Below are 144,179 nucleotides of genomic sequence, written 5' to 3' on the forward strand. Positions count from 1 at the left end.
CAGGAAAGGAGGGTTGTATGCGCCCCATATTTCATTGGGAGGAGCGAGATGATGACTCTCAACATATCATCGGGGAGGCTGCTGATTAAGTCTAGGCCCGCTGGAGTCGCTTGCGGTTCTAGCTCGCCCCGCCTTCGCTTGTTGGCAGCCCCGTTCTCCACCTCCGGAGTCTCCTCGTCAGCGGTGCTTCTCATAGAAATGGGAGTACAGGGAATATTTAGTTAAAACGGGGCAATAGAAAAGTGTATTAATAACTAGAAGTTATTAGGTAGGCATATAGTGAGAAAAGGGACTAACAATTGGTTGTTTAAATACTACACAATTCATTTGACATTGCAGGGTAAGTCAACATATGAAGATAGTTGAAAAGAAAACTTACTTTGAACAGTGTTTGGACGGATGATTTTGTCGGGGAAGTTAGCATATATCTTATGACCAAGCCCTTTTTTGTGCAGTGCAATTTTAGTGCCCGCTTTTAGTACATAAAACTTTGCAATTTTATTCCAAAAGCTAGTGCCAAAATGGGAGTCACCACGTTCATCAAGTCTTACAGTAGCAACGATTGTAAATCCATGGTTTCTGTGCAGTATGACATCCGTGGAGCCTTGATGTATGTAAAGGGAAAAATTGTGCACTACACAATCTATTTCATAGCAAGGGATGTTCTATAGAAAATGGTAGGATTGTTAAAGAAAATATGGTAACATGCATATATGGGCCCAAATTGAAAGAACTGTACAGCAGTTGAAATCAAAGGACAAAAATCTATAATTAAACAGATAGGGTAAACATGATGTCAAGGCAAATGAGAGTGATCGAAAGAACAATACATCATTAATTTGCCTAATATAGAAAGAAGAGGGGGGAAATCCCCTTTGACGTATATGGTGCATGTGGCACCTTTTATCCAAATGGATAAATATTTAGAATATGTTCAGGAAAGTAGGCCATGCCAACCAATTTAGGGTGAGATTGAACATACCGCGCGCGTGCTCAAGTTATCTGGTATGGAGAGATGGAATCTCTGGCAGCGGTCCCAAAGTCCTGAAGTGTCTGTGCACTGTACATTCTATGAATGAAAGAAAACCCTCAAATCATCTCGAATAAAAATGAATTCACGGTGATTTCCGCCGGGTGATTGAAGGAGGCAGATGAACTGGGATAGGAGATGAGATAATATCTCGTTAAACTAGTTAACTTGTCGTCCATGGGAAAGAACCCTCAGTATGGTAGATTCCCCAACCGAGCGGAGCTAGTTCAACTGCAAGCAGCGTCGAGTAAGTCGATGGTGATAGGCGGCTGCAAACGGAAGTGGCGAAATGCGGTGGGCTTTGCCGGTAGCCTGGCGGCGGCGTCAGGCGTCGAGCTAAGTGTTTACCTCTGCGATAGGCGGTGCCATGGCATAGACGCGCAAGAGCTTGTGCAGGTGTGAATGGGAACGTACCGGAGGGGCCAAGGGGGTGAAGGGCGGGGTGAGGGTTTTTGTGACGTGGGGATGGTGTGGGTTTTCTTTTCTTTTTTGAATTGGGTGGTGAGGGTTTTCTGTCCCACAAAGAATTTTGGGGGTGACTGTTTGCTAGAGCGAGCCGTGTGTGATTGACCCAGCAGGCAAAATGAAAGTCATTGCACACGGTTCCAATTTTGGGAACCGTGTGTGAATGACGTGCTACCTCCGTCCTGGTTTATTGGTCCCCCGTTGTAACTTTTACCAAAATTTGGCGAAAGATTTAACATACTCAGACATAGATAATAAGCATACATGTAGATAAGCATAGTTCAACCATGAGTAGTACATAGTTCAACAGTATTAAGCATACTCAAGCGTACATATATAGTTCCATCCATCCATCCCACATCTCATCTCACAGGACGGCACGATCCTGAAGCTTCTCCAGGTACTCGGCGTACGTGCCGTGCGCCACCCTGCGAGAATACTTCTGCTTGAAGGAGCCAACGACCCGTCCTCTTGCATGCGCCAGAACACTTAGATACACATCATGAAACTTCTGGTTGCAAAATGGGCATCCATAGCCACCGTTCCAGGTCCTAATACGCCTATTATGCATTCCTGCATAAAGCTCCCTCAGGATTTCGCTGTTGTACCTCCTCTGGACATCTTCATCCTCGCTGTCCACATCGTCAGACAGCACCTACATAAATTGTAAAACAAATTTGGCACCAAATCAATGATTACATACCGTGAAGTAGGATTGGGAATCTATGGCTATTTATTTATACATATCTAGATATTATGGTTCGAATTTTAAGCGCAGTCGTCTATGTACAGACCAATCTTGAAGAAAATAATGGCACAAACATATGTAGGTCACTGGAAATCTATTGTCAAGCCTTGGCTAGGAATTATTAGCACGAACACTAATCCTAGTCGGATTACTAGTAGCAATCATTTGCAAGACGGAACAACTAATCACTTATCACCTATACCATTCAAACAATCAATAGACTACATGGATCTAACGAAACTTACTCAGATTTCATGGATTGGGAGAACATAACCATAGGATTTCTATTCCAAAAAGGGGGAGGCATGAGTAACCAGAGAAATCCTATGATCTATTTGACACATAAATTGGTACAGATGACTAACCAGCTTTCCGTCATCGTCGGAGTCGTCGCCGGAGTTGTCGTCGGAGTCATCGCCGGGGTGGTCGTTGGAGTCGTTGTGGAACTCCACCTCTGGCTGTGGAAGCTCGACGCCATCGACGACGCCACGTTGCAGTGATAACTCGCCGGCGGTGATGGCAACCTATGTCTCCATGTGCACGCTGTGCTCCGGTGCTTTAGCAACCCCGGTGTCGCCACTCCCTCCGATGGGGTGCTTCGGCGGCATCCTCATACACTGACGGCTTTGAGGACTGAGAGCGGCATCGAGGGTTCAAGCGGAGAGAGAGGATTGTGTGTGCATAGCGAGGATGGGGGGTGCGGCCGCTCAGGCGCACCTTAATATGGAGTAGTTGGAGTTGTGGGAGAGAGGCGGGCGGCGGTCAAATCGATGGCTCACCGGGATGCACCAGACTACTGGCATGCCTACCAAAGTTTCACACAGCTACTCGCATGACTCCCGATGACACTACGTAGCGAGCACGCCTCCGTCAATTCACACACCAGGACACACGCGTCCTCGTCTGCCTACGCGGCGGACGCGTCCTATCAACTCACGCCTGCTCGCACGCCACATGGGTCGCGTGGCGGCATGTATATATTTTTCTATTTGGATGATTAATGTTGCCGCTTTATTTCTTAACCGAAGCATGGCACGTATCCATTGTTGGTCTAACGCTCACGGTTCAAATAAATAATCCGTTTGGAAATTGGTTCCCAATTATTAATAATCTCCCGTTTGTAATTAGATAAAGATTACATCAAAACTGGTCTCAAATTTGACCAAAAAAGTACAATGCCACTTTGTATTGGTGTCCATATGACAACAGGATAAGTTTCGTGAACTTCAAATAATTTTTGGATGTACTAGAATTTAAAATTCAAGATTCTCAATGTTTGGAATTTGTTGCACGGGGAGTAAACATGCACCTAGTGAGACACATGTGTTTTTGCAGTCCATTTAGGTGCACTGTCACGTGTGCATGTAGCTCAAATTTGATTTTTGCACATTATACCCATAGAAAATCAATTAATCAATGTACTAAAACGTCTTAATGATCTCAGTGATTTTTTTAGAATTAAAACGTCCCTCATTTGGTAACATGTATGTTCACCGCAAGATAATTAATTTAACAGTCATCATAGTTGTGGTAAATTCGCAGTGTGTGTGTGGATGTGTGCGTCTGGGGGTGGCGGGTGGCTCGCGGTACACTACGAGTTGTGAGCCACCTTGTGGGTTGGTCATTTTGTTAGGCAGGTCGGCGCCACATCAGAGTCGTGAACATGTTATTTAAAACATTAAACAACCCTGTCATACATAAATGTTTTGGCCACATGCAGTCGATGGTTGTCCTACACGGCACTCGATACTTGCGTGTGACGCTTTCTGTGAGCCCACGAGGTCATCGTCCATCACTTTGACGGATAGCCGGCAGTGAGGTTAATTTGACCAGCAAGGTGGAATCTTTTTTGTTTGTGTTATGGTGGTATATAGTACGCGTCCAAGTGGTGGGAGTGGACTAGCAGATATACTATACGTACGCGTCCGTGAACAAGTACACCTCACTAAGCGTCGGGACTTTTTGGTTTCCGAGGCACGTGCCACATCAAAATTGTGAAATCGGTTATTCAAACATCACACAACACCTTTTTGGGCCACATGCATATCCTAGCTAGGACACTCACATCTGACGCTTCCATCTATGGGCCCACGATCGAGGCCATCGTCGATGCATGCATGCATCACTTTGACCTACATCAGGAGAGGTTAATTAATTTCACCATCCATGAGGATTCTTTTGGGTTACATATATTACGGTAGGAGCATATAGTATGCGGTGACGAGGGGGGAAGGGGACCATCATATGTAGTACGCTTGATATGAACCTCACTTTGTGTGGGTGCATGGTTTATGGTTTTTGAGGCATGCGACACATCAAAGTTGTGCATTTGGGTATTCACCATATATATGTTTATCCCACATGCAAACCGGTGGTGGTTGTCCTCTCGCACCCACTTAAGCGGTTATTAGCGATATCGATGCTTTCCATTTTTGTGCCCGCTTGGTCCATCACTACTTTTTGTCTGATAACAAGATAGGTTAATTTGACTTAGGAGGGGGGGTATTATTTTTACTCTGGGATGACATGCATGATACATCTTGAGCACACACGCATACATGTGTACGCATGAATCCCTCCCATCGAGTCAAAGAAGCTAGTACAACGACACATCATGAACCGATCTTGCTCTGTGTGGGAAGATAGTGTATGATTTTTGACACACGTGCCACACCAATGTTGTGTATTCAAACATGCATGCACGCATCACCTCCATACATATGCATGTAGTGGTTGCCTTCGAATGGTACACTCCCTCGCGTGGTTATCGGCGACAAGCCTATATATTTGTGATCCCGTGTGGGCATCCGTGATCACCTGACCAACAACAAGATAGGTTACCATGGCGGATTCTTCACTTGGTTCGTGTTATCGTAGTACAGGTTATGGTGAGATTCAGACCTAATTCACTTTGATCGCATATACTATGCACGCATGCATGCATGAATCCCTGTCGTTGGCCTGAAGTGTGGTGTAACATACATATGTATCGTCAACCTAACCCTCACTCAGTCTGGGGATTTGTTGTTTGAAATCAGGGTGCCACATCAAAGTTGGTCCATTGTTACTCAAAAACACACCTCTCCATACATATGTTTGGGCCACACGCATGTAGTGGTTGTCTTTGGGGACTAGCTACTTGCGTGATTATTGGCGAGCTAGCCCATCTCCAGGGTTGCATGGATGACAATCACTTTGACCAACAACAAGAGAGAGGTTGTACGACCAAGGTGAATTATTCTTGGTCCATTTTAAGATCCATGTTGGTGAGATATATGCCTCTCTGGCATGCCGACTGAAAATGTGTGTGTGGGGGGGGTGCTACTTCGCACTTTGCTAGGTGAACGTTTGTTGGGGGGGGGCATGCATTCACAACATAGGATTCCCTTCGTTGCGACACGAGGGGTGGTGGTGGGCTGCTAGCCACTTCGCAATTTGCTAGGGGAACCTCGATTGGGGGGGGAGGGCATGCATTCATAGCTTAGGATTCCCTTCGTGCCGACACGAGGGGGGGCTGCTAGCTACTTCACACTTTGCTAGGTGAACCTCGGTTGGGGGGGAGGGGCATGCATTCATAGCTTAGGATTCCCTTCGTGCCGACACGAGGGAGGGGTGGCTGCTAGCTACTTCACACTTTGCTAGGGTGAACCTCGGTTGGGGGGCATGCATTCATAGCTTAGGATTCCCAACCAAGGTTCACCTGGGGCTGCCCCGGAGCTTTGACGCTACTCATGATGTGGATCGAGTCAAACATAAATATCAAGTCACAGGCGTGGTTCGTGTGAATGATCTTAGCAATCCCTTCATTGGCGACACGAGTGTGCATGGCTTCTAGCTACTTCGCACTTTGCTAGGTGAACCTCGGTTGGGGGGCATGCATTCATAGCTTAGGATTCCCTTCGTGCCGACACGAGGGAGGGGCTGCTAGCTACTTCGCACTTTTCTAGGTGAACCTGGTTGGGGGGGGGGCATGCATTCATAGCTTAGGATTCCCTTCATGCCGACACGAGGGAGGGGGCTGCTAGCTACTTTGCACTTTGTTATTTTGAACCTCGGTTGGGGGGGGGCATGCATTCATAGCTTAGGATTCCCTTCGTGCCGACACGAGGGAGGGGGGCTACTAGCTACTTCACACTTTGCTAGGTGAATGAACCTTGGTTGGGGGGATGCATTCATAGCTTAGGATTCCCTTCGTGCCGACACGAGGGAGGAGGGGGCTGCTAGCTACTTCGCACTTTGCTAGGGTTAACCTCGGTTAGGGGTGGGCCATGCATTCATAGCTTAGGATTCCCTTCGTGCCAACACGAGGGGGGTGGGGCAAGCAATACAGTGCGCTTTGCGAGAGAGGTGCCACATCAAAGTTGCATTTGGTATTCGAAAATCAAACCACCCTTTTAATACATAAATTTGGTCCACATGCAAGTGTGTTCGTGTTCTGACCCTCTCGCGCGGCATTTTTTGCCAAATTTATGAACATTAGATAAGACGGATGACGCAACAGACACGGTTCACTCAAACTAACTGTGTGCCACGCCGGTGCACCTATCACGCACACATCCGCACAGTACATTGGGCTCCACGAGGATCCCCCTCTCAAAAATATATGCCCGCCTCGAGGGTTTTTCTATTTCATAACACACAGTTGTTATCTTCGAACCGTGTGCGATGTTTCTTGTTCCCAATCCCGCCTGCATCCCTAGAAAATATCTGCCCACCTCAAGGGTTTTCTGTTTCATAACACACGGTTGTTATCTCCGGACCGTGTGCGATGCACTACCATCAAAATTTTCAATAGCCCGACATTTTAATCCCACGTTTGACTCCCGCGTAGTAAAATTTTCAGTACCCGCATCATTTCGTCAAACACCCCGCGCCCCCTCCACACACACACACACACACACATACACACACCAAAACCTTCTCGGGCGTGCGCACACACACACACCCTCCCTGGCTCGAAACCCTAGCAAGGTCCCCGCCGCCGCTGCCGCCGCCTCCGCAAGGCATCCATTGTCAACATCTACCAGTTTGCCCGTGTAGCTTACCCACCGATCACCATACCCAGGGCGCCCTGAGTTTCTTAGATGACGCCTGCCAAACGCCCCCTTTCCGACAGATCGCCATCCCCATCCCCCACTCTAGAACGTATGAGCCTAAGCTCGGCTACGCTTCCCGTGGAGCTCGAGGAGCGACTGGCCCAAAAGAGGTGTATAGCGGTCTCTTCGCCCGACGTCGCCGAGGAAGCTGACGACCATTATTGGCGGCAGGCACGCAAGCAGCGGGGTAGAGTATGCGGGCATGTCTCGTCCGCCGGCTACAACATCGATGTCATTGACACCGACGTCCTTAGGCAGGCCATGTCACAGGTTAAGTGGCCCACAAGAAACCCCTCGGGTTCAACCGCCGTCGATCTCATCCATGGCCCCGCCGCTCGCTCGCTGTCAACAATTTGCCATTCTACATCGCCATCGATCCCCTTTTGTCATTTCTGAAGGACACGTTCTGCGACGCTGGCTTGGGATCCACAGCTTCCAAGTCATACCTATTCGACGGCGACCACGAGGAGGGCACCCTCTCCAGCTCTTCCAAGGGGAAAGATCCCATATGCTCTTCCAAGGGGAAAGCGCCCGTCTTCGACATCAGGGAGGGCACCCTACAGCCGTGCACTTCCAAGGGGAAGGAGCCCATCTGCAACAACATGGAGCGCATCCAGGGTCCGTGCTCTTCCCACGGGAACGAGCCCATCTGTGACAAGTGAAGAAACCCATGATTTGTTTTGTCGTGCCTCTTCACATGGGAAACCCATGATTTCTTGTCGAGTCCCTTTTGTAGTGTAGTGAGAATGTGTCCAGTTTTAATTGCTATATCTGGTTGTTTGCAATATGCCTTGGTTATTTCAGTTATTTAGTGTGTAGTACTTTTCATTAATCCAGTTTTAAACATACCAATAGGAATGCATATATTTGCTTGCTGTTAAGCCTGTTATAGCTAGCATATGCCTCTATTAAAGTTTTTTGATTGTTCGGTTGTTTGTAGTTAGTATATGTCCAGTTTCAGATGCTATCTTTGGTTGTTCGTAGTATACCTTATTTATTCCAGTTATTCACAACGTGATGTTCTATATGTGCAAGTATGAACTATTGTGCTTAACATGCTTCTCGATGTACCTACACAGGGAAATTTTGGGAACGACTACTGTTTTCCATCGAGGTTAGTTTCATCCCATGGCTTATATAGGCCAGTGGCTGATAAGTGACTAATCGGTGATTCGGACTTTTAACTGAATATATCTCTAACCAATTTATCGTTAGGTTAAATATGGCCATATGTAATCTATCTGAGGCTACATAGCAACATGCAATGTACTTAATGTCAAAATATGCAATCCTAGGCTACATAGCAACAAGGAAGAGTGTTACATTAATGTTCTAATGATGTCTAGACATACGTAGAAGAGCAACAGCAGCAGCAATAACAACAACACAACCCTGTTTGGATACTCAACTTAGCTAGAAGTTAGAGTTAGTTTCTAGCTCGTTACTAACCCTGAACTAACTCCATCCAAAGAGTTGTTTGGATGGCAGGGTTAGATTGACAATAAATGCACTAGGAGAACTAGCTCCAATTAGTACGGCTTGGGTTGGATAGTTTCTTTGGGTGGGTTATAGATGCAACTAGCTCAAACTAGCCCTCATGTATACATATACTTTAGGGCTATTTGAGCTTGAACTAGCTCAAACTAGCCCTCATGTTTACATATACTTTAGGGCTATTTGAGCCTGAACTAGCTCAAACTAATTGTAACCCCTGGATACAGCAACAGTTAATCAGCCGATAATTTGTAAGAATGCACTAAACTCCTTCCGGCCCATAATATAAGATGTTAATTCATCTAATATGTGAGTATATTGGGTGTTATAAGATACTCCCTCCGTTCCTAAATATTTTTCTTTTTAGAGATTTCAAATGGACTACCACATACAGATGTATATAGACATATTATAAAAGAGTGTTGTGCTACATCATTGTGCAATTGCTATTTAGCTTCTAATATTACCTTGGTGCTTTTATGTACATATGTCATTGGTAAAGATCCGCGCTTCGACCCTTCTGCGTATGGGGCAATGAGATATCGATGAACCAGCATCAAGTGAGGAAACTGATAAATATTGTTAGTAAAATGGGTCCAAAGATGGCAATTAAACTATTTGTTTACACTTGATCCAAGACAACACCGAACTGCATGATGGTAAGTAAGAACTCTGCAGCCTTCTTTTACTGCCCATAATGAGTTGTGTTAGATGACAATGTCTGAATCTTTTTCCTTTGCAGTGGTTGGCAAATCAGTTTACTCAAGATTACCACTCAAAATACATGAGTGGTGGGCAAGAAAAGGTTGAAATATTTCTACTAGAACACGATGATTATCTAGATGCTTTCATGAAGACCGTGAAGGATGGGCGGTCGACCATCACAAGGGGCTGGACTAGAGTCGTGCGTGCCTTCTGCATGGAGGAGGGCGCAATATGGGCATTCCGCTTCACCTTGTGCAGCTACCAGAATATATTTCACCTCTTTCTTAACCGTCTTTAATAGTGTCAGGACCCCGATTCCAAGTCACATCGATCTAGCCGGTAACACCTCATATCACTTTGCGGCCTCACGCACAGTATTCCCACGGGTGTCGCCTTACCATGGCCCGGGACCGTTTGCACCTTTTGGCTCATGTATATGATAGTGTCGCTAGCATCCATATGACAGAGAACCCGGGCCGGCATGGCTAGTCGTGAACCCAAAGCGGCACCAACCTATGGGGACATGCATACATGAATCACATCGAGCATGTCGGTCAGTAGCGTGTGAATCCGGGTTGTAGCACTGGGCTAACAGGACTCCGGGAACCTTGGCTGTAGCAGGCTAGGCAGGACTCCGGATGTCACCGCGTGACATTTCCCCGAAGGGACAGACACAGGAACAAAGTGAAACACATGCCGGCCAGTCAAGTGTCCTGAGCAGTAGTGCTGGGCTAGCAGGACTCCAGTGAACTGGGCTGTAGCGGACTACTATGGCTCATGGAAGCACAAGACTACATTTCCCCATAAGAGAGGCTACCATGGATAAAAAACTAGGTTGTCAGATCCCACAGATACTAAGCATTTCAATCATACACACAATATGCTCGATATGTGTAAATACAACATGGCATCACAACATAAGTCTACGACTCAAGTATTTATTCATTAGGCTCCGAGGAGCGAGACATTACAAACATGGGTCTCATGACCCAACATTCGGACCAAACAAGTCAAAGCACATGCGGAAGCTTAACATGTCTGAGTACAGAATCTACAAATGAAAAAGGCTGGGAAGCCTGACTATCAACAAGACCCTCCGAAGGTACAAGATCGTAGCTGAGGTAACAAGCTAAACGTCGAAGTCCACGTGGAACTACTAGCGAGACTGAAGTCTCTCTGCAAAACATAAAATAAGCAAACGTGAGTACAAATGCACCCAGCAAGACTTACATCAGAACTAACTACATATGCATTGGTATCAACAAAGGGGGTGGTGGAGTTTAACTACAGCAAGCCAGCATTGACTCAGTGGCTAACCTGAACTACTACTGCAAGTAACTCTTTTGAGGTGGCGCACACAAGTCCACATATTCACCATATCAATACACCACTATGGATCCGCTCCCGTCTCCCTATGAGAACGCCATCCATAGCACTCACGCTTATCTTGCACATTTTAGAGTATCCACTTCACTTGTCTATGAACTATGCAAGGGGTCCAAGTTTCCATATCCGAGGAATCCAGCTATTCGAATAGATAATGATAACCCTGCAGGGGTGTACTTCTTCACACACGCTCTCGCCACTTACCACCATGTACACATCATGTATCTCGGCAACCTTCAAGCTGAAGCCTGGCAAGGGAGTTGGCCATGACCTGACTAACCAACAAGTCTCTAGTCCAGGTTTATCGCCTATTCTGGTTCCGTCCGCAAGGAGATCCGGCCGGGGTGTCGCTCACGGCCCCAATTGATGTGTGCAGGGTTCCCAAGCCCACCTCGACGGATGGATCTACGCTTGGTACACCGTGCCACAGTGCCTAGTCTGTCCCAAGGCCACCTGTATCGGGTACCACTCGGTAGACTACTAACACAACCTACAAACACCAGAAACTAGTTGCAACTCCTGGACAGAGATCGAGTTGATTAATAAGTCGAGAGAGCTTGGAGCGCCCGGAGCCCAATGTGTGGTAGTAACTGTTCATGGATCACAAACACAGAACTCAGTTCCTGAGGACGGCTGCAATGAGACAACCCACCATGTACTCCTACCTAGCCTCTCACCGCTACCTTTACCAAATCATGTTCACACACTTAGTTCACACACAGTAGGTCATGTTCATCACAATTCTAATTCATCCCTGATGAATCAAACCTGACTCAACTCTAATCAGTAGCAGGCATGACAAACAAACATGAATGAGTAGGCACATCAGGGCTCAAACAACTCCTACTCATGCTAGTGGGTTTCATCTATTTACTGTGGCAATGGCAAGTCATGCAGAGGAAAGGGGTTCAGCTACCGCAGCATGTAATAGTTGAATCGTTGTTGTCCTAATGCAGTAAAAGGGAGCAGGAGCGAGAGAGTGGGATTGTATCGGAATGACCAAGGGGGTTTTGCTTGCTTGGCACTTCTGAAGATAGTATAGTTCTTCACCGGTGTCATCGATCACATCGTCGGAAACATCGTCTACTAAGAGGGGGCAAATACCGGCAACAGAGAGGAAACACAATCAATGCAATGCACAATATGATGCATGATCATGACATGGCAATATGCTGTTGATTGAGCTAATTCAACTAGCAACAGGTTAAATGAAGTTGGTTTGAACCCAAGATTCAAATTCAAACTCCATATATGGATATTCAAATGCCAAACATATGATTTGCCCTATTCAGAAATTATAAGTTGTTCTAACATGCATGAAAATGATACAGATGATTAGATTGGATTTTTCTGATCATTTTTCATATATAAATCTTTTCATTTGGAGTTATGGTTGAATTTCTATGAATTTTACAAGTTTTGGGTATTTTCTGAAATTTCCTGGATTATTTTAAAACTAGAAAATCAATACAGCGTCAACATGACATCATGCTGACGTCAGCAGGTCAACAGCGCCAGCCCAGGTCAAACCTGACTAGTGGGGTCCACTGGTCAGTGACCCGGGGTCATCAGTGTCACGGACAGGTGGGTCCGGCCAACGACCACGTCAGCATGGTCAACTCTCACTGGTGGGGCCGCAGTTATTTGTTAAAACTAATCAGAATCTAAACTATAGTTAATTAAGGGCATGGGGCCCATATGCCGGTGTCACTGGAGGGGTTAATTAGTGGGGCTGTTAGCTGCTAATGACGGGCCATGTCATCTCATCGGAGTAGGACGCAAGCGACCTCACAGTGCGGCGGTGGCTCGCAAGAATTCCTTCTCCGGCGACCATTTGTCGCTTGGGTGGGTTCTACGGGTTCGTGGGAGTGAGCCGCGTCCAACAGTGCCATCAGTTGGTCGCGGGGTGGCCGGAATCATCGACGGCGTCGAGCTGGGCGGCGGTGGCACTCGGCACATGTGGCCACCGGTGCTACGGGGCACGGGCGAGTCAGCAAAAGGGCTAGGCGGACTCCCGGGGGCACCAGGAGCACAACCGAGCGGCGGGTTTGAGCGGAGTAGCTCGCGAGCGCAAGCCTCTCCAGCCATGGCGGCGGCCGGAGCTCGGGTGCACTGGGATGGTGGATAGAGAATGGGAACGGAGGGGGAGAGCATAGGGGGAGGATCAGGAGCTCACATGTGTGCTGAAAAGAAGCTCAGGGAGGCCGGGGAAGCACGGACGGCGGCGAATCGAAGGTGAGGTTGCCGGCGGCCGGAGGTTGAAGACGAGCTCAAGGGCGACGTTGCAGGGCTTCCGGCGGGGCGTGGCTCGGTGAGGGGGTCGAGGACGACATCGCGGAGCTCGTGAACCAGTCGGGGAAGCGAGGGAGGGCCGGTGGTCGCGGCAACAATGAGCGGCGGCGTAGCGCGTTCGGGTGTGCGAGAGAGAGAGAGCGAGGGAGAGACTGAGGGGGAGAGTGAGGAGGTCAGGGGGTCCAGACGGCAGCGACGTGTCGTTGGCGGCATCGCGCTGGCCAGGGGAGGGCCAGGCAGGCAGCTGCGTGCCGGTGTACGCGGGCGCCGTGCTCGGCCTTGCCTCTGCCAGTAGGCAGAGGTTGAGGACAGGTTTGCCCCTGGTGGGCTGGCCAACAGTGCTGAGCTTGGGGGCTTTGCTAGGTGAGCACTCTGTCTCTGTCTCTCTCTCTTTTCTAATTCTGTTTCTGTTTTCTATTTATTTTTATTTGTTTTGAATTAGTAAAAATACTAACTCATTTTGTAAAATCCTTACAAAAATTGTGGGCAGTAATTGAATTATTTCCAACAGCCCCCAATTGTTTTCAGAAGTATTGAAGCATTTAAGATATTTATAGGCATTAAATGCTCAAATTCAAATACAATATGATTTAACCCAAAAATCCATAAATGTCCAAGAAATATGCTCATCATTTTTGGCAGAGGTTTTCACCTTTATCATAAATCATGAACATTTTCAAAGGGCATTTTGGGTTTATTGAAAATGACTTTATGTTGAACCTATTTGATTTGATCTGGTGCTAGGGTTTGATCAATCCCCATTTCAAATTTAGATAAAATTTAAACATGATGCAACACCAGATGCTAGCACTAGGCATTACCAGAACTAGGGTTGTGACAACTCACCCCCACTAAACAAGAATCTCGTCTTGAGATTCAAGACGTGAGGTAAGAAGACAGAGGGGTCATAAAGCTAACACGATCTTCATGATCTGATTGCCCTCATCGAATATGTTGATTCATTACTTAAAATTGATCTTGTCTGCCTTCTGGATCTTCATCCAACACGATGATGACAGAAGAAACTCTATAGGAATCGATCTTCTCGAAGATCGAACAACTCACGATCAACTTATGGGGTGAGATGTGGGAACATCTCTCGAGCTGAGACACAAAACACATATCGAGAGGGGAGGAAAGAAACAAATGACGAGGTTTCAATTTGGCAGGCTACAATTCCCCACTCGAATAAGATGGAGCATGAATTTCAAAGTAGCAAGGAGATATTTGCCATGATTTCATAACATGATACCTTAAGGAAGGTGACTCATAGAATTATCCCCTTAAGTGGAAAAAAGAATTACTTTTGATACAAAGATCATTGAAACTCTTTATACCATCCTAAGGCAATCACAATTTGAAGGAGTCGGAAAAGGATGGCATACTCAGACTAGAATGGATGATGTGGACTACCTTGTTGAAGACAACGCAATGGATGATTTGCTTATCATCGGAGGTGGAGGGAACCCATGGTAAGTCCACTTTTGAAGATGATATTGGACAGCAACTACCGAGAAGGGCAGCCCATGGGGGATTGCACAATGGTGGTGCAAGTTGGGAACAAGATGCAACTGTTGGGAATGTTCCAACCATCATATCTGCCTGAGATTCAGATTCGATTGGTAATAGGATACTTCAGACTTAGCATGTCTGAAAATAATGTTTGCAACACAATTCGATGAGATGGCGTTGCGAGATTCTCTAGGAATGAACTAAGATAGCAAGCTCCAAAACATGAGCTGATTCTGCTACATACATGTGAACATGATGTCAAAGACAAGCATGATCACGTAGAAGTCTTACAACAAAACACTACTGAGTTCAGGTGGGGAACCATCATCGAGGATATCGAAGTCCTTCTATAAGTCTTGCTCTTAAGAAGGAACTTCTTCTCCTTGAACAAATCAATCAGTGGCTTGGCGTGCTAGGGATTACACATGGAGTGGAGGTAGCGAGCCTATCAAACCATGGAATACTTCGCACATGCGTGACTAACTTGGGACGATTCCAGAGGAAGCAAAAACAAACTTCCTCGAATTCATGATGGCAACTTGCATCCAATGCACGTGAATTAGAGGAAGTCACATCTTTCAACCGTACATATGCTTCATGAACGGGACATGAGGGCAATGCTTATAAAGTTTCCAACACTAGTATAATGTTCAACATGAATCATGGGGGAGACAAAATGCTGCTGATGGGCTCAACAGCAACTCATCAGAATTTCCATATCACTGGACTTCCACCATCATGTGAACATGGTGATGGTACGGGTCAGACCAAAAGATGTAATGGTGTATGCTCGAGGGATCAACCACGGGTAAGACAACATTATGAACATCGTTGGTTCTGATTTGACTTGGCAATAGCCCATACTCAAGTCAACATTTCAACAAGGCAATAGATCCAACAACTGATCACAAGGACCAATCGATGGAGATATCATCTTTCTTCAAACGTACACACAGAAGATATCCCTTAGAGATGAACTAAGTTAAGCAAAGCTTCTACCTTCCAACTCTCCAAGTTGTTGTCTAGCTCAACCAACTAGATCAGGGATATCCAACACAGATTCTTGGAGAAAGAGTGGTTAATTGGTAAACCAACTTGATCACGAACTAACCATATCAGTCAGGGGATGACCTGGTGATACTTCCGTGAAGGTATCCGAAAAATCACGAACCACCTCTATGACTCTAAGCTCAAGAACAATCTTGCTTTTCAGGGCAAGATGATATGATCAATTAAGCAAGGATTGACACAATCCTAACTCTTGATCGAAGAGTGCACCAGAAATAAGGACATAGGTAGCACGATCAATCTTAGGATGATGATTTAATAACCAACACGCTAAGAATGAGAATATTGTCCATTAACTACCAAGCAACACGGTTGCTAGGAGTATAGATTTCACACATCATAGTTCACTTGTCGGTATTCCGGTTGCATCAACATGGAACCGATGAATGAAAAATGATGGGAAGAAGTATCACTGCATCAAGAATTCATGAGAGATGGTGCAATTCTCATGACAATCCTGACATAAAGGTGGTAATACTCCGAGGTAGAACAGAGAAAAAGCTGGATTGGCATTTTGATCTGTGAAATACAACTACTTTGACCAGTCCAAGAAATGGTGAGGTTCTGGAGTTTGTTTCTCCTAGTCATTCTGAAATAGGATGGCTTGACGGACCAAAAGAATAATAAGCATCGATAACACGGATGGACAATTAGTCCTGACTATCAATTGATAGATAGAGGGCCAGAAAATAAGTAAAGAGGGACAACTCAAAGGAATATATAATTTTCTGAGTTGTGGACGCATGGATTAGTATGTTTGGCAAAACTCAACATTTCTTTCAGATAACCCATGCAGAGAGGTAGGACTGGCAGATTCACAATGTAAAATGGAGAACTCATCAAGAGCACTCTGGTTGTGATCTTTTGGTTCAAAAGAACTTCTGCCATACGCAGTTCATAGTATTTGGAAGAAGGAAATACCACGGACCTCGAGGGCTATCGCAAAGGTTACCCTAAAGGTACGAGCAACACTATCAACACGAGGTAAGTAGAGTGAATCTTGGGTCAAGAACCCAAGAGTAGAATACCTGCTAAGTAGCATCGCGGGATGCTCTCGAGAATGGTGGCCAGAATCATCACACTGGGAATATAAAGCATGGCTAGATTATGGGTGGTTCTCTAAGATGCCTAGGGTCATAATAATGGCTCCAACATATATGTCGAGGCAATAAAGTACCTCAACTCACCGATTAGTGTGGTTGAACGGGCCCAAAGGAACATCAGGAATGAAAAGAAGGAATTTGCAGATGCATCAGACTGTTTAGAAACCTGGGATGACTCGGACAGCATAACGGCTGTAATTGCTCAAAAAGATTTGAGGCAACCTGCAAAAATGGTGGCATAGCCACTCAGCATCACAAACTCAAGGTTCTGAGGCCAGCTATGAACATATGGAGGTAGTAGAGACTGAACTGGGCTAAATCCAACAATCTTATAAGTCTATGGATTAGTAACACGTCATTCTGATAGATAGATGAGAAGGCCTAGTTCTTAATCCTCGTAGAAAAGAAGAGGATGACTCAAATCAAAGGGCATGAGGTATAAGGAGTAAAAGGAGCCTTACGTTCCCTTCCCACAATCAATTCCCCTACATAACTAAAGCATTTCTAGACTCAACTTCGACCAGTTTGGCTTGGTAATCATACAGGCAGTCAGGCTCTGATACCAGAGCTGTCAGGACCCCGACTCCAAGTCACATCGATCTAGCCGGTAACACCTCATATCACTTTGCGGCCTCACGCACGGTATTCCCATGGGTGTCGCCTTACCATGGCCCGGGACCGTTTGCGCCTTTTGGCTCATGTATATGATAGTGTCGCTAGCATCCATATGACAGAGAACACGGGCCGACATGGCTAGTCATGAAACCAAAGCGGCACCAACCTATGGGGACAGGCATACATGAATCACATCGAGCATGTCGGTCAGCAGCGTGTGAATCCGGGCTGTAGCACTGGGCTAACAGGACTCCGGGAACACGGGCTGTAGCAGGCTAGGAAGGACTCCGGATGTCACTGCGTGACATTTCCCCGAAGGGACAGACATAGGAACGAAGTGAAACACATGCCGGCCAATCAAGTGTCCTGAGCAGTAGTGCTGGGATAGCACGACTCCGGTGAACCGGGCTGTAGCGGACTACTATGGCTCATGGAAGCACAAGACTACATTTCCCCATAAGAGAGGCTACCATGGATAAACAACTAGGTTGTCGGATCCCACACATACCAAGCATTTCAATCATACACACAATATGCTCAATATGTGTAAATACAACATGGCATCACAACATAACTCTACGACTCAAGTATTTATTCATTAGGCCTCGAGGAGCGAGACATTACAAACATGGGTCTCATGACCCAACATTCAGAGCATACAAGTGAAAGCACATGCAGAATCTTAACATGTCTGAGTATAGACATCTACAAATGAAAAAGGCTGAGAAGCCTGACTATCTACAAGACCCTCCCAAGGTACAAGATCGTAGCTGAGGTAACAAGCTAAACGTCGAAGTCCACGTGGAACTACTAGCGAGACTGAAGTCTCTCTGCAAAACATAAAATAAGCAAACGTGAGTACAAATGTACCCAGCAAGACTTACATCAGAACTAACTACATATGCATCGGTATCAACAGAGGGGGTGGTGGAGTTTAACTGCAGCAAGCCAGCTTTGACTCAGTGGCTAACCTGAACTACGACTACAAGTAACTCTTTTGAGGTGGTGCACACGAGTCCACATATTCACCATATCAATACACCACTATGGATCCGCTCCCGTCTCCCTATGATTACGCCATCCATAGCACTCACGCTTATCTTGCGCATTTTAGAGTATCCACTTCACTTGTCTATGAACTATGCAAGGGGTCCAAGTTTCCATATTCGAGGAATCCGGCTATTCGAATAGATAATGATAACCCTGCAGGGGTGTACTTCTTCACACATGCTCTCGCCACTTACCACCATGTACACATCGTGTATCTCAGCAACCTTCAAGCAGAAGCCTGGCGAGGGCGTCGGCCACGACCTGACTAACCAACAAGTCTCTAGTCCAGGTTTATCGCCTATTCTGGTTCCGTCCACAAGGAGATCCGACCGGGGTGTTGCTCACGGCCCCAAATGATGTGTGCAGGGTTCCCAAGCCCACCTCGATGGATGGATCTATGCTTGGTACACCGTGCCACGGTGCCTAGTCTGTCCGAAGGCCACCTATACTGGGTACCACTTGGTAGACTACTAACACAACCTACAAACACCAGAAACTAGTTGCAACTCCTGGACAGAGATCGAGTTGATTAATAAGTCGATAGAGCTTGGAGCGCCCGGAGCCCAATGTGTGGTAGTAACTTTTCATGGATCACAAACACAGAACTCAGTTCCTGAGGACGGCTGCAAGGAGACAACGCACCATGTACTCCTACATGGCCTCTCACCGCTATGTTTACCAAATCGTGTTCACACACAGTAGGACATGTTCATCACCATTCCAATTCTTCCCCGATGAATCAGACCTGACTCAACTCTATGCAGTAGCAGGCATGACAAACAAGCATGAATGAGTAGGCACATCAGGGCTCAAACAACTCCTACTCATGCTCGTGGGTTTCATCTACTTACTGTGGCAATGGCAGGTCATGCAGGGGAAAGGGGTTCAGCTACCGCAACATGTAATAGTTGAATCGTTGTTGTCCTAATGCAGTAAAAGAGAGCAGGAGCGAGAGAGTGGGATTGTATCGGAATGACCAAGGGGATTTTTCTTGCCTGGCACTTCTGAAGATAGTATAGTTCTTCATCGGTGTCATCGATCACATCGTCGGAAACATCATCTACTGAGAGGAGGCAAATACCGGCAAGAGAGAGGAAACACAATCAATGCAATGCACACTATGATGCATGATCATGACATGGAAATATGCTATTGATTGAGCTAATGCAACTAGAAATAGGTTAAATGAAGTTGCTTTGAACCCAAAATTCAAATTCAAACTCCATATCTGGATATTCAAATGCCAAACATACTATTTTCCCTATTCAGTAACTATAAGTTGTTCTAACATGCATGAAAATGATACAAATGGATAGATTGGATTTTTCTGATCATTTTTCATATATAAATCTTTTCATTTGGAGTTACGGTTGAATTTCTATGAATTTTACAAGTTTTGGGTATTTTCTAAAATTTCCTAGATTATTTTAAAACCTGAAAATCAATACAGCGTCAGCATGACATCATGCTGATGTCAGAAGGTCAACGGTGCCAGCCCAGGTCAAGCCTGACCAGTGGGGTCCACTTTTCAGTGACCCGGGGTCATCAGTGTCACGGACAGGTGGGTCCGGCCAACGGCCACGTCAGCATGGTCAACTCTGACTAGTGGGGCCGTAGTTACTTGTTAAAACTAATCAGAAACTAAACTATGGTTAATTAAGGGCATGGGGCCCATCTGTCGGTGTCACTGGAGGGGTTAATTAGTGGGGCTGTTAGCTGCTAATGACGGGCCACGTCATCTCACCGGAGTTGGACGCCGACGACCTCACAGTGCGGCGGCGGCTCACCAGAATTCCTTCTCCGGTGACCATTTGTTGTTTGGGTGGGTTCTACGGGTTCGTGGGAGTGAGACGCGTCCAACAGTGCCATCAGTTGGTCACGGGGTGGCCTGAATCTTCGACGGTGTCGAGCTGGGCGGCGGTGGCGCTCAGCACATGTGGCCAGCGGTGCTACGGGGCACGGGCAAGTCAGCAAAAGGGCTAGGCGGACTCCCGGGGGCACCAGGAGCACAACCGAGCGGCGGGTTTGAACGGAGGAGCTCGCGAGCGCAAGGCTCGCCGGCCATGCCGGCGGCCGGAGCTCGGGTGCACGGGGATGGCGGATAGAGAATGGGAACGGTGGGGGAGAGCATAGGGGGAGGATCAGGAGCTCACATGGGTGCTGAAAAGAAGCTCAGGGAGGCCGGGGAAGCATGGACGGCGGCGAATCGAAGGTGAGGTTGTTGGCGGCCGGAGGTTGAAGACGAGCTGAAGGGCGACGCTGCAGGGCTTCCGGCGGGGCGTGGCTCAGTGAGGGGCTCGATAACAACGACGCGGAGCTCGTGAACTAGTCAGGGAAGCGAGGGAGGGCCGGTAGTCGCGGCGGCGACGACGCGTTTGGGTGTGCGAGAGAGAGAGCGAGGGAGAGACAGAGGGGGGAGAGTGAGGAGGTCAGGGGATCCAGACGGCAGTGGCGTGTCATTGGCGGCATCGCACTGGCCAGGGGAGGGCCAGGCAGGCAGCTGCGTGCCGGCGTGCGCGGGCGCCGTGCTCGGCCTTGCCTCTGCCAGTAGGCAGAAGTTGAGGACAGGTTTGCCCCTGGTGGGCTGGCCAACAGTGCTGGGCCTAGGGGCTTTGCGAGGTGAGCACTCTCTCTCTCTCTCTCTTTTCTAATTCTGTTTCTGTTTTCTATTTATTTTGATTTGTTTTGAATTAGTAAAAATACTAACTCATTTTGTAAAATCCTGACAAAAATTGTGGGCTGTAATTGAATTATTTCCAACAGCCCCCAATTGTTTTCAGAAGTATTGAAGCATTTAAGATATTTATAGGCATTAAATGCTCCAATTCAAATACAATATGATTTAACTCAAAAATCCATAAATGTCCAAGAAATATGCTCATCATTTTTGCCAGAGGTTTTCACCTTTATCATAAATCATGAACATTTTCAAAGGGCATTATTGAAAATGATTTTATGTTGAACCTATTTGATTGGATCTGGTGCTAGGGTTTGATCAATCCCCATTTCAAATTTAGATAAAATTTAAACATGATGCAACACCAGATGCTAGCACTAGGCATTACCAGAACTAGGGTTGTGACAAATAGTACAAGTATACAACTATGGTTCATCATTCTTTATTTGGTTCTTATGTAATTCTTGAACATATGTACCTATGAATTGAATAATGGATTGGTTGTTTTTACCTGATGGATATGAAAAAGATGTAGCATACATTCATATTCAAATCCAAATCCGATAAAATTTGGAAAAGCAACAATTAAATTATGGTGAAATTACGCTCTCTAGGTTGTTACGGCACACACAGTTGGTAAAACACAAATGTTTGCGATATGCACGATAATCCAAGACAGTTCACTGAGAGGAAACGTCTGCAAGCATGCACACGGTTGCCATTTGCAAACCGTGTGCGATGTCAGACAATATCACAAACGATGCGGGCAAACTAAACGGTTCTGTTAGTTGCATTATCGTACACGATTCGCAACCATTAATTGTTTTTGACGAAGTATGCATCGTAAACGTTGCACCACAGGATATCATGTGCGGTAGTTGTCTTGTACGACGATGTTACGACGGTCCGACGTTTTATAATCCTGTCCGACACTCGTACGACGATTAGCTAATCTTCTTAATGTTCAACCATTTGTGATGGGCCGCGCATCATATAAGTTCTATAATAGTGAACCGGTTGCGATGGGAAGCACATCGTAAACGTAGCACCAAAGAATACCGACTGCGATGTCAATGCAAGCAGAAACGAGTAGGAGTACTATAGGGGCCCTATCCCCGACGGTTTTTAGGTCGTGTGGGAAGGACCCCCCTATTGCCCACACTCACTTGGCGACGGTTCCAAATGCCATCGCGGAAAGGGGTTAAAACCGTTTGTTTAGGAACGAGACGCACCAGTGCAAGTGGATTCAAGACCCCTAATGGGAAGACCCCTCAAGATCTCCTCACGAAGAAGAACCTGCTACTTGTATGGTCCCTTTTTGATCATGGATCTTGTACCTCGTTGTGTTTCGTGAATCTAGCACATGTGTAACCGGATCTTGTTGGTTTGAGTGTTTTCTCCCATATTTCCCTTGTGTTTTCCCCTTGTATTCCTCATGTTCTTCGCGGGATCTGCTCCTTTCATGAAAGATCGAACATCTAGGGATCTACCCTACACCACAAGTTTTGAGGCTATGCAGCCTTGGAATGTGACATTGATGTCGATGGGCAACTGCAGATTACCAATGGTAAGATAGGTGTCTTCAAACCATTCATCAATGAAAGTATTCAATATATCAGCATCAAAGAGAGGTAGATCCTAGAAGATTTCAGCCTCCTATTTGCTCTTGATCAGCAGCTCCAAGGCATCATCAGCGAGATCTGCATCACTGGATAGATCTACAATGTCATCATCATTGTGAGGATGCTTGCTGGCGTGAGGCCTTGTCTTGGGATTTTATTTGTCTTCTAAGAAGTCAGAGACAAGTCTTTAGAATGCACACTGGTTTCAGGAGGTGCCATCTTCAGTGGCTTCACTCTTGAAGCTTTTGGAGCAGAAGCGGCTTTGGAAGCCTTTGACTTCTTGAGTGGCTTCAGAGAGTCAGGGGCATTAGTTGGTTGGGCTCCTTCTTCAGTAGTTTCAACACGAGCCCTTTGCTCATCATAATGCGCTAGATATGCATTGAAATCATTTAAGGGGCCTAAAACATTGGGTTCGGCTTCACGAGAGCCATCTGGTCTTGGTTCAGGTAGATCGGGATTGAAGTCAATCACGAGGTCCTTCTTGTTTCGGGTAACAGAGCCCCGGCCGAACTGATAGTTGGCCTCAAATAGATCATCAACATGCCACCAAAGTATGCTTGATGGATCGGTATATTCAGGCATGGGCCGTCTCACCATGCAAGGATAGAAGCCTTACTGAATGGCTTCAGCCTTCGTCCTTGGGTGAAGGTTCTTGTACACAATATTGGCCCATGGTGCCCTCACAGTGTTTTTAGCAGCACATTCAGGGGTGACAAAATTGTATTGAAACCATTTCTAGGACCAGCACCGACGAATCCATTGCATGCGCGATTTGCGCTCCCCCATAAGTTTCTTCCAGATCAGATTTTTATAGCTTATAGAGGTCAGGGGGCACATCCTATGCAATGTTCTCACGATGATGTATGCCACCCTTGTTTGTAGATTGCCTCCTGCCATTGGCTTCATAGGACTGATTGGTTTCACAAAAGTGATTGGCTTCGCTTGGCTTGTCAGGCAAGATCTGGCTTCAGGAGAGTCAAGGTGATGTTGTAAGTAGTGGCTCAAGAACAGAGGAAGAACTGCGTGATGAGTTTAGAGAGGAGGCCGAGTAGTTCGTTCTCCCGCGCCCTAACTTGGCGGCGGACGACGACTACGGTGGTGGTAGGGTGAAGATAACCGTGGCCTGCGTGAGCACAACGATGGAGAGGTCGCGGCAACGAAACACTTCTTCTCCGTTGACGATGAGAGCTAGCGTCAGCACTAGGGTTGAGAGCGAGATAGCGATGGGAGTAGAAGATTTAATGACCGCGGGGGCTTTGTATTTATAAGGAAAGTAGCGGCTCTATGAATTAACTCAGCTGCTCCTGGCGGTCTGTATCTGTGCGACGCGTGGCATGCATGCGCAGTTTAAACAACTATGCAATGACCCCATGCATAGCTCGTAAGGCGGGCAGTTTAAAGGATCAGAATAATAAATGTGTTTTAAATGTTTGTTTCAAAATCTGACTGGCAAGAACACAATGAATACACTCAACATGTGTCAAATAGAATGGATATGAAGATTTAGAGAGAGTAGGAGAGCTAAGCACAGATGGGGTAAGGGTCCGATCACATTAACTTAGTGAAGAAAAAGCAACTTGAAGACATAGCTATAAGTGAGTGACGTAGAGGACAAAACATATATATAGGCAAAGAACTCTAGATCAAAACTGTGAAGATAAATTATAAGGATAAACTCCAGATCAAAAGCAACTTGTGTGTAACCTTGAGCAAAGTATGCGAATGGCTTCAACTCTAGCCACGGGAGTAAAGGTTTCATCAAAATCAATTCCCTCTACTTGTGTGTAACCTTGAGAAACGAGATTAGCTTTGTTTCCAACAACTTGACCATGTTCATCTTGCTTGTTGCGGTAGATCCATTTGGTGCCAATGATATTGTGCTTGCGAGGATGAGGACACTTGACTAGCTCCCAGACATTATTGAGCTCAAATTGTTGAAGATCTTCTTGAATAGCTTGAATCCATTCTGGTTCCAAGAAGGCTTCATGATACGGGGCTAGACCCGGTGTTGGCCGATCTTTCATGTTTGGAGTGGATACCCTCAAAGAACATGAAGAACACGATGAACACGAGGAAGAATGGAGAGAAATCACAAGGGGAAACACTCAAGAACATGTCCAATCACACATCCACGAGACAAATCAAACACACAAGGTATATGAACAACAAAGGGAAAGATACATGGTAAAGTTCATCCCAAATCAAAAGGAGATGGGGTCTTGATGATCTAGGTATATCCTTCCCACATGGGGGTCTTGAATCCCTCGGGATCTTCTCACATGCTCACATGGAGGTCTTGAACTCCATGGGAGTGGTCTCTCTCTCTCTCTATCTCTCTCTCTCTCTCTAAAGAGTTGAGGGGATAAGGAGCAAACCTTACATACAAATGAGCTATCATATTTGCTATCCCTAACTAGAGGAAGGGGTGGTCTATTTATAGTCTAAGGCACGAAGGGGTATGTGGGAGAGGGATACAAGGCCAAAGGGCCGCGGCTGCGCACAAGCAAGTACCGGATGTCCGGTCGATGTTGGATGTTCGGTGGCTCATGAGGACCGGTCGTCCGGTGCATGTTGGATATCCGACGTTTTACTTCTGGACAGGTGGCACCGGATTTCTGGTAGGTGTCGGACGTCAAGTGGTTGGAGTTTGTCGGACGTTCGGGAGTCATCGATCGTCCCGCCGCTGTAGCATCTTTGTCTGTGGTTCTTCTGGCTGGGTCTTCTGCATCAGGTGCCGGATGTCCGGTGTCATCCGGGCGTTTGGTGGTTGTAGCTTGCAACAACTCCGTTTCTTCTGTCTTCTCTTCCGCGCTTCCCATGCGGATGGTGTAGGTGATCCTTGGCACTTGCACTCCTCCTCCTCGTCTGTGAAGCTCCGACAATAGCTATGCATGCACATGAGTGGAGTGTCAAGTAGTATACCATCCTTGAAGGGGTCAAGTGAACATGTGTAAAGGAGAGGATTCACCTTTGTGTATGTGAAGTAGATGTCGCAGTGTCACTTGCCAAACAGACTCTTGACATGGTGATGTCCGTAGGATGCTCCGCGTCATCTCTCCCCCTGGAAAAGATCCGACCTCGGATCAAAAACCAAATCACCACGGGAAAGTGCTGGCTTCACCGTGTAGATGTGGACGTTCACCAAGTACGCATCATCTAGTAGCTCGGAATGGGCACTCTCTAATGTTGTGCCGTATAGGGATTCCTTCAAAAGGAGTAAGGACAACAAACTTGTAACACCCACGATGCGGCTATATCTCCCACGTGTCGGAGCACGACTTAGACGCATAACCGCATTGTAGGCATGTTGCAAGAGGGGTAATCTTTACACATCCCATGTACTGAATAAGAAAGAGGTACAGAGTTGGCTTACAATCGCCACTTCACACAATACATAAATATAGCATTACAACAACCAGATACAATCAAGGTCCGACTACAGAACCAAAATAAAAGAAGACTACCCCAAATGCAAAAGATCCCGATCGCCCCAACTGGGCTCCACTACTGATCAACTGGAAACAGAACAACACAACGAACACGTTCTTCATCAAGCTCCTCCTTGACCTCGGTTGCATCACCTGCACTTGTAGCATCGGCACCTGCAAACTGGTTTTGGAAGTAATCTGTGAGTCATGGGGACTCAGCAATCTCACACCCTCGCAATAAAGACTATTTAAGCTTATGGGTAGGGAAAAAGTATGAGGTGGAGCTGCAGCAAGCACTAGCATATATGGTGGCTAACATACGTAGATGAGAGCAAGAAGAGAAGGCAAGGCACGGTCGTGAACTAGAAATGATCAAGAAGTGATCCTGAAACTACTTACATTCAAGCATAACTCCAACAACTGTGTTCACTTCCCGGACCCCGCCGAGAAGAGACCATCACAGCTAAACACGCGGTTGATGCATTTTAATTAAGATAAGTTTCAGGTTTTCTACAACCGGACATTAACAAATTCCCATCGGCCTATAACCGCGGGCACGGCTTTCGAAAGTTCAAAACCCTGCAGCGGTGTCCCAACTTAGCCCATCACAAGCTCTCACGGTCAACGAAGGATATTCCTTCTCCCAGGACGGCCCGATCAGACTCGGAATCCCAGTTACAAGACATCTCAACAATGGTAAAACAAGTCTAGCAAGACCACCCGCTGTGCTGACAAATCCCGATAGGAGCTGCACATATCTCGTTCTCAGGGCACACCGGATAAGCTAGGCATACAGGAGCCGACGTAACCCAAGTTGCCAAGGGATGGCCCTGCACAGTGCTCTAGGTTGGACCAACTCTCAGAGGAGAACTAGCCCGGGGGTTTAAATAAAGATGACCCTCGAGAGAGCGACTCCCCAGGGAAAAAGGCTTAGGTGGCAAATGGTAAAACCAAGGTTGGCCCTTGCTGGAGGAGTTTTATTCAAAGCAAACTGTCAAGGGGTTCCCATTATAACCCAACCGCATAAGGAATACAAAATCAAGGAACATAACACCGGTATGACAGAAACTAGGGCGGCAAGAGTGGAACAAAACACCAGGCATAAGGCCGAGCCTTCCACCCTTTACCAAGTTTATAGACGCATTAATATAAGCAAGAGATATTGTGATATCCCAACAATAATCATGTTCCAACAAGGAACAAATTCCATCTTCACCTACAACTATCAACGCTATAAGAGGGGCTGAGCAAAGTGGTAATATAGCCAAACAACGGTTTGCTAGGACAAGGTGGGTTAGAGGCTTGACATGGCAATATGGGAGGCATGATATAGCAAGTGGTAGGTATCGCGGCATAGGCATAGCAATAGAGCGAGCAACTAGCAAGCAAAGATAGAAGTGATTTCGAGGGTATGGTCATCTTGCCTGAGATCCCGCAAGGAAGAAGAACGAGTCCAAGAAGGAGACAACCGGACGTAGTCGAACGGATCCTCACAAACACGACGCCATCGGAACTAAACCGTAGAAGCAACACCGGAAAGAAGCAAACAACATAGTAAACAACCATCAGATAAACATGGCATGATGCGCAAACAAGTATGATGCATGTCCAGTTTAATGAGGCATAGCATGGCAAAATGCACAAGCAAAACTACAAGTTAAGTGGAGCTCAATATGCAACGAGTTGCATATTGACGAAACACCACAACACTTATTCAGTTCTCTCTCGTTTAGGTACCCAACAGTATTAAATGTTGTTTAACATGGCAAGAGGTGAAGCATAACAAAACTATACCATCTAAACCATTTAAATGGGGCCGGATATAACCAACAAAAAATCCGGTAAATCCCCATATGCATTAGCAATTTAAAGCAACAACAATTTAAGCATTCTTGAAGTTGTTATCATGATGCGGATGACATGTGCAAGTTTATGCAATTTTTATTAAAAGTTGACAAGAGTATTATGAAGCATTTGTCACCGTGGTGGAAAGAAAAGGGGTGCCACGACAACGATAACAAAAACGGTGCCACGGCAACGTTTCGGTAACACGATTGAGATACCGATGCAAAGGAGAAGTGTCCGGATGCGTGCAAAAGATGGTGGGGCGCTCCCGGATACCGGGTGTCCCACGAGATGATGGCATGGCAACGGGGAACATGCAAGAAACCCGTCGGGCACGGTGCAAACGCGAGCATTTCATACAACACAAAACATCCGTTCACGGGAGTCGTCTCGGTGGTTATACCTTCAAAGCGTGCGTTATCGGAGGGGTTCGAGTTCGATGCGGTGTAGGGGAAGTAGACGTTCTCGGGACGTTCGTAGTGGAAGTAGTCGTTCTCGCATGCTCTAGGGTCAACGGTAGAGGTTCTCACGATCTCGACGACGGTAGTGGTACATGTTTATCGAAGCACAAGTTTCCGTAGATGTTCGGGGTCACGGCGAGGAACTTGATACATCGTTGAACTTGGCGTCTGAGGAATCCCGCGTAGTCGTACACGAGTCGTAGTGGGAAGTAGCGGTGCTATCGGTCATCGGCGACGGCAGTGGAAGTAGAGGTACACGACATCTTGTAGAAAATCATGGCAGCGGTAGTTGTACACGTGTTGTAGTCAAACTTGATGAAACCAATGTCCTCGAGGGTAGTCGTGGTACTTGGGGTCTTCGGACCTGACAGTCTCGGTTATTGCGACGGTAGTGGTACACGGCAACCGTAGTCAAACTTGAAGGGTCGTAGACGTCGTGGCACTTGGCGTCCACGTGGTCTCTGAGAAACTTGAAGGACTGGTTGCTACGAGTCCTCGGTCCTCATGCTACTTGCCAAAATCCAAGAACAAGAAGGTCTTGGCGAGATCCAGAACAACACAAAAGGCCTCGGTTGATAGCGTTCAAAAGGACACGATGAACTGGTCGCCTCCGACGGCGGCAGGTTTCGCAGATGGGGAGCTCGCAGGAGTGGTAGATGCATGGGGCAAGGGCAGCAGGAGGTTGCTGGCTGGCGCGGGCTCACCGGAGAATCTGGTGCTCGCGGTGGCAAGGCGAAGCAGGGCTGAGCAGCTCGGGCGCGGAGGCAGGGGATCGGCGACTCGTGCGACGCAGGGGCAACGAGGCTCGCAGTGGAGGTCCGGGTCCCGGCGCGACGGAGAAGGACGACGGCTGCAGGCACAGGTGGAGGAGGAGCTGTAGGGGAGCGGCCGGAGACGTGGCGCTCCGGGTCGCCCGCGCGAGGGGAGAGGGGCGACGGGCGTCCGGCTCCAGGGACGACGTGGCTCGGGGCTCGCGCGCCAAGGCGAGGTGGAGGAGGAGTTGAGGACGGGGAGGCCGACGTGATCACGCGCACAGGGCGGCGACGGACCGGAGAGCGGGTGGCAGGGGCGGAGAGCGTCGAGCTCGGCTGCCTGTGGCCATGGAAGATGGCGGCGCTGCTCGCTGGTGTTGAAGATCGAGTGGGAGGACTGTGCTACAGGAAGGAACGAGAGGGGGGGGGTTGAACGAGAGGTGTGGAGGGGAGATGGGATCGGGCTAACGCCAAGGGTGCGAGGCGTGGGTCTCCTGGCGGCGGAGGGACAGGTAATCGGGAGAGGAGATCGAGCAAAGGCTCGCTAGGGTTAGAGGGGATCGGGCAACTTTTGGGCCTTAGAGGGCTGGCTAGGCCTAGGTGGGCCGCGGGGATGGAGCCGGCTTGGCAGGTTGTAGCTGGGCTGGGAGGCCCAGCCGGGCTCTTCTCTCTCTCCCATCTCCTTCTCTTTACAAAAAAAAAGAAATAATAGAAGGGAAAAGAGAGAAGAGAAGGTTAGAGAAAGAATTTGGGCACGGGGGTAATTTTCATGGACTCAGAAAAATGTGCACGGTCCACAAAAAATAGGAGAGACGTGATTGAAAGATGTCATTCAAACTCATTTGAATTTAATTCAAATGGGTTTGAACTGGGGCTTGGTTATAGAAGTGTTCAAAAATGTTGAGGTTTTAGGGGGAGCCTCGATAAAAGAGATGAGAGATATTGTCAAGGTTTGGAGGTCAAACTCGAAGAGGAATAGACATGGGAATTATTTGCATGTGTGTTACGATGGTTCCAAATTAATGGAATATTTATAATAGCTACCTAAATATTAGGAGGATAATGTTATAAAGAGAAGTCACTCTCCCCTCAATTTAAATGGATCAAAGATCCACACAAATTATTTAGTTGGGATGCAAAAGATTTATGACATGATGACATGATGCAATGCAAAATAAAAGGGGCAAGCAAGAATGAAACACATGGAGAAACCCAGAACCTATGGAAATCTTCTTGAGCATCGGTCTTGGGGCGTCAGAAAACACTTGGAAAAAGAAATGTGGTTAGTGTTAGTGCAAAGCCAAGCATTCAAGCAGTAATTCACCAAACAAGTGTCGTCAGCATGCAAAGCATATGGTGTGACAAAGGATTGTGACATGGCATGTAAGCATATCAATCAAGCACAAGCAAAGATATCATGGGGGCAAGTGTGTAATCATGAGGTAGTGATGCAAATATGTATTACAAGAGAATAAGCATCTACCTCATGGTCATAGAAAACATGCATAATCCGCTCAACGAATGGTCTATGGTATGCATATGTGTCATTCACAACACCAAATAGAATGAAGTTTCTAGACACATGGATTATGTGCAAGACAACCCAAGCATAATGTGCATATGGTGTAGTGAAAATAGTGTGGCACTCAACACAATAGAAGGATAAATAGGTCATCACGTGTGAGGCAATCAAGTCAAACATGTGGCAAGCAATGCGACATGGCATATGTGAAGAAATGACATTGTTGCAACGAAGCATATGATAGTAATGAGTAATCCAAGAAATGGATACAGCACACAAGGTATATATGTCATGAGGCATGGCAATGTGGCAAAGTCGAAGCAAGATCGCTAGCATGTGTGCATTATGTCAGGGTGCAAGCAACACATGGCATAGGATCCACAATATTCATGCTCATGGTTTGAGGGTTCTCAAAAGGGAAGGATATTACATTGAAAGCATATCCTTGTGCGTCCTTCACAGTGTCAAAGCACAAGTGATAATCCCCAAGTGCAAGGAATCATCGTAGCAATTTCCAAAGGTGGAAGTCATAAGTATGGAGTGTCGAACCCACAAGGAGCTAAAGGTAATATCAATATTCACTGGTGCGTGTCGGTGCTATACAAATGCTTTATAACCCCTTTCCGCGACGACATTTGGAACCGTCGCCAAGTGAGTGTGGGCTATAGGAGGTCCTTCCCACATGACCCAGAAACCGTCGGGGATAGGGGGCCTTGGTACATATAGTTGTCCATATATAACCATTCCCAATATCTCGGATATCCCAAATGCTTCATCCTTGCTACTCGTTAGTGCTCGCATTGACATCGCAGTCGGAGTTTTGTGGTTTACCTAAAACCAGGCAGATTCCAGGCACAGGAGCTTTCTAGGTACGTACCAAACTGGCTCTACGTTTACGATGCCTAGAACATCACAAATAGTTCATGATTATAAACTATGTACGATAGGTAGACAATCACACACATTTAGTTTTCCTGCACCGTATGTGATAGTGTCTGACATCACACACGCTTTGCAAACGGCAACTGTGTGCATTGTTACACACGTTTCCTCTCCGTGACCGTGTCGGAGTATGATGTATATCGCAGATGTTGTACTTTATTAACCGTGTGCACCGTAATGATGTGCACACTGTAATTTCGCCCTAATTTAATTGCTGCCATTTAAAATTGTACCTAATTTAAACTTGAAAGTAGGCTATAGTTTTGGATTATGGGTTCCAGCAAACCCTTGAGGTTCTAATACTGGGGTGCGCACAAAGATCTCTCCCTAACTCGCTCTCGCAACGATCTCAAGGCCTAGCTCGCCGAACCCAAGGAACAAGAGACACGAGAGTTTATACTGGTTCGGGCCATCGTTGTGGTGTAATACCCTACTCTAGTGTGGTGTGGTGGATTGCCTTGTGGGCTAAGGATGAACTAGTATAGTGGATGAACAGCCTCCTGAGCAGAGGTGTTCTTGAGCTCGATGAGCTGGTGTATTTGGGGATGGTCCGAATGTTCCGTCCCTTGCTATGGTGGTGGCTATCCCGATTTATAGAGACCCTGGTCCTCTTCCCAAATGTTAGGTGGCAAGGGATCACACAACGGCCAGTTTTGAAGGCAGACAACTAGTACAAGTTATCCTGACAAAAGGTGGTCTTCGCCTGCCAAAGGTTCTGCTGGTGACGCCGCTGTGGGCTCCGCAGTGACATCCTTCCTGCCGTCCTGCTGATCTTGGTCTTGTTGCATCGATATGGAAACCTTTGCCTAATGCCTCGGGACTCGTCGCCTGCGCCTGCTTCCTTAGCACCAAAGAGCAAACTGGCACTCTGCGCCTGCTGGCGCCCGCCTAGCCTTGGTCATCATGCCTCATGTCACGCGTACCTCACGAGGTGCCCCTTGCATAGATATGTCCGCTCCTCAAGAGTCAGCCTAGTGAAGCCACCCCTGGGGAGGTCTTGGTGTCGTCCACCTCGTGAGGGTCTTGAGTGGTTGCTGATGAAGATGGGCCGTACCAGGCCGTTGGTGGAGCCACGCCCTGGGACGCAGGCAGGCAGATCTGGGTACCCCCGTTCCCAGGACGTCGAGAGTTTCCCTTGGGCCCAAGGCGTGCTCGGACTTGGCTTCAAAGTGAAGCCAAAGGGAAAGTGCGGAGCACCACGGGCCCCAATGGCCTGCGGCCTTGATTGATGCATGGCGACTGATAGATCGTGGGTGTCACCGCTTCCCCACACTGCCTCGGCAACTGCCCGACTTGACGAGACCCTGCTGCATGCAGAAGAAAACCATCATTACCTTCGATCGTGGAGGCTGGCGGTTGGCCTCCCTCTTGCTATAAATGAGGAGAGGGGCGGAGGCCCCATTGCTCATCTCTTCCTCCATCCCGCTTGCTTCCTCTTCTTCCTCTTTGCTCCGCTGTCTTGCTGCAACACCCATGGCGCTGAGGAAGAGATTCACGGCCGCGGAGAAGGAGAAGGAACGCCAGGAGGGGCCCGACTCTCCACCGCCTAAGCAGGGTCATGGCCGCCCCGCAAGCATGCTATGACCCCTGCCGTGGCCCCTTGGGGGCGCGGGCGAACTTATTCGGGGTCTGGTGCCATTCCTGGCGGCCGCGGCCACATCTCCTCGCGCGGTGGGAGTCACTCAAGGAACGGCAGTCCTGCCCATGAAGGGAGGCGCCCCATGGTCACCCGACCTCCCCGGCCGCCCTTCCATTCGGCGGAGGTGCTGCCGGACTTCGTCGTGTGGTCGGAGAACCCGGCAGGCACCTGGCTTCAGCTTCCGCGCTCCTTTGCTAGTGAGCTGCCGGCCATGGGTCCTGGCGGCCTCTAGCTGCAGCCCAACGGCTGCAGCAGCAAGGCTTCGTGGGTTGCGGTGGAGGTCTCGGTCACGGGCAATGTAGCCCTGGCTCGTGGGTGGCAGATGTTTGCCCGTGCGCGCGGTCTGATCACGCGGTGCACCCTCCACTTGAAGTACAATGATGTCATGACCCTCTTCGTGTGGGTGTTCGGGGAAGATGGTCGCCGCGCCGGGTCCTGCCCTGAAGACAGCGAGGGTGACGAGGTGCTCGGCCTTGGTGACGGCCGTGATGAGGACGAGGGTGGACTCGCCCCCGACGATGGTCGTGGCTCATTAGGCAATGGTAGCTCCTCCTCTGGCGAAAGCTCCTGCAGTGGCGGCTACGACCAGCAGCCACGTCGTCGGGCTCACTTCGAGGACAGTGGAGGGTCATCCCATCACTGCACCCCAGTGAAGCGTGAGGAGGGCTCCGGCTGAGACCGGGGGGGGGGGGGGGCATCCTCGTGTGTAGCCGTGCCATAGGAGCCGCTTTTTCTTGTCCTTTCCTTTCCTCCTGCATTAAAAGAAACAAGTATGGGGCCCTGCGAGGGTGTGTAGTGAACTATAATTTTCATGCCACTTGTGTTATGTTTATTGTTCCTGTGTTGTGTTATGGCATTCGTGCTTCATGTAGACAGAGAGGGATACTTAGCTGGATGCGCCCAGGGTAATTTCCTGTCTCTTGAGGGCGTGCCCTCTGGCACCTGGTGAGCCCTCCTTGTTGCTGGCTCGGGAGCCATTGACCTCGGGAGGTGCCACAGTGTTGCAGAAATTGTTAGGACGCCCGTCGGGTGCCTTGTCCTTCCTTGCGCGAGGCCTCATGATCATGGCCTAGCACGCCACGTCGCGGTACCCGTGGGGCATAGACTTAGAGGGGTGCGCCACCCGCGAGCTCAATCGAGGGTGCCTCGCGAAGGTCAGGGGAGCCGAAGCTCTAGAGCGACAGGGCTTTGGTGAGGCATGTATGTGGCTTAGGTTAGCCCAGCGCACGCACACACCTGCCCAGCCCCCGCGTGAGGCACGCGAGGGAGAGCGTCGGGCAACTACCGCCCTCCCTGGCGCGAAACAAAGAACCGAGCGAAGAAGTTGAGAAAATAAAGGGTTCAACCGAGCAATCGAGAAATGCCAAAACTTCAAATTTCATTAAAAAGTTGCATACGAACTACAGAAAGTAAATGAACAGTCGCATCCGGCACCTAGTCTAGTCTTCTCACTAGCGCGGAGCTAAGTGCTACCACTAGGACGTGGGAGGTAGCCCCCGAGGCCCGAGGGCGGCACTCCGGAGACTCCAGGGCGTGTACAGCCCCACTCATTATTACGTGAGAGTGTCACGGCCAGAGACGTTCACAGGCACTGGGCCTTGCTTCATGGTTAGAACTTCCAGAGGTGCTGGGTGTTCCAGGCGTTCTGGATGGGGGTCCCGTCCTGCATCTCCAGGCGCGCGGCGCTAGGCCTATAGATGCGGGCAATCCTAAACGGGCCCTCCCACATGGACGAGAGCTTATCCAGCCCTTCCCTGAAGAGAACTTGCCTCAGGACGAGATCGCCCACTTCGAGCATCCTGGAGCGGACACTACGGCAGTGATACCGTCGCAGCACCTACTGGTACCTTGCCGCTCAGAGCGAGGCTTGGCGGCGGCGTTCCTCCCCCAACACAAGGTCCATCCCCCGCATGGCGTCCTGATACGTCTCATCAAAAGCTAGGGCTCGCGTGGAGCGATGCCAGACCTCGTGAGGGAGAACCGCTTCTGCTCCGTGGATGAGGAAGAACGGGGTCTTGCCTATTGGCTTTGTGGTGGTGTTGCGGATGGACCACAACACGGACTGGAGCTCGTCATGCCAGCCCCTGTTGCAGGATTCGAGCTTCTTCTTGAAGGTCCTGGTCTTGAGGCCTCTCAAGACTTCTGCGTTGGCGCGCTCGGCTTGGCCACTGCTCCTTGGGTGTGCCATCGAAGCGTAGAAAATATACGTTCCAAGGTTAGCACAATATGTCTTGAAGAGATTGCTAGTGAACTACGAGCCGTTGTCAGTGATGATGCGGTTAGGGACCCCAAACCGGCTCATGAGGCCCTTGATGAACTTGACCGCGGACCCGGCTGGGATGGCGCGGACGGCTTCCACCTCCGCCTATTAGGTGAACTTGTCGATGGCGACGTAGAGGTAGCAGTAGCCCCCAGGCGCTCAAGGGAAAGGACCCAGGATAACCAGCCGCCAGAACGTGAATGGCTAGGAGAGTGGGATAGTCTAGAGGCCTTGAACTGGCTGGTGGATTTGCTTGGCATGGAACTGCCAGGCCTCATAGGATCTCACCAGCTCGGTTGTGTCATTGAGTGTCGTGGGCCAGTTGAACCCGCTGCGGAACGCCTTGCCCTCCAGGGTGCGCGATGATGAGTGATGTCCGCAATCTCCGCCGTGTATGTCTGCTAGTAGCTCGCACCTCTGCTTCCTGGAAATGCATCGCAAGGAAACATCGTTTGGTCATTTTCTGTATAGTTCATCATCCTGGATGCGGTATGTTGTAGCCTACCGGGCCACGCGCTCCACATTATCCTCCTTCTCCGATAGTATACCTTGTCCCAGGTACACCCTAAACTCTTCAGTCCATCACCCCTCCTGAGGTTCGAGCGTGAGGAGCAGGTGCGCTCCTGAAGTCGGGCCGCAGGCCGGGGCTCCTGAGGTTGGTGGCGGAGGAAGCTCCTCTCGAGGCGGCACGGACCCCGCATCCGAAGGGGCCGTGAAAGGTTTGAAGAGTTGCTCCTCGAAGACGCTAGGCTCCTGTGGCTGATGCTTGGACGCCCTCTTGGCGATGTCGTCAGCCTCCTTGTTCGTGCCGCGAGGCACGTGCTGCAGCTCCAGGCCCAGAAATTGCTTCTCCATCTTGCGCACCTCCGCGAGGTATGCCTCCATGTGCTCGTCCCTCGGCTCATACAATTTGTTGGAAAAGTTGACGAGGAGCTGAGAGTCACCCTTGATTGTGAGGCATTTTACTCACAAGGCCGCCGCAAACCTCGAGGTCGGTGATCAACCCCTCGTATTCCGCAATATTGTTGGGGACCTTCTCCCCCCACTGCAAGCAGAGTTGCACGACATAGTAGAGCTTGTCTTGGGTGGGTCAGCTGAGCACGGCGCCAACCCCCGCACCTTGGCGTCCAAAGGCGCCGTCAAAGTACATGACCCAGCCGTCTGGCGCTTCATTTCCTGGCGAGAGGGATCAGCTCTCGCTTGCATCGGGCTCTGGAGCGACGGTCCATTCTGCTACGAAGTCGGGGAGGGCGGCTCCCTTGATGACCCTAGTTGTGCTGAACTCCAGCTGAAATGCTTGTAGTTCGATGTTCCACTCAACGACTCTTCCCGCAGCATTGGGCTCCAGAGCACCCTCTCCAGTGGGTAGGCCGAGACGACCTTGATCGGGTCGCCTTGGAAGTAATGATGCAGTTTACGTGAGGCCACTAGGAGCGCGAGCAAGAGCTTCTGTGGCATGGGGTATCGTGCTCTTGCGTCCCATAACACCATGCTGACGAAGTATACCGGGTGATCCACGAGGGCGGCAGCATCGGTGGAGCATGTGGCCTTCGGAGGTCATGGCGCCTCCCGAGGTGGGGGGACCTCAAGAGCTTGGTCACCCATCATGGCCTCCGCAGGCCCAGAAACGCCATCTTGTGGGGCCTGATCATCTTCCCATAACCGTGGGCACGGCTTTCGAAAGTTCAAAACCCTGCAGGGGTGTCCCAACTTAGCCCATCACAAGCTCTCACGGTCAACGAAGGATATTCCTTCTCGCGGGAAGACCCGATCAGTGTCGGAATCCCGGTTAAAAGACATTTCGACAATGGTAAAACGAGACCAGCAAAGCCGCCTGATGTGCCGACAAATCCCGATAGGAGTCGAACGTATATCGTTCCTAGGGCACACCGGATAGGTCAAGCTACGAGTAAAACCAACCCTCGAGTTACCCTGAGGTGGCCCCGCAGGCTGCCCGTTTCGGACCAACACTCAGAGGAGCACTGGCCCACGGGGGTGGTTTAAAATAAAGATGACCCTTGAGTCTGCAGAACCCAAGAGAAGGTATATGGTGGTAGGTAGGCAAATGGTAAATCCAAGGTTGGGCCTTGCTGGAGGAGTTTTATTCAAGGTGAACTGTCAAGGGGTTCCCATAACACCCAACCGCGTAAGGAACGCAAAATCAGGGAACATAACACTGGTACGAAGGAAAACTAGGGCGGCAAGAGTGGAACAAAACACCAGGCATAAGGCCGACCTTCCACCCTTTACCAAGTATATAGATGCATAAAAGTAAACAAGATATAATAATGATACCCCAACAATAACCATGTTCCAACAAGGAACAAACTCCCTCTTCACCTGCAACTAGCAACGCTATAAGAGGGGCTGAGCAAAGCGGTAACATAGCCAAACAACAGTTTGCTAGGAAAGGTGGGTTAGAGGCTTGACATGAAAATATGGGAGGCATTATATAGCAAGTGGTAGGTATCGTGGCATAGTAATAGAGTGAACAATTAGCAAGCAAAGATAGAAGTGATTTCGAGGGTAAGGTCATCTTGCCTACAAAGTTCTCAGAGTTAACGAAAAGCTTGATCCTCGTTAGCATACTCAACGGGTTGCTCGATCACGTACTCGTCTCCCGGCTCTACCCCAAGCAAGAACACAAGCAAAGGAAACAACAATCAACCACGGTGCAATGCGCAAGCAACATGATGCAAAACATGGCATGATATGCGAGATGTGATATGCAAAGCATGTGCGTGCTTCGGGAGGGAAAGATTGAATCAGGCATCAACTTGGCAAACCAAGTGTGCCTCTAGAAAGATGAGATGATTTCGGTCAAAATCGATATAAAGATCACCGGAATCGGATGCACGGTTAGCAAATGGCAAGCAAAACAATAATGGCACAATTCTGCAATTAACAGGACGATGCCATCTAGAATGCAACATGAAACTAAGCTACTGCGCTCCAACATATCAACAAAGCACATGGCAGTGATCTACTCAAGATGCTTGACAAAATATGAACACTGATCTATGGCTAAATGATACAATAGTAGGTTCACATAAGCATGGGAAAAGTGCAAAAGATATTAGCTTCACAGACGTGGTGAAAATACTAACATGCCAGGAATAATATCAGGAAGCAATGTTTAGAGCAAGCAAACAACATGCTACAGGAAAATATCATAGCAAAACAAGGCAGTGCATGAATATAATAAATGCATAGAACAAAAGTACCTTACTGACCATAAGCCAAAAAGGCACATAAGATAAAATGGCACCCATGTAAACATAGCAAGTTTCGTTAACAGATTCAAACAACAGAAAACTGAGCATGGCATAATAGATTTATGAAGGCATCTTTGCCAACTTGATTCACTCAGCACAAGGCAATGCATGACAAGATAGGCATAACATCAACAAGATGCCATGTTCAAGAAGCTAACCAAGGCAAGAGAAAGTTCATATCATGCATGGATCAACTACAACAACCATGGCAAAATTGATTAACATGTAAACAATCTGCTAGGAACATTTTATAGCAAAAGTCGAGCAAGAGTAAGACATGCTAGGGAACTCCATAATTGCAAACAGGGGCATGGATGGATAGAGAACAACCATATGTCAAAATTATCCTTACTGAAGCAACTCAAAACAAGCATGGATATCACTGTAGCATCATGGCTACATGGCATAAAAATAACAGCAGAGCAAGGACTTAGCAAAATCCTAAGTCCCTGAAATCAGCAATATCACGAAGGCTACTTTGCATGCTTGTGCTAGTCACCACATTGATCACAAAAATACATGTAAAACACCCATGTAAAGATGGCATGGCATATATCAAAATACATGTAGAGCTCATGCCCAAATGCAGCACACAACAAATGTAGCAAAAATGACAATTCCCCATACTCAGATAAGAATCAGCACCTAACAATTTATAGCACTCTTGTATCCACGATTAGGGCATCAAGATGGACTCAAACTAGCATGCCACAATGGAACAAAATGAAGAGGACATCATGATGAACATTTTGATATATCATGCGCATGAAACGGAGCTACGGTAATGGAGTTATGGCGTGATGAACAGGGGCTTAAAATTTAATAGGGAAAACACGGATGAAAAATAGACCTCCAGATCTAGGGTTCCAGTGGCGCACGGATCGAGGCGGCCAGATCTTCACTGAAAAACTCGCCGGAGAGGGAGAGATGGCCGGAAAGGAGGTGGATCTGGAGGCAGACCGGATCTGGCCGCGGAACGGCGGAGCGGCGAGGTCTGCGGCGGCAGCCGAGGCGACTGGCTCGGTGGCGAGGTGGCGCGGCAAGATGATGGTGGCAGGACGGCGGGCGGGGAAGGGCGGCGAGCTTCCCGGGCGGCGGCGGCGGCGGGGTGATGCGCTAACCCGGCGCGGGGGCGCGCGGGGTGTGGCGGCGGCGATGGGCCGGCCAGGCCCGTTCCGGGCTCGCCGGGCCACGGTGGATGGCGGTGGCGGCAGGACACGTGTTGCTCGCTGATTGGCGCGGGCGGCAGAGGCGGACGCGTCCAGCGGCGGCGTAATTGTCCAGCGGCGTGATGGGAGGATTTTTAGGGTTTCATCCGCGAATTTGGAGGAGGGGTGCATATATTTATTCCTAGGAGGAGGTAGGAGTGTCCAAATGGAGTGTAGTTTTCGGCCACACGATCGTGATCCGACGGCGGAGGACATGGAAGGGGTTTGGAGGGTTTATTAGGCCATTTTGGAGGGGTGTTGGGCTGCAACACACACGAGGCCTTTACAGTTCCCCGGTTAACCGTTGGAGTATTAAACGGAGTCGAAATGATGCGAAATTTGACAGGCGGTCTACCGGTGGTGTACCAAGGCTACTTGGAAAATCTCGGTCCATTCCAAGAATGTTTAACACCCGCTCACAAAAAGAGACAAGAGGGGGACGACGGAGGACATAGGAGTGTCAGATTGCAAAACGGACAACGGGGAAAATGCTCGGATGCATGAGACGAACACGTATGCAAATGAGATGCACATGACGACATGATATGAAATGCATGACATGAAAAAAAATGCAAAACAAAGACCAAAACCCAATCACGAAGGGAATATCATAACTTAATGCCGGAAAAGGCAATGTCGGTGTTACAAATATGGTAAGTTACATCCGAGGTGTTACAACACTCCACCACTACGAAAGGATCTCGTCCCGAGATCTAGGACTGAAAGAACTCCGAATATTCGGAACGGAGGTGGTCCGCGCATTCCCAGGTGGCTTCTCAGTCAGAATGGTGTGACCACTTCACTTTCAGGAACTTGATAGACTTGTTGCGAGTCTTGCGCTTAGTTTCTTCAAGAATAGCAACGGGATGCTCATGATAAGACAGGTCTTCTTAGAGATCAATCTCTTCGAAGTTTATGGTGCGCTCAGGTGTCTTGAAGCACTTGCGAAGCTGTAACATGTGAAACACATCATGCACGTTTGCGAAGTTGGACGGAAGCTCAAGTTGATAAGCGAGATCGCCTCTTTTGCCAATGATCTTGAAAGGACCCACGTATCTAGGAGCAAGCTTTCCTTTGATACCGAAGCGACGAGTACCTTTCATTGGAGAGACACGGAGGTAGACATGGTCTCCAATCTCGAAAGCCAAGTCATGATGCTTGCTATCATAGTAACTCTTCTGGCGCGATTGCGCGACTTTGAGATTTTCACGGATGACTTTACACATTTCTTCAGCTTCTGTGATTAAGTCATTGCCAAGATGTTGGCGTTCACCAGTCTCTGACCAATTAAGAGGAGTACGACACTTTCCGCCATAGAGAATCTCGAATGGGGCCTTGCCCGAACTCACTTGGAAGCTTTTGTTGTAGGAGAACTCGGCATATGGAAGACAATCTTCCCAATTCATACCGAAGGAAATGACACAAGCCCTGAGCATATCTTCAAGAATCACTACTAGGGAAAAGCTTATAGACAGACGCTTACTAGTAGCGAGGGTTTATAACCCTCGCTACTGCTACTTACTAGTAGCGCGGGTTTTTAACCCTCGCTACTACTAAGTTGATACTAGTAGCGCGGGTTTTTAACCCTCACTACTACTAAGCGATCTCTACCGTGCCCTCCCGGGACATGCCATAGTAGTAGCGAGGGGTACAAACCCACGCTACTACTAAGTTGATAGTAGTAGCGCTGTTTTACACCCCTCGCTACTACTAAGTACGAGGTAGGTGAAATCTCCGTACCCTTAGCCGAATCCCTCCTCTCTCCCTCACTTTCCCCCTCTCTCACTTTCCTCGTCTCTCCCTCATACTCCAGCGGTGGCTGCCGCTGGTACACTCTGCTTTCTTCGCCCCCTCCCTCTTCGAGATCCCTTCGGTGGGCAGTCGTCGGAGCTCCTTGCCGCCGCCAAGATGCGGAAGCGCGACCACGGCATCCTCCTCCTCGCCGCCTTCACCGTCTTCTTCTTGCACCAGGTCAGCCCTCCATCCCCCTCTCTGATTCGATCCAGAACACTAGCTGACCCATCCCCCTCCTCCTCCGGCAGCACGAGGGTGACTTCTCGTTCCGGAAGACGTGGACCGCCTCCTGCCGCCACTCGTAGCCGACCTCAACGGCGACGGCCGCCGCGAGGTGCTGCTCCCCACGCATGATGCCAAGATGCAGGTCCTCCAGCTCCTGGCCCACGCCGGGCTGGCCTCCGCGGCCGTCCTCGACGGCTTCCACGAGGCACGCGTCATGGACGAGATCTCCCTGCTCCCGGCCAACGTGCGCGCGTCATGGGGTCGAGATTTCTTTTTGGTTTTTCAAATTAATAGTAGTAGCATGGGTCACAGACATGCGCTACTACTAACACACGTACTAGTAGCATGGGATGCACCGCGCTACTACTACTAGTTAGCTGTAGCGCCGTAGTAGTAGCGCAGGCACCCGCGCTACTACTAGCTTTTAACCCGCGCTACTACTAGGCTTTTTCCTAGTAGTGAATTTGATTTACTCACACGACTTGGCCACTAGTTTGAGGATGGAAGGCTGTGCTGAAGCGAATGTTGGTGCCCATGGCCTTCTGGAAGGAATCCCAGAACTTAGAAGTAAAGATGCTTCCACGATCTGAATATATCAATTGCGGGATGCCATGCAAAGAGACAATCCTGGAGGTGTATAGCTCTGTCAACTAAGCTGTCATGATAGATTCTTTGATTGGAAGGAAATGAGCCACTTTAGTAAGCTTGTCGATGACGACAAAGATAGCATCATTTCCACGCTTGGACTTGGGAAATCCAGTCACGAAGTCCATCTCAATATGGTCAAACTTCCATTCTGGAATGGCAAGAGGTTGGAGGAGACCAGCTGGCCGTTCGTGTTCTGCTTTCACCCTTCTGCAGGCATACATTCATTCACGAACTGAGCGATTTCTCGCTTCATTCGAGTCTACCAATACGACTGCTTGAGGTCATGGTACATCTTTGTACTTCCAGGATGAATGGATATAAGGGAATTGTGAGCCTCATTCATAATGACTCTATGTAGATCACCCTTAGGAACCACAATTCAATCCTCCAAGAATAGAGTATCTTGGTCATCAAGGCGACATCACTTGTATTTGGGTTGACTCTTGACAATCCCATTTTTCACCTTATTTACCATTGCATCAAGAAGTTGTGCCTCACGAATCTGATCTTCCAAAGTAGGAGAGACTTGGAGGTTGGCAAGAAAGCCTTGAGGAATAACTTGGAGATTTGGTTTGCGGAAAGCTTCACAAAGGTCTGGTTGGAAGGGCTTGAGAATTAAACTGTTGCAGTAAGCCTTCCTACTCAAAGCATCTGCAATGACATTGGCCTTGCCTGGAGTATATTCAATACTTGGATTATACTCTTGAATCATTTCGTCCCAACGAGTCTGCCTGAGGTTGAGGTTGGGCTGAGTGGAGATGTACTTGAGGCTCTTATGATCAGTGAAGATGCCCACTTTCCTTCCCAACAAGAGATGTCTCCATGTTAATATAGCATGGACAACTGCCGCCAACTCGAGATCATGAGTGGGGTAGTTCTTTTCGTTGGGCTTCAATTGGCAAGAGGTATAGGCCACAACTTTCTTCTCTTGCATTAACACAGCACCGAGACCATGCCGGGAAGCATCACAGAAAACCTCAAATGGTTTGGATTCATCAGGAGGAGTCAAGACAGGAGCTGTGACCATCTTCTCTTTGATGGTGTTGAAAGCAATGTCACATTTAGGCATCTAGAGATACTTGACATGCTTTTGGAGGAGGTTGGAAAGAGGCTCTGCAATCTTAGAGAAATTCTCAATGAATCTTCGACAATAGCTTGCAAGCCCAAGGAAATTGCGGAGATGCTTCACATTTTGAGGCGGTTCCCAATTCACAATTGCAGACACCTTCTAAGGATTAATCACGATGCCCTTGGCGGAGATGATATGCCCAAGGTAGAGAACCTCATCAAGCCAAAACTCACACTTGGAAAACTTCACATAGAATTGATGTTCTCTGAGTTTGTCGAGTACGAATCTCAAATGCTTGGCATGATCCTCGTTGTTCATTGAAAAGACCAAAATATCATCGAGATACACCAAGACGAAATCATTTTTGTAAGGGTTGAAGATGAAGTTGTTCATCATGCGAGAGAATGATGGAGGAGCATTGACAAGGCCGAAAGACATGACAATATATTCATAAGAACCATAGCTTGTTCTGAATGCTGTCTTGGGGATATCTTGTTCATGAATGCGAATCTGATGAGAGCCCATACGGAGGTTAAGCTTGGAGAATACTTGGGCACCCTTAAGTTGCTAGAAAAGCTCATTGATGTTGGGAAGTGGGTACTTGTTCTTTATTGTCTTCTTGTTCAATGGGCGATAGTCAAAGTCGGTCCGTACCATCCTTCTTCTAGACAAAAAGAACACCACAACCCCATGGAGATGAACTCGGTCTGATCATACCTGGACGCTCTTGTTCATCGAGATGTTTCTTCAATTCCTTCAATTCCTTTGGTCCAATCTTGTAAGGGCATTTGCAAACAGGTTTCGTGCATGGCTCAAGATCGATGACGAATTCAACTGGCCGGTGAGGTGGCATTCCTGGAAGCTCTTCTGGAAAGATGTCTTGATATTCACAAACGATTGGAATCTAAGAGATGGCATTCAACTCGCCCTTCTCATTGAGAGAAAACAATCGAATGGTTTCATCACGAGCGGCATAGATGATCACATCCTCAGACGAGTGTGTCAATTGAATATGCCTAGCAGCACAATCATGCCGAGCCTTGTGCTTAGAAAGCTAGTCCATCCCGAGAATTAGATCAATATCTGAGTCACCAAGGACCATTGGAGAAGACACAAATCTATAGTCTCCCATCTTGATAGAAACATCCGGAACCACCAAACCGGCACTCAACCGTTTACCCAGAGAAACGATATCCATGGATTTACCCAAATGTGAAGAAGTGAATTCATTCTTGGCAAAAAACGTTCTTGACATGAAACAATGCGATGCACCAGTATCAAACAGAACATTAGTAGGAATGGAGTTAACTAGAAGGTTACCCATGATCACTTCTGAAGAATCCTCTGCCTGAACTGCGTTCATCATGTTTACCTTGGCATACTTGGGATTATGCTTGACCACTGCATTGCTGGCAGATCTCACAGGAGGAGGAGGCGGAAGGCTGTAGCGACCTGACCCGAATGGATCAAGTCTCTGTGCTTAAGTGTCATCCCTGGATCGGTATGCTGACACACACAGTACTCGAAGGATTTATAACAGAGGTAAATCACATGTATAAAGTAACGTAAATACTATTACCTCAATCCAAAATAGCGGAAGTAACAAGGTTGTGGATTCCCATCAACACCAACGGCAAAGTTGAGTGTAGAAATCGTAACCCTAACGTATCACTTACTCGTCATAAGATAATCCTGCAACATGAGACGTTGCAGCCACAGAGGGTCAGTACATTGAATGTACTGGCAAATTCACACCATAGAGAATGATGAATAAAGGCTATCACTACATGCATATTTGGCTGGTGGAAAAGCTCTATGGTTATAAGGTTTTTGCGTAAAGCCAATTTTTCCCTACTGCAAAGGAATAAGATTAATTACTATCATGGTGGTTGTTAAACATTGAGAATGGTTGACAGCATTCTCAATCCTAATTAAGTAACATCATTAAACCCAACAATATTCATTTAAAGTAACGTGATGAGATCAACAGGATGATCCAAGAACTAGATACTCAAGATCTCCATAACCGGGGACACGGCTAATCATGATTAGTTTATTACACTCTGCAGAGGTTTGCGCACTTTTCCCCACAAGACTTGATCGCCTCCATTTGGTTTCTCGCACTACAGGGTGTTTGAGAAACGGTTGACCGAGACATAGTCTTTCAGAAGTGCTAGCACCTTACAATCGGGTAGACCGTACCACCTACATCCCCTATATCTGCTAGTCTACCACTTTAAGAGTTCGCACAACTTAATCAACTATGCCAGAGCCCATAATGGCTTGTGGCTGCACACGGAAGTTTCTAGTTTGAAAAATCTCATGATCCCTTTGAGCCTGGGTGGCGGTCCAAGAAAACAGGCAAGTCCTGGGTTACCCAGGTGCCTAGACAGGCAATCCTAGAATAACCAGGTGCCTCAATCCACCCAGATGTGTGTTTAAGTTGCCACCTTAAGTAAACCATTAATTAACAATCTCACATCTGTCATGGATACTCTCAAAACCCAATCCACGTCTACTAGCATAGCATGGCATAATAAGCAAACATAGAAGTAACTCCCAAAGGTTTGATAATAAACGGGTAATAGGTACTACCTCATCTACTTCCCATTCCACAGTTTAATTAGATCCTAATCATGCAATGTGTGAAGATTGATCTAATGCAAAAAAACTGGGTATGGAAGGAATATGATCAAGGTGTGAACTTGCCTGCAATGTTGATGAAGATGATTCGCACTCAAAACTCTTGATAGATCTACTCGTCACACTCCGGTCAATCTATCGTAATCAAGCAATAGTAACCACACATAAGCAATCACTCAAAAGATCAGAAAGAACGGAGAAGACGATTCGGAAACATCAAAACCAAGCAAATAACTCCTGCAACATAAAACAATTTCTAACAGTACCAAAATTATGTGAATTTGGCCTTATTAGAATGTTTAGGTCAAGAGCTTCGATTTGCAAAAAGAATCAACTCAAGTTATGATCAAATGAAGTTTGAATTCAAATCTGATCTAATTCTGCCGGGGTTTCTGATCCACGGGCACCTATGGGACCGGCGAACCGGGTCCCTTTTGGTTCGGCGGGGGGCGGAGGTTGCGCAAAGAGCAGATCGAGGCGAAGCAAGCGGGCGGTTGGTCGTGCGAGGAGTAAATCGAGGTGAAGCACGCGAGCGATCTACCTAGGTTCGGGCCGCAAGGATGCGTAAAACCCTACTCCTGCTTTGTGGATTGGTATTGATTTCTAGCTCGGGAGCGAGCGTGAGTGTGTGGAATTGCTGAACCTCGCGAGGGCTCTCCAGGTGGCCGACCCCCTCTACGTTGCACACGGGCCTCCTTTTATACTCAAGGGGTTACCGACATGGAGCAACGGGGGCCAAGGGCAAAAATGGAAAGGGTGCCGTGGGTAGGCACAGCTAGGTGCTGTAGTAGGCACAGCTAGCTGCTACAGCCTTATCATACCTAACCCTGACGGCAGGGGACAAGGGCATTAAATGCCCGTCTGTGTTGCCTAGACAGCACCGAAAGGGACCGCTAGGGACGCCACCGTCTTGCCACGATGGTTGTCTTGTCAGCGCCTGCGTGCCACCGCACGCCCCTAGCTGCACAGCCTCCTGCCACGTGCGCTTGGGAGGGGCCCCGGAGCGACACGTGGGTGGATGTGCTGGAGCGCGGGCGTGGAGTGGGAGCTTGCCGCGGCAAGCGCCTTGCCGCAGCCGTCAACTTGTCGCTTCCGGGAGCTTGTCGCTCACTGGGCCTTGTCGGGGCGCGTAGCGCGCCGCGGCAAGTTCCTTGGAATGCCTTGGATGGCCTTCCCGTCAAGCGCCTCTTGCCGGGGCCTTGGGACGCTTCTGATGGCCTTCCCAGCAAGCTCCTCTTGCCGGGGCCTTGCCTTCTTCCCGGCAAGCTCCTCTTGCCGGGGTCTTGTCTTAAGTACTTTGTTCTTGAATGGTCTTCAGAGGGACCACAAGGAATCTTGGCGGCAAACTAGCAAGCCTTGCCGCGGGACGCTACGACCGCCCGTGCACAAGTTCGGGGTACAAGGGTACCCCTACTCTAGTACACCGACAGGAGCCCCCAGGCCTGGGCTAGACACGGTGCCGAGCGCTGTTGGGCCAGGCCCAAAACAGTCCACGGGCACGCGCGGCCTAGGTCGCGCCGCATATTTCTCCGCTTCCATCGCGCACGCCCGTAACGGCGCGCGTCGAACGCGGCGTCGTGGGTGACGCGGGCGGCGCGCGCGCGTGGGGCTAAGCCCCGCGAGCATGCGTCAAGCCATGATGAAGGGGAACAGCCCACGCCCTCTTCTCCAAACGGAGGTAGGAGCGGGGGCGTGGCGCATTTACTGGACGGGGCCGGTGCACGATTTCCGAAGCGCCCACTCCCCGAGATCACGGGGTAGGGTGAGGCCGCCCCATCCGTCGCCTCAGTTTTGCATCTCCGCCATGCGGCTCCCATGCATTTGGGATCGCGGACGGCGGGAGCGGGAACCTGGGTCGTTGTGAGCAGAGGGGACGGGTCGGCCCGCCTCCCTGCTCTTCCTGTGCTTTGATTCGCTGAGTGGGGCGGCTGGGCTCCCACTTCGCTCCTTTATAAGGAGCGGGAAGGGAGCACCAAAGCCTGCACTCTCCCGCCTCCTTCCTTTCTTCAGCTTTTGCTCCCCTTTCTCTCATTCTCCATGGAGAAAGGGAATCCTGGGCCTTCATCGGTGGCGGCGAGGGTCGCCGCCAGACAGCGTGCCCTCCCCTTTTCCTCACTCGTGGTGGCAGAGCCAGCCGTAAGGGGAAGAGGGAGGGGGCGAGGTCGTGGACGAGGTCGAGGACGAGGTCGAGGCGCTCGGGGAAGAGGCGGAGGGGGCGACGCGCCAGCTTCGCCCCCGCCGGCGGCTCCTCCCCCCGCGGCGGTCCATATAGGGGACAACCCTTACGAGTTCTTCGTCAAGCTGCGCCGGGCGCCTCGTCGTCGCCTTCGGCTTCCGTCTCCGTTCGCGGGCGTGATGGAGTCGGACCCGCCCGAGACTCTGAGATTGCACATGAGGGGCTGTGGGATCAGCGGCACGCGAGTCCGCGTGGCGTTCCCAGCCCCTGGTGTGATGTATCTCGATCAAGGGTGGAAGACGTTCGCCCGCATCCACAGCTTGACGGGGGGACTCACCCTCCATTTTAAGCTGGTGGAGGGCGATCTCCTTTCCGTCAAGGTCTTCGGGTGCTTCGGCACCTGGGCGAAGTGCTGCGTGGACAGCTCCTCCGATAGCGAAGGCTCCTCCTCGAGCGAGAGTGATGAGGAGGAGAGCGGCAGTAATGGTGAGGGTGGCGGGCGGCAGGACGGCGGCTCCCACTAGGTGCCGGGCGCCGTCTCGTGCAGCACCGGCGACCCTATCATCCGCGGCGCCGGCTTCTTGAACTCCCCGGGGGCGTCTCCTTGGGCGGCTGGTGTAGGGAGGTCGCGGAAGGGGAAGAGGGCTGGCGACAAGGCCGTCAGGTCGGAGTACGAGGGCGTGGTGCCCTCGACAGCGTGCTGACGTCCTGCCGCCCCTCCTTCGCACCCTTCTCCTGGCGTTGCCATCACCGTCCGCCCCCCGGATGTTCTCTTGGTGTCTTCTGGCACCTGTAGCTCGCCTTGGCGCCCCTTTCCCTTTTCGCCTGCTTGTTCTACCTCCTGAAGAGAGGGACAGGAAAAAGGATTACAGGCACCTTATCTTTTTAATTGTAAGCCTTCGGGCCTTTAGCTGTATCTTGTAATCCTCTCTTTCATGTTTTTCATCCTCTATGGACTGTACCTGTATGGGATGTTTTTTGATGAAAAGGGGATGTTTGCCGGGTTATTTGCCTCGCGGGTCGGACCCACGCCAAGGAGCAAATCCTTGGTATCTCTCGGACAGGCATTCCATTCCCCGACAACAAGCCCCGCCGCCTTCCCACGCCGCTCGACCTTTCTCACGCCTTTGACAGAGGTGGGAACGAGGTGGGCGCGGCCTCCTCGTTTCATCCCTTCTGCTGCCGTGACTACGACCAAACTTGGCCCCGGGAACGCGCTCCAGGGCCTAGAGTCGGGGGAGCACGGCAGTTTCCGGGAAGAAACGGGGTTTCGCATTCCCCAGTCCATAAGAGGATGCATGAAGTGGGATAAAAGACTTATCTGATATTGCAGCCCCCGGCAACTCTGGCTTGCCGGGGGTGACATCTTGGCATTCGCAGCCCCCGGCGTTCTTGCCGGGGCCTAGATGCCGGCACGCCCTTCTTCTCCTTTTCGCCTCCAGGTGGCCTGGCCAGGACGTGCGAGCCCTGCGAATGAAGGAAAAGCAAAGGGACGGACACTCGACCTCTAAGCTAGGGGTTAGCCGCTGTTAGGGACTATCAACCCTAACCAAGGACGAGACTGAGACTCAATCTAGCATGCATGCCATAGCCCCCGGGGTATGCAGCGCTTCAATTTCTGGTGCCAGGGTCTGCGCCTGGCTCTGTACAAAGGTTTACATGCAACAGCGGCAAGACTTGCACAGAGAGGTGGTTGCCGGACGGGGTCCGACAACCGCGCCTTACGAACGAAACTTGCGAAGAGGCTCGATGTCCCAGGAGTTGCTCACTGGCGTGCCATCTTCGGTCTCCAGGCGGACAGCGCCAGGCATGGTGACTCGTTTCACCCGGTAAGGGCCTTCTCACTTCGGCGTCGACTTGTTTGGATCTTGGCCGACTGAACGCGCCAAAGAACAAGGTCGCCTTCCTCGAAGCTTCTGGCACGGGCTGGGAGCGACGGCTCGCACAGCGGCCTGAAGACGATCTTCCTCAAGGAGCAGTGCGTCATCTTGCCGCGGCTGCTCTTGCTCAAGCTCATCATGAGCGAGCACTCGAGGTGACCCGTATACGAGTTCCGTGAGGATATCTGTTCCTGCGCCAGGGTCTGCGCCTGGCTCTGTACAAAGGATTACATGCAGCAGCGGCAAGACTTGCACAGAGAGGTGGTTGCCGGACGGGGTCCGACAACCGCACCTTACGGGTAAAACTTGCGAAGATGCTCGATGTTCCAGGAGTTGCTCACTGGAATACCGTCTTCGGTCCCCAAGCGGACAGCGCCATGCCTGGTGACTCGTCTCACCCGGTAAGGGCCTTCCCACTTCGGCGTCTACTTGTTGGAATTCTTGGTGGACTGAGCGCACCGAAGAACAAGGTCGCCTTCCTCGAGACTCCTGGCATTGACTCTGCGGCTGTGGTAGCGGCGCAGAGCTTGCTGGTAGCGAGTAGCTCGCACAGCAGCCTGGAGACGATCTTCCTCAAGGAGCAGCGCGTCCTCTTGCCGCAGCCGCTCTTGCTCAAGCTCATCATAAGCGAGCACTCGAGGTGACCCATATACGAGTTCCGTGGGGGTAACTGCCTCTGCTCCATAGACTAGAGCAAAGGGTGTCTGTCCAGTGGCTCGATTTGGCGTCGTTCTGATCGACCAAAGAACCACCGGTAGCTCCTTGATCCAGTTTCTTCCACACTTATGCAGCCTGTCGAAAGTTCTAGTCTTGAGCCCGCGCAGCACCTCGGCGTTTGCCCTCTCCGCTTGACCGTTGCTCCTTGGGTGAGCAACAGAGGTGAAGCAGACTTTGGCGCCGAGATCTTGGATGTATTGCATGAAGGCGTGGCTCGTGAACTGTGTGCCGTTGTCGGTGATTATCCGGTTAGGGATCCCGAAGCGGCAAACAATCGACCTGAAGAACTTGATGGCTGACTGTGCGGTCACCTTCCTCACTGGTTCCACCTCCGGCCACTTTGTGAACTTGTCGATTGTGACGTATAAGTACTCAAAGCCCCCGACAGCTCGGGGGAAGGGGCCGAGGATGTCGAGCCCCCAGACCGAAAATGGCCAGGATAAAGGGATCGTCTGGAGAGCTTGAGCTGGCTGGTGTATCTGCTTGGAATGGAACTGGCACGCTTCACACTTGGTTACTTGTGCAGTTGCATCCTGGAGGGCTGTTGGCCAGAAGAAACCTTGCCGGAATGCTTTGCCGACGAGTGCTCTTGCGCCAATGTGGTGACCACATATGCCTCTGTGTATCTCTGCCAACAGCTTCTGTCCGTCTTCCCGGGGAATGCACCTCAATTTCACACCGTTGAGTCTTCTTCTGTACAGCGTCTTGTCGACGAACTGGTACATACTTGACTGCCGGGCTACTCTTTCGGCTTCTTCTTGCTCTTCGGGAAGTTCTCCCGCCTGAAGGAAACGGACAATCTGCTGCGCCCATGTTGGAGCCTGTGGCTCGACAACAAGGACTAAAGGCAACTCTGCTGCTGCGGGAACGTCCAATTCTACGGCGAGAAACTGTGTCTCTGCCGGAGCTTGACGTTCCGCGACAAGCTTGCCGGGAGCTTCAGCTTCAACGGAACAAACCCTAGGGCTTGCTGGAGCATCTGGCTCACCGGCACTCTTGGCGTTGATCTTGGAGGTTGCTGCGGGAATATCTGCTTCGACGGCGAGAAGCTGTGTCTCTGCCGGAGCGTGATATCCCACGACAAGCTTGCCGGGAGCTTCAGCTTCAACGGAACAAACCCTAGGGCTTGCCGGAGTATCTGGCTCACCAGCGCCTTCGGTGTTGATCTTGGGGACCTTCTTGGCAGCGGCTTCGGGAAGCTCTGCCTGCAGGTAGTCACCAGGAATCAACTTCCTCTTCTTGCTTTGTCCAGTTGATGGTGTTACGGACGGTTGAGTCAGCTTGAGCACAAAGGTCCCTGGTTCCACAGGTAACTTAAGTGCGGCGCACTTTGACAGGCCATCAGCAATGGCGTTCTGAGTTCTCGGAACGTGCTCCATTTGCAGGCCGTCAAAGTGCTCTTCTAGCTTTCTCACTTCGCCGACGTAAGCTTCCATCAACGGACTCTGATAATTCTTGTTTACTTGGCGGACGACAAGCTGTGAGTCACCCCTGACAATGAGCTTCTTAATCCCAAGGTCTGTCGCGATCCTAAGACCGGCGAGCAATCCCTCATACTCTGCAGTATTGTTTGTTGCTTGCTCCTTGGGAAAGTGCATCTGGATTATGTACTTGAGGTGCTCTCCGGTGGGCGCGATAAGCAGCACACCGGCGTCGGCGCCTTACAGCGAGAAAGCACCATCAAAGTACATCAGCCACTCTTTGCTCGCTTCTTTGTCGGGGATGCTCGTCTCCGGGGTTTCTTCGTCCGGAGTTGGTGTCCATTCCGCTATGAATTCTGCCAATGCTCTGCTCTGGATAGTTGAAGTGCTTTCAAACTTGAGACCAAAGCTTGACAGTTGCAGTGCCCACTCAACAATCCTGCCTGTCGCTTCAGGATTCTGCAGTATCCTCTTCAGCGGAAAGCGAATGACCACTGTGATCTCATGTGCTTGGAAGTAATGGCGCAGCTTTCTCGAGGCCATGAGAAGGCCGAAAAGCAGTTTCTGCACACCAGAGTACCTTGACCTAGCCCCCTGCAAGAGGGAACTGACAAAGTAAACTGGGCGCTGCACCGTTTTCTTCCGTATCTCCTCGTGTATCAGCGCGGGTTCATCTTTGTCGGGACCAGAGCTTGTCGGGGAAGCCCCCTGCTTGTCGCTGGATGCGCTTGCCGCGGTTGCTGGCTCATCATCCGCCTCCCTCTCTGCCACTAACGCAGCACTAACCACTTGAATTGTTGCCGCTATGTACAGCAGCAACTTCTCTTGTGGCTTAGGCGCGACATGTATTGGAGGGGAGGACAGGTATCTCTTCAGGTCTTGCAGCGCAGCCTCCGCGTCCGGAGTCCATTTCATTAGACCTGCCTTTTTCAATAGTTTGAAAAATGGCAGGGCGCGCTCAGCAGACCGAGAGATAAACCTGCTGAGAGCAGCCACGCAACCGGCAAGTTTCTGAACATCTTTGACGCGCTTCGGGGCTTCAATCTGCTCAACGGCCCTGATCTTGTCGGGGTTGGCTTCAATTCCCCGCTGAGACACGAAGAACCCGAGAAGCTTGCCGGAGGGAACTCCGAACACGCACTTCTCTGGGTTGAGCTTGAGGCTGATTTTGCGCAGATTTGCAAAAGTCCCGTCCAAGTCTTGGATCAGGGTTGCTCTGTCCTTGCTCTTGACCACTATTTCATCCATGTAGGCTTCCACATTTCTGTGTATTTGTGGTTCAAGAGCAATATGGACTACTCTTGCAAATGTTGAACCGGCATTTTTTAATCTGAAAGGCATTCGTACAAAGCAGTACGTGCCACATGGAGTAATAAATGCGGTCTTCTCTTCATCCTCCTCTGCCATGAAGATCTGATGATACCCGGAGTATGCATCAAGAAATGAAAGCAAATCACACCCAGCTGTGGAGTCAACAATCTGGTCAATGCGCGGCAAAGGAAATGGGTCTTTGGGACAAGCTTTGTTAACATCGGTGAAATCGATGCAAAGCCTCCATTTCCCGTTTGCCTTGCGCACGACTACAGGATTGGCCAACCACGTGGGATGGAGCACTCCTCTGACGAGGCCTGCTGCTTCCAGTTTCTTGATTTCCTCCGCAATGAATTCTTGGCGCTCCACCGCCTGCTTCCGGACTTTCTGTTTGACGGGTCGCGCATGAGGACACACGGCAAGGTGGTGCTCAATCACTTTCCTGGGAACACCGGGGATGTCAGACAGTTGCCATGCAAACACGTCGACGTTCGCCCGCAGGAAAGCAACGAGCGCGCTTTCCTATTTAGGGTCAAGCGTGGCACTGATGGTGAAGGTACCACCAGCGCCATCCTCCTTGGCGGACACCTTCTTCGTCTCTGGCGGATCCTCCATCGTCTTCTTGTGCTCGTCCGCGGAGCTCGATGGTGCGTCCTCGATGGCAGCGCAGCACTCCGAAGAGGCGCGCTTGCCGGAGTGGGCACCAGAGCTTTTGCCGGACTCGGTCTTCTTGCCGGTGGAGCTCGATGGTGCGTCCTCGACGGCAGCGCAGCACTCCGAAGAGGTGCGCCTGCCGGAGTGGGCACCAGAGTCCCTGCCGGACTTGGTCTTCTTGCCGGTGGAGCTCGATGGTGCGTCCTCAACGGCAGCGCAGCACTCCGAAGAGGTGCGCTTGCCGGAGTGGGCACCAGAGCTCTTGCCGGACTTTGTCTTCTTGCCGGTGGAGCTCGATGGTGCGTCCTCAATGGCAGCGCAGCACTCCGAAGAGGTGCGCTTGCCGGAGTGGGCACCGGAGCTCTTGCCGGACTTGGTCTTCTTGGTCCCGGGAGCTTCAGCGGCAAGTGGATCGCGGTCCGCCGTGGCTGCTGCTTCCCGGTAGATCTTTTTGGCACAGATAAGAGCGTCCTTCTTGTCGCCAGGGACAGAAATGACGTTTATCGGGCCTGGCATCTTCAGCACGTTATACGCGTAGTGAGAGGCCGCCATGAACTTGGCGAGCGCTGGACGGACAATTATCCCATTGTAAGGCAACGGGATATCGGCAACGTCGAACGTGACCCTCTCAGTCCTGAAGTTTAACTCGCTGCCGAATGTTACCAGCAGCGTGACCTTCCCCTTCGGCTTGCTCTTTCCCGGGTTGATTCCTTGGAATGTGCCGGTCTCTTCGAGCTCGCCGTCAGGGATCTGGAGTTTTCGGAGCACAGCGGAGGAGATCAGGTTTAAGCCGGCCCCGCCGTCAACTAGCATCTTGGTGACCTTGAGGTTGCGGATGGTTGGTGAAACCAACATCGGCAGACACCCGACCGCGGTTGAGCGATTAGGGTGGTCCTCAATGTCAAAGATGATAGGCGTGCTGGACCACTTCAGAAGCTTGCGCCATTCGATGGGTGGCTCCGCTGCATTGACTTCCCGCACCCACTGTTTGAGTTGGCGGTGCGAGGTATGCAGGGAAGCACCCCCATCAACGCACAAGACCTCTGTGGCTTTCTGAAACTCCTGCTCACTGGTCTCAACGTCATCCATGTCTTCATCCTCGCCGTCGTCGTCGTCGTCGTTGTCGCGACCGCGGGGAGATCTGTCTCCTTGCCGCTGCTTGGTCCTGCCGCGGTGTCCTTCCTGGCCGGTGCGCTTCTGGCCAGGTTTCTCGGCACCCCCTTGGGCTCTCTCTTTGTCGCGCCGCTCGTACTCAGCCCTCTGTTGCTGGACGAGCTGCTCGACCTTCTTGCAGTTCTGGAGGTCATGGCCCTTGGTGCAGTGAATCTTACAGTACCTCTTGCAGGAGCCGTCCCGCTTGTCGGCGACCGCCACAGCCTGACAGTTGGTGCACGCGGCAACTTCCTTGCCGGAGCTACCAACTGTAGCCTTCGTGGCGTCACCTTCATTGCCGGACTGCTCAACGACCAGCACCTCGTTGTTCTGCTTCTTCCTGTTGTTGCGCCGCCGGCTTCTCTTTGCCGGGGCGGCATCCTCACTGTCAGATCCTCCTGCTCCAGTGGTTTCCCCGGGGAATTTCCTCCCCTCCTCAGCGCGTGCACATCTGTCGGCCAGGGCATAAAGCTCGCTGACGTCCCGAATCTTGCACATTGCCAGCTCCTCCCGCATCCTGCGGTTACGCACGTTCTGATGGAACGCGCTGATTACCGTGGCAGGGTGGATATTTGGGATGTTGTGGTGTACACGGCTGAACCTCTGGGTATACTGGCGCAGGGGCTCGGCTTCCTTCTGGACGAGCAGATGAAGATCGCTCTCTTGGCCATGAGGTTTGTGGCCGCCTGTGAAGGCGCCAACAAACTGATGGCATAGCTCAGCCCAGGAGGATATGGAGTTGTCCGGCAAGTGCATGAGCCAGGACCTGACGTTGGGCTTGAGTACCAACGGGAAGTAATTGGCAAGGATCTTGTTGTCCCGCCCCCCAGCAGCCTGCACCGCGATGGTGTAGATGCTGAGGAACTCCGATGGATGCAACTTGCCGTCGTACTTCTCTGGTACGTCGGGCTTGAAGTTCTTCGTACTGGGCCACTGGACTTGCCGCAGCTCACGAGTGAACGCAGGGCAACCTACCGGGTACGGCAGGTCGCCTGGTTCCCCTGGTGCATGCATGTCGACAGAGGGCCCAGCGCGCTGGTCTGACTGACGTCGCGCTTCTCTCCGGCGCTCGATGCGTGTACGAGCGTCTTCCCGCTGCCGTTCTTGAAGAACTTGTCGTTGGTCGCGACGAGCTCGTGGATCCGACGACGCGATGGAGTCGCTGTTGTGGCGGATCCGGCGGGTCGGCGATCTTAGCCTTCGGGGTGGGGAGTGCACAGTAGTTGCACCCCCACTAGTCTTGTCTCCACCGGTTTGCGCCTGGCTGACTCGCTGCGGCTGCAACGTGCTCGGCTGCCGAGGAGTGTCGCCGTTGGCGAAGCCGATGAGACTCTGGATAGTGGCCCTCCAGTCGTCGATCTTGTCCGCCGCTGGAGGGTAGTCTAGGAGCAGCTGAGCTCGTGCCAGAGCTTCCGCTGCGGTGGCGGGCGGCGGTAGCGAACGGTGCGACGAGCGGGATACGCTCGGACTCCTAACCACGTTAGAAGGAGCAGTATCCCATCCAGGCGACCGTGTCTCGCTCGGGCCGGCTTGTTGACGCGCATGGTGGTCCGGGGCGCTCCGGGATCCACCAGCTCGATCTTGATCCAGCGAGCGCATGGTACCGTGAGTACCATGACGCTGCCGGTCCCACGCCTCCTGAGATGGGTGCGGTGCATGCATGGACGCCGAGGTCTTGGAGTGCGCCCGGTCATTGTGGGAGCTGGCCACGCCGCCGATGGGCAGCGCAGCCTTGCCCTGGGACCTGGCAGCACCAAGAGTTCCCTCGTCGATGCATGCCCTTCCGCCGGCGCCTGCCCCACCATCCGTTGGCTCCGGCGGTGGGTGGCCCGGCGCGGACGGAGCGGCTGCCTCCGAAACCTTCATCTTCGGTGGCATGTTGATGAAGAAGATGAAGATCTAGCTCGCAAGAACGCCGGACCTGATTCGCACAACGTCGACGCCCCCTACCTGGCGCGCCAGAGATGCCGGGGTTTCTGAACGGGTCCCTGGCCACAAAACAAATCTAATATATGAACGTTCGCTGCCGACGCTAAACGTATGAACGTTCATTAACTAAAGACCTGTTTGAAAAAAAATGAAACCTAGACGGTGGCTGCCAGCGGCGAGGGGGACGGCGGCGGCGGCTCGAACGTTAACGGGGCGGCGACTACGGTGGTTCTCCGGCGGCGGCGAGGGAGTCAGGGGGCTCGGCGCGGCGCGACGGTGAAGATGGAGGGGGCGGCGTCGGTCGGGAGTGGCGGGGCGGAGCGGGGCGTCGGCGACGAAGCTCGGTGGCGGAGGCAACTCCGGTGAGGGTGTGGCGGCGGCTGCGAGGTCGGTAGCTCGGCCTGATGAAGAAAACGGGGCCGGGGTCCCCAGTATATATAAGAGGAGGGGCGGCGGGGTGCTTGGGTGAGGGGTAGGGAGAGTTCGAGGTGAGGACGGCGTCGCCGGCGATGGCGTATAGGAGCAGAACTCCTGTTGCCTTGCAGGAGGAGGAAGAAGATGCGTGGCCCGCCTGTCGGCGTCCGAGGGAGAGAGAGGGAGGGAACGGGCGACCGGGGCGGAGGCAGTTCGCTCGAGGGAGAGAGGCCATGGGCCAATTCGGCTTGCTGGGTCGTTGGGCGGAGAGAGAGAGAGAGAGAGAACAGGGCTGGGCTGGCGCTGGTGCTGGGCTGGGTCGGCCCAGTTCGGCAGAAGGGAAAAAGTTTTTTTTATAAAGATTTTCCAGACAGCAGAAAAATAAACAAAACAAAATAACTAAAAATTTTATATAGGCATATAATATATCAAAATTTTCAGAAAAAGATTTTCTATGACATGAACATTTTTCTAGCATTAAATAAAATTCACACAAATTCAGATAAAACAAAGAGTGCTACTGGTCTATTAGAATCCAACAAAAATCATTTTTAAAATACCAAAATGATTTCAAATTAATTTTTCTCCAATTTTCTAATGTAAGGAATCATGTTACCCTAATTTCCATATAGTTTATTTTTGGAGAAAAATAATTTGAGTAAATAAATGGAAGAAGTCATGTCATCTTCTCTCCAGGGTTTTGTGGAGAAAAGAATTTGAATTCATGGAGATTATAAAATGCCAAAAATGAAAGTTTGGGGAAAGTCCTTTTATTCCCTCTCATTTAACATTCAAAAGTTTCAAATTCACTCACTTTCAGTCAATCAATCAAATAATCCATCCAATCTATCTATTTATTATAACATTCCAAAATTTAGAATTTTGGGATGTTACAAACCTACCACCCTTAAAATGAATCTCGTCCTCGAGATTCGGAGAGGCTAGCAAGAAAAAGGTTAGGGTTTGGGGGTCTCCTCAAATTCCATCAATCATCACCGGGGTCTGGGGTGCTACCACCCTTAGAAGCATGGTTACGGTTCTATCAAAACTCATATACTCCATCCTTATTCGTGACAGTGTCGGTCTTCTTAGATCTTCAGGATAATTCCTTATCCGGGCTCTTCCGGTAGTGGCATAACCTCACCACAATTTTTTTTATCCTTTCATCTTGGTAAGGTTCTTCCGAGATTGGGTCTTCTTAGCTGACGGGTCTGGCGCCAAAACTAAACAACTATAGATATCTCATGGTGGTCAACAATTTGTGGTTTCTCCTACAGGAAATGGGTCTGGTTGATCCTCACCGTATAACCTACGGTTGGCAACAACTCCCGTGTACAAGAGAAAATTTTCTTATGCCATTCTAAGGTTTAAACAGGGTTTTGATCGTCGTCTCTCTACTATAGGCAAGTCACTCAGATTTCGAATCAACTTAACATTCTCTTCCGACTCCTTGATCACATTTGGTCGAAACAACTGACAGTATCCAACTTCATCCCACATACTCTTGGGGTATCACACATATTGGGACAAAACCCGTATTCATTTTGTCCGAAATCCACTCAGTGGAGTATCCTTATTTTTTTCCAGGGGTCAAGGGATCTTACAGGGTACTACCACCCTTAAAATGCACAAACCTTCCATAGACCATATTTGTCTTATCCTCAAAAATGGTCAAAATCCTTCTTCATAGAGTAATAACTCATAAAATCCATATCAGTACCAACGATGCTAACTTTATTCATTCTCAAATGATTACAATCTCTCGCTTTTCCATTACATGTCTCAACTCATCACCTCAATATAAAAGAAAAATGTTCTCACTTCTACTACTCCATTTCTTTTGTTGCAAACTCAACTATCTAGCACAAGTTTCCTTCTCCTTGGAGCATTCTCTGGCAAAGTGCCCTGCTTCATTACAACTAAAACATATTACTTCTGACAAGTATCGAGGTTTCCTTTTTGGGCAACTGTTGAGGTAGTGCCCTGACTCCTTGCACCTGTAACAGGTGATATGACTCAGATCCTTCCTGGAATCCAATCTGCTTCTCTTCCTGGACTTCTTCATGCCGATCATGGCTTCTATTTCCTGTGGGTCATATTCTACTTCCTCTGTCGGGAGTTCTACTAGATCCCCATTCATACAATTCTGGGAGATGTGTCCTTCTTCTCCACATGAATAGCAAGACTTGGTGCAGGGTTTACTCGGGTCCTATTTAGGTGTGTCCTCCACATCTTCCTTCATCACGGGTTCTTCTAAAATTTCTATAAGGGCTCCTTTCTTCACTTCTTTCTTCTGTTGTACGGTTCTTCGTACCATGGGGTAAATGTGACACCGAGAGGGATAGTGGGTAGTCCCTTCACACAAGAAACAAGTAATCTAATAGTTGGGCATTCTTCAACTGGGTGACTTCCTTCACCATTAGGGCATTCATCCTTGTGTTCTTTATGGGTGTGTCCTATTTCTCCACAAATCTTGCATGCACAAGGTTTCTTCGTATCCTTTCCATAAGGCTTCAACTTCTGGGACACAAGCCGAGACTTTGGCAGAGTCAACTTAAATTCTTTCCAAGTGGTTACTCCTTGCCATCCATTGATGGTTTGGTACATCCTCCACCAAGTAGAAGCACCTCTTTCAAAGCACTAAAGAGCATGCTGGGTCATATTATTTCCAACTACAGGGTTATTCTCCATGTGATCCTCCATGTTCTGAATCCATCGGTCTGCCTCCAACTGACTCATCGGTCAAGAAAATACAAGCTCATCTCCATTCATCCTCTATTGGGTCCATGTGGGTTTGGGGTAAGATAAGAGAGATAGAGAGGGATACACACAATACAAACAAAAGTTTTGAAAAGACAGATTTTTGTTGTGGCTATCGAAAAACATCAAACAAATGACAGCTCACAAACGTCGCATCTAACGTAGGTATATAACAGGGGTTTGGTCTTCTAAGGTCAATAAATCTTCAACGTCTCCAAACTCTTCAAGCCTTGTTCATGCCTCCAATGGCTTCTTCCGATCATGCTTGTCTTTCTCATGTTCTTTTGCCAGATCAATCTCTGTTGACGTGAAGTCTCTCACGATGTCCTTCAATATTTCTGGAGTTGCATTCCAAACTTCTGGGTTTCATTATCCTTGGCATGAACCATGGTCATACTGTCCTTCAATTCTTGACAATTCTCCGGTATCTCGAGGTTGTAGCTCCTCCAGCTTGGCTACTCTCATCTTCAGGGTCCTGAGTTCCTCATGAAATACTTCCTTGTCTAATACGACTTCCTGGAGCTCCATTTTAAACTTCTTGATGTACTACTCCAGATCCTGGTGATACACCGGCTAGGGCTAAAACTTCATCTTATGATAGGTGCTCCATCAGCCTTCTTCCATTCTGAAGACATGCATCCTTAACTCAGCACGGTGACAATAGCATTAGCAGGTGATGACATCATGGATAAACGTGTTTCTGCTCTTGCATTTCCATGAGCTATCTCTCCATAGTTGATATCTCCTGCCTTAGGGTTTCTTGACAAAACTTTAAGTTTTTAACTCTCCATGCTCCGGTCTTTCTCCGATACACATTGATCTTGGGTATTGACAACTTCCATAATCTGTCAAGTTCCATAAGGGGTAGCCTTCCTAGGTCATACAAATCTGGGAATTCTTCAGAGCCTTCAATTCTCCTAGTCTTCGGAGTCTTCAACCGTTGTAGTTTCCATTATTCAGATGCACAGTAAAATCCTCTTTATTCCGAAACGGTCTTAGTTGTCCAATATCTTGTACTTCTTGGAGTGGTCTCATCAGTCGAATCTTCGAGTGGTCAAAAGGGAAAGGGGTATGGTTTCACTAAAGGGAAATTTGAATAAGCTCAGAAGAGAAGAGAGGTAAAAGGTCTTTTTGAAAGGGAAAGTTGTAGAGAAAAATCTTTGCTATGGGCTTGCCAGTTTCTAGGGTCACGTCCTATAGTCAACATGTGCTCTAATACCATCTCTGTAGCGACCTGACCCGAATGGATCAAGTCTCTGTGCTTAAGTGTCATCCCTGGATCGGTATGCTGACACACACAGTACTCGAAGGATTTATAACAGAGGTAAATCACATGTATAAAGTAACTTAAATACTATTACCTCAATCCATATAGCGGAAGCAACAAGGTTGTGGATTCCCATCAACACCAACAGCAAAGTTGAGTGTAGAAATCGTAACCCTAACATATCACTTACTCGTCGTAACATAATCCTGCAACATGAGACGGGTCAGTACATTGAATGTACTGGCAAATTCACACCATAGAGAATGATGAATAAAGACTATCACTACATGCATATTTGGCTGGTGGAAAAGCTCTATGGTTATAAGGTTTTAGCGTAAAGCCAATTTTTCCCTACTGCAAAGGAATAAGTTTTATTTAACTATCATGGTGGTTGTTGAACATTGAGAATGGTTGACAGCATTCTCAATCCCAATTAAGTAACATCATTAAACCCAACAATATTCATTTAAAGTAACGTGATGAGATCAACAGGATGATCCAAGAACTAGATACTCAAGATGTCCATAACCAGGGACACGGCTAATCATGATTAGTTTATTACACTCTGCAGAGGTTTGTGCACTTTTCCCCACAAGACTCGATCGCCTCCGTTTGGTTTCTCGCACTACAGGGTGTTTGAGAAACGGTTGACCGAGACATAGTCTTTCAGAAGCGCTAGCACCTTACGATTGGGTAGACCGTACCACCTACATCCCCTACATCTGCTAGTCTACCACTGTAAGAGTTCGCACAACTTAATCAACTATGCCAGAGCCCATAATGGCTTGTGGCTGCACACGGAAGTTTCTAGTTTGAAAAATCTCATGATCCCTTTGAGCCTGGGTGGCGGTCCAAGAAAACAGGCGAGTCCTGGATTACCCAGGTGCCTAGACAGGCAATCCTAGAATAACCAGGTGCCTCAATCCACCCAGATGTGTGTTTAAGTTGCCACCTTAAGTAAACCATTAATTAACAATCTCACATCTGTCATGGATACTCTCAAAACCCAATCCACGTCTACTAGCATAGCATGGCATAATAAGCAAACGTCGAAGTAACTCCCAAAGGTTTGATAATAAACAGGTAATAGGTACTACCTCATCTACTTCCCATCCCACAGTTTAATTAGATCCTAATCATGCAATGTGTGAAGATTGATCTAATGCAAAAAAAACTGGGTATGGAAGGAATATGATCAAGGTGTGAACTTGCCTGCAATGTTGATGAAGATTATTCGCACTCAAAACTCTTGATAGCTCTACTCGTCACACTCCGGTCAATTTATCGTAATCAAGCAATAGTAACCACACATAAGCAATCACTCAAAAGATCAGAAAGAACGGAGAAGACGATTCGGAAACATCAAAACCAAGCAAATAACTCTTGCAACATAAAACAATTTCTAACAGTACCAAAATTATGTGAATTTGGCCTTATTAGAATGTTTAGGTCAAGAGCTTCGTTTTGAAAAAAGAATCAACTCAAACGGAGCTACGAAACTCAAGTTATGATCAAACGAAGTTTGAATTCAAATCTGATCTAATTCAAATTTTAAACTTTCAAAAACATGTTGGAGTTGGAATACTGGATAGAGGGGATCATAACGAAGACGTGGGCGTTGGTTTCGTCTAATTCCGACTAACGAGCAAAAAGTTATGACCGTTTGAAAAACAGGGACTAAGCTGCAATTAAAATACATACAAACGGGTCTCTGGCCACAAAACAAATCTAATATATGAACGTTCGCTGCCGACACTAAACGTATGAACATTTGTTAACTAAACACCTGTTTGAAAAAAAAACGAAACCTAGATCTAATCCGGACCATCGATCGTAGATCAGACGGGGAGGAAAGAGGCGAGGCGTACCGCGGCGACAGTGGCTGCCAGCGGTGAGGGGGACGGCGGCGGCGGCTCGAACGTCAACGGGGCGGTGACTACGGTGGGTCTCCGGCGGCGGCGATGGAGTCAGGGGGCTCGGCGAGGCGCGACGGTGAAGATGGAGGGGGCGGTGTCGGTCGGGAGTAGCGGGGCGGAGCGGGGCGTCGGCGATGAAGCTCGGTGGCGGCGGCAACTCCGGTGAGGGTGTAGCGGCGGCTGCGAGGTCGGCAGCTTGGCCTGATGAAGAAAACGGGGCCGGGGTCCCCAGTATATATAAGAGCAGGGGCGGCGGGGTGCTTGGGCGAGGGGTAGGGAGAGTCCGAGGCGAGGACGGCGTCGCCGGCGATGGCGTATAGGAGCAGAACTCCTGTTGCCTTGCGGGAGGAGGAAGAAGATGCGGGGCCCGCCTGTCGGCGTCCGAGGGAGAGAGAGGGAGGGAACGGGCGACCGGGGCGGAGGCAGTTCGCTCGAGGGAGAGAGGCCATGGGCCAATTCGGCTTGCTGGATCGTGGGGCGGAGAGAGAGAGAGAGAGAGAGAGAACAGGGCTGGGCTGGCGCTGGCGCTGGGCTGGGTCAGCCCAGTTCGGCAGAAGGGAAAGAAGTTTTTTTTTATAAAGATTTTCCAGACAGCAGAAAAATAAACAAAACAAAATAACTAAAAATTTTATATAAGCATATAATATATCAAAATTTTCAGAAAAAGATTTTCTACGACATGAACATTTTTCTAGCATTAAATAAAATTCACACAAATTCAGATAAAAAAAGAGTGCTACTGGTCTATTAAAATCCAACAAAAATCATTTTTAAAATACCAAAATGATTTCAAATTAATTTTTCTCCAATTTTCTAATGTAAGGAATCATGTTACCCTAATTTCCATATAGTTTATTTTTGGAGAAAAATAATTTGAGTAAAACTGAAATAACTCCAAATTGAAAATAAATTCAAAAGAACTTTGAATTTAATTCTTTGAAACTCCCAACTCATATTTCATATAATTTGAAGAAGTCATTTTATCTTCTCTCATGAAAATCATTGAGTTGCATAAAGTTTCAGAATTGGAAATATTTTCCAAATGAAATTCAAATATTTTCAACACCCCTTTTCATTTAAATAAATGGAAGAAGTCATGTCATCTTCTCTCCAGGGTTTTGTGGTGAAAAGAATTTGAATTCATGGAGATCATAAAATGCCAAAAATGAAAGTTTGGGGAAAGTCCTTTTATTCCCTCTCATTTAACTTTCAAAAGTTTCAAATTCACTCACTTTCAGTCAATCAATCAAACAATCCATCCAATCTATCTATTTATTATAACATTCCAAAATTTAGAATTTTGGGATGTTACATACGGTTTGTGTGATTTGGGTGCTAGTGTTTTGCATGATTCCAAAAACTTTATGTGATGTGTTAGGTTTGCGTGAATTTGATGATTATTCCTTAAATTTGCATATTGCGGATTCCACTATTAAGAAACCTATGGGAAGAATTAATTATGTTCTTATTGTTGCAAATAGGAATTACGTGCACATAGATTTCATTGTTCTTGATATAGATTGCACTCCTACATGTCCTATTATTCTTGGTAGACCTTTCCTTAGAACAATTGGTGCAATTATTGATATAAAAGAAGGAAACATTAGATTTCAATTTCCATTAAGGAAAGGCATGGAACACTTTCCAATCAAGAAAATTAAATTTCCTTGCGAATCTATTATGAGAGACACATATGGATTGCATTCCAAAGATGATAATACTTAGATCCATTCGTGTTTTTATGCCTAGCTAGGAGTGTTAAACAATAGCGCTTGTTGGGAGGCAACCCAATTTTATTTTTGTCCTTGCTTTTTAGGTCCTGTTTTGATTTGAATAAATCATCTAGCCTCTGGTTAGATGTTGTTTTTTGTTTTCATTAATGTTTGTGCCAAGTAAGACCTTTGGGATAGCTTACAGTGATAGTTAATTTGATCCTGCTGAAAAGCAGAAACTTTTGCGCCAAAGAAGATTAGTTTTAATTTTAACGGAAGTGCGATAAAATACTGATTCTTTCTGAATAGGATTAATAAACAAATTATCTTGGACTTCCTTATTTCTCAGAATTTTTGGAGTTACAGGAGTATTCGAAATCTCCAGATTGGTACAAACTGTTCTGTTTTTCACAGATTCTATTTCACGCATGTTGTTTTCTTATTATTTTTTTGACTGGGAACTGTAGGGAAAAAACCCCACAGCATATCAAATCTTTATTAAAAGAGAAATCAAGTACAAGTACAAAGGGGGATTACAAGAGGTAATCAAGCTATTCTAAGGGAAGGAGGAGCAGAAACAAGTTAAAAATTACAAGCCTCAAGGTGGCAGAAATGAGATCCATCTAAGGAGATCATCCTTATAGGCAGATTTCACCCTAGACTGCATTAATGTAATGTCATGGATGAATGCACTTCTCAATTTATTGAAGCCAGCTCTCTCATGCCTGAAGACCTTAGCATTCCTGACAATCCATATTCCAGCATGCTATAAAGACCACTTCAGTGAAGAAGGGTTTCCTGAAGCTCCTTCTAGCATTGATAACCAACTCAGCCATAGAGTCACCAGATGACCAGTCAATTTGCAAGTAGTTCCAAACTGACACTAAAATTACAAGTAAAGAACAAATGATCTCTTGTTTCCTTAGTCTGCAAAGGGCAAACAACACAATTTACTCCATCCTCCAAATGCCAATGTTTCCTTTCCACCATGTCCTTGGTGTTTAGTCTATCCATAATAAGCATCCAAGAAAATACTTTTACTTTCATTGTACATGAGGACTTCCAGATCCAAGCTGTCAAATGGATGAAGGACTCTGACACAAAATTATGTGAGTAAAACAACTTTGGTGCGTATCCCTTGGCAGTGCCTCTCTAAAACCAAATATCCTTGGACCCAGGTTCTCTATTGTGGCCATCCAACAAAGACTAAAGAGTGTTCAGGTCATCAAAAGCCTGGCTAGACAAAGGAAGGTGGAAGTGCTGGAACATGTCCTCAGAGTCCAAAAACTCTTTAATAGTGATCCAGGGGTCCTTAACATAAGAAAAGAGCCTGGGAAATCTGAATTGGAGACTAGAAACATGTTCATCAAGTTGCCATTTGTCTGACCACATGAGGGCAGTGTCCCCTTCATTTACCTAAACCCAAGCACACTCCCTAAAGTGTTGCATGACCTTGCATATATCCTTCCACCAGAAAGAGTCACAATCAGCAGTTCCTTGGGGTACTCTGCCATGATAGTAGGAGTCCCAAATTAAAGACACCCATGGTAGATCCTTTTTATTAAGGAAGTTATTTGCATGTTTGAGTAGTAGTGCCACACTTTGAACACCCAGATAAAGAATACCAAGGCCTCCCTTGTTTTTTGGTCTGCAAATAAGGTCCCAAGCTGCAAGTGAGGGGGCAGGCTCACCCCTATTCTTCCTCTAGAGACATTGTCTCTGAATTCTCTCCAATTGCTTTAGAATTCCAGCAGGAACAACCAAACTGCAAAGGAAGAAAATGGGCATAGAAGACAAGGCAGAGTTCAGAAACTGCAATCTTTCCCCCTTAAAAAAGAGGATCTAGCTGTCATTCTCCTCTCCATGCAGTCCACCAAAGGCATAAAATCCACCATTTTGGGCCTTGTAGTTCCTACTGGCAAGCCAAGGTAGGTAAATGTCATTTTCCGAATCTGGCATCCAAAGGCAGCAGCTAATTCTGTCATGACAGCAGTGTCCACATTGATGGGAATAAAAAAAGATTTGTGTTAATTCACATCAAGACTAGTGGACACAGAGAAAACCTTAAGCATGTCTTTCAGAGCTATAAGTTGGTCCTTGTCAGCAGGTAAGATAATCAAAGTGTCATCAGCATACTGAATCACTGGGTAATCCTGGTCATGACAAGGTATAGGAAGACGAACAATGCTCCTTCTGAACATGTCATTGATTACAGTCTGCAGTAGGTCAGCAGCTAGGACAAAAAGGAGGGGAGAGACTGGATCACCCTGTCTGACACCCTTTTTACATATGAATTTCCTACCAGGAACTCCATTAAGCAGAACAGATGAGGTACCTCTGGACAAAAGCTGCTTCATCCAAACAATCCACTTCTCATTGAAGCCCTTATATCTCAATATTTATACAGTTCCCTCATGCTCAAGGGAATCAAAAGCCTTCTCAAAATCCAATTTAAGAATCACAATTGGTCTCTTGGACTGGTGACACTGGTGTAAATACTCAAAAGTCCACCCAATATAGTCCTGAATTGTTCTCCTTTTTATGAACCCATACTAGTGCTTGTGAACACACTGCATAATCACCTCTTGAAACCTATTGGCTGCCATCTTGGATAAGAACTTAAGACCCATTCATGTTAAAGAGATAGGTCTAAAATCACCTACCTCTTCACGTGAAGGCTTCTTAGGCACCAGAGTGATATATGAATCATTGATATTTTCCAGATGAGCAGTACCATCAAAGAAAGCCTGGGCCAGTTCATAAAAATCTTGCGAAATAATGTGCCAGCACCTTTTGAAGAAGAGACCATTAAAACCATCTGGGCCTGGAGCTTTATCAACTGGCTTATGCTTGACAATCTTGTCCTTTCTTCCTTCTCAAAAGGCTTAGTGAGAATATCTAAACCCTCCACCGGTTCAATGAGAGAAGAAAGATCAAAACCCATGTTAATTCCCCTGGAAGAACCCATTCTGTTTCTAAAACAATTCCATATAATGCTCTCCATTTGTGAGTGATCAGTCACGACAGAACCATCAGGTAATTTTAAGCTAGCAATAGAGTTTATTCTATGTCTCTCAGTAGCCATAGCATGAAAGAACTTGGTGTTTTCAGCACCCACTTTTATATATCTGACAGTACATCTTTTCTTCCAATAAAGATATTGAAGGTGGGGCAATTTCTCCACATGATTTTTGACCACTTTCGTGAAATTGGATTCATGTCTGTAAAGTGGTCTAAATTCCTCAAGCTCATCCAAAAGCAGAATAACCATATTGCATTTACAGACAAGAATTTTCAGTTTGGACCATCTATGGCTAGTATCAGGGGGTATGAACCATGGAAAGTTGGAATACAGTAGATATTACACCAATATAATAAACAATGCGTTCACAATAGTACCAAAATTGGTGATTTATTTTCTTATACTAACAGAGCTTACGAGATTTTCTGTTGGAGTTTTGTGTGGTGAAGTTTTCAAGTTTTGGATAAGGATTTGATGGACTATGGAATAAAGAGTGGCAAGAGTCTAAGCTTGGGGATGCCCCGGGAAGGCATCCCCTCTTTCGTCTTCGTCTATCGGTAACTTTACTTGAGGCTATATTTTATTCACCACATGGTATGTGTTTTGCTTGGAGCATCTTGTATAATTTGAGTTTTTGTTTTTTAGTTTGCCATGATCATCCTTGCTGTACACACCTTTTGAGAGAGACACACATGAATCAGGATTTATTAGAATGCTCTATGTGCTTCACTTATATCTTTTGACCAAGGCAAAATTTTCTCTAGTGCTTCACTTATATCTTTTTAGAGCATGGCGGTGGTTTTATTTTATAGAAATTGGTGAACTCTTGTACTTCACTTATATTATTTTGAGAGTATCTAAAAAGCATGGTAATTTGCTTTGGTTATAAAATTAGTCTTAATATGATAGGCATCCAAGAGGGATATAATAAAAACTTTCATATAAAGTGCATTGAATACTATGAGAAGTTTGTTTCCTTATGATTGTTTTGAGATATGAAGATGGTGATATTAGAGTCATGCTAGTAAGTAGTTGTGAATTTGAGAAATACTTATGTTAAAGTTTGTGAGTCACGTAGCATGGACGTATGGTGAACCGTTATGTGATGAAGTCGAGGCATGATTTATTTATTGATTGTCTTCATATGAGTGGCGGTCCAGGATGAGCGATGGTCTTTTCCTACCAATCTATCCCCCTAGGAGCATGCGCGTAGTACTTTGTTCCGATGACTAATAGATTTTTGCATTAAGTATGTGAGTTCTTTATGACTAATGTTGAGTCCATGGATTATACACACTCTAACCTTTCCGCCATTGCTAGCCTCTCCATAAACCCACCGCATATCCTTCCTCAAAACAGCCACCATACCTACCTACTATGGCATTTCCATAGCCATTCCGAGATATATTTCCATGCAACTTTCCACTGTTCCATTTATTATGACACGCTCCATCATTATCATATTGCTTTTCATGATCATGTAGTTGACATCATATTTGTGGCAAAGCCACCATTCATCATTTTTTATAAATGTCTCTCTTGATTCATTGCACATCCCGGTACACCGCCGGAGGCATTCACATAGAGTCATATTTTGTTCTCAGTATCGAGTTGTAATTTTTGAGTTGTAAGTAAATAAAAGCGTGATGATCTTCATTATTAGAACATTGTCCCATGTGAGGAAAGGATAATGGAGACTATGATTCCCCCATAAGTCAGGATGAGACTCTGAACGAAAAAAGGATGCCAACAAAATGAGAGAAGGCCCAAATAAAAAAATGAGAGGAAAAGACAGAAGCGACAATGTTGCTATCCTTTTTACCACACTTGTGCTTCAAAGTAGCACCATGATCTTCATGATAGAGAGTCTCCTATGTTGTCACTTTCATATACTAGTGGGAATTTTTCATTATATAACTTTTCTTGTATATTCCAATGATGGGATTCCTCAAATTGCCCTAGATCTTCATGAGCAAGAAAGTTGGATGCATAAGTTTCTTTTTGAGCTTTCATAAACTTACAGCTCTAGTGCATCTGTTGCATGGTAATCCCTACTCACTCACATTGATATGTATTAATGGGCATCTCCATAGCCCGTTGATACACCTTGTTGATGTGAGACTATCTCCTTCTTTTGGTCTTGTCCACAACCACCGTCTATTCCACCTATACTGTTATATCCATGGCTCACACTCATGTACCGCGTGAAAGTTGAAAAAGTTAGAGAACGTCAAAAGTATGAAACAATTGCTTGGCTTGTCATCGGGGTTGTGCATTATTTAAATATTTTGTGTGATGAAGATGGAGCACAGCCATACTATATGATTTTCTAGGGATAAGCTTTCTTTGGCCATGTTATTTTGAGAAGACATAATTATTTTGTTAGTATGCTTGAAGTATTATAGTTTTTATGTCAACATTAAACTTTTGTTTTGAATCTTATGGATCTGAACATTCATGCCACAATAAAGAGAATTACATGGATAAATATGTTAGGTAGCATTCCACATCAAAAATTCTGTTTTTATCATTTACCTATGCAAGGACGAGCAGGAATTAAGCTTGGGGATGCTTGATACGTCTCGAACGTATCTATAGTTTTTTATTGTTCCATGCTATCATATTATCTGTTTTGGATGTTTTATATGCATTAATATGCTATTTTATATGATTTTTGGGACTAACCTATTAAGCTAGAGCCCAGTGCCAGTTTCTGTTTTTCCTTGTTTTAGATTTTTGCAGAAAACAAATACCAAACAGAGTCTAAACGGAATAAAACTTTCGTGATGATTTTTCTTGGACCAAAAGACACCCAGGAGACTTGGAGTGCAAGTCAGAGGAGCCTCGAGGCGGCCACAAGGGTGGAGGGCACGACCAGGGCGGTGGGGCACGCCCCCGACCTTGTGGACCCCTCGTAACTCCCTTGACCTAATTCGTCCGCCTATATATACTCTTATAACCCAAAAACATCCAAGGGAGCCACGAAACCACTTTTCCACTGCCGCAACCTCCTGTACCCATGAGATACAATATTGGGGCCTTTTCCGGCACCCTGCCGAAGGGCGAATTGATCACGGAGGGCTTCTGCATCAACACCATTGCCTCTCCGATGAAGCGTGAGTAGTTTACTTCAGACCTACGGATCCATAGCTAGTAGCTAGATGGCTTCTTCTCTCTCTTTGATTCTCAATATAGAGTTATCATCGATTTTCTTGGAGATCTATTCGATGTAATACTCTTTTATGGTGTGTTTGTAGAGATCCGATGAATTGCGGATTTATGATCAGCTTATCTATGATATTATTTGAATCTCCTTTGAATTCTTATATGCATGATTTGACATCTTTGCAAGTCTCTTCGAACTATTGATTTGGCTTGGCCAACTAGATTGGCTTTTCTTGCAATGGGAGAAGTGTTTAGCTTTGGGTTCAAACTTGCGGTGTCCTTTCCCAGTGACAGTAGGGGCAGCAAGGCACGTATTGTATTGTTTCCATCGAGGATAACAAGATGGGGTTTTCATCATATTGCTTGAGTTAATCCCGCTACATCATGTCATCTTGCTTAATTACTTACTCTATTCTTATGAACTTAATACTCTAGATGCAGGTAGGAGTCGGTCGATGTGTGGAGTAATAGTAGTAGATGCAGAATCATTTCGATCTACTTGACATGGACGTGATGCCTATATTCATGATCATTGCCTTAGATATCGTCATAACATTGTGCTTTTCTGTCAATTGCTCGGCAGTAATTTTTTCACCCACCGTAATTACTTCTATCTTGAGAGAAGCCTCTAGTGAAACCTATGGCCCCCGGGTCTATTTTCTATCATATAAGTTTCCGATCTACACTTTTAGTTTCCGATTTACTTTCTTCTGCAATCCTTTACTTCCCGTTTCATAAACCAAAAATACCAAAAATATTACTTTACTGTTTATCCATCTCTATTAGATCTCACTTTGCGAATAACCATGAAGGGATTGACAACCCCTTTGTCGCGCTGGTTGCAAGTTGGTGTTTTTTTGTGCAGGTATTCGGTGGCTTGTTGTGTAGTCTCCTACTGGATTGATACCTTGGTTCTCAAAACTAAGGGAAATACTTACTCTCCTTTGCTCTGTCAACCTTTCCTCTTCAAGGGAAAAGCCAATGCAAGCTCAACAGGTAGCAAAGACCCGGGAAGCTCGCTGACCGTGACGCTAAGTTGGAGTAGGTAGCCCGGTAACAGGCCACGGAGCGCGGTTGCCTGGATAAGCTAAAGGAGGAGGTGGAGGCGGCCCAGGAGTCCCACGACAAGCTTGTCTCTGAGGACAAAGCTCAGCTAGAAACCAGGGAGAAGCTCCTCGCCGCTGCTAAGAAGACGGACGCCGTGGGGCGCTCCGCCTTCGACTCCCTTGAGTTGAGGTCCCGCAAGGCACTAGAGGATCTCTGTGGGAGCGGGTACAAGGAGCCGTTGGTGACTTCAGAGGAAGGCCCCGCCGAGCTTCTTCTCAAGCTCCGTCAATTCACACACCTAGACGCACGCGTCCTCGTCTACCTACGCGGCGGACGCATCCTGTCAACTCATGCCTGCTCGCACGCCACATGGGTTGCGCGGCGGCACATATTTTTTTTTCTATTTGGATGATTAATACTGCCGCTTTATTGCTTAACCGAAGCATGGCACGTATCCATCGTTGGTCTAACGCTCACGGTTCAAATAAGTAATCCATTTGGGATATTGGTTCCCAGTTATTAATAATCTCCCATCTATAATTAGATAAAGATTACATCAAAATTGGTCTCAAATTTGACCAAAAAAGTACAATGCCACTTTGTATTGGTGTCCATATGACAACACGATAAGTTTCATGAACTTCAAATAAGTTTTGGATGTACTAGAATTTAAAAGTCAAGATTCTCAATGTTTGAAATTTGTTGCAGGGGGAGTAAACATGCACCTAGTGAGACACATGTGTTTTTGTAGTCCATTTAGGTGCACTGTCACGTGTGCATGTAGCTCAAACTTGATTTTTACACATTATACCCGTAGAAAATCAATTAATCAATGTATTAAAACTTCTTAATGACCTCTGTGATTTTTTTAAAATTAAAGCGTCCCTCATTTGGTAACATGTATGTTCACTGCGGGATAATTAATTTAACATGCATCATAGTTGCGGTAGATTCGCGGTGTGTGTGTGGGTGTGTGCGTTTGGGGGTGGCGGGTGGCTCACAGTACACAACGAGTTGTGAGTCACCGTGTGGGTAGGTCATTTTGTTAGGCAGGTCGGTGCCACATCAGAGTCGTGAACTCATTATTTAAAACATTACACAACCCTGTCATACATAAATGTTTTGGCCACATGCAGTCGATGGTTTTCCTACACGACACTCAATACTCGCGTGTGATGCTTTCTGCGGGCCCGCGAGGTCATCGTCTATCACTTCGATGGATAGCCGACAGTGAGGTTAATTTGACCAGCAAGGTGGAATCTTTCTTGTTTGTGTCATGGTGGTATATGGTACGTGTCGCAGAGGTGGGAGGGGACTAGCATATATACTATACGTACGCAGAACAAGTACACCTCACTCAGCGTCGGGACTTTTTGGTTTCCTAGGCACGTGCCACATCAAAATTGTGAAATTGGTTATTCAAACATCACAAAACACCTTTTTGGGCCACATGCATATCCTAGCTAGGACACTCACATCTGACACTTTCATCTATGGGCCCATGATCGAGGCCATCGTCGATGCATGCGTGCATCACTTTGACCTACATCGGGAGAGGTTAATTAATTTCACCGTCGATGAGGATTCTTTTGGGTTACATATATTACGGCAGGATCATATAGTATGTGGTGACGAGGGGGGAAGGGGACCATCATATGTAGTATGCTTGATATGAACCTCGCTCTATGTTGGTGCATGGTTTATGGTTTTTGAGGCATGCGGCACATCAAAGTTGTGCATTTGGGTATTCAACATATATATGTTTGTCCCACATGCAAACCAGTGGTGGTTGTCCTCTCGCACCCACTTAAGCGGTTATTAGCGATATACATTCTTTCCATTTGTGGGCCCGCTTGGTCCATCACTACTTTTTGCCTGATAACAAGATAGGTTAATTTGAATTTGGAGGGGGTTATTATTTTTTACTCTGGGATGACATGCATGATACAGCTTGAGCACACATGCATGTATGTGTATGCATGAATCCCTCCAATCGAGTCGAAGAGGCTAGTACAACGACACATCATGAACCGATCTCGCTTTGTGTGGGGAGATAGTGTATGATTTTTGACACGCGTGCCACATCAATGTTGTGTATTCAGACATGCATGAATGCATCACCTCCATACATATGCATGTAGTGGTTTCCTTCGAATGGTACACTCCCTCACGTGGTTCTTGGCGACAAGCCTATATTTCGTGGGCCCGTGTGGGCATCCGTGATCACCTGACCAACAATAAGATAGGTTACCACTGCGGATTCTTCATTTGGTTCGTGTTATCGTAGTACAGGTCATGGTGAGACTTAGAACTAATTAACTTTGAGCGCATATACTATGCACGTAAGCATGCATGAATCCCTGTCGTTGGCTTGAAGTGTGGTGTAACATACATATGCATCGTCAACCTAACCCTCACCCAGTCTGGGGATTTGTAGTTTGAAATCATGGATCCACATCAAAGTTGTTCCATTGTTACTCAAAAACACACCTCTCCATACATATGTTTGGGCCACACGCATGCAGTGGTTGTCTTCGGGGACTAGCTACATGTGTGATTATTGGCAAGCTATCCCATCTCCGGGGTCGCATGGACGACCATCACTTTGACCAACAACAAGAGAGAGGTTGTACGAGCAAGTTGGATTATTCTTGGTCCATTTTATGATCCATGTTGGTAAAATATATGCCTTTTTGGCCCACAGACTGAAAATGTGTGTGGGGGGGGTGTTACTTAGCACTTTGCTAGGTGAACCTCGGTTGGGGGGGAGGGGGCACACATTCATAGCTTGGGATTCCCTTTGTGCCGACACGAGAGGGGGGCTGCTAGCTAATTCACACTTTGCTAGGTGAACCTCGGTCGGGGGGGGAGGGGGGCATGCATTCATAGCTTAGAATTCCCTTCGTGCCGACACGCAGGAGGGGTGGCTGCTAGCTACTTCACACTTTGCTAGGGTGAACCTTGGTTGGGGGGCAAGCATTCATTGCTTGGGATTCCTTTCGTGCCGACACGAGGGAGTGGGCTGCTAACTACTTCACACTTTGCTAGGTGAACCTTGGTTGGGGGGCATGCATTCATAGCTTAGGAATCCCTTCATGCCGACACGAGGGGGGGCTTCTATCTACTTCGCACTTTGCTAGGTGAAGCTCGGTTGGGGGGCATGCATTCATATCTTAGGATTACTTTCATGCCGACACGAGGGAGGGGGGCTGCTAGCTACTTTGCACTTGCCTATTGTGAACCTCGGTTGGGGGGGGCATGCATTCATAGCTTAGGATTCCCTTCGTGCCGACACGAGGGACGGGGCTACTAGCTACTTCGCACTTTGCTAGGTGAATGAACCTCGGTTGGGGGGTGGGGTGCATTCATAGCTTAGGATTCCCTTCGTGCCGACACGAGGGAGGAGGGGGGCTGCTAGCTACTTTGCACTCGGTTGGGGGGAGGGTCATGCATTCATAGCATAGGATTCCCTTCGTGCCAATAGGAGGGGGTGGGGGCAAGCAATACAGTGCGCTTTGCGAGAGAGGTGCCACATCGAAGTTGCATTCGGTATTTGAAAATCAAACCACCCTTTTAATACATAAATTTGGTCCACATGCAAGTGTGTTCGTGTTCTGACCCTCTCCCGCATAAATTGGAAACCGAGTTGGGACCAATATCTTGTGGATGAAGTTGGAAGCTGGCAAGCACATCTCGGTAAAACTTTGACCCTGGCGGTTTGAAGCCACGGCCTATATGGCCAACAAAGACCACCACCTCGCCCTGCCTTAGGGTTGGAGAATTTTCTGTTCCTGGAACTCTCCATTTGATTTCAGTTTTCTTAGGCAGGGAGCAGATGCTAACCATCTAATTCAACTGAGTCTCAGTAACCCAGGAACAAGCCCAGTTGTAGGCAGTGAATTGTTTGGCCATTGCGAAACAAAACAAGCTGAAAATGAAAGGCCGGTTTATAAATTACGCATGATTATATGCAAGAGACAAGGGAGTAAGAAACATACTGATATGTGAAGTGGTGTAAACCAGAGACTAATGCAATAAGGGAAAAAGGTAACACTAGCACAGGATTACTCAGACACTGTTAAACCGGAGCATAATTATGAAGGTAAAATGCTCCTCCGGTTTATCAGAGGGCTAATGGCATAGACTGCTTATACAAGGTTAAACCGCCTATGTTGGTGCAAGGAGAAACAGATCTCACAGGGACATAGAAACTGATCTCACAGTGACATATAAAATTTTCGGATCTAAGATAAGACAGAAAAGCAAAAATAATTGGATCTAGAAGGGGTGCAGAACCGAAGCAACTTATGAAGGACTAGATGAGTTCTTTGCGCATAAGGGTTTGTGGTGACAATGGAAGGTTAGCTAGGGCAAGGAGTACGTCAGATACGAAATATTCACCTAAAGGCCATGAAAGAGCAACAATGAAAACTCTGATGAACCTCAAGAACAGCGAAGAACAAGGAAACCCTAATGGATCTAAAAAAGAAAGGGGAAAAGACTTACTGCGACGGCAGAAGCAGTGGAAGGGCGCTGTGGAACTCTGGTGCAAACAGGTTGATGCATCGGCCAACGGCGGAGCAGAGGCAGAGTTCGAAGATGACGGCGGCGTTCGGGTGCGAGGTCGTTGAGAGGAAGAAGAAGAGATGAATGGGTAGCGGAAATAAAAGAAAAGGGGTCCGTTGTCCCTATTTATAAGGCGAAGAGATGAAATGGTAAGTGCGGGAATCGAGGAGCCCAAAAATGGATAAGTTAATAAGGTGTCTCCTCGATGGCTGAAGGCATATAAAATGAAGGTAATCTTGGACATCAATGGGTGGATGACGTCAGGACGGTTTATCATAATCTGGAAGTATGACGTCACGGCGGTTTACAAGATCGAGGTGAAGATATGAGGGACGAATTTTTCTAATTATAGAAGATTGACATGAACGAGTTCAAACCAATCTGGGGCCTAATGTTGGGGATATTACTACTGGAGGTAAACTGGCCTTATGTAGCCGGGTTGACTCCTTGAAGAGTAGAAGCCCATAAAGATGCAAGGATGATGGCGCTTCATGGAGGCCCAAGGCCCGAAGGCGGGTTAAAGCCTGTAATGTAAACCGGCTTAGTCGTGTAACTTGTATTGTAAGATAGGAAGGATAGAGACCAAACTGGATACATTTATGATCCGGCTTTGGGACTCTGTAAACCGGCGGGCGTCAACCTATGTATATAAAGGGACGACCCAGCAGCGATTTAGAGATAGACAACAACTCGAGAGCCAGACAAAGCGGATTCGCTCCCTGGCCTTCGAAACCCTAGCAATACCAATCACAACTAGACGTAGGCTTTTACCTTCCTCAAAGGGGCCGAACTAGTATAAAATTCCCCGTGTCCCCTTGTCCGGTTTAACCCCTTAAAGCTAACTCGTAGCGATGGCTCCACGACTAAGTCCTTTCACAAGGACATCTGCCGTGACAAACCCACGACATCGTGCCTCTTCACAGGGGAAACCCATGATTTCTTTTGTCGAGTCCCTTTTGTAGTGTAGTGAGAATGTGTCCAGTTTTAAATGCTATATCTGGTTGTTTGCAGTACGCCTTGTTTATTTCAGTTATTTACTGTGCAGTACATTTCATTAATCCAGTTTTAAACATACCAATAGGAATGCATATATTTGCTTGCTGTTAAGCCTGTTATACCTAGCATATGCCTCTTTCAAAGTTTTTTGATTGTTCGGTTGTTTGTAGTTAGCATATGTCCAGTTTCAAATGCTATCTTTGGTTGTTCATAGTATGCCTTAATTATTCCAGTTATTCACAACGTGATGTTCTATATGTGCAAGTATGAACTATTGTGCTTAACATGCTTTTCGATGTACCTAAACGGGGCAATTTTGGGAACGACTACTGTTTTCCATCGACGTTAGTTTCATCCCATGGCTTATATAGGCGGCAGCTGATAAGGGACTAATCGGTGATTCGGACTTTTAACTGAAAATATTTGCAACCCATTTATCGTTATGTTAACTAGGGCCATATGTAATATATCTGAGGCTACATAGCAACATGCACAATACTTAATGTCTAACTATGCAATCCTAGGCTACATAGCAACAAGGAAGAGTGTTACATTAATGTTCTAATGATGTCTAGATATACGTAGAAGAGTAGCAGCAACAACAACACAACCCTGTTTGGATACTCAACTTAGCTAGAGGTTAGAGTTAGTTTCTAGCTCATTACTAACCCTGAACTAACTCCATCCAAAGAGTTGTTTGGATGGTAGGGTTAGATTGACAATAAATGCAATAGGAGAACTAGCTCCAATTAGTACGGCTTGGGTTGGATAGTTTCTTTGGGTGGGTTATAAATGCAACTAGCTCAAACTAGCCCTCATGTTTTGATATACTTTAGGGCTATTTGAGCCCAAACTAGCTCAAACTAACTGTAACCCCTGGATACAACAACAGTTAATCAGCCGATAATTTGTAAGAATGCGCTAAACTCCTTCCGGCCCATAACATAAGATGTTAATTCATTTAATATGTGAGTATATTGGATGTTATAACATACTCCCTCCGATTGTAAATATTTGTCTTTTTAGAGATTTCAAATGGACTACCACATACAGATATATATATAGACATATTATAACAGAGTGTTGTGCTACATCATTGTGCAATTGCTATTTAGCTTATAATATTAACTTGGTGCCTTCATCATAAGAGGTTGGAGTGGATGAAAAGTTCCCTAAGAGAACTAGTACAGATGAATCCAAAGGAGAAATTCTTATTGATTGTAACCATATGGATCAAGAAACGAATATGGGGGGATGTATGTACTTAAATCATCCAAAAGAACCTTCAGAAATCGTAGTACATTGTCATTGTAAACTTGGAAAAAGGTGTCACAAATTAAACTACCTTATGGTTAACATTTAACAGGAAAGGAACATCACCTCGATATATAGCTTCTCTAGGCACAGAAAGCATATCAGGAAACTGACAACTTGCTCCAGGTCGGGCCTAATAGATTCTAGTGCCAAGAGCTTCACTTTGCGCAGTTTAAGGGTCAAGCTTGTCGGAATCATTTTCTGAATGACAGACGAACAAACATCTTCAAAATTAGAAACAATGTTAATTTGTGGAAGGAGAGTTAGAAGGTGGCTGTTGTACCTGAACGGGTGTGGATCCAATAAAAAGCTTGGAGCATTTTTCAGACGAGTAGCCCACCATTGTCAATTTCGGCGCAGATATGACATTGATTCTTGTTGGACATTCTTGATCAACTACAAGTAATCTCTCAAGTGCAGGTGTGTCCTGGATGACCATACCGTGGTACACATCTTGTGATGTCTTCTTGTCGCCCCAGCAACACACATAAATAGTCAGGAGAGTCATGGAGGTGACATGGAAGGTACTCAACCCGTTGATCGCCTGAAGACGAAGGTACTCGAGTGTAGTACAGCCACGGAGCAGGCGCTCCATGTCACCCTTTGAGAGGAAGACGACAACGAGCTCGCGGTGCTTCAGTCGTGGTAGAATAAGAGCGGGCGCGTCATTAAGGGGATGGAAATGGCAGTTTTTGAACATGGCGACGTGCAGCGTGGGCGTGAGGCGGAGTGCAGACATTGGGAGCGACCGCATATGCCCATCATCAAAAGTGAGCTCCTCGAGCTGATCTAGGGCGGGGGACCGGAACCAGTCATCAAGCTTGGCTCGGTACTTTCCGTTGGAACGGAACTTGCCCATTCTAAGGCCTTTGGTTGGGCCAAGGTGACTACCGAGGATCTTGGAGAACACATCCAAGCTTTTGCGATAGCCATGGCAGAGCTCATGGGTGTCCATGAGGTCGAGAGGGCTGGAGTTCCATAGGAGGCGTCACAGCCAGGAAAGGAGGGTTGTATGCGCCCCATATTTCATTGGGAGGAGCGAGATGATGACTCTCAACATATCATCGGGGAGGCTGCTGATTAAGTCTAGGCCCGCTGGAGTCGCTTGCGGTTCTAGCTCGCCCCGCCTTCGCTTGTTGGCAGCCCCGTTCTCCACCTCCGGAGTCTCCTCGTCAGCGGTGCTTCTCATAGAAATGGGAGTACAGGGAATATTTAGTTAAAACGGGGCAATAGAAAAGTGTATTAATAACTAGAAGTTATTAGGTAGGCATATAGTGAGAAAAGGGACTAACAATTGGTTGTTTAAATACTACACAATTCATTTGACATTGCAGGGTAAGTCAACATATGAAGATAGTTGAAAAGAAAACTTACTTTGAACAGTGTTTGGACGGATGATTTTGTCGGGGAAGTTAGCATATATCTTATGACCAAGCCCTTTTTTGTGCAGTGCAATTTTAGTGCCCGCTTTTAGTACATAAAACTTTGCAATTTTATTCCAAAAGCTAGTGCCAAAATGGGAGTCACCACGTTCATCAAGTCTTACAGTAGCAACGATTGTAAATCCATGGTTTCTGTGCAGTATGACATCCGTGGAGCCTTGATGTATGTAAAGGGAAAAATTGTGCACTACACAATCTATTTCATAGCAAGGGATGTTCTATAGAAAATGGTAGGATTGTTAAAGAAAATATGGTAACATGCATATATGGGCCCAAATTGAAAGAACTGTACAGCAGTTGAAATCAAAGGACAAAAATCTATAATTAAACAGATAGGGTAAACATGATGTCAAGGCAAATGAGAGTGATCGAAAGAACAATACATCATTAATTTGCCTAATATAGAAAGAAGAGGGGGGAAATCCCCTTTGACGTATATGGTGCATGTGGCACCTTTTATCCAAATGGATAAATATTTAGAATATGTTCAGGAAAGTAGGCCATGCCAACCAATTTAGGGTGAGATTGAACATACCGCGCGCGTGCTCAAGTTATCTGGTATGGAGAGATGGAATCTCTGGCAGCGGTCCCAAAGTCCTGAAGTGTCTGTGCACTGTACATTCTATGAATGAAAGAAAACCCTCAAATCATCTCGAATAAAAATGAATTCACGGTGATTTCCGCCGGGTGATTGAAGGAGGCAGATGAACTGGGATAGGAGATGAGATAATATCTCGTTAAACTAGTTAACTTGTCGTCCATGGGAAAGAACCCTCAGTATGGTAGATTCCCCAACCGAGCGGAGCTAGTTCAACTGCAAGCAGCGTCGAGTAAGTCGATGGTGATAGGCGGCTGCAAACGGAAGTGGCGAAATGCGGTGGGCTTTGCCGGTAGCCTGGCGGCGGCGTCAGGCGTCGAGCTAAGTGTTTACCTCTGCGATAGGCGGTGCCATGGCATAGACGCGCAAGAGCTTGTGCAGGTGTGAATGGGGAACGTACCGGAGGGGCCAAGGGGGTGAAGGGCGGGGTGAGGGTTTTTGTGACGTGGGGATGGTGTGGGTTTTCTTTTCTTTTTTGAATTGGGTGGTGAGGGTTTTCTGTCCCACAAAGAATTTTGGGGGTGACTGTTTGCTAGAGCGAGCCGTGTGTGATTGACCCAGCAGGCAAAATGAAAGTCATTGCACACGGTTCCAATTTTGGGAACCGTGTGTGAATGACGTGCTACCTCCGTCCTGGTTTATTGGTCCCCCGTTGTAACTTTTACCAAAATTTGGCGAAAGATTTAACATACTCAGACATAGATAATAAGCATACATGTAGATAAGCATAGTTCAACCATGAGTAGTACATAGTTCAACAGTATTAAGCATACTCAAGCGTACATATATAGTTCCATCCATCCATCCCACATCTCATCTCACAGGACGGCACGATCCTGAAGCTTCTCCAGGTACTCGGCGTACGTGCCGTGCGCCACCCTGCGAGAATACTTCTGCTTGAAGGAGCCAACGACCCGTCCTCTTGCATGCGCCAGAACACTTAGATACACATCATGAAACTTCTGGTTGCAAAATGGGCATCCATAGCCACCGTTCCAGGTCCTAATACGCCTATTATGCATTCCTGCATAAAGCTCCCTCAGGATTTCGCTGTTGTACCTCCTCTGGACATCTTCATCCTCGCTGTCCACATCGTCAGACAGCACCTACATAAATTGTAAAACAAATTTGGCACCAAATCAATGATTACATACCGTGAAGTAGGATTGGGAATCTATGGCTATTTATTTATACATATCTAGATATTATGGTTCGAATTTTAAGCGCAGTCGTCTATGTACAGACCAATCTTGAAGAAAATAATGGCACAAACATATGTAGGTCACTGGAAATCTATTGTCAAGCCTTGGCTAGGAATTATTAGCACGAACACTAATCCTAGTCGGATTACTAGTAGCAATCATTTGCAAGACGGAACAACTAATCACTTATCACCTATACCATTCAAACAATCAATAGACTACATGGATCTAACGAAACTTACTCAGATTTCATGGATTGGGAGAACATAACCATAGGATTTCTATTCCAAAAAGGGGGAGGCATGAGTAACCAGAGAAATCCTATGATCTATTTGACACATAAATTGGTACAGATGACTAACCAGCTTTCCGTCATCGTCGGAGTCGTCGCCGGAGTTGTCGTCGGAGTCATCGCCGGGGTGGTCGTTGGAGTCGTTGTGGAACTCCACCTCTGGCTGTGGAAGCTCGACGCCATCGACGACGCCACGTTGCAGTGATAACTCGCCGGCGGTGATGGCAACCTATGTCTCCATGTGCACGCTGTGCTCCGGTGCTTTAGCAACCCCGGTGTCGCCACTCCCTCCGATGGGGTGCTTCGGCGGCATCCTCATACACTGACGGCTTTGAGGACTGAGAGCGGCATCGAGGGTTCAAGCGGAGAGAGAGGATTGTGTGTGCATAGCGAGGATGGGGGGTGCGGCCGCTCAGGCGCACCTTAATATGGAGTAGTTGGAGTTGTGGGAGAGAGGCGGGCGGCGGTCAAATCGATGGCTCACCGGGATGCACCAGACTACTGGCATGCCTACCAAAGTTTCACACAGCTACTCGCATGACTCCCGATGACACTACGTAGCGAGCACGCCTCCGTCAATTCACACACCAGGACACACGCGTCCTCGTCTGCCTACGCGGCGGACGCGTCCTATCAACTCACGCCTGCTCGCACGCCACATGGGTCGCGTGGCGGCATGTATATATTTTTCTATTTGGATGATTAATGTTGCCGCTTTATTTCTTAACCGAAGCATGGCACGTATCCATTGTTGGTCTAACGCTCACGGTTCAAATAAATAATCCGTTTGGAAATTGGTTCCCAATTATTAATAATCTCCCGTTTGTAATTAGATAAAGATTACATCAAAACTGGTCTCAAATTTGACCAAAAAAGTACAATGCCACTTTGTATTGGTGTCCATATGACAACAGGATAAGTTTCGTGAACTTCAAATAATTTTTGGATGTACTAGAATTTAAAATTCAAGATTCTCAATGTTTGGAATTTGTTGCACGGGGAGTAAACATGCACCTAGTGAGACACATGTGTTTTTGCAGTCCATTTAGGTGCACTGTCACGTGTGCATGTAGCTCAAATTTGATTTTTGCACATTATACCCATAGAAAATCAATTAATCAATGTACTAAAACGTCTTAATGATCTCAGTGATTTTTTTAGAATTAAAACGTCCCTCATTTGGTAACATGTATGTTCACCGCAAGATAATTAATTTAACAGTCATCATAGTTGTGGTAAATTCGCAGTGTGTGTGTGGATGTGTGCGTCTGGGGGTGGCGGGTGGCTCGCGGTACACTACGAGTTGTGAGCCACCTTGTGGGTTGGTCATTTTGTTAGGCAGGTCGGCGCCACATCAGAGTCGTGAACATGTTATTTAAAACATTAAACAACCCTGTCATACATAAATGTTTTGGCCACATGCAGTCGATGGTTGTCCTACACGGCACTCGATACTTGCGTGTGACGCTTTCTGTGAGCCCACGAGGTCATCGTCCATCACTTTGACGGATAGCCGGCAGTGAGGTTAATTTGACCAGCAAGGTGGAATCTTTTTTGTTTGTGTTATGGTGGTATATAGTACGCGTCCAAGTGGTGGGAGTGGACTAGCAGATATACTATACGTACGCGTCCGTGAACAAGTACACCTCACTAAGCGTCGGGACTTTTTGGTTTCCGAGGCACGTGCCACATCAAAATTGTGAAATCGGTTATTCAAACATCACACAACACCTTTTTGGGCCACATGCATATCCTAGCTAGGACACTCACATCTGACGCTTCCATCTATGGGCCCACGATCGAGGCCATCGTCGATGCATGCATGCATCACTTTGACCTACATCAGGAGAGGTTAATTAATTTCACCATCCATGAGGATTCTTTTGGGTTACATATATTACGGTAGGAGCATATAGTATGCGGTGACGAGGGGGGAAGGGGACCATCATATGTAGTACGCTTGATATGAACCTCACTTTGTGTGGGTGCATGGTTTATGGTTTTTGAGGCATGCGACACATCAAAGTTGTGCATTTGGGTATTCACCATATATATGTTTATCCCACATGCAAACCGGTGGTGGTTGTCCTCTCGCACCCACTTAAGCGGTTATTAGCGATATCGATGCTTTCCATTTTTGTGCCCGCTTGGTCCATCACTACTTTTTGTCTGATAACAAGATAGGTTAATTTGACTTAGGAGGGGGGGTATTATTTTTACTCTGGGATGACATGCATGATACATCTTGAGCACACACGCATACATGTGTACGCATGAATCCCTCCCATCGAGTCAAAGAAGCTAGTACAACGACACATCATGAACCGATCTTGCTCTGTGTGGGAAGATAGTGTATGATTTTTGACACACGTGCCACACCAATGTTGTGTATTCAAACATGCATGCACGCATCACCTCCATACATATGCATGTAGTGGTTGCCTTCGAATGGTACACTCCCTCGCGTGGTTATCGGCGACAAGCCTATATATTTGTGATCCCGTGTGGGCATCCGTGATCACCTGACCAACAACAAGATAGGTTACCATGGCGGATTCTTCACTTGGTTCGTGTTATCGTAGTACAGGTTATGGTGAGATTCAGACCTAATTCACTTTGATCGCATATACTATGCACGCATGCATGCATGAATCCCTGTCGTTGGCCTGAAGTGTGGTGTAACATACATATGTATCGTCAACCTAACCCTCACTCAGTCTGGGGATTTGTTGTTTGAAATCAGGGTGCCACATCAAAGTTGGTCCATTGTTACTCAAAAACACACCTCTCCATACATATGTTTGGGCCACACGCATGTAGTGGTTGTCTTTGGGGACTAGCTACTTGCGTGATTATTGGCGAGCTAGCCCATCTCCAGGGTTGCATGGATGACAATCACTTTGACCAACAACAAGAGAGAGGTTGTACGACCAAGGTGAATTATTCTTGGTCCATTTTAAGATCCATGTTGGTGAGATATATGCCTCTCTGGCATGCCGACTGAAAATGTGTGTGTGGGGGGGGTGCTACTTCGCACTTTGCTAGGTGAACGTTTGTTGGGGGGGGGCATGCATTCACAACATAGGATTCCCTTCGTTGCGACACGAGGGGTGGTGGTGGGCTGCTAGCCACTTCGCAATTTGCTAGGGGAACCTCGATTGGGGGGGGGAGGGGCATGCATTCATAGCTTAGGATTCCCTCCGTGCCGACACGAGAGGGGGGCTGCTAGCTATTTAGCACTTTGCTAGGTGAACCTCGGTCGGGGGGGAGGGGGCATGCATTCATAGCTTAGGATTCCCTTCATGCCGACACGAGGGAGGGGTGGCTGCTAGCTACTTCACACTTTCCTAGGGTGAACCTTGTTTGGGGGGGGGGGCGCAAGCATTCATTGCTTAGGATTCACTTCATGCCGACACGAGGGAGTGGGCTGCTAGCTACTTCACACTTTTCTAGGTGAACCTTGGTTGGGGGGCATGCATTCATAGCTTAGGAATCCCTTCATGCCGACACGAGGGGGGGTGGTTTCTAGCTACTTTGCACTTTGCTAGGTGAACCTCGGTTGGCGAGGGGGGGGGCATGCATTCATAGCTTAGGATTCCCTTCGTGCCGCACAAGGGAGGGGGGTTGCTAGCTACTTTGCACTTTGTTATTTTGAACCTCGGTTGGGGGGGCATGCATTCATAGCTTAGGATTCCCTTCATGCCGACACGAGGGAGGGGGCTGCTAGCTACTTTGCACTTTGTTATTTTGAACCTCGGTTGGGGGGGGGCATGCATTCATAGCTTAGGATTCCCTTCGTGCCGACACGAGGGAGGGGGGCTACTAGCTACTTCACACTTTGCTAGGTGAATGAACCTTGGTTGGGGGGATGCATTCATAGCTTAGGATTCCCTTCGTGCCGACACGAGGGAGGAGGGGGCTGCTAGCTACTTCGCACTTTGCTAGGGTTAACCTCGGTTAGGGGTGGGCCATGCATTCATAGCTTAGGATTCCCTTCGTGCCAACACGAGGGGGGTGGGGCAAGCAATACAGTGCGCTTTGCGAGAGAGGTGCCACATCAAAGTTGCATTTGGTATTCGAAAATCAAACCACCCTTTTAATACATAAATTTGGTCCACATGCAAGTGTGTTCGTGTTCTGACCCTCTCGCGCGGCATTTTTTGCCAAATTTATGAACATTAGATAAGACGGATGACGCAACAGACACGGTTCACTCAAACTAACTGTGTGCCACGCCGGTGCACCTATCACGCACACATCCGCACAGTACATTGGGCTCCACGAGGATCCCCCTCTCAAAAATATATGCCCGCCTCGAGGGTTTTTCTATTTCATAACACACAGTTGTTATCTTCGAACCGTGTGCGATGTTTCTTGTTCCCAATCCCGCCTGCATCCCTAGAAAATATCTGCCCACCTCAAGGGTTTTCTGTTTCATAACACACGGTTGTTATCTCCGGACCGTGTGCGATGCACTACCATCAAAATTTTCAATAGCCCGACATTTTAATCCCACGTTTGACTCCCGCGTAGTAAAATTTTCAGTACCCGCATCATTTCGTCAAACACCCCGCGCCCCCTCCACACACACACACACACACACATACACACACCAAAACCTTCTCGGGCGTGCGCACACACACACACCCTCCCTGGCTCGAAACCCTAGCAAGGTCCCCGCCGCCGCTGCCGCCGCCTCCGCAAGGCATCCATTGTCAACATCTACCAGTTTGCCCGTGTAGCTTACCCACCGATCACCATACCCAGGGCGCCCTGAGTTTCTTAGATGACGCCTGCCAAACGCCCCCTTTCCGACAGATCGCCATCCCCATCCCCCACTCTAGAACGTATGAGCCTAAGCTCGGCTACGCTTCCCGTGGAGCTCGAGGAGCGACTGGCCCAAAAGAGGTGTATAGCGGTCTCTTCGCCCGACGTCGCCGAGGAAGCTGACGACCATTATTGGCGGCAGGCACGCAAGCAGCGGGGTAGAGTATGCGGGCATGTCTCGTCCGCCGGCTACAACATCGATGTCATTGACACCGACGTCCTTAGGCAGGCCATGTCACAGGTTAAGTGGCCCACAAGAAACCCCTCGGGTTCAACCGCCGTCGATCTCATCCATGGCCCCGCCGCTCGCTCGCTGTCAACAATTTGCCATTCTACATCGCCATCGATCCCCTTTTGTCATTTCTGAAGGACACGTTCTGCGACGCTGGCTTGGGATCCACAGCTTCCAAGTCATACCTATTCGACGGCGACCACGAGGAGGGCACCCTCTCCAGCTCTTCCAAGGGGAAAGATCCCATATGCTCTTCCAAGGGGAAAGCGCCCGTCTTCGACATCAGGGAGGGCACCCTACAGCCGTGCACTTCCAAGGGGAAGGAGCCCATCTGCAACAACATGGAGCGCATCCAGGGTCCGTGCTCTTCCCACGGGAACGAGCCCATCTGTGACAAGTGAAGAAACCCATGATTTGTTTTGTCGTGCCTCTTCACATGGGAAACCCATGATTTCTTGTCGAGTCCCTTTTGTAGTGTAGTGAGAATGTGTCCAGTTTTAATTGCTATATCTGGTTGTTTGCAATATGCCTTGGTTATTTCAGTTATTTAGTGTGTAGTACTTTTCATTAATCCAGTTTTAAACATACCAATAGGAATGCATATATTTGCTTGCTGTTAAGCCTGTTATAGCTAGCATATGCCTCTATTAAAGTTTTTTGATTGTTCGGTTGTTTGTAGTTAGTATATGTCCAGTTTCAGATGCTATCTTTGGTTGTTCGTAGTATACCTTATTTATTCCAGTTATTCACAACGTGATGTTCTATATGTGCAAGTATGAACTATTGTGCTTAACATGCTTCTCGATGTACCTACACAGGGAAATTTTGGGAACGACTACTGTTTTCCATCGAGGTTAGTTTCATCCCATGGCTTATATAGGCCAGTGGCTGATAAGTGACTAATCGGTGATTCGGACTTTTAACTGAATATATCTCTAACCAATTTATCGTTAGGTTAAATATGGCCATATGTAATCTATCTGAGGCTACATAGCAACATGCAATGTACTTAATGTCAAAATATGCAATCCTAGGCTACATAGCAACAAGGAAGAGTGTTACATTAATGTTCTAATGATGTCTAGACATACGTAGAAGAGCAACAGCAGCAGCAATAACAACAACACAACCCTGTTTGGATACTCAACTTAGCTAGAAGTTAGAGTTAGTTTCTAGCTCGTTACTAACCCTGAACTAACTCCATCCAAAGAGTTGTTTGGATGGCAGGGTTAGATTGACAATAAATGCACTAGGAGAACTAGCTCCAATTAGTACGGCTTGGGTTGGATAGTTTCTTTGGGTGGGTTATAGATGCAACTAGCTCAAACTAGCCCTCATGTATACATATACTTTAGGGCTATTTGAGCTTGAACTAGCTCAAACTAGCCCTCATGTTTACATATACTTTAGGGCTATTTGAGCCTGAACTAGCTCAAACTAATTGTAACCCCTGGATACAGCAACAGTTAATCAGCCGATAATTTGTAAGAATGCACTAAACTCCTTCCGGCCCATAATATAAGATGTTAATTCATCTAATATGTGAGTATATTGGGTGTTATAAGATACTCCCTCCGTTCCTAAATATTTTTCTTTTTAGAGATTTCAAATGGACTACCACATACAGATGTATATAGACATATTATAAAAGAGTGTTGTGCTACATCATTGTGCAATTGCTATTTAGCTTCTAATATTACCTTGGTGCTTTTATGTACATATGTCATTGGTAAAGATCCGCGCTTCGACCCTTCTGCGTATGGGGCAATGAGATATCGATGAACCAGCATCAAGTGAGGAAACTGATAAATATTGTTAGTAAAATGGGTCCAAAGATGGCAATTAAACTATTTGTTTACACTTGATCCAAGACAACACCGAACTGCATGATGGTAAGTAAGAACTCTGCAGCCTTCTTTTACTGCCCATAATGAGTTGTGTTAGATGACAATGTCTGAATCTTTTTCCTTTGCAGTGGTTGGCAAATCAGTTTACTCAAGATTACCACTCAAAATACATGAGTGGTGGGCAAGAAAAGGTTGAAATATTTCTACTAGAACACGATGATTATCTAGATGCTTTCATGAAGACCGTGAAGGATGGGCGGTCGACCATCACAAGGGGCTGGACTAGAGTCGTGCGTGCCTTCTGCATGGAGGAGGGCGCAATATGGGCATTCCGCTTCACCTTGTGCAGCTACCAGAATATATTTCACCTCTTTCTTAACCGTCTTTAATAGTGTCAGGACCCCGATTCCAAGTCACATCGATCTAGCCGGTAACACCTCATATCACTTTGCGGCCTCACGCACAGTATTCCCACGGGTGTCGCCTTACCATGGCCCGGGACCGTTTGCACCTTTTGGCTCATGTATATGATAGTGTCGCTAGCATCCATATGACAGAGAACCCGGGCCGGCATGGCTAGTCGTGAACCCAAAGCGGCACCAACCTATGGGGACATGCATACATGAATCACATCGAGCATGTCGGTCAGTAGCGTGTGAATCCGGGTTGTAGCACTGGGCTAACAGGACTCCGGGAACCTTGGCTGTAGCAGGCTAGGCAGGACTCCGGATGTCACCGCGTGACATTTCCCCGAAGGGACAGACACAGGAACAAAGTGAAACACATGCCGGCCAGTCAAGTGTCCTGAGCAGTAGTGCTGGGCTAGCAGGACTCCAGTGAACTGGGCTGTAGCGGACTACTATGGCTCATGGAAGCACAAGACTACATTTCCCCATAAGAGAGGCTACCATGGATAAAAAACTAGGTTGTCAGATCCCACAGATACTAAGCATTTCAATCATACACACAATATGCTCGATATGTGTAAATACAACATGGCATCACAACATAAGTCTACGACTCAAGTATTTATTCATTAGGCTCCGAGGAGCGAGACATTACAAACATGGGTCTCATGACCCAACATTCGGACCAAACAAGTCAAAGCACATGCGGAAGCTTAACATGTCTGAGTACAGAATCTACAAATGAAAAAGGCTGGGAAGCCTGACTATCAACAAGACCCTCCGAAGGTACAAGATCGTAGCTGAGGTAACAAGCTAAACGTCGAAGTCCACGTGGAACTACTAGCGAGACTGAAGTCTCTCTGCAAAACATAAAATAAGCAAACGTGAGTACAAATGCACCCAGCAAGACTTACATCAGAACTAACTACATATGCATTGGTATCAACAAAGGGGGTGGTGGAGTTTAACTACAGCAAGCCAGCATTGACTCAGTGGCTAACCTGAACTACTACTGCAAGTAACTCTTTTGAGGTGGCGCACACAAGTCCACATATTCACCATATCAATACACCACTATGGATCCGCTCCCGTCTCCCTATGAGAACGCCATCCATAGCACTCACGCTTATCTTGCACATTTTAGAGTATCCACTTCACTTGTCTATGAACTATGCAAGGGGTCCAAGTTTCCATATCCGAGGAATCCAGCTATTCGAATAGATAATGATAACCCTGCAGGGGTGTACTTCTTCACACACGCTCTCGCCACTTACCACCATGTACACATCATGTATCTCGGCAACCTTCAAGCTGAAGCCTGGCAAGGGAGTTGGCCATGACCTGACTAACCAACAAGTCTCTAGTCCAGGTTTATCGCCTATTCTGGTTCCGTCCGCAAGGAGATCCGGCCGGGGTGTCGCTCACGGCCCCAATTGATGTGTGCAGGGTTCCCAAGCCCACCTCGACGGATGGATCTACGCTTGGTACACCGTGCCACAGTGCCTAGTCTGTCCCAAGGCCACCTGTATCGGGTACCACTCGGTAGACTACTAACACAACCTACAAACACCAGAAACTAGTTGCAACTCCTGGACAGAGATCGAGTTGATTAATAAGTCGAGAGAGCTTGGAGCGCCCGGAGCCCAATGTGTGGTAGTAACTGTTCATGGATCACAAACACAGAACTCAGTTCCTGAGGACGGCTGCAATGAGACAACCCACCATGTACTCCTACCTAGCCTCTCACCGCTACCTTTACCAAATCATGTTCACACACTTAGTTCACACACAGTAGGTCATGTTCATCACAATTCTAATTCATCCCTGATGAATCAAACCTGACTCAACTCTAATCAGTAGCAGGCATGACAAACAAACATGAATGAGTAGGCACATCAGGGCTCAAACAACTCCTACTCATGCTAGTGGGTTTCATCTATTTACTGTGGCAATGGCAAGTCATGCAGAGGAAAGGGGTTCAGCTACCGCAGCATGTAATAGTTGAATCGTTGTTGTCCTAATGCAGTAAAAGGGAGCAGGAGCGAGAGAGTGGGATTGTATCGGAATGACCAAGGGGGTTTTGCTTGCTTGGCACTTCTGAAGATAGTATAGTTCTTCACCGGTGTCATCGATCACATCGTCGGAAACATCGTCTACTAAGAGGGGGCAAATACCGGCAACAGAGAGGAAACACAATCAATGCAATGCACAATATGATGCATGATCATGACATGGCAATATGCTGTTGATTGAGCTAATTCAACTAGCAACAGGTTAAATGAAGTTGGTTTGAACCCAAGATTCAAATTCAAACTCCATATATGGATATTCAAATGCCAAACATATGATTTGCCCTATTCAGAAATTATAAGTTGTTCTAACATGCATGAAAATGATACAGATGATTAGATTGGATTTTTCTGATCATTTTTCATATATAAATCTTTTCATTTGGAGTTATGGTTGAATTTCTATGAATTTTACAAGTTTTGGGTATTTTCTGAAATTTCCTGGATTATTTTAAAACTAGAAAATCAATACAGCGTCAACATGACATCATGCTGACGTCAGCAGGTCAACAGCGCCAGCCCAGGTCAAACCTGACTAGTGGGGTCCACTGGTCAGTGACCCGGGGTCATCAGTGTCACGGACAGGTGGGTCCGGCCAACGACCACGTCAGCATGGTCAACTCTCACTGGTGGGGCCGCAGTTATTTGTTAAAACTAATCAGAATCTAAACTATAGTTAATTAAGGGCATGGGGCCCATATGCCGGTGTCACTGGAGGGGTTAATTAGTGGGGCTGTTAGCTGCTAATGACGGGCCATGTCATCTCATCGGAGTAGGACGCAAGCGACCTCACAGTGCGGCGGTGGCTCGCAAGAATTCCTTCTCCGGCGACCATTTGTCGCTTGGGTGGGTTCTACGGGTTCGTGGGAGTGAGCCGCGTCCAACAGTGCCATCAGTTGGTCGCGGGGTGGCCGGAATCATCGACGGCGTCGAGCTGGGCGGCGGTGGCACTCGGCACATGTGGCCACCGGTGCTACGGGGCACGGGCGAGTCAGCAAAAGGGCTAGGCGGACTCCCGGGGGCACCAGGAGCACAACCGAGCGGCGGGTTTGAGCGGAGTAGCTCGCGAGCGCAAGCCTCTCCAGCCATGGCGGCGGCCGGAGCTCGGGTGCACTGGGATGGTGGATAGAGAATGGGAACGGAGGGGGAGAGCATAGGGGGAGGATCAGGAGCTCACATGTGTGCTGAAAAGAAGCTCAGGGAGGCCGGGGAAGCACGGACGGCGGCGAATCGAAGGTGAGGTTGCCGGCGGCCGGAGGTTGAAGACGAGCTCAAGGGCGACGTTGCAGGGCTTCCGGCGGGGCGTGGCTCGGTGAGGGGGTCGAGGACGACATCGCGGAGCTCGTGAACCAGTCGGGGAAGCGAGGGAGGGCCGGTGGTCGCGGCAACAATGAGCGGCGGCGTAGCGCGTTCGGGTGTGCGAGAGAGAGAGAGCGAGGGAGAGACTGAGGGGGAGAGTGAGGAGGTCAGGGGGTCCAGACGGCAGCGACGTGTCGTTGGCGGCATCGCGCTGGCCAGGGGAGGGCCAGGCAGGCAGCTGCGTGCCGGTGTACGCGGGCGCCGTGCTCGGCCTTGCCTCTGCCAGTAGGCAGAGGTTGAGGACAGGTTTGCCCCTGGTGGGCTGGCCAACAGTGCTGAGCTTGGGGGCTTTGCTAGGTGAGCACTCTGTCTCTGTCTCTCTCTCTTTTCTAATTCTGTTTCTGTTTTCTATTTATTTTTATTTGTTTTGAATTAGTAAAAATACTAACTCATTTTGTAAAATCCTTACAAAAATTGTGGGCAGTAATTGAATTATTTCCAACAGCCCCCAATTGTTTTCAGAAGTATTGAAGCATTTAAGATATTTATAGGCATTAAATGCTCAAATTCAAATACAATATGATTTAACCCAAAAATCCATAAATGTCCAAGAAATATGCTCATCATTTTTGGCAGAGGTTTTCACCTTTATCATAAATCATGAACATTTTCAAAGGGCATTTTGGGTTTATTGAAAATGACTTTATGTTGAACCTATTTGATTTGATCTGGTGCTAGGGTTTGATCAATCCCCATTTCAAATTTAGATAAAATTTAAACATGATGCAACACCAGATGCTAGCACTAGGCATTACCAGAACTAGGGTTGTGACAACTCACCCCCACTAAACAAGAATCTCGTCTTGAGATTCAAGACGTGAGGTAAGAAGACAGAGGGGTCATAAAGCTAACACGATCTTCATGATCTGATTGCCCTCATCGAATATGTTGATTCATTACTTAAAATTGATCTTGTCTGCCTTCTGGATCTTCATCCAACACGATGATGACAGAAGAAACTCTATAGGAATCGATCTTCTCGAAGATCGAACAACTCACGATCAACTTATGGGGTGAGATGTGGGAACATCTCTCGAGCTGAGACACAAAACACATATCGAGAGGGGAGGAAAGAAACAAATGACGAGGTTTCAATTTGGCAGGCTACAATTCCCCACTCGAATAAGATGGAGCATGAATTTCAAAGTAGCAAGGAGATATTTGCCATGATTTCATAACATGATACCTTAAGGAAGGTGACTCATAGAATTATCCCCTTAAGTGGAAAAAAGAATTACTTTTGATACAAAGATCATTGAAACTCTTTATACCATCCTAAGGCAATCACAATTTGAAGGAGTCGGAAAAGGATGGCATACTCAGACTAGAATGGATGATGTGGACTACCTTGTTGAAGACAACGCAATGGATGATTTGCTTATCATCGGAGGTGGAGGGAACCCATGGTAAGTCCACTTTTGAAGATGATATTGGACAGCAACTACCGAGAAGGGCAGCCCATGGGGGATTGCACAATGGTGGTGCAAGTTGGGAACAAGATGCAACTGTTGGGAATGTTCCAACCATCATATCTGCCTGAGATTCAGATTCGATTGGTAATAGGATACTTCAGACTTAGCATGTCTGAAAATAATGTTTGCAACACAATTCGATGAGATGGCGTTGCGAGATTCTCTAGGAATGAACTAAGATAGCAAGCTCCAAAACATGAGCTGATTCTGCTACATACATGTGAACATGATGTCAAAGACAAGCATGATCACGTAGAAGTCTTACAACAAAACACTACTGAGTTCAGGTGGGGAACCATCATCGAGGATATCGAAGTCCTTCTATAAGTCTTGCTCTTAAGAAGGAACTTCTTCTCCTTGAACAAATCAATCAGTGGCTTGGCGTGCTAGGGATTACACATGGAGTGGAGGTAGCGAGCCTATCAAACCATGGAATACTTCGCACATGCGTGACTAACTTGGGACGATTCCAGAGGAAGCAAAAACAAACTTCCTCGAATTCATGATGGCAACTTGCATCCAATGCACGTGAATTAGAGGAAGTCACATCTTTCAACCGTACATATGCTTCATGAACGGGACATGAGGGCAATGCTTATAAAGTTTCCAACACTAGTATAATGTTCAACATGAATCATGGGGGAGACAAAATGCTGCTGATGGGCTCAACAGCAACTCATCAGAATTTCCATATCACTGGACTTCCACCATCATGTGAACATGGTGATGGTACGGGTCAGACCAAAAGATGTAATGGTGTATGCTCGAGGGATCAACCACGGGTAAGACAACATTATGAACATCGTTGGTTCTGATTTGACTTGGCAATAGCCCATACTCAAGTCAACATTTCAACAAGGCAATAGATCCAACAACTGATCACAAGGACCAATCGATGGAGATATCATCTTTCTTCAAACGTACACACAGAAGATATCCCTTAGAGATGAACTAAGTTAAGCAAAGCTTCTACCTTCCAACTCTCCAAGTTGTTGTCTAGCTCAACCAACTAGATCAGGGATATCCAACACAGATTCTTGGAGAAAGAGTGGTTAATTGGTAAACCAACTTGATCACGAACTAACCATATCAGTCAGGGGATGACCTGGTGATACTTCCGTGAAGGTATCCGAAAAATCACGAACCACCTCTATGACTCTAAGCTCAAGAACAATCTTGCTTTTCAGGGCAAGATGATATGATCAATTAAGCAAGGATTGACACAATCCTAACTCTTGATCGAAGAGTGCACCAGAAATAAGGACATAGGTAGCACGATCAATCTTAGGATGATGATTTAATAACCAACACGCTAAGAATGAGAATATTGTCCATTAACTACCAAGCAACACGGTTGCTAGGAGTATAGATTTCACACATCATAGTTCACTTGTCGGTATTCCGGTTGCATCAACATGGAACCGATGAATGAAAAATGATGGGAAGAAGTATCACTGCATCAAGAATTCATGAGAGATGGTGCAATTCTCATGACAATCCTGACATAAAGGTGGTAATACTCCGAGGTAGAACAGAGAAAAAGCTGGATTGGCATTTTGATCTGTGAAATACAACTACTTTGACCAGTCCAAGAAATGGTGAGGTTCTGGAGTTTGTTTCTCCTAGTCATTCTGAAATAGGATGGCTTGACGGACCAAAAGAATAATAAGCATCGATAACACGGATGGACAATTAGTCCTGACTATCAATTGATAGATAGAGGGCCAGAAAATAAGTAAAGAGGGACAACTCAAAGGAATATATAATTTTCTGAGTTGTGGACGCATGGATTAGTATGTTTGGCAAAACTCAACATTTCTTTCAGATAACCCATGCAGAGAGGTAGGACTGGCAGATTCACAATGTAAAATGGAGAACTCATCAAGAGCACTCTGGTTGTGATCTTTTGGTTCAAAAGAACTTCTGCCATACGCAGTTCATAGTATTTGGAAGAAGGAAATACCACGGACCTCGAGGGCTATCGCAAAGGTTACCCTAAAGGTACGAGCAACACTATCAACACGAGGTAAGTAGAGTGAATCTTGGGTCAAGAACCCAAGAGTAGAATACCTGCTAAGTAGCATCGCGGGATGCTCTCGAGAATGGTGGCCAGAATCATCACACTGGGAATATAAAGCATGGCTAGATTATGGGTGGTTCTCTAAGATGCCTAGGGTCATAATAATGGCTCCAACATATATGTCGAGGCAATAAAGTACCTCAACTCACCGATTAGTGTGGTTGAACGGGCCCAAAGGAACATCAGGAATGAAAAGAAGGAATTTGCAGATGCATCAGACTGTTTAGAAACCTGGGATGACTCGGACAGCATAACGGCTGTAATTGCTCAAAAAGATTTGAGGCAACCTGCAAAAATGGTGGCATAGCCACTCAGCATCACAAACTCAAGGTTCTGAGGCCAGCTATGAACATATGGAGGTAGTAGAGACTGAACTGGGCTAAATCCAACAATCTTATAAGTCTATGGATTAGTAACACGTCATTCTGATAGATAGATGAGAAGGCCTAGTTCTTAATCCTCGTAGAAAAGAAGAGGATGACTCAAATCAAAGGGCATGAGGTATAAGGAGTAAAAGGAGCCTTACGTTCCCTTCCCACAATCAATTCCCCTACATAACTAAAGCATTTCTAGACTCAACTTCGACCAGTTTGGCTTGGTAATCATACAGGCAGTCAGGCTCTGATACCAGAGCTGTCAGGACCCCGACTCCAAGTCACATCGATCTAGCCGGTAACACCTCATATCACTTTGCGGCCTCACGCACGGTATTCCCATGGGTGTCGCCTTACCATGGCCCGGGACCGTTTGCGCCTTTTGGCTCATGTATATGATAGTGTCGCTAGCATCCATATGACAGAGAACACGGGCCGACATGGCTAGTCATGAAACCAAAGCGGCACCAACCTATGGGGACAGGCATACATGAATCACATCGAGCATGTCGGTCAGCAGCGTGTGAATCCGGGCTGTAGCACTGGGCTAACAGGACTCCGGGAACACGGGCTGTAGCAGGCTAGGAAGGACTCCGGATGTCACTGCGTGACATTTCCCCGAAGGGACAGACATAGGAACGAAGTGAAACACATGCCGGCCAATCAAGTGTCCTGAGCAGTAGTGCTGGGATAGCACGACTCCGGTGAACCGGGCTGTAGCGGACTACTATGGCTCATGGAAGCACAAGACTACATTTCCCCATAAGAGAGGCTACCATGGATAAACAACTAGGTTGTCGGATCCCACACATACCAAGCATTTCAATCATACACACAATATGCTCAATATGTGTAAATACAACATGGCATCACAACATAACTCTACGACTCAAGTATTTATTCATTAGGCCTCGAGGAGCGAGACATTACAAACATGGGTCTCATGACCCAACATTCAGAGCATACAAGTGAAAGCACATGCAGAATCTTAACATGTCTGAGTATAGACATCTACAAATGAAAAAGGCTGAGAAGCCTGACTATCTACAAGACCCTCCCAAGGTACAAGATCGTAGCTGAGGTAACAAGCTAAACGTCGAAGTCCACGTGGAACTACTAGCGAGACTGAAGTCTCTCTGCAAAACATAAAATAAGCAAACGTGAGTACAAATGTACCCAGCAAGACTTACATCAGAACTAACTACATATGCATCGGTATCAACAGAGGGGGTGGTGGAGTTTAACTGCAGCAAGCCAGCTTTGACTCAGTGGCTAACCTGAACTACGACTACAAGTAACTCTTTTGAGGTGGTGCACACGAGTCCACATATTCACCATATCAATACACCACTATGGATCCGCTCCCGTCTCCCTATGATTACGCCATCCATAGCACTCACGCTTATCTTGCGCATTTTAGAGTATCCACTTCACTTGTCTATGAACTATGCAAGGGGTCCAAGTTTCCATATTCGAGGAATCCGGCTATTCGAATAGATAATGATAACCCTGCAGGGGTGTACTTCTTCACACATGCTCTCGCCACTTACCACCATGTACACATCGTGTATCTCAGCAACCTTCAAGCAGAAGCCTGGCGAGGGCGTCGGCCACGACCTGACTAACCAACAAGTCTCTAGTCCAGGTTTATCGCCTATTCTGGTTCCGTCCACAAGGAGATCCGACCGGGGTGTTGCTCACGGCCCCAAATGATGTGTGCAGGGTTCCCAAGCCCACCTCGATGGATGGATCTATGCTTGGTACACCGTGCCACGGTGCCTAGTCTGTCCGAAGGCCACCTATACTGGGTACCACTTGGTAGACTACTAACACAACCTACAAACACCAGAAACTAGTTGCAACTCCTGGACAGAGATCGAGTTGATTAATAAGTCGATAGAGCTTGGAGCGCCCGGAGCCCAATGTGTGGTAGTAACTTTTCATGGATCACAAACACAGAACTCAGTTCCTGAGGACGGCTGCAAGGAGACAACGCACCATGTACTCCTACATGGCCTCTCACCGCTATGTTTACCAAATCGTGTTCACACACAGTAGGACATGTTCATCACCATTCCAATTCTTCCCCGATGAATCAGACCTGACTCAACTCTATGCAGTAGCAGGCATGACAAACAAGCATGAATGAGTAGGCACATCAGGGCTCAAACAACTCCTACTCATGCTCGTGGGTTTCATCTACTTACTGTGGCAATGGCAGGTCATGCAGGGGAAAGGGGTTCAGCTACCGCAACATGTAATAGTTGAATCGTTGTTGTCCTAATGCAGTAAAAGAGAGCAGGAGCGAGAGAGTGGGATTGTATCGGAATGACCAAGGGGATTTTTCTTGCCTGGCACTTCTGAAGATAGTATAGTTCTTCATCGGTGTCATCGATCACATCGTCGGAAACATCATCTACTGAGAGGAGGCAAATACCGGCAAGAGAGAGGAAACACAATCAATGCAATGCACACTATGATGCATGATCATGACATGGAAATATGCTATTGATTGAGCTAATGCAACTAGAAATAGGTTAAATGAAGTTGCTTTGAACCCAAAATTCAAATTCAAACTCCATATCTGGATATTCAAATGCCAAACATACTATTTTCCCTATTCAGTAACTATAAGTTGTTCTAACATGCATGAAAATGATACAAATGGATAGATTGGATTTTTCTGATCATTTTTCATATATAAATCTTTTCATTTGGAGTTACGGTTGAATTTCTATGAATTTTACAAGTTTTGGGTATTTTCTAAAATTTCCTAGATTATTTTAAAACCTGAAAATCAATACAGCGTCAGCATGACATCATGCTGATGTCAGAAGGTCAACGGTGCCAGCCCAGGTCAAGCCTGACCAGTGGGGTCCACTTTTCAGTGACCCGGGGTCATCAGTGTCACGGACAGGTGGGTCCGGCCAACGGCCACGTCAGCATGGTCAACTCTGACTAGTGGGGCCGTAGTTACTTGTTAAAACTAATCAGAAACTAAACTATGGTTAATTAAGGGCATGGGGCCCATCTGTCGGTGTCACTGGAGGGGTTAATTAGTGGGGCTGTTAGCTGCTAATGACGGGCCACGTCATCTCACCGGAGTTGGACGCCGACGACCTCACAGTGCGGCGGCGGCTCACCAGAATTCCTTCTCCGGTGACCATTTGTTGTTTGGGTGGGTTCTACGGGTTCGTGGGAGTGAGACGCGTCCAACAGTGCCATCAGTTGGTCACGGGGTGGCCTGAATCTTCGACGGTGTCGAGCTGGGCGGCGGTGGCGCTCAGCACATGTGGCCAGCGGTGCTACGGGGCACGGGCAAGTCAGCAAAAGGGCTAGGCGGACTCCCGGGGGCACCAGGAGCACAACCGAGCGGCGGGTTTGAACGGAGGAGCTCGCGAGCGCAAGGCTCGCCGGCCATGCCGGCGGCCGGAGCTCGGGTGCACGGGGATGGCGGATAGAGAATGGGAACGGTGGGGGAGAGCATAGGGGGAGGATCAGGAGCTCACATGGGTGCTGAAAAGAAGCTCAGGGAGGCCGGGGAAGCATGGACGGCGGCGAATCGAAGGTGAGGTTGTTGGCGGCCGGAGGTTGAAGACGAGCTGAAGGGCGACGCTGCAGGGCTTCCGGCGGGGCGTGGCTCAGTGAGGGGCTCGATAACAACGACGCGGAGCTCGTGAACTAGTCAGGGAAGCGAGGGAGGGCCGGTAGTCGCGGCGGCGACGACGCGTTTGGGTGTGCGAGAGAGAGAGCGAGGGAGAGACAGAGGGGGGAGAGTGAGGAGGTCAGGGGATCCAGACGGCAGTGGCGTGTCATTGGCGGCATCGCACTGGCCAGGGGAGGGCCAGGCAGGCAGCTGCGTGCCGGCGTGCGCGGGCGCCGTGCTCGGCCTTGCCTCTGCCAGTAGGCAGAAGTTGAGGACAGGTTTGCCCCTGGTGGGCTGGCCAACAGTGCTGGGCCTAGGGGCTTTGCGAGGTGAGCACTCTCTCTCTCTCTCTCTTTTCTAATTCTGTTTCTGTTTTCTATTTATTTTGATTTGTTTTGAATTAGTAAAAATACTAACTCATTTTGTAAAATCCTGACAAAAATTGTGGGCTGTAATTGAATTATTTCCAACAGCCCCCAATTGTTTTCAGAAGTATTGAAGCATTTAAGATATTTATAGGCATTAAATGCTCCAATTCAAATACAATATGATTTAACTCAAAAATCCATAAATGTCCAAGAAATATGCTCATCATTTTTGCCAGAGGTTTTCACCTTTATCATAAATCATGAACATTTTCAAAGGGCATTATTGAAAATGATTTTATGTTGAACCTATTTGATTGGATCTGGTGCTAGGGTTTGATCAATCCCCATTTCAAATTTAGATAAAATTTAAACATGATGCAACACCAGATGCTAGCACTAGGCATTACCAGAACTAGGGTTGTGACAAATAGTACAAGTATACAACTATGGTTCATCATTCTTTATTTGGTTCTTATGTAATTCTTGAACATATGTACCTATGAATTGAATAATGGATTGGTTGTTTTTACCTGATGGATATGAAAAAGATGTAGCATACATTCATATTCAAATCCAAATCCGATAAAATTTGGAAAAGCAACAATTAAATTATGGTGAAATTACGCTCTCTAGGTTGTTACGGCACACACAGTTGGTAAAACACAAATGTTTGCGATATGCACGATAATCCAAGACAGTTCACTGAGAGGAAACGTCTGCAAGCATGCACACGGTTGCCATTTGCAAACCGTGTGCGATGTCAGACAATATCACAAACGATGCGGGCAAACTAAACGGTTCTGTTAGTTGCATTATCGTACACGATTCGCAACCATTAATTGTTTTTGACGAAGTATGCATCGTAAACGTTGCACCACAGGATATCATGTGCGGTAGTTGTCTTGTACGACGATGTTACGACGGTCCGACGTTTTATAATCCTGTCCGACACTCGTACGACGATTAGCTAATCTTCTTAATGTTCAACCATTTGTGATGGGCCGCGCATCATATAAGTTCTATAATAGTGAACCGGTTGCGATGGGAAGCACATCGTAAACGTAGCACCAAAGAATACCGACTGCGATGTCAATGCAAGCAGAAACGAGTAGGAGTACTATAGGGGCCCTATCCCCGACGGTTTTTAGGTCGTGTGGGAAGGACCCCCCTATTGCCCACACTCACTTGGCGACGGTTCCAAATGCCATCGCGGAAAGGGGTTAAAACCGTTTGTTTAGGAACGAGACGCACCAGTGCAAGTGGATTCAAGACCCCTAATGGGAAGACCCCTCAAGATCTCCTCACGAAGAAGAACCTGCTACTTGTATGGTCCCTTTTTGATCATGGATCTTGTACCTCGTTGTGTTTCGTGAATCTAGCACATGTGTAACCGGATCTTGTTGGTTTGAGTGTTTTCTCCCATATTTCCCTTGTGTTTTCCCCTTGTATTCCTCATGTTCTTCGCGGGATCTGCTCCTTTCATGAAAGATCGAACATCTAGGGATCTACCCTACACCACAAGTTTTGAGGCTATGCAGCCTTGGAATGTGACATTGATGTCGATGGGCAACTGCAGATTACCAATGGTAAGATAGGTGTCTTCAAACCATTCATCAATGAAAGTATTCAATATATCAGCATCAAAGAGAGGTAGATCCTAGAAGATTTCAGCCTCCTATTTGCTCTTGATCAGCAGCTCCAAGGCATCATCAGCGAGATCTGCATCACTGGATAGATCTACAATGTCATCATCATTGTGAGGATGCTTGCTGGCGTGAGGCCTTGTCTTGGGATTTTATTTGTCTTCTAAGAAGTCAGAGACAAGTCTTTAGAATGCACACTGGTTTCAGGAGGTGCCATCTTCAGTGGCTTCACTCTTGAAGCTTTTGGAGCAGAAGCGGCTTTGGAAGCCTTTGACTTCTTGAGTGGCTTCAGAGAGTCAGGGGCATTAGTTGGTTGGGCTCCTTCTTCAGTAGTTTCAACACGAGCCCTTTGCTCATCATAATGCGCTAGATATGCATTGAAATCATTTAAGGGGCCTAAAACATTGGGTTCGGCTTCACGAGAGCCATCTGGTCTTGGTTCAGGTAGATCGGGATTGAAGTCAATCACGAGGTCCTTCTTGTTTCGGGTAACAGAGCCCCGGCCGAACTGATAGTTGGCCTCAAATAGATCATCAACATGCCACCAAAGTATGCTTGATGGATCGGTATATTCAGGCATGGGCCGTCTCACCATGCAAGGATAGAAGCCTTACTGAATGGCTTCAGCCTTCGTCCTTGGGTGAAGGTTCTTGTACACAATATTGGCCCATGGTGCCCTCACAGTGTTTTTAGCAGCACATTCAGGGGTGACAAAATTGTATTGAAACCATTTCTAGGACCAGCACCGACGAATCCATTGCATGCGCGATTTGCGCTCCCCCATAAGTTTCTTCCAGATCAGATTTTTATAGCTTATAGAGGTCAGGGGGCACATCCTATGCAATGTTCTCACGATGATGTATGCCACCCTTGTTTGTAGATTGCCTCCTGCCATTGGCTTCATAGGACTGATTGGTTTCACAAAAGTGATTGGCTTCGCTTGGCTTGTCAGGCAAGATCTGGCTTCAGGAGAGTCAAGGTGATGTTGTAAGTAGTGGCTCAAGAACAGAGGAAGAACTGCGTGATGAGTTTAGAGAGGAGGCCGAGTAGTTCGTTCTCCCGCGCCCTAACTTGGCGGCGGACGACGACTACGGTGGTGGTAGGGTGAAGATAACCGTGGCCTGCGTGAGCACAACGATGGAGAGGTCGCGGCAACGAAACACTTCTTCTCCGTTGACGATGAGAGCTAGCGTCAGCACTAGGGTTGAGAGCGAGATAGCGATGGGAGTAGAAGATTTAATGACCGCGGGGGCTTTGTATTTATAAGGAAAGTAGCGGCTCTATGAATTAACTCAGCTGCTCCTGGCGGTCTGTATCTGTGCGACGCGTGGCATGCATGCGCAGTTTAAACAACTATGCAATGACCCCATGCATAGCTCGTAAGGCGGGCAGTTTAAAGGATCAGAATAATAAATGTGTTTTAAATGTTTGTTTCAAAATCTGACTGGCAAGAACACAATGAATACACTCAACATGTGTCAAATAGAATGGATATGAAGATTTAGAGAGAGTAGGAGAGCTAAGCACAGATGGGGTAAGGGTCCGATCACATTAACTTAGTGAAGAAAAAGCAACTTGAAGACATAGCTATAAGTGAGTGACGTAGAGGACAAAACATATATATAGGCAAAGAACTCTAGATCAAAACTGTGAAGATAAATTATAAGGATAAACTCCAGATCAAAAGCAACTTGTGTGTAACCTTGAGCAAAGTATGCGAATGGCTTCAACTCTAGCCACGGGAGTAAAGGTTTCATCAAAATCAATTCCCTCTACTTGTGTGTAACCTTGAGAAACGAGATTAGCTTTGTTTCCAACAACTTGACCATGTTCATCTTGCTTGTTGCGGTAGATCCATTTGGTGCCAATGATATTGTGCTTGCGAGGATGAGGACACTTGACTAGCTCCCAGACATTATTGAGCTCAAATTGTTGAAGATCTTCTTGAATAGCTTGAATCCATTCTGGTTCCAAGAAGGCTTCATGATACGGGGCTAGACCCGGTGTTGGCCGATCTTTCATGTTTGGAGTGGATACCCTCAAAGAACATGAAGAACACGATGAACACGAGGAAGAATGGAGAGAAATCACAAGGGGAAACACTCAAGAACATGTCCAATCACACATCCACGAGACAAATCAAACACACAAGGTATATGAACAACAAAGGGAAAGATACATGGTAAAGTTCATCCCAAATCAAAAGGAGATGGGGTCTTGATGATCTAGGTATATCCTTCCCACATGGGGGTCTTGAATCCCTCGGGATCTTCTCACATGCTCACATGGAGGTCTTGAACTCCATGGGAGTGGTCTCTCTCTCTCTCTATCTCTCTCTCTCTCTCTAAAGAGTTGAGGGGATAAGGAGCAAACCTTACATACAAATGAGCTATCATATTTGCTATCCCTAACTAGAGGAAGGGGTGGTCTATTTATAGTCTAAGGCACGAAGGGGTATGTGGGAGAGGGATACAAGGCCAAAGGGCCGCGGCTGCGCACAAGCAAGTACCGGATGTCCGGTCGATGTTGGATGTTCGGTGGCTCATGAGGACCGGTCGTCCGGTGCATGTTGGATATCCGACGTTTTACTTCTGGACAGGTGGCACCGGATTTCTGGTAGGTGTCGGACGTCAAGTGGTTGGAGTTTGTCGGACGTTCGGGAGTCATCGATCGTCCCGCCGCTGTAGCATCTTTGTCTGTGGTTCTTCTGGCTGGGTCTTCTGCATCAGGTGCCGGATGTCCGGTGTCATCCGGGCGTTTGGTGGTTGTAGCTTGCAACAACTCCGTTTCTTCTGTCTTCTCTTCCGCGCTTCCCATGCGGATGGTGTAGGTGATCCTTGGCACTTGCACTCCTCCTCCTCGTCTGTGAAGCTCCGACAATAGCTATGCATGCACATGAGTGGAGTGTCAAGTAGTATACCATCCTTGAAGGGGTCAAGTGAACATGTGTAAAGGAGAGGATTCACCTTTGTGTATGTGAAGTAGATGTCGCAGTGTCACTTGCCAAACAGACTCTTGACATGGTGATGTCCGTAGGATGCTCCGCGTCATCTCTCCCCCTGGAAAAGATCCGACCTCGGATCAAAAACCAAATCACCACGGGAAAGTGCTGGCTTCACCGTGTAGATGTGGACGTTCACCAAGTACGCATCATCTAGTAGCTCGGAATGGGCACTCTCTAATGTTGTGCCGTATAGGGATTCCTTCAAAAGGAGTAAGGACAACAAACTTGTAACACCCACGATGCGGCTATATCTCCCACGTGTCGGAGCACGACTTAGACGCATAACCGCATTGTAGGCATGTTGCAAGAGGGGTAATCTTTACACATCCCATGTACTGAATAAGAAAGAGGTACAGAGTTGGCTTACAATCGCCACTTCACACAATACATAAATATAGCATTACAACAACCAGATACAATCAAGGTCCGACTACAGAACCAAAATAAAAGAAGACTACCCCAAATGCAAAAGATCCCGATCGCCCCAACTGGGCTCCACTACTGATCAACTGGAAACAGAACAACACAACGAACACGTTCTTCATCAAGCTCCTCCTTGACCTCGGTTGCATCACCTGCACTTGTAGCATCGGCACCTGCAAACTGGTTTTGGAAGTAATCTGTGAGTCATGGGGACTCAGCAATCTCACACCCTCGCAATAAAGACTATTTAAGCTTATGGGTAGGGAAAAAGTATGAGGTGGAGCTGCAGCAAGCACTAGCATATATGGTGGCTAACATACGTAGATGAGAGCAAGAAGAGAAGGCAAGGCACGGTCGTGAACTAGAAATGATCAAGAAGTGATCCTGAAACTACTTACATTCAAGCATAACTCCAACAACTGTGTTCACTTCCCGGACCCCGCCGAGAAGAGACCATCACAGCTAAACACGCGGTTGATGCATTTTAATTAAGATAAGTTTCAGGTTTTCTACAACCGGACATTAACAAATTCCCATCGGCCTATAACCGCGGGCACGGCTTTCGAAAGTTCAAAACCCTGCAGCGGTGTCCCAACTTAGCCCATCACAAGCTCTCACGGTCAACGAAGGATATTCCTTCTCCCAGGACGGCCCGATCAGACTCGGAATCCCAGTTACAAGACATCTCAACAATGGTAAAACAAGTCTAGCAAGACCACCCGCTGTGCTGACAAATCCCGATAGGAGCTGCACATATCTCGTTCTCAGGGCACACCGGATAAGCTAGGCATACAGGAGCCGACGTAACCCAAGTTGCCAAGGGATGGCCCTGCACAGTGCTCTAGGTTGGACCAACTCTCAGAGGAGAACTAGCCCGGGGGTTTAAATAAAGATGACCCTCGAGAGAGCGACTCCCCAGGGAAAAAGGCTTAGGTGGCAAATGGTAAAACCAAGGTTGGCCCTTGCTGGAGGAGTTTTATTCAAAGCAAACTGTCAAGGGGTTCCCATTATAACCCAACCGCATAAGGAATACAAAATCAAGGAACATAACACCGGTATGACAGAAACTAGGGCGGCAAGAGTGGAACAAAACACCAGGCATAAGGCCGAGCCTTCCACCCTTTACCAAGTTTATAGACGCATTAATATAAGCAAGAGATATTGTGATATCCCAACAATAATCATGTTCCAACAAGGAACAAATTCCATCTTCACCTACAACTATCAACGCTATAAGAGGGGCTGAGCAAAGTGGTAATATAGCCAAACAACGGTTTGCTAGGACAAGGTGGGTTAGAGGCTTGACATGGCAATATGGGAGGCATGATATAGCAAGTGGTAGGTATCGCGGCATAGGCATAGCAATAGAGCGAGCAACTAGCAAGCAAAGATAGAAGTGATTTCGAGGGTATGGTCATCTTGCCTGAGATCCCGCAAGGAAGAAGAACGAGTCCAAGAAGGAGACAACCGGACGTAGTCGAACGGATCCTCACAAACACGACGCCATCGGAACTAAACCGTAGAAGCAACACCGGAAAGAAGCAAACAACATAGTAAACAACCATCAGATAAACATGGCATGATGCGCAAACAAGTATGATGCATGTCCAGTTTAATGAGGCATAGCATGGCAAAATGCACAAGCAAAACTACAAGTTAAGTGGAGCTCAATATGCAACGAGTTGCATATTGACGAAACACCACAACACTTATTCAGTTCTCTCTCGTTTAGGTACCCAACAGTATTAAATGTTGTTTAACATGGCAAGAGGTGAAGCATAACAAAACTATACCATCTAAACCATTTAAATGGGGCCGGATATAACCAACAAAAAATCCGGTAAATCCCCATATGCATTAGCAATTTAAAGCAACAACAATTTAAGCATTCTTGAAGTTGTTATCATGATGCGGATGACATGTGCAAGTTTATGCAATTTTTATTAAAAGTTGACAAGAGTATTATGAAGCATTTGTCACCGTGGTGGAAAGAAAAGGGGTGCCACGACAACGATAACAAAAACGGTGCCACGGCAACGTTTCGGTAACACGATTGAGATACCGATGCAAAGGAGAAGTGTCCGGATGCGTGCAAAAGATGGTGGGGCGCTCCCGGATACCGGGTGTCCCACGAGATGATGGCATGGCAACGGGGAACATGCAAGAAACCCGTCGGGCACGGTGCAAACGCGAGCATTTCATACAACACAAAACATCCGTTCACGGGAGTCGTCTCGGTGGTTATACCTTCAAAGCGTGCGTTATCGGAGGGGTTCGAGTTCGATGCGGTGTAGGGGAAGTAGACGTTCTCGGGACGTTCGTAGTGGAAGTAGTCGTTCTCGCATGCTCTAGGGTCAACGGTAGAGGTTCTCACGATCTCGACGACGGTAGTGGTACATGTTTATCGAAGCACAAGTTTCCGTAGATGTTCGGGGTCACGGCGAGGAACTTGATACATCGTTGAACTTGGCGTCTGAGGAATCCCGCGTAGTCGTACACGAGTCGTAGTGGGAAGTAGCGGTGCTATCGGTCATCGGCGACGGCAGTGGAAGTAGAGGTACACGACATCTTGTAGAAAATCATGGCAGCGGTAGTTGTACACGTGTTGTAGTCAAACTTGATGAAACCAATGTCCTCGAGGGTAGTCGTGGTACTTGGGGTCTTCGGACCTGACAGTCTCGGTTATTGCGACGGTAGTGGTACACGGCAACCGTAGTCAAACTTGAAGGGTCGTAGACGTCGTGGCACTTGGCGTCCACGTGGTCTCTGAGAAACTTGAAGGACTGGTTGCTACGAGTCCTCGGTCCTCATGCTACTTGCCAAAATCCAAGAACAAGAAGGTCTTGGCGAGATCCAGAACAACACAAAAGGCCTCGGTTGATAGCGTTCAAAAGGACACGATGAACTGGTCGCCTCCGACGGCGGCAGGTTTCGCAGATGGGGAGCTCGCAGGAGTGGTAGATGCATGGGGCAAGGGCAGCAGGAGGTTGCTGGCTGGCGCGGGCTCACCGGAGAATCTGGTGCTCGCGGTGGCAAGGCGAAGCAGGGCTGAGCAGCTCGGGCGCGGAGGCAGGGGATCGGCGACTCGTGCGACGCAGGGGCAACGAGGCTCGCAGTGGAGGTCCGGGTCCCGGCGCGACGGAGAAGGACGACGGCTGCAGGCACAGGTGGAGGAGGAGCTGTAGGGGAGCGGCCGGAGACGTGGCGCTCCGGGTCGCCCGCGCGAGGGGAGAGGGGCGACGGGCGTCCGGCTCCAGGGACGACGTGGCTCGGGGCTCGCGCGCCAAGGCGAGGTGGAGGAGGAGTTGAGGACGGGGAGGCCGACGTGATCACGCGCACAGGGCGGCGACGGACCGGAGAGCGGGTGGCAGGGGCGGAGAGCGTCGAGCTCGGCTGCCTGTGGCCATGGAAGATGGCGGCGCTGCTCGCTGGTGTTGAAGATCGAGTGGGAGGACTGTGCTACAGGAAGGAACGAGAGGGGGGGGGGTGAACGAGAGGTGTGGAGGGGAGATGGGATCGGGCTAACGCCAAGGGTGCGAGGCGTGGGTCTCCTGGCGGCGGAGGGACAGGTAATCGGGAGAGGAGATCGAGCAAAGGCTCGCTAGGGTTAGAGGGGATCGGGCAACTTTTGGGCCTTAGAGGGCTGGCTAGGCCTAGGTGGGCCGCGGGGATGGAGCCGGCTTGGCAGGTTGTAGCTGGGCTGGGAGGCCCAGCCGGGCTCTTCTCTCTCTCCCATCTCCTTCTCTTTACAAAAAAAAAGAAATAATAGAAGGGAAAAGAGAGAAGAGAAGGTTAGAGAAAGAATTTGGGCACGGGGGTAATTTTCATGGACTCAGAAAAATGTGCACGGTCCACAAAAAATAGGAGAGACGTGATTGAAAGATGTCATTCAAACTCATTTGAATTTAATTCAAATGGGTTTGAACTGGGGCTTGGTTATAGAAGTGTTCAAAAATGTTGAGGTTTTAGGGGGAGCCTCGATAAAAGAGATGAGAGATATTGTCAAGGTTTGGAGGTCAAACTCGAAGAGGAATAGACATGGGAATTATTTGCATGTGTGTTACGATGGTTCCAAATTAATGGAATATTTATAATAGCTACCTAAATATTAGGAGGATAATGTTATAAAGAGAAGTCACTCTCCCCTCAATTTAAATGGATCAAAGATCCACACAAATTATTTAGTTGGGATGCAAAAGATTTATGACATGATGACATGATGCAATGCAAAATAAAAGGGGCAAGCAAGAATGAAACACATGGAGAAACCCAGAACCTATGGAAATCTTCTTGAGCATCGGTCTTGGGGCGTCAGAAAACACTTGGAAAAAGAAATGTGGTTAGTGTTAGTGCAAAGCCAAGCATTCAAGCAGTAATTCACCAAACAAGTGTCGTCAGCATGCAAAGCATATGGTGTGACAAAGGATTGTGACATGGCATGTAAGCATATCAATCAAGCACAAGCAAAGATATCATGGGGGCAAGTGTGTAATCATGAGGTAGTGATGCAAATATGTATTACAAGAGAATAAGCATCTACCTCATGGTCATAGAAAACATGCATAATCCGCTCAACGAATGGTCTATGGTATGCATATGTGTCATTCACAACACCAAATAGAATGAAGTTTCTAGACACATGGATTATGTGCAAGACAACCCAAGCATAATGTGCATATGGTGTAGTGAAAATAGTGTGGCACTCAACACAATAGAAGGATAAATAGGTCATCACGTGTGAGGCAATCAAGTCAAACATGTGGCAAGCAATGCGACATGGCATATGTGAAGAAATGACATTGTTGCAACGAAGCATATGATAGTAATGAGTAATCCAAGAAATGGATACAGCACACAAGGTATATATGTCATGAGGCATGGCAATGTGGCAAAGTCGAAGCAAGATCGCTAGCATGTGTGCATTATGTCAGGGTGCAAGCAACACATGGCATAGGATCCACAATATTCATGCTCATGGTTTGAGGGTTCTCAAAAGGGAAGGATATTACATTGAAAGCATATCCTTGTGCGTCCTTCACAGTGTCAAAGCACAAGTGATAATCCCCAAGTGCAAGGAATCATCGTAGCAATTTCCAAAGGTGGAAGTCATAAGTATGGAGTGTCGAACCCACAAGGAGCTAAAGGTAATATCAATATTCACTGGTGCGTGTCGGTGCTATACAAATGCTTTATAACCCCTTTCCGCGACGACATTTGGAACCGTCGCCAAGTGAGTGTGGGCTATAGGAGGTCCTTCCCACATGACCCAGAAACCGTCGGGGATAGGGGGCCTTGGTACATATAGTTGTCCATATATAACCATTCCCAATATCTCGGATATCCCAAATGCTTCATCCTTGCTACTCGTTAGTGCTCGCATTGACATCGCAGTCGGAGTTTTGTGGTTTACCTAAAACCAGGCAGATTCCAGGCACAGGAGCTTTCTAGGTACGTACCAAACTGGCTCTACGTTTACGATGCCTAGAACATCACAAATAGTTCATGATTATAAACTATGTACGATAGGTAGACAATCACACACATTTAGTTTTCCTGCACCGTATGTGATAGTGTCTGACATCACACACGCTTTGCAAACGGCAACTGTGTGCATTGTTACACACGTTTCCTCTCCGTGACCGTGTCGGAGTATGATGTATATCGCAGATGTTGTACTTTATTAACCGTGTGCACCGTAATGATGTGCACACTGTAATTTCGCCCTAATTTAATTGCTGCCATTTAAAATTGTACCTAATTTAAACTTGAAAGTAGGCTATAGTTTTGGATTATGGGTTCCAGCAAACCCTTGAGGTTCTAATACTGGGGTGCGCACAAAGATCTCTCCCTAACTCGCTCTCGCAACGATCTCAAGGCCTAGCTCGCCGAACCCAAGGAACAAGAGACACGAGAGTTTATACTGGTTCGGGCCATCGTTGTGGTGTAATACCCTACTCTAGTGTGGTGTGGTGGATTGCCTTGTGGGCTAAGGATGAACTAGTATAGTGGATGAACAGCCTCCTGAGCAGAGGTGTTCTTGAGCTCGATGAGCTGGTGTATTTGGGGATGGTCCGAATGTTCCGTCCCTTGCTATGGTGGTGGCTATCCCGATTTATAGAGACCCTGGTCCTCTTCCCAAATGTTAGGTGGCAAGGGATCACACAACGGCCAGTTTTGAAGGCAGACAACTAGTACAAGTTATCCTGACAAAAGGTGGTCTTCGCCTGCCAAAGGTTCTGCTGGTGACGCCGCTGTGGGCTCCGCAGTGACATCCTTCCTGCCGTCCTGCTGATCTTGGTCTTGTTGCATCGATATGGAAACCTTTGCCTAATGCCTCGGGACTCGTCGCCTGCGCCTGCTTCCTTAGCACCAAAGAGCAAACTGGCACTCTGCGCCTGCTGGCGCCCGCCTAGCCTTGGTCATCATGCCTCATGTCACGCGTACCTCACGAGGTGCCCCTTGCATAGATATGTCCGCTCCTCAAGAGTCAGCCTAGTGAAGCCACCCCTGGGGAGGTCTTGGTGTCGTCCACCTCGTGAGGGTCTTGAGTGGTTGCTGATGAAGATGGGCCGTACCAGGCCGTTGGTGGAGCCACGCCCTGGGACGCAGGCAGGCAGATCTGGGTACCCCCGTTCCCAGGACGTCGAGAGTTTCCCTTGGGCCCAAGGCGTGCTCGGACTTGGCTTCAAAGTGAAGCCAAAGGGAAAGTGCGGAGCACCACGGGCCCCAATGGCCTGCGGCCTTGATTGATGCATGGCGACTGATAGATCGTGGGTGTCACCGCTTCCCCACACTGCCTCGGCAACTGCCCGACTTGACGAGACCCTGCTGCATGCAGAAGAAAACCATCATTACCTTCGATCGTGGAGGCTGGCGGTTGGCCTCCCTCTTGCTATAAATGAGGAGAGGGGCGGAGGCCCCATTGCTCATCTCTTCCTCCATCCCGCTTGCTTCCTCTTCTTCCTCTTTGCTCCGCTGTCTTGCTGCAACACCCATGGCGCTGAGGAAGAGATTCACGGCCGCGGAGAAGGAGAAGGAACGCCAGGAGGGGCCCGACTCTCCACCGCCTAAGCAGGGTCATGGCCGCCCCGCAAGCATGCTATGACCCCTGCCGTGGCCCCTTGGGGGCGCGGGCGAACTTATTCGGGGTCTGGTGCCATTCCTGGCGGCCGCGGCCACATCTCCTCGCGCGGTGGGAGTCACTCAAGGAACGGCAGTCCTGCCCATGAAGGGAGGCGCCCCATGGTCACCCGACCTCCCCGGCCGCCCTTCCATTCGGCGGAGGTGCTGCCGGACTTCGTCGTGTGGTCGGAGAACCCGGCAGGCACCTGGCTTCAGCTTCCGCGCTCCTTTGCTAGTGAGCTGCCGGCCATGGGTCCTGGCGGCCTCTAGCTGCAGCCCAACGGCTGCAGCAGCAAGGCTTCGTGGGTTGCGGTGGAGGTCTCGGTCACGGGCAATGTAGCCCTGGCTCGTGGGTGGCAGATGTTTGCCCGTGCGCGCGGTCTGATCACGCGGTGCACCCTCCACTTGAAGTACAATGATGTCATGACCCTCTTCGTGTGGGTGTTCGGGGAAGATGGTCGCCGCGCCGGGTCCTGCCCTGAAGACAGCGAGGGTGACGAGGTGCTCGGCCTTGGTGACGGCCGTGATGAGGACGAGGGTGGACTCGCCCCCGACGATGGTCGTGGCTCATTAGGCAATGGTAGCTCCTCCTCTGGCGAAAGCTCCTGCAGTGGCGGCTACGACCAGCAGCCACGTCGTCGGGCTCACTTCGAGGACAGTGGAGGGTCATCCCATCACTGCACCCCAGTGAAGCGTGAGGAGGGCTCCGGCTGAGACCGGGGGGGGGGGGGGCATCCTCGTGTGTAGCCGTGCCATAGGAGCCGCTTTTTCTTGTCCTTTCCTTTCCTCCTGCATTAAAAGAAACAAGTATGGGGCCCTGCGAGGGTGTGTAGTGAACTATAATTTTCATGCCACTTGTGTTATGTTTATTGTTCCTGTGTTGTGTTATGGCATTCGTGCTTCATGTAGACAGAGAGGGATACTTAGCTGGATGCGCCCAGGGTAATTTCCTGTCTCTTGAGGGCGTGCCCTCTGGCACCTGGTGAGCCCTCCTTGTTGCTGGCTCGGGAGCCATTGACCTCGGGAGGTGCCACAGTGTTGCAGAAATTGTTAGGACGCCCGTCGGGTGCCTTGTCCTTCCTTGCGCGAGGCCTCATGATCATGGCCTAGCACGCCACGTCGCGGTACCCGTGGGGCATAGACTTAGAGGGGTGCGCCACCCGCGAGCTCAATCGAGGGTGCCTCGCGAAGGTCAGGGGAGCCGAAGCTCTAGAGCGACAGGGCTTTGGTGAGGCATGTATGTGGCTTAGGTTAGCCCAGCGCACGCACACACCTGCCCAGCCCCCGCGTGAGGCACGCGAGGGAGAGCGTCGGGCAACTACCGCCCTCCCTGGCGCGAAACAAAGAACCGAGCGAAGAAGTTGAGAAAATAAAGGGTTCAACCGAGCAATCGAGAAATGCCAAAACTTCAAATTTCATTAAAAAGTTGCATACGAACTACAGAAAGTAAATGAACAGTCGCATCCGGCACCTAGTCTAGTCTTCTCACTAGCGCGGAGCTAAGTGCTACCACTAGGACGTGGGAGGTAGCCCCCGAGGCCCGAGGGCGGCACTCCGGAGACTCCAGGGCGTGTACAGCCCCACTCATTATTACGTGAGAGTGTCACGGCCAGAGACGTTCACAGGCACTGGGCCTTGCTTCATGGTTAGAACTTCCAGAGGTGCTGGGTGTTCCAGGCGTTCTGGATGGGGGTCCCGTCCTGCATCTCCAGGCGCGCGGCGCTAGGCCTATAGATGCGGGCAATCCTAAACGGGCCCTCCCACATGGACGAGAGCTTATCCAGCCCTTCCCTGAAGAGAACTTGCCTCAGGACGAGATCGCCCACTTCGAGCATCCTGGAGCGGACACTACGGCAGTGATACCGTCGCAGCACCTACTGGTACCTTGCCGCTCAGAGCGAGGCTTGGCGGCGGCGTTCCTCCCCCAACACAAGGTCCATCCCCCGCATGGCGTCCTGATACGTCTCATCAAAAGCTAGGGCTCGCGTGGAGCGATGCCAGACCTCGTGAGGGAGAACCGCTTCTGCTCCGTGGATGAGGAAGAACGGGGTCTTGCCTATTGGCTTTGTGGTGGTGTTGCGGATGGACCACAACACGGACTGGAGCTCGTCATGCCAGCCCCTGTTGCAGGATTCGAGCTTCTTCTTGAAGGTCCTGGTCTTGAGGCCTCTCAAGACTTCTGCGTTGGCGCGCTCGGCTTGGCCACTGCTCCTTGGGTGTGCCATCGAAGCGTAGAAAATATACGTTCCAAGGTTAGCACAATATGTCTTGAAGAGATTGCTAGTGAACTACGAGCCGTTGTCAGTGATGATGCGGTTAGGGACCCCAAACCGGCTCATGAGGCCCTTGATGAACTTGACCGCGGACCCGGCTGGGATGGCGCGGACGGCTTCCACCTCCGCCTATTAGGTGAACTTGTCGATGGCGACGTAGAGGTAGCAGTAGCCCCCAGGCGCTCAAGGGAAAGGACCCAGGATAACCAGCCGCCAGAACGTGAATGGCTAGGAGAGTGGGATAGTCTAGAGGCCTTGAACTGGCTGGTGGATTTGCTTGGCATGGAACTGCCAGGCCTCATAGGATCTCACCAGCTCGGTTGTGTCATTGAGTGTCGTGGGCCAGTTGAACCCGCTGCGGAACGCCTTGCCCTCCAGGGTGCGCGATGATGAGTGATGTCCGCAATCTCCGCCGTGTATGTCTGCTAGTAGCTCGCACCTCTGCTTCCTGGAAATGCATCGCAAGGAAACATCGTTTGGTCATTTTCTGTATAGTTCATCATCCTGGATGCGGTATGTTGTAGCCTACCGGGCCACGCGCTCCACATTATCCTCCTTCTCCGATAGTATACCTTGTCCCAGGTACACCCTAAACTCTTCAGTCCATCACCCCTCCTGAGGTTCGAGCGTGAGGAGCAGGTGCGCTCCTGAAGTCGGGCCGCAGGCCGGGGCTCCTGAGGTTGGTGGCGGAGGAAGCTCCTCTCGAGGCGGCACGGACCCCGCATCCGAAGGGGCCGTGAAAGGTTTGAAGAGTTGCTCCTCGAAGACGCTAGGCTCCTGTGGCTGATGCTTGGACGCCCTCTTGGCGATGTCGTCAGCCTCCTTGTTCGTGCCGCGAGGCACGTGCTGCAGCTCCAGGCCCAGAAATTGCTTCTCCATCTTGCGCACCTCCGCGAGGTATGCCTCCATGTGCTCGTCCCTCGGCTCATACAATTTGTTGGAAAAGTTGACGAGGAGCTGAGAGTCACCCTTGATTGTGAGGCATTTTACTCACAAGGCCGCCGCAAACCTCGAGGTCGGTGATCAACCCCTCGTATTCCGCAATATTGTTGGGGACCTTCTCCCCCCACTGCAAGCAGAGTTGCACGACATAGTAGAGCTTGTCTTGGGTGGGTCAGCTGAGCACGGCGCCAACCCCCGCACCTTGGCGTCCAAAGGCGCCGTCAAAGTACATGACCCAGCCGTCTGGCGCTTCATTTCCTGGCGAGAGGGATCAGCTCTCGCTTGCATCGGGCTCTGGAGCGACGGTCCATTCTGCTACGAAGTCGGGGAGGGCGGCTCCCTTGATGACCCTAGTTGTGCTGAACTCCAGCTGAAATGCTTGTAGTTCGATGTTCCACTCAACGACTCTTCCCGCAGCATTGGGCTCCAGAGCACCCTCTCCAGTGGGTAGGCCGAGACGACCTTGATCGGGTCGCCTTGGAAGTAATGATGCAGTTTACGTGAGGCCACTAGGAGCGCGAGCAAGAGCTTCTGTGGCATGGGGTATCGTGCTCTTGCGTCCCATAACACCATGCTGACGAAGTATACCGGGTGATCCACGAGGGCGGCAGCATCGGTGGAGCATGTGGCCTTCGGAGGTCATGGCGCCTCCCGAGGTGGGGGGACCTCAAGAGCTTGGTCACCCATCATGGCCTCCGCAGGCCCAGAAACGCCATCTTGTGGGGCCTGATCATCTTCCCATAACCGTGGGCACGGCTTTCGAAAGTTCAAAACCCTGCAGGGGTGTCCCAACTTAGCCCATCACAAGCTCTCACGGTCAACGAAGGATATTCCTTCTCGCGGGAAGACCCGATCAGTGTCGGAATCCCGGTTAAAAGACATTTCGACAATGGTAAAACGAGACCAGCAAAGCCGCCTGATGTGCCGACAAATCCCGATAGGAGTCGAACGTATATCGTTCCTAGGGCACACCGGATAGGTCAAGCTACGAGTAAAACCAACCCTCGAGTTACCCTGAGGTGGCCCCGCAGGCTGCCCGTTTCGGACCAACACTCAGAGGAGCACTGGCCCACGGGGGTGGTTTAAAATAAAGATGACCCTTGAGTCTGCAGAACCCAAGAGAAGGTATATGGTGGTAGGTAGGCAAATGGTAAATCCAAGGTTGGGCCTTGCTGGAGGAGTTTTATTCAAGGTGAACTGTCAAGGGGTTCCCATAACACCCAACCGCGTAAGGAACGCAAAATCAGGGAACATAACACTGGTACGAAGGAAAACTAGGGCGGCAAGAGTGGAACAAAACACCAGGCATAAGGCCGACCTTCCACCCTTTACCAAGTATATAGATGCATAAAAGTAAACAAGATATAATAATGATACCCCAACAATAACCATGTTCCAACAAGGAACAAACTCCCTCTTCACCTGCAACTAGCAACGCTATAAGAGGGGCTGAGCAAAGCGGTAACATAGCCAAACAACAGTTTGCTAGGAAAGGTGGGTTAGAGGCTTGACATGAAAATATGGGAGGCATTATATAGCAAGTGGTAGGTATCGTGGCATAGTAATAGAGTGAACAATTAGCAAGCAAAGATAGAAGTGATTTCGAGGGTAAGGTCATCTTGCCTACAAAGTTCTCAGAGTTAACGAAAAGCTTGATCCTCGTTAGCATACTCAACGGGTTGCTCGATCACGTACTCGTCTCCCGGCTCTACCCCAAGCAAGAACACAAGCAAAGGAAACAACAATCAACCACGGTGCAATGCGCAAGCAACATGATGCAAAACATGGCATGATATGCGAGATGTGATATGCAAAGCATGTGCGTGCTTCGGGAGGGAAAGATTGAATCAGGCATCAACTTGGCAAACCAAGTGTGCCTCTAGAAAGATGAGATGATTTCGGTCAAAATCGATATAAAGATCACCGGAATCGGATGCACGGTTAGCAAATGGCAAGCAAAACAATAATGGCACAATTCTGCAATTAACAGGACGATGCCATCTAGAATGCAACATGAAACTAAGCTACTGCGCTCCAACATATCAACAAAGCACATGGCAGTGATCTACTCAAGATGCTTGACAAAATATGAACACTGATCTATGGCTAAATGATACAATAGTAGGTTCACATAAGCATGGGAAAAGTGCAAAAGATATTAGCTTCACAGACGTGGTGAAAATACTAACATGCCAGGAATAATATCAGGAAGCAATGTTTAGAGCAAGCAAACAACATGCTACAGGAAAATATCATAGCAAAACAAGGCAGTGCATGAATATAATAAATGCATAGAACAAAAGTACCTTACTGACCATAAGCCAAAAAGGCACATAAGATAAAATGGCACCCATGTAAACATAGCAAGTTTCGTTAACAGATTCAAACAACAGAAAACTGAGCATGGCATAATAGATTTATGAAGGCATCTTTGCCAACTTGATTCACTCAGCACAAGGCAATGCATGACAAGATAGGCATAACATCAACAAGATGCCATGTTCAAGAAGCTAACCAAGGCAAGAGAAAGTTCATATCATGCATGGATCAACTACAACAACCATGGCAAAATTGATTAACATGTAAACAATCTGCTAGGAACATTTTATAGCAAAAGTCGAGCAAGAGTAAGACATGCTAGGGAACTCCATAATTGCAAACAGGGGCATGGATGGATAGAGAACAACCATATGTCAAAATTATCCTTACTGAAGCAACTCAAAACAAGCATGGATATCACTGTAGCATCATGGCTACATGGCATAAAAATAACAGCAGAGCAAGGACTTAGCAAAATCCTAAGTCCCTGAAATCAGCAATATCACGAAGGCTACTTTGCATGCTTGTGCTAGTCACCACATTGATCACAAAAATACATGTAAAACACCCATGTAAAGATGGCATGGCATATATCAAAATACATGTAGAGCTCATGCCCAAATGCAGCACACAACAAATGTAGCAAAAATGACAATTCCCCATACTCAGATAAGAATCAGCACCTAACAATTTATAGCACTCTTGTATCCACGATTAGGGCATCAAGATGGACTCAAACTAGCATGCCACAATGGAACAAAATGAAGAGGACATCATGATGAACATTTTGATATATCATGCGCATGAAACGGAGCTACGGTAATGGAGTTATGGCGTGATGAACAGGGGCTTAAAATTTAATAGGGAAAACACGGATGAAAAATAGACCTCCAGATCTAGGGTTCCAGTGGCGCACGGATCGAGGCGGCCAGATCTTCACTGAAAAACTCGCCGGAGAGGGAGAGATGGCCGGAAAGGAGGTGGATCTGGAGGCAGACCGGATCTGGCCGCGGAACGGCGGAGCGGCGAGGTCTGCGGCGGCAGCCGAGGCGACTGGCTCGGTGGCGAGGTGGCGCGGCAAGATGATGGTGGCAGGACGGCGGGCGGGGAAGGGCGGCGAGCTTCCCGGGCGGCGGCGGCGGCGGGGTGATGCGCTAACCCGGCGCGGGGGCGCGCGGGGTGTGGCGGCGGCGATGGGCCGGCCAGGCCCGTTCCGGGCTCGCCGGGCCACGGTGGATGGCGGTGGCGGCAGGACACGTGTTGCTCGCTGATTGGCGCGGGCGGCAGAGGCGGACGCGTCCAGCGGCGGCGTAATTGTCCAGCGGCGTGATGGGAGGATTTTTAGGGTTTCATCCGCGAATTTGGAGGAGGGGTGCATATATTTATTCCTAGGAGGAGGTAGGAGTGTCCAAATGGAGTGTAGTTTTCGGCCACACGATCGTGATCCGACGGCGGAGGACATGGAAGGGGTTTGGAGGGTTTATTAGGCCATTTTGGAGGGGTGTTGGGCTGCAACACACACGAGGCCTTTACAGTTCCCCGGTTAACCGTTGGAGTATTAAACGGAGTCGAAATGATGCGAAATTTGACAGGCGGTCTACCGGTGGTGTACCAAGGCTACTTGGAAAATCTCGGTCCATTCCAAGAATGTTTAACACCCGCTCACAAAAAGAGACAAGAGGGGGACGACGGAGGACATAGGAGTGTCAGATTGCAAAACGGACAACGGGGAAAATGCTCGGATGCATGAGACGAACACGTATGCAAATGAGATGCACATGACGACATGATATGAAATGCATGACATGAAAAAAAATGCAAAACAAAGACCAAAACCCAATCACGAAGGGAATATCATAACTTAATGCCGGAAAAGGCAATGTCGGTGTTACAAATATGGTAAGTTACATCCGAGGTGTTACAACACTCCACCACTACGAAAGGATCTCGTCCCGAGATCTAGGACTGAAAGAACTCCGAATATTCGGAACGGAGGTGGTCCGCGCATTCCCAGGTGGCTTCTCAGTCAGAATGGTGTGACCACTTCACTTTCAGGAACTTGATAGACTTGTTGCGAGTCTTGCGCTTAGTTTCTTCAAGAATAGCAACGGGATGCTCATGATAAGACAGGTCTTCTTAGAGATCAATCTCTTCGAAGTTTATGGTGCGCTCAGGTGTCTTGAAGCACTTGCGAAGCTGTAACATGTGAAACACATCATGCACGTTTGCGAAGTTGGACGGAAGCTCAAGTTGATAAGCGAGATCGCCTCTTTTGCCAATGATCTTGAAAGGACCCACGTATCTAGGAGCAAGCTTTCCTTTGATACCGAAGCGACGAGTACCTTTCATTGGAGAGACACGGAGGTAGACATGGTCTCCAATCTCGAAAGCCAAGTCATGATGCTTGCTATCATAGTAACTCTTCTGGCGCGATTGCGCGACTTTGAGATTTTCACGGATGACTTTACACATTTCTTCAGCTTCTGTGATTAAGTCATTGCCAAGATGTTGGCGTTCACCAGTCTCTGACCAATTAAGAGGAGTACGACACTTTCCGCCATAGAGAATCTCGAATGGGGCCTTGCCCGAACTCACTTGGAAGCTTTTGTTGTAGGAGAACTCGGCATATGGAAGACAATCTTCCCAATTCATACCGAAGGAAATGACACAAGCCCTGAGCATATCTTCAAGAATCACTACTAGGGAAAAGCTTATAGACAGACGCTTACTAGTAGCGAGGGTTTATAACCCTCGCTACTGCTACTTACTAGTAGCGCGGGTTTTTAACCCTCGCTACTACTAAGTTGATACTAGTAGCGCGGGTTTTTAACCCTCACTACTACTAAGCGATCTCTACCGTGCCCTCCCGGGACATGCCATAGTAGTAGCGAGGGGTACAAACCCACGCTACTACTAAGTTGATAGTAGTAGCGCTGTTTTACACCCCTCGCTACTACTAAGTACGAGGTAGGTGAAATCTCCGTACCCTTAGCCGAATCCCTCCTCTCTCCCTCACTTTCCCCCTCTCTCACTTTCCTCGTCTCTCCCTCATACTCCAGCGGTGGCTGCCGCTGGTACACTCTGCTTTCTTCGCCCCCTCCCTCTTCGAGATCCCTTCGGTGGGCAGTCGTCGGAGCTCCTTGCCGCCGCCAAGATGCGGAAGCGCGACCACGGCATCCTCCTCCTCGCCGCCTTCACCGTCTTCTTCTTGCACCAGGTCAGCCCTCCATCCCCCTCTCTGATTCGATCCAGAACACTAGCTGACCCATCCCCCTCCTCCTCCGGCAGCACGAGGGTGACTTCTCGTTCCGGAAGACGTGGACCGCCTCCTGCCGCCACTCGTAGCCGACCTCAACGGCGACGGCCGCCGCGAGGTGCTGCTCCCCACGCATGATGCCAAGATGCAGGTCCTCCAGCTCCTGGCCCACGCCGGGCTGGCCTCCGCGGCCGTCCTCGACGGCTTCCACGAGGCACGCGTCATGGACGAGATCTCCCTGCTCCCGGCCAACGTGCGCGCGTCATGGGGTCGAGATTTCTTTTTGGTTTTTCAAATTAATAGTAGTAGCATGGGTCACAGACATGCGCTACTACTAACACACGTACTAGTAGCATGGGATGCACCGCGCTACTACTACTAGTTAGCTGTAGCGCCGTAGTAGTAGCGCAGGCACCCGCGCTACTACTAGCTTTTAACCCGCGCTACTACTAGGCTTTTTCCTAGTAGTGAATTTGATTTACTCACACGACTTGGCCACTAGTTTGAGGATGGAAGGCTGTGCTGAAGCGAATGTTGGTGCCCATGGCCTTCTGGAAGGAATCCCAGAACTTAGAAGTAAAGATGCTTCCACGATCTGAATATATCAATTGCGGGATGCCATGCAAAGAGACAATCCTGGAGGTGTATAGCTCTGTCAACTAAGCTGTCATGATAGATTCTTTGATTGGAAGGAAATGAGCCACTTTAGTAAGCTTGTCGATGACGACAAAGATAGCATCATTTCCACGCTTGGACTTGGGAAATCCAGTCACGAAGTCCATCTCAATATGGTCAAACTTCCATTCTGGAATGGCAAGAGGTTGGAGGAGACCAGCTGGCCGTTCGTGTTCTGCTTTCACCCTTCTGCAGGCATACATTCATTCACGAACTGAGCGATTTCTCGCTTCATTCGAGTCTACCAATACGACTGCTTGAGGTCATGGTACATCTTTGTACTTCCAGGATGAATGGATATAAGGGAATTGTGAGCCTCATTCATAATGACTCTATGTAGATCACCCTTAGGAACCACAATTCAATCCTCCAAGAATAGAGTATCTTGGTCATCAAGGCGACATCACTTGTATTTGGGTTGACTCTTGACAATCCCATTTTTCACCTTATTTACCATTGCATCAAGAAGTTGTGCCTCACGAATCTGATCTTCCAAAGTAGGAGAGACTTGGAGGTTGGCAAGAAAGCCTTGAGGAATAACTTGGAGATTTGGTTTGCGGAAAGCTTCACAAAGGTCTGGTTGGAAGGGCTTGAGAATTAAACTGTTGCAGTAAGCCTTCCTACTCAAAGCATCTGCAATGACATTGGCCTTGCCTGGAGTATATTCAATACTTGGATTATACTCTTGAATCATTTCGTCCCAACGAGTCTGCCTGAGGTTGAGGTTGGGCTGAGTGGAGATGTACTTGAGGCTCTTATGATCAGTGAAGATGCCCACTTTCCTTCCCAACAAGAGATGTCTCCATGTTAATATAGCATGGACAACTGCCGCCAACTCGAGATCATGAGTGGGGTAGTTCTTTTCGTTGGGCTTCAATTGGCAAGAGGTATAGGCCACAACTTTCTTCTCTTGCATTAACACAGCACCGAGACCATGCCGGGAAGCATCACAGAAAACCTCAAATGGTTTGGATTCATCAGGAGGAGTCAAGACAGGAGCTGTGACCATCTTCTCTTTGATGGTGTTGAAAGCAATGTCACATTTAGGCATCTAGAGATACTTGACATGCTTTTGGAGGAGGTTGGAAAGAGGCTCTGCAATCTTAGAGAAATTCTCAATGAATCTTCGACAATAGCTTGCAAGCCCAAGGAAATTGCGGAGATGCTTCACATTTTGAGGCGGTTCCCAATTCACAATTGCAGACACCTTCTAAGGATTAATCACGATGCCCTTGGCGGAGATGATATGCCCAAGGTAGAGAACCTCATCAAGCCAAAACTCACACTTGGAAAACTTCACATAGAATTGATGTTCTCTGAGTTTGTCGAGTACGAATCTCAAATGCTTGGCATGATCCTCGTTGTTCATTGAAAAGACCAAAATATCATCGAGATACACCAAGACGAAATCATTTTTGTAAGGGTTGAAGATGAAGTTGTTCATCATGCGAGAGAATGATGGAGGAGCATTGACAAGGCCGAAAGACATGACAATATATTCATAAGAACCATAGCTTGTTCTGAATGCTGTCTTGGGGATATCTTGTTCATGAATGCGAATCTGATGAGAGCCCATACGGAGGTTAAGCTTGGAGAATACTTGGGCACCCTTAAGTTGCTAGAAAAGCTCATTGATGTTGGGAAGTGGGTACTTGTTCTTTATTGTCTTCTTGTTCAATGGGCGATAGTCAAAGTCGGTCCGTACCATCCTTCTTCTAGACAAAAAGAACACCACAACCCCATGGAGATGAACTCGGTCTGATCATACCTGGACGCTCTTGTTCATCGAGATGTTTCTTCAATTCCTTCAATTCCTTTGGTCCAATCTTGTAAGGGCATTTGCAAACAGGTTTCGTGCATGGCTCAAGATCGATGACGAATTCAACTGGCCGGTGAGGTGGCATTCCTGGAAGCTCTTCTGGAAAGATGTCTTGATATTCACAAACGATTGGAATCTAAGAGATGGCATTCAACTCGCCCTTCTCATTGAGAGAAAACAATCGAATGGTTTCATCACGAGCGGCATAGATGATCACATCCTCAGACGAGTGTGTCAATTGAATATGCCTAGCAGCACAATCATGCCGAGCCTTGTGCTTAGAAAGCTAGTCCATCCCGAGAATTAGATCAATATCTGAGTCACCAAGGACCATTGGAGAAGACACAAATCTATAGTCTCCCATCTTGATAGAAACATCCGGAACCACCAAACCGGCACTCAACCGTTTACCCAGAGAAACGATATCCATGGATTTACCCAAATGTGAAGAAGTGAATTCATTCTTGGCAAAAAACGTTCTTGACATGAAACAATGCGATGCACCAGTATCAAACAGAACATTAGTAGGAATGGAGTTAACTAGAAGGTTACCCATGATCACTTCTGAAGAATCCTCTGCCTGAACTGCGTTCATCATGTTTACCTTGGCATACTTGGGATTATGCTTGACCACTGCATTGCTGGCAGATCTCACAGGAGGAGGAGGCGGAAGGCTGTAGCGACCTGACCCGAATGGATCAAGTCTCTGTGCTTAAGTGTCATCCCTGGATCGGTATGCTGACACACACAGTACTCGAAGGATTTATAACAGAGGTAAATCACATGTATAAAGTAACGTAAATACTATTACCTCAATCCAAAATAGCGGAAGTAACAAGGTTGTGGATTCCCATCAACACCAACGGCAAAGTTGAGTGTAGAAATCGTAACCCTAACGTATCACTTACTCGTCATAAGATAATCCTGCAACATGAGACGTTGCAGCCCACAGAGGGTCAGTACATTGAATGTACTGGCAAATTCACACCATAGAGAATGATGAATAAAGGCTATCACTACATGCATATTTGGCTGGTGGAAAAGCTCTATGGTTATAAGGTTTTTGCGTAAAGCCAATTTTTCCCTACTGCAAAGGAATACATTTTAATTAACTATCATGGTGGTTGTTGAACATTGAGAATGGTTGACAGCATTCTCAATCCCAATTAAGTAACATCATTAAACCCAACAATATTCATTTAAAGTAACGTGATGAGATCAACAGGATAATCCAAGAACTAGATACTCAAGATGTCCATAACCGGGGACACGGCTAATCATGATTAGTTTATACACTCTGCAGAGGTTTGCGCACTTTTCCCCACAAGACTCGATCGCCTCCGTTTGGTTTCTCGCACTACAGGGTGTTTGAGAAGACGGATGACGAGACATAGTCTTTCAGAAGCGCTAGCACCTTACGATCGGGTAGACCGTACCACCTACATCCCCTACATCTGCTAGTCTACCACTATAAGAGTTCACACAACTTAGTCAACTATGCTAGAGCCCATAATGGCTTGTTGCTGCACACGGAAGTTTCTAGTATGAATAGTCTCATGATCCCTTTGAGCCTGGGTGGCGGTCCAAAAGAAAAACAGGCAAACAGGTGCCTCAATCCACCGAGTGTGTGTTTAAGTTGCCACCTTAAGATAAACCATTAATTAACAATCTCACATCTGTCATGGATATCACTCACCCAATCCACGTCTACTAGGCATAGCATGGCATAATAAGCAAAACGTAGAAGTAACTCCCAAAGTTTGATAATAAACAGGTAATAGGTACTACCTCATCTACTTCCCATCCCACAATTTAATTAGATCCTAATCATGCAATGTGTGAGGGTTGATCTAATGCAATAAAACTGGGTAGTAGAAAAAAAATATGGTCAAAGTGTGAACTTGCCTGCAATGTTGATGAAGATGATTTGCACTCAAAACTCTTGATAGATCTACTCGTCACACTCCGGTCAATCTATCTTAAGCAAGCAATAGTAACCACACATAAGCAATCACTCAAAAGATCGGAAAGAACGAAGAAGACGATTCGGAAAACATCAAAACCAAGAAAATAACTCTTGCAACATAAAACTATTTCTAACAGTACCAAAATTATGTGAATTTGGCCTTATTAGAAGGTTTAGGTCAAGAGCTTCGATTTGCAAAAAGAATCAACTCAAACGGAGCTACGAAACTCAAGTTATGATCAAACGAAGTTTGAATTCAAATCTGATCTAATTCAAATTTTAAACTTTTCAAAAACATGTTTAAGTTGTTTACTGGATAGAGGAGATCATAACGAAGACGTGGGCGTTGGTTTCGTTGGATTTGGACTAACGAGTAAAAAGTTATAGTCGTTTGAAGTACAGGGACTAAACTTTGAAGAAATTTATCACGAATAGGTCCCTGGCCGAAAATAACAGAAAAAGAAAAAACTAAAGGGCGAACGTTCGTTAAGTAGTTCTTAAACAGAGAACGTTCTCTAAATAGATCTAATTAAAAAAAACTAAACTGTTTTTTTAAACGAAAACCGAACCCTAAAAAAACCGGCGAACCGGGCGGTTTTTTTACCGGTTTACAGCGGTTCGGCGGCGGCGGCAGATCGGCGACGGCGGCTCTCCGGCGAGGCAGGGCGAGGCGCAGGGCGATGCGGCGCGGGGCGGCACTGCGAACGGCGGGTCGGAGTGCGGCGCGGGCAGCAGCAACGGGCGGTGGCGAAGCGGCTGCGAGCGGCGGCGGCGCATGCGGCGTCGGTGGCGAGAGGCGGCGCAGGCAGCGGCGAGATGCGGGAGGGGCGGCGCGGTGCGGCAGAGAGAGAGAGGCGGGGCCCGGGGCGGTGGCTTTATGAGGAGGGCGAGGAGGTGGCGTGGAGGAGGGGCAAGGGGAGGCGTGCCCGGCCGGGACTCGACGGCGGCGGCGGAGTCGGCCACGCTCGGGACTCTGTCCCGAGCTCGAAGACAGAGGCGGCGCGCGGTTGGGCTGGGCCTTGGCCTGGCAGGAGCTGGGCCGGCCCAGTTCGGCGGAGGGAAAAGCTCTTTATTTTTTTTAATAAACCTTTTTTTCAAAGAACTGAAAATAATAAAAACAAAATAACTAAAATATTATATAGGCATATAATATATCAAAATTTTCAGAAAAAGATTTTCTACAAGATGAACTTTTTTCTAGCATTAAATAAAATTCACACAAATTCAGATAATTCAAAGAGTGCTACTGGTCTATTAAAATCCAACAATAATCATTTTAAAAATACCAAAATGATTTCAAATTAATTTTTCTCCAATTTTCTGTTGTAGGGAATCATGTTACCCTAATTTCCATATATTTTATTTTTGGAGAAAAATAATTTCAATAAAACTCAAATAAATCCAAATTGAAAAATTAATTCCAAAAGGACTTGAAATTGATCCTTTGAAACTCCCAACTCATATTTCATAATTTGAAGAAGTCATTTTATCTTCTCTCGTGAAAATCATTGAGTTGCATGAAGTTTATGAATTGAAATATTTCTAAATGAAATTCAATTATTTTCAAATACCCTTTCATTCAATTTTTTAAATGGAAGAAGTCATATCATCTTCGCTCAAGGGTTTTGTATTTGAAAATAATTTGAATTCATGGAGATCAGAAAGCAAATATGAAAGTTTGGGAAAGTCCTTTTATTCCCTCTCATTTAACTTTCAAAAAGTTTCGAATTCACTCACTTTCAAACAATCAATCAAATCTATCTATTTATTATAACATTCCAAAATTTAGAATTTTGGGATGTTACAAACCTACCACCCTTAAAATGAATCTCGTCCTCGAGATTCGGAGAGGCTAGAAAGAAATAGGTTAGGGTTGGGGTCTCCTAAAAAATCCATCAATCGTCTCCGGGGTCTGGGGTGCTACCACCCTTAGAAGCATGGTTACAGCTCCATCGGAACTCATATACTTCATCCATATTGTTAACAGTGTCGGTCTTCTCAAATCCTCGAAAAATTCCTTCTCTGGCTCTTCCGGTAGTGGCATAACCTTTTCCTCAATTCTTCTGTCCTTTCCTCTTGGTAAGGTTATTCCGAGATTGGGTCTTCTTAGCTGACGGGTCGGGCGCCAAAACTAAACAACTGTCGATATCTCATGGTGATCAACAATTTATGGTTTCTCCTGCAGGAAATGGGTCTGGGTTGATCCTCACCGTATAACCTACGGTTGGCAAAAAGCTGCCGTGTACAAGGGAAAATTTTTTATACCATTCTAAGGTTTAACACGGTTTAATATCGTCGTCTCTCTACTATAGGCAAGTCACTCAGATTTACCATCCCATATAGCAAGGCGAATAATAAGAGTAAGTCGGTATGGTGATCAATCCATCCCACACCCAAATCATTACCTTGTATACGGTTTAGCGAATCTCGCATTGTAACACTCGGTCATCCTCACAAGCATTGCAGAATTTCTCTTGTGGACGAACCAAGTTCGGAATAATCCATTGATTCTGCAAGCCAGACAAACATCTATCGTTCCTTCACAACTCTCAGGTTTTGCGTAAACTCCTATAAAATCGTCTATCGACAAGGTATATCCACTTCCAGGGTTTTTCCTTCAGCAAGAATGTGCTTGCTTCTTGGCAGGTCCTTGGGCCTGTGGGTTATGGCACACCTCATCACTTGTAGTCCTTGAACTTATCATTGGGCAACTGGTCATTATTCCAACTTCCAACTTCCTAGTATTATTAAATCCATCCAATTGTACTATCTTCCTTCCTTCTATTGGCACCAAACTAGGACATGATTACTCGGACTCATCATGGAGTTTCCATTGATCCATATTTCCGACATCATACCTCCTTTATATCCAATAGTAATTCATCTCTTCATCCTCGTGGGATATCCCTCATACCGAGATAAAAACTTATACTTATGAAGTCCATATTCCACTTCATGGAACATCATTATCCTTTCCGCGGTCAAGCGTCCTTACAGGGGAATATTGGCCATCTCTACATGGCACTTCTTTAACTGGGAAACGTGAAACACATCTTGAACTCCTGACAGTCCTTCGGGTAACTCCAACTTGTAGGCCACTTCTCTCATACGCTCGAAAACTCGGTATGGTCCTACAAATCTCGGGGCTAACTGTCCCTTAACTCCAAATTGTTTAACTCCTCGCAGAGGGGTCACACGAAGACATGCTCTGTCTTCAATTTCATAGACTACCTCCTTGAGTTTTTGAGTCTACATAACTCTTCTGCCTGGACTGAGCTACCTTCAGTCTATCTCGAATCAACTTAACATTCTCTTCTGACTCCTTGATCACATTTGGTCCAAACAACTGACGGTCTCCAACTTCATCCCACATACTCTTGGGGTATCACACATATCGAGACAAAACTCGTATTCATTTTATCCAAAATCCATTACAGGGTACTACCACCCTTAAAATGCACAAATCTTCCATGGACCATATTTCTCTTATTCTCAAAAATGGTCAAAATCCTTCTTCATAGAGTAACAACTCATAAAATCCATATCAGTACCAACGATGCTACTTTATTCATTCTCAAATGATTACAATCTCTCGCTTCTCCATTACATGTCTCAACTCAACACCTCAATATAAAAGAAAATGTTCTCACTTCTACTACTCCATTTCTTTTGTTGCAAACTCAACTATCTAGCACGAGTCTCCTTCTCCTTGGGGCATTCTCTGGCAAAGTGCCCTGCTCCATTACCACTAAAACATATTACTTCTGACAAGTTTCGAGGTTTCCTTGTGATTATATAGCCTACTTGGGTCCTTGGCTTCTTTTTTTTGGGCAATTGCTGAGGTAGTGCCCTGACTCCTTGCACTTATAACAGGTGACATGACTCAGATCTTTCCTGGAATCCAATCTACTTCTCTTTCTGGACTTTTCCATTCCCATCAGAGCTTCTATTTCCAGTGGTTCATACTCTACTTTCTCTGTCGGGAATTCTACTAAATCCCCATTCAAACAATTCTGGGAGATGTGTCCTTCTTCCCCACATGAATAGCATGACTTGGTGCAGGGTTTAATTGGCTCTTCTTTGGGTGTGTCCTCCACATCTTCCTTCATCACATGTTCTTCTGAACTTTCCATAAGGACTCCTTTCATTTCTTCTTTCTTCTATTGGATGGTTCGTTGTACCATGGGGTAAATGTGACACTGAGCAGGATAGTGGGTAGTCCCTTCACACAAGAAACAAGTAATCTGCCTAATTGGGCATTCTTCAACTGGGTGACTTCCTTCGCAATTAGGGCATTCATCCTTGTGTTCTTTATGGGTGTGTCCTATTTCTCCACAAATCTTGCATGCACAAGGTTTCTTCATATCCTTTCCATAAGGCTTCAACTTCTGGGACACAAACCAAGACTTTGGCAAAGTCAACTTAAATTCCTTCCAAGTGGTTACTCCTTGCCACCCATTGATGGTTTGGTACATTCTCCACCAAGTAGCAGCACCTATTTCAAAGCACTGAAGAGCATGTTGGGTCATATCATGTCCAACTATCGGGTTATTCTCCATGTGATCCTCCATGTTCTGAATCCATCGGTCTGTCTCCAACTGACTCATCGTTCTAGAAAATACAAGCTCATCTTCATTCATTCTCTATTGGGTCCATGGGTTTGGGGTAAGATAAGAGAGAGGGAGAGGGACACACAATACAAACAATGGTTTTGAAAAGACAGATTTTTGCTGTGGCTGTCAAAAAACATCAAACAAATGACAGCTCACAAACGTCGCATCTAACGTAGGTATATAATAGGGGTTTGGTCTTCTAAGGTCAATAAATCTTCAACGTCTCCAAACTCTTCAAGCATTGTTCATGCCTCCAATGGCTTGTTTCGATCATGCTTGTCTTCTCAAGTTCTTTTGCCAGATCAACTCTGTTGATGCGAAGTCTCTCGTGACGTCCTTTAATATTCCGGAGTTGCATTTCAAACTTCTGGTTTCAACATCCTTCACATGAACCATGGTCATACTGTCCTTCAGTTCCTGAAAATTCTCCGGTATCTCGAGGTTGTAGCTCCTCCAGCTTGGCTAATCTCATCTTCAGGATCCTGAGTTCCTCATGAAATACTTCCTTGTCTAATATGACTTCCTGGAGCTCCATTTTAAACATCTTGATGTACTACTCCAGATCCTGGTGATACACCGGCTAAGGTTAAAACTTCATCTTACTAATAGGTGCTCCATCAGCCTTCTTCCGTCAAATCCATTCTGATGAAAGGCATCCTTAACTCAGCACGGTGACAATAGCATCAGCGGCGATGACATCACGGATAACCGTGTTTCTGCCCTTGTCATTGCCATGAGCTATCTTGCCAGTTGATATCTCATGCCTTAGGGTTTTCTTGACAAAACTTTGAGTTCTCAACTCTCCATGTTTTGGTCTTTCTCCAATACACCTTGATCTCGGGTATTGACAACTTCCATAGTCTACCAAGTTCCATAAGGGTAGCCTTCCTAGGTCATACAAATCTGGGAATTCTTCAGAGCCTTCAAATTCCACTTGTCTTCGGTCTTCAACCGTTGTAGTTTCCATTATTCAGATGCACGGAAAATACTCTTCGTTCCTAGTGGTTTGTGGTTGTCCGATGTCTTATACTTCTTGGAGTGGTCTCATCCGTCGAATCTTCGAGTGGTCAAAAGGGAAAGGGGTATGGTCTCACTAAAGGGAATTTTTGAATAAGCTCAAAAGAGAAGAGAGGTAAAAGATCTTTTTTGAAAGGGAAAGTTGTAGAGAAAAATCTTTGCTATGGGCTTGCCAGTTTCTAGGGTCACGTCCTACAGTCAACATGTGCTCAGATACCATCTTGTAGCGACCTGACCCAAATGAATCAAGTCTCTGTGCTTAAGTGTCATCCCTGGATCGGTATGCTGACACACACAGTACTTGAAGGATTTATAACAGAGGTAAATCACATGTATAAAGTAACGTAAATACTATTACCTCAATCCAAAATAGCGGAAGTAACAAGGTTGTGGATTCCCATCAACACCAACGGCAAAGTTGAGTGTAGAAATCGTAACCCTAACGTATCACTTACTCGTCATAAGATAATCCTGCAACATGAGACGTTGCAGCCACAGAGGGTCAGTACATTGAATGTACTGGCAAATTCACACCATAGAGAATGATGAATAAAGGCTATCACTACATGCATATTTGGCTGGTGGAAAAGCTCTATGGTTATAAGGTTTTTGCGTAAAGCCAATTTTTCCCTACTGCAAAGGAATAAGATTAATTACTATCATGGTGGTTGTTAAACATTGAGAATGGTTGACAGCATTCTCAATCCCAATTAAGTAACATCATTAAAACCCAACAATATTCATTTAAAGTAACGTGATGAGATCAGCAGGATAATCCAAGAACTAGATACTCAAGATGTCCATAACCGGGGACACGGCTAATCATGATTAGTTTATACACTCTGCAGAGGTTTGCACACTTTTCTCCACAAGACTCGATCGCCTCCGTTTGGTTTCTCGCACTACAGGGTGTTTGAGAAGATGGATGACCGAGACATAGTCTTTCAGAAGCGCTAGCACCTTACGATCGGGTAGACCGTACCACCTACATCCCCTACATCTGCTAGTCTACCACTGTAAGAGTTCGCACAACTTAGTCAACTATGCCAGAGCCCATAATGGCTTGTGGCTGCACACGGAAGTTTCTAGTATGAATAATCTCATGATCCCTTTGAGCCTGGGTGGCGGTCCAAAGAAAAACAGGCAAGTCCTGGAAACCCCAGGTGCCTCAATCCACGCAGATGTGTGTTTAAGTTGCCACCTTAGATAAACCATTAATTATCACTCTCACATCTGTCATGGATATCACTCACCCAATCCACGTCTACTAGCATAGCATGGCATAAATAAGCAAACGTAGAAGTAACTCCCAAAGGTTTGATAATAAACAGGTAATAGGTACTACCTCATCTACTTCCCATCCCACAATTTAATTAGATCCTAATCATGCAATGTGTGAGGGTTGATCTAATGCAATAAAACTGGGTAGTAGAAAAAAAATATGGTCAAAGTGTGAACTTGCCTGCAATGTTGATGAAGATGATTCGCACTCAAAACTCTTGATAGATCTACTCGTCACACTCCGGTGAATCTATCGTAAGCAAGCAATAGTAACCACACATAAGCAATCACTCAAAAGATTGGAAAGAACGAAGAAGACGATTCGGAAAACATCAAAACCAAGAAAATAACTCTTGCAACATAAAACTATTTCTAACAGTACCAAAATTATGTGAATTTGGCCTTATTAGAAGGTTTAGGTCAAGAGCTTCGATTTGCAAAAAGAATCAACTCAAACGGAGCTACGAAACTCAAGTTATGATCAAACGAAGTTTGAATTCAAATCTGATCAAATTCAAATTTTAAACTTTTCAAAAACATGTTTAAGTTGTTTAATGGATAGAGGAGATCATAACGAAGACGTGGGCGTTGGTTTCGTTGGATTTCGACTAACGAGTAAAAAGTTATAGTCGTTTGAAGTACAGGGACTAAACTGTGAAGAAATTTATCATGAATAGGTCCCTGGCCAAAAATAACAGAACAAGAAAAAACTAAAGGGAGAACGTTCGTTAACTAGTTCTTAAACAGAGAACGTTCTCTAAATAGATCTAATTAAAAAAAACTAAACCGTTTTTTTAAACAAAAACCGAACCCTAAAAAAAACCGGCGAACCGGGCGGTTTTTTTACCGGTTTACAGCGGTTCGTCGGCGGCGGCAGATCGGCGATGGCGGCTCTCCGGCGAGGCAGGGCGAGGCGCCGGGCGATGCGGGGCGGCGCTGCGAACGGCGGGGCGGAGTGCGGCGCGGGCAACAGCAGCGGGCGGCGGCGAAGCGGCTGCGAGCGGCGGCGGCGCATGCGGCGTCGGCGGCAAGAGGCGGCGCAGGCAGCGGCGAGATGCGGGAGGGGCGGCGCGGCGTGGCAGAGAGAGAGAGGCGGGGCCCGGGGCGGTGGCTTTATGAGGAGGGCGAGGAGGTGGCGTGGAGGAGGGGCAAGGGGAGGCGTGCCCGGCCGGGACTCGACGGCGGCGGCGGAGTCGGCCACGCTCGGGACTCTGTCCCGAGCTCGAAGACGGAGGCTGCGCGCAGTTGGGCTGGGCCTTGGCCTGGCAGGAGCTGGGCCGGCCCAGTTAGGCGGAGGGAAAAGCTCTTTATTTATTTTTTATTTTTTTAATAAACCTTTTTTTTCAAAGAACTTAAAATAATAAAAAAAATAACTAAAATATTATATAGGCATATAATATATCAAAATTTTCAGAAAAAGATTTTCTACAAGATGAACATTTTTCTAGCATTAAATAAAATTCACACAAATTCAGATAATTCAAAGAGTGCTACTGGTCTATTAAAATCCAACAATAATCATTTTAAAAATACCAAAATGATTTCGAATTAATTTTTCTCCAATTTTCTGTTGTAGGGAATCATGTTACCCTAATTTCCATATATTTTATTTTTGGAGAAAAATAATTTGAATAAAACTCAAATAAATCCAAATTGAAAAATTAATTCCAAAAGGACTTGAAATTGATCCTTTGAAACTCCCAACTCATATTTCATAATTTGAAGAAGTCATTTTATCTTCTCTCGTGAAAATCATTGAGTTGCATGAAGTTTATGAATTGAAATATTTCCAAATGAAATTAAATTATTTTCAAATACCCTTTCATTTAATTTTTTAAATGGAAGAAGTCATATCATCTTCGCTCAAGGGTTTTGTATTTGAAAATAATTTGAATTCATGGAGATGAGAAAGCAAATATGAAAGTTTGGGAAAGTCCTTTTATTCCCTCTCATTTAACTTTCAAAAAGTTTCGAATTCACTCACTTTCAGACAATCAATCAAACAATCAATCAAATCTATCTATTTATTATAACATTCCAAAATTTAGAATTTTGGGATGTTACAAAGGCGCCTTTGGTTGAAGCATTTGTTTGCATAGTACCCTTTTTGCTGACAGTTTTTGCAAGTAACCTCTGAGAGCGGACGGTGATAAGGAGCACTTGACCTTAGAGTATGAGACTGGGCTTTGTTCTGATAGCCTAGGTTGGGTGGGTGGGAAGATCCATTGCCACCTTTACTCTTCTGCTGGTAAGGCTGACGAAATAGAGGAGGAGGAGACAACCAGAACTTCTGCTGCTTAGCTGCCACTTGAGTTGAAGAAGATGATGATTGAACTACATCCTTAACTCTCTTCTTAGAAGCATCACACTTGAGCTGAGAAGCTTCTTGTTTTAGTGCCATGTTGTAGAATTCATCATACTTGGTCAGCTCAAAAAGCACGAGAGCTAATTGCAGATCTTCTCTGAGGCCACCTCTGAATTGATAAATCATGCTCTTCTCATCAGGGACGTCTTGTTTAGCGAAGCAAGCGAGCCTCTGAAACAGTATATTGTGTTGGTAAACAGACATGTTGCCTTGCTTGACATTGCGGAACTCCTCGCGCTTACTCTCAGCAACACTTTGTGGAATATGGTGAGCTTTGAAGTCTCGGCGGAAATCATCCCAGGTAATCACACGACCTCCTCTGGAATGTTTGTATTGTTGATACCACTCAGCAGCTTGATCCTTGAGTAGAAACGAAGCAAACTTTTCAAAGTCCTTAGGCCTTACATTGCTACACTCAAAATGTTTGCAGATATCCACGAGCCAGCCGTTGGCGTATGTGGCCTCGACACAGTTACTAAAGGACTTTGGCTGGTTTGCGAGGAACTGATTGAGGGTAGAAAACTAAGGTTGATTGTTGTCTTGGCCTTGATTTCCTTGGTTTCACTCTTGCAAGAGTTGCAAAAGCATCTGAGTGTTGGCGTTGGTGGCGGCCATGACAGCTTGCCATGCCTCCGGAGGTGGAGGTGGTGGCGGAGGTTCCAGATTCTCACGCGTTGGAGGAGCCATCCTGAAGAGGTTGACATCCGTTAGAATCTTGAAAGACATATATTCAAGCTAAATCAATGGATCAAAATTGCAACATATAGCCTTAACATTCGAACAAGGTTGAACAAATGAATTCCAAAGTAAATCATCACACTTCCATAAATTTGAGAATCCACTTAGATAAAGGTAGATGAATAAAGCAACAAGGTACGGATATGAACAAATAATTGGTAAGGGTTACCCAATCACAAACCAAGTATCTGCGGGAAGACATACTAGAGCTACTTGAATTCCCACCTATGAAACTCCTGAAACTTTCTGGTTATGCAATCAGGTGTTGGGGACACAGGGGAAGCATAATATCTCACCCCAAACTAGCAAATCCTACATCCAGCTGTATCCATCCTTCAACACATAACCAAGAAACCTTCGGAAATCATTTACCTCAACCTTCGAAAAGCATCCGTTATACGAGTTATGGCAATACTCCCGAACTCCCGCCCCAGTACTGGGTGGCGCCGAGGTTATCTCACCAACAACTGCATAAAATAGATTTTCGATGTCGGCGAACTCAGGTATTCTAGAACTGCAATGATAAAATTGTGACGACAACACCTCAGAGCTCAACTCCCCGGGACACTGCCACAGCCCCTAAATGTCAGGAGGCACCAAGAACAATGTTCTCGTCACAAAACCATCAGAACGATTCCAAGATACCTGCGTGATCCTAAAAAAATTTCGTGAAATTGGAGGAGAGAAGAGTCAAAACTCTACGTCAGGAGGCCTCACCAGAGCGACGAAGGGACTGAGGAGTAAAAAGAATCCTACTCTCCGATATATATAATCCTAAGTCTCAAAACATTTTGTTCTAGACTCAACAACGTCAGTGATTCGATCAACCAGATGGCTCCTAAGTCGGGGAAGGCTCTGATTACCAACTTGTAACACCCACGATGCGGCTATATCTCACACGTGTCGGGGCATGACTTAGAGGCATAACCACATGGTAGGCATGTCGCAAGAGGGGTAATCTTTACACATCCCATGTATTGAATAAGAAAGGGATAAAGAGTTAGCTTACAATCGCCACTTCACACAATACATAAATATATCATACATCATCGAGAACTACGTCGCCCACTGTCAAATCGAATAGTACTGCACCTCCCGCAGCATGCCTAGCTGAACACGCCTCCTCACCTCCATCTATGCTTAATTACTGAATTTTAGTTGCAAAAATTAGATACTGCTAGTGATTTTTAGCTTCATATTTTGACAAATCGTAGTGTTACAAGGTTGGAAAATGGCAATGTTACTAGATCAACAAATGTTAATCTTTCTAGTTTGACAAATGGCAACATACCCAATATGAGAGATCTTCCTATTTTGGTTCACGTGGGTCATCCAAAAGAACCGTTAGTGTTCAAGAGATGCACAAATCCTGGTCTCACTTTGTATACGGGTGTTCTATCCGAAACCATCATGCTTGTTGTGAGAAGCTCTGGATTGTGAGAAGCATATACCCAAACCTGCCCCAAATGGGACAAAATATTTAGAACGGCATGTTGATGCCGCTCCATGATAGCATGCCAAGTTTCATGAATTTTAGACGAGTTTTGGATTTACAAGAACTTAAAAACTAGGCATCTCAATGTTTGCGGCCGAGTGATGGTGGCAGGGTGTTTGACATTCATTCCCATATCTTGCATGGGACCTAAGCATGCACCCAAGGACAAAAGATTTGATTTTTCAACCAATTTATATGCACCGGAGGATGTGCATGTAGTTCAAATTTGAATTATGCACATAAATGCATCGAAAACTCACTTAATGCATAAAAATATTCAAACGAACCCTGAAAAATCACAAAAAATAACACAACACTCCTGTTTTTCTATGTTGATATGAGAAAAAATTTGAAAGTAATAAGAGGCAATGGCTATCGTTACGCCCCCAAAGTTGGGGCGTTCCCTATCGAAACCATTATGCTTGTTGTCAGAAGCTCTGGTTTGTGAGAAGCATATACCCAAACCTGCCCCAAATTAGACAAAAAATTTGCCACCGCATGTTGATTCTGCTCCATGATAGCATGCCAAGTTTGATTAATTTCAGACGAGTTTTGGATTTACTAGAATTTAAAAACCAGGCATCTCAATGTTTTGCCGACAATCAATGGTGCCCTGGTGTTTGAAATTCATTCCCAATTCTTGCATGGGACCTAAGCATGCACCCAAGGACAAAGATTTGATTTTTCAACCAATTTATATGCACCGGAGCATGTGCATGTAGTTCAAATTTGAATTGTGCACATAAAAGCATTGAAAATTCACTTAATGCATAAAAATGTCCATAAGAACCCCGAAAAATCACAAAAAATAACACAACACTCCTGTTGTTCTATGTTGACACGAGAAAATTTTTGAAACCAATAAGAGGCAATGGATATCGTTTTGTCCCCAAAGGTGGAGCGTTCCCTACCGAAACCATTATGCTTGTTGTGAGAAGCTCTAGTTTGTGAGAAGCATATACCCAAACCTGCCCCAAATGGGACAAAAAATTTACCATGACATGTTGATGCTGCTCCGTGATATCATGCCAAGTTCCATGAATTTCGAACGAGTTTTGGATTTACTAGAATTTAAAAAGCAGGCATCTCAATGTTTTGCCGGCAATCAACGGTGCCCTAGTGTTTGAAATTCATTCCCATTTCTTGCATGGGACCTAAGCATGCACCCAAGGACAAAGATTTGATTTTTCAACCAATATATATGCACTGGAGCATGTGCATGTAGTTCAAATTCGAATTATGCACATAAATGTATAGAAAACTCAGTTAATGCATAAAAATGTTCAAACGAACCCCGAAAAATCACAAAAAATAACACAACACTCCTGTTGTTCTATGTTGACATGAGAAACAAATTTGAAAGCAATAAGAGGCAATGGATATTGTTTTGACCCCAAAGGTGGGGCGTTCCCTACTGAAACCATCATGCTTGTTGTGAGAAGCTCTGGTTTGTGAGAAGCATATACCCAAACCTGCCCCAAATCGGACAAAAAAATTACCACAACTGTTGACGCCGCTCCATGATAGAATGCCAAGTTTTATGAATTTTAGACAAGTTTTGGATTTACTAGAATTTAAAAACCAGGCATCTTAATGTTTTGCCGGCAATCAACGATGCCCTGATGTTTGAAATTCATTCCCATTTCTTGCATGGGACCTAAGCATGCACCAAAGGACAAAGATTTGATTTTTCAACTAATTTATATGCACTAGAGCATGTGCATGTAGTTCAAATTTGAATTATACACATAAATGCATTGAAAACTCACTTAATGCATAAAAATGTTCAAACAAACCTTGAATAATTCCAATTCTTTTATGACACACATATAGTTGCAGTATCACTGTAGATAAAAGGTCTAGCCTTTTAAATACCGTCGATGGCCACTGTGACCCCATTATGTAATTCAAATCAAGACAAAAAATCAAGTAGATCGCACACAGTTTATTTTAACCAACCATGTGAGATTCAGCACAATATATCTTTGGACCATTTCTGAATAAGGTACCTTGTCTGATAACACTCTGCGCGCTAGTTTTTTGGCTGAAGGGATTCCAAATTTTTGGCTTCCGCAGAAATATCTATGTCCCCGCCCCCTCCCTCGTACCAAAAGCCACATTTCCCATGTTTCCGCCTTCCTTTCCAAATTGAAACCTTCACTCCTTGCTTGTAGCACCGCCCCTTCCTTGCCGGCGACCCTCCTTCATGCTGCTCGGCCTCGCCTATCCAGGCAGGTAATCCACACCCGACCCCATCCTGCTCCTCCTTCCACATCCCACATGCCCTGACCGCCAGCATGAGCACGACACCTTCCACCCAAATCCCCGACCCCTCCACTGAATAAGCGCCATCCTAATCCATGGTGCACGCAGTATAGCCAAGACCTCAAGGAGCATTTGGCAGCGAAGAAGCAAATCGCGGCCGCACACACGGATGAGGTTGCGATGGTTGCCATTTGTGCCGACCCCTGGATCTTTGAGGAGCACCCCGCCGTCGAGGCCACCATTGACGTCTCGCACACTGATGCAGCAAAGCGGTTGGCTGCTTTCAACGAAAGTTCATGGCGTTATCTTGAGGCCACCGTCGGTGCCTTCGACGAAGACAACAAGGTGTTTTCTCAGCGTGCACATGCTTACCTCAACTCGAGAGCCAACAGGTTGGTGCCAGGAGCGGCTCAGGCAACACACCACTACAACGAGGGCACCCATGATGCGGAGGCCTCGCCCTCTTCCATGTCCAAGGAGCCAATTGTCATTGATATCTCCGACAATGAGGAGTAGCTTGTCTTATTAGCTCACTATAAGGACCCATGTTCAGTTTGCTAGCTACTGCCTTTCAACAAATTCTAGTGAATTGTGCTATCTACTTTTACCATGCAATCTTCTGCTATAGTGTATATGTTCTATATGTCGTGCAATGTGGTGTTCAATTAGCTGCTTGGTTCAATTCTGCAAATGTGATGTTCAATTCTTCAGGGTGCAATATTTCCAAGTTCTTAATCATGATTGGTTTGGTTAACTGTCTGATCTTCTCTTAGGAGTATGTTATATTGTTCAATTGGTGTTTAGTTAACTTCTTGGTTCATTTGTTGTGGCTTGGTTCACTTGTTGTGGTGTTTAGTTAACTGCTTGGTTCAATTCTGCAATGCGATGTTCAATTGTTGTGGCTGCATTCTATTATGGTATACCATGTGAAGAATATATAAATCGAATTTGGCTGTACTAAATACATGAGAAACAAATACAATTGGTATATTTCCAAGTTGTTAAGCATGTTGGGTTTCGTTAACTGTCTAATCTTCTCTTAGGAGTATCATTATATTGTGCACTATGGTGCTCAGTTAATGTTTGGTTCATTTCTTGTGGTGTTTACTTAACTGCTTGGTTCAATTCTGCAACGCGTTGTTCAATTGTTGTGGCTGCATTCTGTTATTGTATACCATGTGAGGAATAAATCGAATTTGGTTGTACTAAATACGTGAGAAACAAATACAATTGCTATATTTCCAAGTTGTTAAGCATGCTTGGTTTGGTTAACTGTCTAATATTCTATTAGGAGTATGTTATATTGTGCAATGTGGTGCTCAGTTAACGTTTGGTTCATTTGTTGTGGTGTTTAGTTAACTGCTTGGTACAATTCTTCAATGCGATGTTCAATTGTTGTGGCTGCATTCTGTTATTGTATACCATGTGACGAATAAATCGAATTTGGCTGCACTTAATCCATGAGAAACATATACAAGTGCTATATTTCCTAGTTCTTAATCATGCTTGGTTTGGATAAATGGGTTTTCCATGTGGCTTGAATTAATCTGATGAATCTGCAATGTGCTTATTTTTCATCAACATATTTTACTGATAGCATGCGAACCCTTACTTAACCTGATGACTAACTACCTTATATGTGTTGTAGGGAAACAATGGGAAGCACTGAGGTTTACAAGATGGTACTAACTATTATACATTGCCTTTTTTATTCCTTTGCCCCATTTCAAATATAGAGAATATATTTATGCACATCCTTGTTTTCAGTGTTCACTGATGATTACCTCTCAAACCACGTCTGTGGTCAGGAGCCGAGGAAAGTTTTCAAACAACACCCACGGTTCAATATTGAAGTATTCCTGAAGAGGTCGGAGGATGGACGGTCAATCATCCACAAGCACTGTCCTAAAGTTGCAAAGACCTTCAACATGAATGAAGGCTCAATATTTTCCTTCCGCTTCAGCAGTTTTCCAGATGAGATGCATCTCTCTATGTACCGTCTATGATGCTAATTTCGAAAGGTTCTAGATGTTGCATGTGAAACTTGCTGCTAGTGCAGTTGTGTAATGGGGTAGGTGAGTGCTGAAGCTATATCATGTTGTACTCCGATGTATTTCATATCTGAAATCATGCTTCCTTAATATGGAAATGGAATATATTATGTGCTTCATATGAATGTCAATTAGATTTGTAAATGGATTATTAATAATAGGGCAATTAGCCCGCTAATTGGCCAATTAGCTTGCTAATTGGGGTTTCCTATTGCAAACGGTTAACGAGAAAACTCCGTGGGAAATGACCTCAGGCAATGCACACAATTTCTAGGAATAAACCGTGTTGGATCAATGAACAATCACACACGACATTCTTTTTAAAACTATTTGCGTTACGCCACCTTGTGCAAACATTTTCCTTGTAGCGACTGTGTGGGATGTATATACAAATGGAAACGTTTAGCGGGGACTGACTATGTGGGATGTACTTGCGACCAGAAACATTTTCGCTGTATAATTGTATTTTTTTAGCACTACTGTACGTATTTCTGTATTTGAGCGCTTGTCGGTCGCACACGACCTCATTTTGCCGAGCATGTGTGCCAAGAGGGCATATCCCCAATGGTTTCTGGGTCGTGTGGGAAGGACCCCCCTATCGCCCACACTCACTTGGCGATGGTTCCGAATGCCGTCGCGGAAAGGGGTTAAAAACCGTTTGTTTACGATAGATGCATACCAGTGATATATGACACACAAAATGG

The sequence above is a fragment of the Triticum urartu genome, chromosome 4 (genome assembly GCF_003073215.2).
Source record: "Triticum urartu cultivar G1812 chromosome 4, Tu2.1, whole genome shotgun sequence".
Classification (NCBI taxonomy): Eukaryota; Viridiplantae; Streptophyta; class Magnoliopsida; order Poales; family Poaceae; genus Triticum; species Triticum urartu.